Source organism: Haematobia irritans, chromosome 5 (genome assembly GCF_050003625.1).
Source record: "Haematobia irritans isolate KBUSLIRL chromosome 5, ASM5000362v1, whole genome shotgun sequence".
Classification (NCBI taxonomy): Eukaryota; Metazoa; Arthropoda; class Insecta; order Diptera; family Muscidae; genus Haematobia; species Haematobia irritans.
Genome location: NC_134401.1, coordinates 40,994,783 through 41,138,961, shown reverse-complemented (window position 1 = coordinate 41,138,961; position 144,179 = coordinate 40,994,783). Strand labels below are relative to the sequence as shown.

The 144,179-nt window shown below is 30.2% G+C and overlaps 1 protein-coding gene across 1 annotated transcript; it reads right to left on the bottom strand.

Moving 5' to 3' along the window:
* Positions 1-56,070: 56,070 nt before the first annotated feature.
* On the bottom strand, positions 56,071-100,807 carry LOC142240445 (D-beta-hydroxybutyrate dehydrogenase, mitochondrial). The gene is made up of 9 exons (XM_075312148.1): positions 100,615-100,807; positions 99,287-99,352; positions 87,169-87,414; positions 63,931-64,137; positions 63,402-63,555; positions 63,241-63,315; positions 56,815-56,996; positions 56,637-56,738; positions 56,071-56,573 (listed from the first exon to the last, which is right to left on the bottom strand). Exons 2-9 carry the CDS (start codon positions 99,308-99,310, stop codon positions 56,406-56,408), a joined length of 1,158 nt encoding a protein of 385 aa, XP_075168263.1. The 5' UTR covers positions 99,311-99,352; positions 100,615-100,807; the 3' UTR covers positions 56,071-56,405.
* Positions 100,808-144,179: the final 43,372 nt, after the last annotated feature.

Sequence of the window (144,179 nt, the reverse complement as noted above, 5' to 3'; positions counted from 1 at the left end):
ACTGCAATGTGGAACGCCGTTCGGACTTGGCTATAAAAAGGAGGTCCCTTGTCATTGAGCTTAACATGGAATTGTTAACCTACTTGAGGTTTTGCACACAGAGTAGGACTAACATTCTTGCTACATATGCCAAATTTGGTCAAAATCGGTTCAGATTTAGATATAACTATCATATATATTGTATTGCTGAGAGTTCAATTAAAATTTTAGCAATGTGTGTCAAATTTTATCAAAATCGGCTCAGAATTAGATAAAGCCCCCATATATATATGGCCAAAATACCCACATGTTCCTTGCAAAATCGTTACTGTTAGTCGGCTGAGTGGACCGCTGTCCACCGGTGAACCGTCTCCGAAGCGTGGAAAGACTCAAAAGTCCGCTGGCAAAGTAATGGCCTCTGTTTTTTGCGATGCGCATGGAATAGTTTTTATCGATTATCTTGAGAACGGAAAACCCATCAACAGTGACTATTATAAGGCGTTATTGGAGCGTTTGAAGGTCGAAATCGCGGCAAAACGGCCCCATTTGAAGAAGAAAAAAGTGTTGTTCCACCAAGACAACGCACCGTGCAACAAATCATTGAGAACGATGGCAAAAATTCATGAATTGGGCTTCGAATTTCTTTCCCACCCACCGTATTCTCCAGATCTGTCCCCCAGCGACTTTTTCTTGTTCTCAGACCTCAAAAGGATGCTCGCAGGGAAAAAATTGGGCTGCAATGCAGAGGTGATCGCCGAAACTCAGGCCTATTTTGAGGCAAAACCGAAGCAGTACTACCAAAATGGTATCAAAAAATTGGAAGGTCTTTATAATCGTTATATCGCTCTTGAAGGGAACTATGTTGAATAATAAAAACGAATTTTGACAAAAAAATGTGTTTTTCTTTGTTAGACCGGGGACTTATCAGCCAAACTGTTATGTTCTTAAATTAATTAATTATTTGTATACCCTCCACCATAGGATGGGGGTATATTAACTTTGTCATTCCGTTTGTAACACATCGAAATATTGCTCTAAGACCCCATAAAGTATATATATTCTGGGTCGTGGTGAAATTCTGAGTCGATCTGAGCATGTCCGTCCGTCCGTCCGTCTGTTGAAATCACGCTAACTTCCGAACGAAACAAGCTATCGACTTGAAACTTGGCACAAGTAGTTGTTATCGATGTAGGTCGGATGGTATTACAAATGGGCGATATCGATCCACTTTTACGTATAGCCCCCATATAAACGGACCCCCAAATTTGGCTTGCGATTGCTCTAAGAGAAGCAAATTTCATCCGATCCGGCTGAAATTTGGTACATGGTGTTAGCATATAGTCTTTAACAACCATACAAAAATTGGTCCATATCGGTCCACTTTTACGTATAGCCCCCACATAAACGGACCCCCAAATGTGGTTTGCGATTGCTCTAAGAGAAGAAAATTTCATCCGATCCGGCTGAAATTTGGTACATGGTGTTAGTATATAGTCTCTAATAACCATGCAAAAATTGGTCCACATCGGTCCATAATTATATATAGCCCCCATATAAACCGATCCCCAAATTTGAACTCCGGAGCCTCTTAGAGGATCAAAATTCATCCGATTCGGTTGAAATTGCGTACGTGGTGTATATGGTCTCTAACAACCATGCAAAAAATGGTCCATATCGGCCTATAATTTTATATAGCCCCCATATAAACCGATTCCCAGATTTGGTTTGCGGATGCTCTAAGAGAAGCAAATTTCATCCCATCCGGCTGAAATTTGGTACTTGGTATTAGTATATAGTCTCTAAGAACCATTCAAAAATTGGTCCATATCAGTCCATAATTATATATAGCCCATATATAAACCGATCCCCAGATTTGGACTCCGGAGCCACTTGGACGAGCAAAATTCATCCGATCCGGTTGAAATTTGCAACGTGGTGTTAATATATGGCCGCTAATAACCATGCCATAATTGGTCCATATCGGTCTATAGTTATATATAGCCGATCCCCAATCACACAAAAATTGGTCAATATCGGTTCATAATCATGCTTGCCACTCGAGCAAAAATAATCTAGCAAAATTTTATTTCTATAGAAAATTTTGTCGAAATTTTATTCCTATAGAATATTTTGTCAAATTTTATTTCTATAGAAAATTTTGGCAAAATTTTATTTCTATAGAAAATGTTGTAAAAATTTTAATTCTATAGAGAATGACAACATTCTCTATAGAATTTTAAATCTTTTGAAAATTTTGTAAAAATTTTATTTCTATAGAAAATTTTGTCAAAATGTTATTTCTATAGAAATTTTGTTAAAATCGTATTTCTATAGAAAATTTTTTCCAAATTTTACTTCTATAGAAAATGTTGTCAAAATTTTATTTCTATAGAAAATTTTGTCAAACTTACTTATATACGTATTTAATCGGCCATTTTAAGTTTAATATATAACACGTATGGACTACGGTATATATTACGGTATTAAGAAATTTTAAGATACCTTGTCATCGGCAAAAGTTACCGCAACCCAAGTAATTCGATTGTGGATGACAGTCTTCAGTAGAAGTTTCTACGCAATCCATGGTGGAGGGTACATAAGCTTCGGCCTGGCCAAACTTACGGCCGTATATACTTGTTTTTTATTAAATTATTAAAATACTTTGTATTAGAATATTATTTTCTGATATTAATATTGAATTGATTTATCAAAATTAAGCTAGTACTGTAAATTATAAGATATAAAATCTTGTTGTACTAGCGCTACAAAAAAAGCAATAAATAAAATAAATAAATTATGTATACACGCAAAGAAAAAAAACGTTTGGAAAACGTGTACCGAAAACGTTTTTCTTTTGTTAGAGTTTTTTGAATTGCTTCGAAAATTTTAAACTTTTATCACCAAAAAAATTCGTTTGTTACAAAATTTTTATTTTTTCAATAAAAAAAGTTATTTTTGAAACAACAATACGGTCCGTTTCGTTCATATCAAACACTGTTCTTTTCTGACTTTAGGTCTTTAATAAGACACATTTTACAGTTCAAAATTTAATATACTACAATGTAATATTGAAATTTTTTTCGGTATCTTCCGAACATATCTGGAATATATGTATAAAAAAAAAAAAAAAAAACTTTGATCGAAGCAGGGGTCGAACCCACGACCCTTGGCATGCAAGTCGGACGTAGCAACCACTGCACCATGGTGCCAAACTAAATGTTTGTTTCTGTTAAATAAACTTTGTTTATTCGGTTCGTGGGCGCCGCAAGTTATGCTATATAAATATAACTTATATGGATATTTATCTATTGATGACCATAACAGGTACATAGCTCAGTGGTTAGTGTGTTGGCTTACAAAGTGCATGGTCCGCGGTTCGATTCTCCGTCCAGGCGAAAGGTAAAAAAAAATTTAAAATTTGTAAAATTGTATAATTTCTTCTACATTGTTGGTATTACAGGAAAAGGTGTTAAGAACTAAAAAATATCGTGGATGTGAGAAAGATGTGAGGGAAAATGCAATTAGAGAGAAATGCAATTTTTTTTTTGAGTTTGTCCTTATGAAATTGTTTTTACATCCTGGAAAAGAATAAACGTTTATCACAAAAAGTATATACTTTTCTCCCAAATATACTTCCTTACAGCGAAAAGCAAATGAGAAACGAACTCTGTTTGTCTAAAATTTCGTTTGGGAGGAAAGAATTATTTTTTTGCGTATAGGGGAACAAAAACCTTTTGTATATAGCATACAATACATTTGCTGGATTTGATATGGTATGGGAAATATGGATCTACAAAGTTGGGCAGGGTATAGTATAGTCGGCTCCGCCCGACTTTCCTTACTTGTTTTAATCGTTAAATGGTACTGTAGTTTAGCTCTCGTCCTTACAAAAGAAAAAAAAATCGAGTTACATTATAGCCATGGCGATGTTGTATTACTCTACCCCATTCGCCATGGAATGCCCCATATACTACATATATAAATGAAGTTAGGCATAAAATACAAAAATAACTATCAAAGCCATCATGTACATTTCTTACCAGACTGCCAACTTGTGTTTTAGTATCTACGGAAACGGAAATTGTCAGCGGAAACTTCAGCTATGAACTTTAAACAATATGAGCAACACATAACATTCTTCTCTTTGTCTTCCTTCCTCTCTCTTTCTACTCCTTTGTTTTTTGCTATCTTACCTCTTAATTAATTATTCACCTTGTAAATGAAAGAGAGTGAGTAAAAGAAAACAATACAGTTAGTCTCTGTTTTTTGTTGCCTCCCAAATAGATTGCTAGCCATAAAACACTCACACACATACATACACAAATAAAAGAGCATTGTTGCTCTTCATGATATTTAAGCACTACAATGAATCGAGGCGAGACACTAAAAAACAATGTCATTTTGAATTTTAATTTCAATGTTAAGAGGAAAATCTAAACAAAAAAAAAAAGGCGTAAACTATAACTACAACCAGCGTTGCCAATTTAGCTTTTTTCCCGCTAGATTTGGCTTTTTTTGAAGACGTTTAGCGGGAAAAAATGCATTTAGCTTTTAGCTTTTTTTCTGGCTTTTTTTCATGGCCCTTTTAGCTATTTTTGGCTTTTTTTATTTTCAACATGTTTCTATTGAAATATGGATAAAACGGCGTTTTTATCTAAGCCTTGCTGCAAGAATAAGGGTTTCCACATATTTCAAAGCTCAGTTGAAACATTAATAATGATTCCAGCCATTATGCGGGCATTTTTGTAACAAATACACCTTGTTGTAGTTTTTTCATCATATTCATAAAAGTTGTCATTTGGCTCGTTTGTCGTTTTTATGTTATTATAACATTCTAAAGTTATTACGATATTACTAAATTAAAATAGTAGATGTGAATTGCTTTGTGCACTGAAAAAATATTGTCGTGAGGCCAAAAATTTCATCTCCTTAAAATACGAACGCGAATTTTGGTTATAATAGCATTTGTGAGTTTCTCTTATATAAACTGTTTTCCTTGTCCAAAAGACGATAAAGTCGTTTTGTCCTTTTTCTTTTCATGAATGAAGGAAGAATTAATGAAATAGTCTTTAAATGTGAGGAGTTTTTACTTCTTGACCACAAACCAAAATAGCGTTCAAAAATAGAAGATGTTTTTCAACACTTTATTTTAAAAACGTAAACATACAATAATTTCTACTTGAAGTCGAGTCTGAATTTGGAAATTTAAGTTGGCGTTAGCTCATGAAGAAAAGGAAAATGTTTTTACTGGGAAATGTAAACTGTAGGTATTTTCTACAATTTAAATAAAAGTAATGTATTTCGTATTTCTCACAATTTCACAACCAAACTAAAATTTTATTTTAAAAAATGACAAATCATTTTTTTTTACAAAATCCAAAGCATGCTTAGATTATTTAATATTTTAAAATAACAAGTAAATAAAATAGAGGTGTTGGGAAGGTAGCTCCCACAAAACGAAGGACTTCCAGTAAAAAATTTGTGATAGTAATCAAAATGTATTGAATACGCAAACAGAGCTAATATGCCTTAGATATTGTTACAGTCTCAGAGAAGTGGAATTAAAATGAATTAAAATGAAAATAATATGCATTTTAAGTGAAATAAAGCCTTTAAGTTTGTTAAATTTCAATCAAAAATGTGAATTTTGATACAAAAAAATTAGCTTTTTTTCTAGCTATTTTTTAGCATTTTTAGCTTTTTTTAGCTATTTTTTTGGGCAAATCTAGCGGTTTTTGGTGAAACAATTCTGGCAACGCTGACTACAACAATTGCGAGCTGGAGGTGCTAGCAAATGTAACCTTTAGCCATGAAATCACCAGGAAATTAATGAAGTGTAAAATGTTCAAAGTACTCAGTGTTAGCGCTTTATAACTCTGTTGGTGGTAGCTGTCTTAGCTTTGCGCTGTTGATGTGGATTGTGGTCCTTAGCTTCGGCTATTTTCATTGGGTTTGTCATCAACACAATTCCTAGAATGACATTTGCTTATTCAACTGAGAGCTGAAGTTGTTTTTCTGTTGAAATTGAAAAATTGTATACAACAGGTTATTCTAAAAAAAAGTCGGAAAAACTACAAAACCAGATGAATAATCATCGAGGACATATGAAATGGTGTTTTCTTTTTTCTATTATGTCACCATTTTTTCCTCCTGTGATTTACTATTTGTTAAAGTGGTTAACCATCATTTCTCACTTGTCGACAATATGTGTGTGTGTGTGGGAGTACCGAAGTGATTGGAAAATAAATGGATTCATTCATGCAGCATGAAGTGATTTTAAGGAAAATGGAGAATACAACTCAAGCAATGATTTTTATGGAGAAATATATTGAGGAAGGGTAGTAAGTGGAAAGTCAGATAAGTTCGAGAGAGAGGGAGAGAGCTCTTGTTAGAAAAGTTACCACTAATTAACGCATAAAATAAGTGTTTCCATAAATCCGGAATTGAGTGATAAAAGAGCCTGTTTTTTTATGGACCAAGCAAATATGGCCCCATTTAAACTTAAACCGCACACTAGATATGCTAGTGTTCTTAAGACGTCAGATATCACTTCTGATATATGCTATAATGGGTCGCTGCCTGATAGGCAATTTTGCAAAAACTATTGGCGCGAAGTATAATGACCACTGTATGAGCTAGCATGATGCGGAGGAAAAGGAATCAATTAAACACCTCTTGTATGAGTGTTCTGCATTTTGTGTAAGGCGTAAGAGAATTTTAGGGGCATATAGCTTTACATTACTGGCGGCCCTGGAAAATGTTAACTTAAGCAGTCTGCTAATGTATTTGGAACAATCTGGTTGGTTCAACAAAAGAAAATAATAGAGAAGATTCAGTGGTTAAAAATAGAAGTGTCCCTATGTAATAGGTACTTTTAGTTAAATGTGGTATCACAATGGACTGAATAGTCTAAGTGAGCCTGAAACTTAATCGGGCTGCCACTTTAACCTAACCCGGAATCAGAGACATGAATCTTCACATAAATAATAAATAGAGGACTAGTATGGGCAGTGTTACCGTTGTGCGACTTTAGTCGCATTTTGCAACCTTTTTGAGGTCATGCGACTTTTTGTGCGACTTTTTTTAAAATATGTAAAATGTAAAGGGAAGTGCTTAAATTTTAAGCAATTTTTATATGTGGGAATTCATCACCGTGCGCCTAACGCGAATCCACCGAAATGGCCCGCCTTGTATACAAAGGGTCATGGATTCAAACCCAGTTTCGACCAAAAAGCAACATGTGTTTCTACGGTGGATGCTGAATATTTCAAAGCTTCTCCCCCACAATGTGAGACGCCAGAACTGGGCTAAAAAACAGAGTTTACTTTTCAATGACAAGTTGTCATTGAGCTAAACATAGAAGCACTCATAACTAACACACAGAGAAGGAATATGATCACCTCAAACATGTTTCAAGAGCAAAATGTTATTTTTGTATGGTGACCATGTAGGTTAGGTTAGGTTAAAGTGGCAGCCCGATTAAATTTCAGGCTCACTTAGACTATTCAGTCCATTGTGATACCACATTTAACTAAAAGTACCTATTACATATGGGCACTTCTAGTCTTAACCACTGAACCTTCTCTATTATTAACTTTTGTGGAACCAACCAGATTGCTCCAAAAACATTAACAAACTGCTTAAGTTAACGTTTTCCAGGTCAGCCAGTAATCTAAAGCTATATGCTCCTAAAATTCGCTTACGCCTTACACAAAAAGCAGGACACTCACACAAGAGGTGTTTAATTGATTCCTTTTCCTCCACGTCATGACAGCTTATACAATAGTCATTATACTTCGCACCTATAGTTTTTGCAAATTCGCCTATCAGGCAGCGACCCGTTATAGCAGATATTAGGAGTGCTATCTGACGCCTTGAGAACACTAGCATATCTAGTGTGCGGTTTAAGTTTAAATGGGGCCATATTTGCTTGGTGTCGTTACAACCCTTGCAATTTTCCCATCGAATATTGGCCATCATAACAGCCTTCTCACGCAGTAAGAGCTTGCAGGTGGCCAGAGGCATACCAACAGATTCTAGTTCCCCTGGAATATGTAAGGTAGTTCCTAGCCTTGCTAACACATCTGCTTCACAGTTCCCCGGTATGTTCCTATGACCAGGCACCCATATTAGGTGAATATTGTACTGCTCAGCCATCTCGTTGAGAGATTTGCGGCAGTCTATGGCCGTTTTTGAGTTAAGGAACACAGAGTCCAAGGATTTTATTGCAGGTTGACTGTCTGAGTATATATTAATGCCAATTTTTGTTGGAACATTACTTCTCAGCCAATTCACCACCTCTCTTATTGCCAATATTTCAGCCTGAAAAACACTACAGTGATTAGGTAATCTTTTCGCTATTCGAATTTCCAGATCTTTAGAATATACTCCGAACCCCACTTGTCCATTCAATTTGGAGCCATCAGTATAGAAATCTATACATCTTTTATTCCCCGGGGTCTGTGTACACCACGCCTCACTGTTGGGAATTAGAGTTTCAAACTTTTTGTCGAAAAGTGGTTTTGCCAGGGTGTAATCCACTACGTTAGGCACATCTGGCATTACTTTGAGGACCGAACTATGACCGTACATTTTTTCCGACCACAGCGATAGCTCGCGCAACCGCACAGCCGTTGTTGCAGCTGACTGTTTGGCCAAAATGTCTAAAGGCAATAGATGTAGCATGACATTAAGGGAGTCTGTTCCTGCCTTACTAAATGCGCCTGAGATACATAAGCTCGCCATACGCTGAACTTTATCTAAACAAGTCGGTTTCTGAAGTGCCGGCCACCAGACTACAACACCATATAGCATTATAGGTCTAACCACTGCCGTGTATAGCCAATGTACAATTTTTGGTCTTAGTCCCCACTTTTTCCCTATTGCCTTTTTGCACGAGTACAAAGCTACCGTGGCTTTTCTCGCCCTCTCTTCAATATTAAGCCTAAAATTCAGCTTCCTGTCCAAAATAACCCCAAGGTATTTTGCACACTCACCAAAGGGAATTTCAGTACCCCCTAAGGAAATGGGCCTAACCGTGGGAGTTTTGCGATCTTTGCAGTACATGACTATTTCTGTCTTTGCTGGATTTACACCAAGACCATTATCTTTCGCCCATTTCTCAGTCATCCGGAGAGCTCTCTGTATAATATCTCTGATTGTGGATGGGAATTTTCCCCTGACTGCTAGCGCCACATCATCTGCGTATGCCACCACTTTTATCCTTTCTTTTTCTAGAGAAACCAGAAGGTTGTTTATAGCAACATTCCAAAGAAGAGGTGATAGAACTCCTCCTTGGGGAGTGCCTCTGTTCACATACCTTTGTATGTTTGCTTGCCCTAGTGTGGCTGAAATACGTCTCTTCATTAGAAGTTCGTCTAACAGCCTAAGAATACCTGGATCAACATTCAGAGTTGTCAGTCCATTTAATATCGAGCTCGGATGGATATTATTGAACGCCCCTTCGATGTCTAGAAACGCCACGATTGTGTATTCTTTGACAGATAGTGAGCTTTCAATAAAGCTGACCAGTTCATGCAATGCGGTCTCAGTAGACCTGCCCTTCGAGTATGCATGCTGTCGTTTCGAGAGCAAACCTGAATCCACGGTAGTTCTAAGATACATGTCTATCATCCTCTCCAGGGTCTTAAGTAGGAATGAGGATAAGCTGATTGGTCGGAAATCCTTCGCACTCGAGTGAGAGGCTTTTCCTGCTTTAGGTATGAAGACGACTTTTGTTTCCCTCCACTTTTCTGGAATATATGCTAAGTTTACACATTGTTTATATATCACCGTCAACCAGGGGATAATTCTTCCAGCCACTGCCTGTAACTCCGCCGGAGTAATTCCATCAGGTCCGGGGGATTTGAATGGTCCAAAGCTATTTAAAGCCCATTTTATTCTAGATTCCGACACAATTTCCTCGATAGGAAATGATCGCTGAGCCTCTGTTACACCGCCGGAACATGGTTCAACCGTCTGATTTCCAGGGAAGTGTGTGTCCAAAAGTACCTCCAACGTCTCCTCACTGGACGTTGTCCAATTTCCCTCCGATGTTTTAATGAAACCTGGAGCGGTGTTAGTGGATGCTAGTACCTTCCGTAGTCTGGAAGCCTCTGACGTATTCTCAATACTGCTACAGTAATCATCCCAAGAGTTTTGTTGAGACCTTCTCAGTTCTCGTTTATATTCTCTCAGATTCATCTTGTAAGTGTCCCAATCCTCCGGAGCTCTTGTGGACTTTGCTTTGTTAAAGAGCTTCCTGCAGGATTTCCTCATATTACTTAACTCCGTAGTCCACCATGGCGGCCGATTTTTTCCCCTTGGCTTTCCTCTAGGGCATGCAGCTTTCAGTGAAATGTTGAAGGCCTTAGTAATCCGCTCCACTGCGTGTTCGATATCTTGCACAGTGCCCATATTTCTCTCCGGCACTTCCGGTATCATCAAATTGAACGATTCCCTATACCTATTCCAATCAGCTTTCCTAACATTTGGCGGAAATATGGTCTTTGAAGTACGAACAGCCAATCTGAAACTGATGTAGCGATGATCTGAGAAGCTATGTTCCCTCAAAACTTGCCACTCAGATATCTTATCATTCAGTTCCGGAGAGGTCAACGTTACGTCCAAAACCTCTTGTCTGTTCCTGGTGACGAAGGTTGGTGCATCTCCCTTATTGCAAACTACCAGGTTAGTACGCAAAATAAACTCTATTAGCGACTCTCCCCTTGCATTAGTATCACTACTTCCCCAAATACTATGATGTGCATTTCCATCGCATCCCATAATGAGTTTTGTCTTTGTTTTTAGTGACTCCTCAACTAAGGTCTTAACGGCACAGGGTGGCATATCCCTATCATGTCCCATGTAGACCGAAGATACCCAATATTTGCATGTGGATATCTCTAGACTGGCTACGACAGTGTCTGCATTGCTCAATGAAGGAAGCAGAAACAAGTTTAGTTCGTTTTTAGCAATTATACATGCTCGATTTATATCGTTACCGGTATTATGCAAAAGTTTGAAACCCGGAGTGCTTAATTCACAGATCTTGTTCTTATATATGTATGGTTCTTGAATAAGAACTATATCTATGTCTCCTTTCATCAGGAGAACTTTTAAGGCAGCACAAGCGGCCTTACAATGGTGAAGATTTATCTGGAGGAACCGTAGAACCATCCAAATTTTCAATCACCGTCACATCAGCCGCTTCAATTGAGTCATCAAGGGCTTCCTCTTCACAGATCTCGGTGACTCTCGCAACAATCCGCGGTTCAGCTTTGGTGAGGCTTGAGCCTGTAGAAACTTCCCGCATATGATTTTCGCCATAGTCTGTAGGTTTTATGTCTCCTTCGGCTTCGCTAGGAGATTTTTTCACTGCTGACTCTACCGGAGGCTTGTCCGTTTCGGTATCCTTTGGCTGATCGCTTTTGTATACCTTCATATGGATATCATGAAAGCCATAACTTACGCGTCCTTGGGTCTGGGCTAGATGTGGCAGCGACTCTATGTTTAATATAAACACCGCATGTCGTCTTGGTCCGTCCACCTCATCCAAACGACCAACCTTCCAATCGGCGGTTGGAAGATCTGGGTTACATTCTTTTAGTCTCTCTAGTATTGACTCAGGATCAGGAGGGTTTGCCGGTATCCATGCATGTGCTCTAGGTTTAGCCGGTATGTCTTTTTTATCGACTAACTCCAAAGCGGCTCCTTCCCAAACTTCACCAATTAGCATCAATGCAGCTTTAAAGCAATCCATAGACCTCTGGTCTGCAAAAGCTATTAACTTATATCGTCCTTGATACCATCCAGCATCTTGCCGTCGAGGACTTGGTCCGGGAAACTTTTTTCGCACCTCTGAGTAGACACCAGACATCGCGTTCTCAATTTCCCCCCATTTTTGCCTTGGAATCATACCGTCCAATGCTCCTTTATTAATAATAGCCATCACAAGGCTGTCTTTTGCAACTGAGGCAAACGATCTTTGATCCCGTTTAGAGGATGGTAGCTCATCCGGTGATCGTTCCCTTTTTCCAGCTTCATGGTGACCATGTAACATGTTTTTCACTAAAATGTTATTTTCTCGTCAAATATAACCTGCTTTCTGAAATCAGATACATGATTTTCGAGAAAATAACATGGTTGCGAAAACCATGTTACATGGTCACCACCCAAAAATAACATTTTACTCTTAAAACATGGTTGAGGTGATCATATTCGTTCTTTGGGTGAAGAGAGAAATAAATCACGTATAGTATCACTATGGACACCTAACCTACGATACCTACCCTACACGGTGTTCTGTTTTGTTAAGTCGTTGTTTTGTTGCATATCATTTCAACCACTAGCTGCGTTCGAGTACCCACTAATTTTTGATAATTATCAAAAAATTTTACTGGAGTCTTTCGTTTACTCCAAAAAGCCAGCAAAAGTGAGCCACGGTGAGATCAAATTTGAAATTTGAGGAATAGATAAGTTACAAGTTTTTGCTAGGAATTTTTTTCCAAGTAAAATCTTGCAAGAGTTAGCGATAAACAAATAATAGGTGCAATATATTTTACAGAGTCAATTAGGAGTGTAGTATAAAAAAAAAATATTTTTGTTTTTTAATTGATTTAAATGTTTTTAATTGGCTGATAGTAAATTGGCACTTGATGGCGTTCTCGTACATTTCTGCTAATTTTAGGAAAGAGAAAAAAATCCATTTTTTGGTTATTGCAAGTTTACGTTTTACTGGATTTTATGATTCAATAAGTTGCTAAAATATCCCTTTATGTTAAAGGGAGTGTTCCTTTATTGTTTCTGTGTTGATTTATAGAAGATTTTTTGTAATAAAAATACTTCACAAATGTATGCGACTTTTTTTATCATTATGCTACTTTTTTGTCCTTTTTTTGACCTTTTTATGAGTATGTGACTTTTTTGCGACTTTTTCAAAAATTCCAACGGTAAGACTGAGTATGGGCCCATGAAAATTAAGCCCAAAACCTAAATGAAGTACGACCCTAAAGAATTATACAAAAGCCATAACACCACATTTTTATGTTTTTTTTTTTTGGAATAATTTCACTTTATTTTTGGTATAAAGGTAATATAGAGCTTACAAAACCCAAAGTAATTGTGGCCGTGGAAAATAACAAACGTTGACCCACTGGCCACTTAAAATCCTTCTTCGGGGGTTTTATTATTGCAAATTTCTTATGACAATGAATTTTTAAGGGGCTATTGACCTTAAGTATTCTTCTTAACTAAGGACGTTGACTTCCAAAGTTTCATTATCTCGATTAAAAAAAAACAACTGAAAAATAATTCTCCACCAGAGTCTTTAGCTTACCTAAAGAAATTTTTATTCCAAAGGGTCACATTTTAGGTATTTAACATTAAATCGGTCACGAGCACATCTTCATAAGCTGGGATTTATTTGGAATTTTTATACATCACGGTCATATCACCTTTTGAACTCTTTTACTATTTCCATTGGTTCCTTACGTGGTAGTTCATTTCTAGCTCTGTGAATGTCATTAACATTTATTAAAAATACCAATTTACATTTAATCGCAGACAAATTGACAATAATTGTTGTTGTCACAGGATTTAAGGCAATGATAATGGATGATCCATATTTTGGTACGACAGATGAAAATGTCAAATGTTATAGGGATCCTAAGAACGCTCTATACTAGCAAAACAGCAAACCCAGTAAACAAAAATCAAAGTCAATTGGTGAGAACAAATAACAAAATCTTTACATACAAATAACTACATACAACTTTTTTCCACTACTTTTTCCCACCTTTCTGACAACATACGGATACCATAAAAACAACGAGACTCCTCTTTTGACTCGCGGATTGAAATCCATCGTTCCAAATTTTTGGCGTCCTCATAAGAACGAAACCAAACCATGAGTCATAGATCGGAACAAATGGTAATCAGAAGGAGCAATGTCTGGACTATACGAAGGGTGGAGTAGGCGTTAAAATCACCTTATCGTGCCTTTCAAATTGTTGTGGACGTTTACCATGCATCAATTGAGTTCCCCGGCTCACAGTTGCCACTCGAGCCGAAAATAAATCTACCAAAATTTAAAGAAAATTTTACCAAAAAACAACCATACGAAAAAATCTTATTGTGCACAATTTATTTCTATACACAATTTCGTCAAACTTTTATTTTTACAGGAAAATTTTGTTTAAATTGTATTTCTATAGAAAATTTTGTCAAAAATTTATTTCTATAGAAAATTTTGTTAAAATTTTATTTTTTGGAAAATTTTGTCAAAATTGTATTTCAATAGAAGATTTTATCAAAATTTTATTTCTATAGAAAATTTTGTCCCAAGTTTATTTCTATAGAAAATTTTGTCAAAATTTTATTGCTATAGAAAATTTTGTCAAAATTTTATTTCTATAGAAAATTTTGTCGCTATAGAAAATTTTGTCAACATTTTATTTCTATAGAATTTTTTTTTCAAAATTTTATTTCTATAAAAAATTTTTTCAAAATTTTTCAAAATTTTATTTCTATAGAAAATTTTGTCAAAATGTTAATTTAATAGAAATTTCTGTCAAAATGTTATTTCTATGGAAAATTTTTCAAAATTTTATTTCTATAGAAAAATTTTTCAACATTTTATTTCTATAGAAAATTTTGACAAAATTTTATTTCTATAGAAAATTTTTCAAAATTTTATTTCTACAGAAAAATTTATTCCTATAGAAAATTTTGTCCAAAGTGAATTTCAATGGAAAATTTTGTCAAAATTGTATTTCTATGGAAAATATTGTCAAAATTGTATTTCTATGGAAAATTTTGTCAAAATTTTATTTCTATAGAAAATTTTGTCAAAATTTTATTTCTATAGAAAATTTTGTCAAAATTTTGTTTCTATAGAAAATTTTGTCCAAATTTTGTTTCTATAGGAAATCTTGTCAAAATTTTATTTCTATAGAAAATTTTGTCAAAATTTTATTTCTATAGAAAATTTTGTCAAAATTTGATCGCTTTAGAAAATTTTGTCAACATTTTATTTCTATGGAAATTTTTTTCAAAATTTTATTTCTTTAAAAAATTTTGCCAACAATTTATTTCCATCGAAAATTTTGTCAAAATTTTATTTCTATCGAAAATTTTGTCAAAATTTTATTTCTATCGAAAATTTTTCAAAATTTTATTTCTATAGAAAATTTTAACAAAATGTTATTTTAATAGAAAATTCTGTCAACATTTTATTTCTATTGAAAATTTTGTCAAAATTTGATCGCTATAGAAAATTTTGTCAACATTTTATTTCTATAGAAATTTTTTTCAAAATTTTACTTCTATAAAAAATTTTGCCAACAATTTATTTCTATCGAAAATTTTTTCAAAATTTTATTTTTATAGAAAATTTTGTCACAATTTTATTTCTATAGAAAAATTTTCAAAATTTTATTTCTACAGAAAAAATTTTTAAAAATTTATTCCTGTAGAAAATTTTGTCCAAAGTGCATTTCTATTGAAAATTTTGTCAAAATTTTATTTCTTTGGAAAATTTTGTCAAAATTTTATTTCTGTAGAAAATTTTGTCAAAATTTTATTTCAATAGAAAATTTTGTCAAAATTTTATTTCTATAGAAAAATTTTATTTCTATAAATAAATTTTATTTGTATAGAAAATTTTGCCAAATATTCTATAGAAATAAAATTTTTTTCTATAAAAAAAATTATTTCTATAGAAAATTTTGTCAAAATGTGCTATAGAAATAAAATTTTGACGAAATTTCCTATAGAAATTAAATGCTGACAAAAGTTCCTGTAGTAAAAATTTTTTAAAAATTGCCTATAGAATAAAAATTTGAAATTTTCCATTTTATTTCTATAAAAAAATTTTTCAAAATTTTATTTCTATAGAAAAATTTAACAAAATGTTATTTTAATAGAAAATTCTGTCAAAATTTTATTTCTATGGAAAATTCTTCAAAATTTTACTTCTATAGAAAATTTTTTCAAAATTTTATTTCTATAGAAAATTTTGTCACAATTTTATTTCTATAGAAAAATTTTCAAAATGTTATTTCTACAGAAAAATTTTTTAAAAATTTATTCCTGAAGAAAATTTTGTCCAAAGTGCATTTCTATTGAAAATTTTGTCAAAATTGTATTTCTTTGGAAAATTTTGTCAAAATTTTATTTCTATAAAAAATTTTGTCAAAATTTTATTTCAATAGAAAATTTGGTCAAAATTTTATTTCTATAGAAAAATTTTTTTTCTATAGAAAAATTTTATTTCTATAGAAAAATTTTATTTCTATAGAAAAATTTTATTTGTATAGAAAATTTTGTCAAAATATTCTATAGAAATAAAATTTTATTTCTATAAAAAAAAATATTTCTATAGAAAATTTTGTCAAAATGTGCTATAGAAATAAAATTTTGACGAAATTTCCTATAGAAATTAAATGCTGACAAAAGTTCCTGTAGTAAAAATTTTTTAAAAATTGCCTATAGAATAAAAATTTGAAATTTTTCATTTTATTTCTATAAAAAAATTTTTCAAAATTGTATTTCTATAGAAAATTTTGTCAAAATGTTATTTCTATGGAAAATTTTTAAAAATTTTGTTTCTATAAAAAATTTTTCAAAATTTTATTTCTATAGAAAATTTTGTCAAAATTTTATTTCTATAGAAAATTTTTCAAAATTTTATTTCTATAGAAAAATATTTTAAAAATTTTATTCCTATAGAAAATTTTGTCAAAAGTGCATTTCTATGGAAAATTTTGTCAAAATTTTATTTCTACAGAAAATTTTGTCAACAGTTTATCGCTATAGAAAATTTTGTCAAAATTTTATTTCTATAGAACATTTTGTCAACATTTTATTTCTAGAGAAAATTTTTCAAAATTTTATTTCTATGGAAAATTTTTCAAAATTTTATTTATATAGAAAAATTGTTCAAAATTTTATTTCTATAGAAAATTTTGTCAAAATTTTATTTCTTAGAAAATTTTTCAAAATTTTATATCTATAGAAAAATTTTGTCAAAATTTTATTTCTAGAGAAAATTTTGTCAAAATTTTATTTCTATGGAAAATTTTTCAAAATTTTATTTCTATAGAAAAATTTTTCAAAATATTATTTTTATAGAAAATTTTGTCAATATTTTATTTCTTTAGGAAATTTTTCAAAATTTTATTTCTATAGAAAAATTTTTCAAAATTTTATTTCTATAGAAAAGTTTTTCAAAATTTTATTTTGTCAAAATGTTATTTCTTTAGAAAATTTTTCAAAATTTTATTTCTATAGAAAAATTTTTCAAAATTTTATTTCTATAGAAAAATTTTTCAAAAATTTATTCCAATAGAAAATTTTGTCCGAAGTGTATTTCTATAGGAAATTTTGTCAAAATTTTATTTCTATAGAAAACTTTGTCAAAATTTTATTTCTATAGAAAATTTTGTCAAAATTTTATTTCTATATAAAATTTTGTCAAATTTTATTTTCTATAGAAAATTTTTTCAAAATTTTATTTCTATATAAAATTTTGTCAAAATTTTGTTTCTATATAAAATTTTGTCAAAATTGTATTTCTGTAGAAAATTTTGTCTAAGTTTTATTTCTATAGAAAATTTTGTCAAAATTTTATTTCTATAAAAAATTGAAGTACATTAAAATTGGTGATGAATGTTTTTCAATATCTACCAAAACTTCACGAATCCTACCAATCTATCAAACAGTAAAAATCTACCAGTTTTGCTAGAATTCTACCAACGTAGAACAAAAATTACCTTGTCTAATTTTAATTAGTTAGTCTTACTATCTTTTTACCCATAATACACCGAACAGTTTGCTGGGACATCTAAAAGCCTGAACATTGTCAATGATATCTGCGAAATGTTAATCTCAAGTGTTTCAGTTTCACAGCATGAATAGAAATTTATGCTGATGTTGAGTTTGAAGATGCGAGTGCTGATATTGCAGTTCTTATGACAATTCCAGGCACGCTTGTTACCTAAGTGGACAACGATGTCGAGCGTAAAGGCCATCATATAATGGCAACGAAGAATAATTGCACTAACAAACACATATATTGTGCACATACACACATAAATACATGACTATCCATACATATACAGAAAGATATGTCTGACAGGTACTTAACAGCTTCGCGTATATGCTCTTTACGAATGTTCTGGGCATTCACACTGTAAGCAAATAAATACGACTAAGCAAACACACACACACACTCCTCTTATGATAAGAAGTTGGTGGCGATAGTAAGTAAAATATACTGTGAGTAAGAGCAAGGTGAGAGAGACTCAGTAGGTGCCTAGGGATGAGAGTACATAAATTCACCCAACACTTCCAAAGTTACATGAATCTATGGCTATCTGCCTATGTATGGCGAATACGTGGTGGCATCCTAACCACGGTTGCCACTCGTGTCAAAAATAATGTACACAAATTTGGAGTAAATTGTAACAAAAATGATAAAATTTTATTTTTAGAGAAGATTTTGTCAACATCTTATTTCTATAGAAAATTTTGTCAAAATTTTATTTCTAAAGAAGACTTAGTTCAAATTTTATTTCAAAAGAATATTTTGGCAATATTTTATTTCTATAGAAAACTTTGTCAACATTTTATTTCTCTAGAAATTTTTGTCAAAATTTTATTTCTAAAGAAAATTTAGTCAAAATTTTATTTCTAAAGAAATTTTAGTAAAAATTTTATTTCTATTGAGAATTTTGTCAACATTTTATTTCTATTGAGAATTTTGTCAATTTTTTTCTATGGAAAATTTTGTAAATTTTTTTTCTATAGAATTTTTTTCAAACTTTTATTTCTATAGAAAATTTTATCAAAATTTAATTTCTAAACAAATATTTGCAAAATTTTATTTCTATAGAACATTTTGTAAGAATTTTATTTCTATAGAGATTTTTGTACAAATTTTATTTCTAGAAAAGATTAGTCCAAATATTATCTCTAAAGAAAAATTTTTCAAAATTTTATTTCTATTGAAGATATTGCCAAGATTTTATTTCTAACGAAAATTTTGTCAAATTTTTATAGTCCCATAGAAATTTTTGTCAGAATTGTATAGTTCTATAGACAATTTTGTCAAATTTTATATTCTTATAGGAAATTGTGTCAAAATTTTATTTGTAATGAAAATTTTGTCCAAATTTTGTTCTGGTGGACAATTTTCTTAAAATTTTATTTGTACAGAAAATTTTGTTTCTCTGGAAAATTTTATTTCTATCGAAGATATTGTCAAGATTTTATTTCTAACGAAAATTTTGTCAAAATTTTATAGTCCCATAGAAAATTTTGTCAAAATTGTATAGTTCTATAGAAAATTTTGTCAAAATTTTATTTCTATAGACGATTTTGTTAAAATTTTATTTCTATATAAGATTTTTTTTAAAGTTTTATATTACTATAGAAAATTTTGTCAAAATTTTATTTCTATAGAAAATTTTGTCAAAGTTTTATTTCTATAGAAAATTGTGTCAAAATTTTATTTCAATAGAAAAATTTGTCAAAATTTTAATTCTAATGAAAATTTTGTCTAAATTTTATTTTTGTGGAAAATTTTCTTAAAATTTTATTTGTACAGAAAATTCTGTTTCTCTGGAAAATTTTAACAAAATCTTATTTCTATAGAAAATTTTGTCAAAATTTTATTTCTTTAGAAGATATTGTCAAAATTTTATTTCTAACAACAATTTTGTCAAAGGACTATAGTCCCGTAGAAAATGTTGTCAAAATTGTATAGTTCTATAGAAACTTTTCTCAAAATTTTATTTTTCATAGAAAATTTTGTTAAAATTTTATCGCTATAGAAAATTTTGTCAAAATTTTATCGCTATCGAAAATTTTGTCAAAATTTTATTTCTATAACATAAAAATTGGTCCAAATTTTATTTTTGTGTAAAATTTTCTCAAAATTTTATTTCTATGGAAATTTTGTTTTTCTGGAAAATTTTATCAACATTTTTTTCTTATAGAAAATTTTGTAAAATTTTATTTCTATAGAAAAATTTGGTAAAATTTTATTTCTATAGAAAATTATATAAGATTTTGTTAATGTTTTATATTACTATAGAAAACTTTGTCAAAATTTTATTTCTATAGAAAATTTTGTCAAAGTTTTATTTCTATAGAAAATTGTGTCAAAATTTTATTTCAATAGAAAATTTTGTCAAAATTTTAATTCTAATGAAAATTTTGTCCAAATTTTATTTTTGTGGAAAATTTTCTTAAAATTTTATTTGTACAGAAAATTCTATTTCTCTGGAAAATTTTAACAAACTTTTATTTCTATAGAAAATTTTGTCAAAATTTTATTTCTTTAGAAGATATTGTCAAAATTTTATGTCTAACAATAATTTTGTCAAGACCTTATAGTCCCATAGAAAATTTTGTCAAAATTGTATAGTTCTATAGAAACTTTTCTCAAAATTTTATTTTTCATAGAAAATTTTGTTAAAATTTTATCGCTACTGAAAATTTTGTCAAAATTTTATTTCTATAACAAAAAAATTTGTCCAAATTTTATTTTTGTGGAAAATTTTCTCAAAATTTTATTTCTATTGGAAATTTTGTTTTTCTGGAAAATTTTGTCAAAATTTTTTTCTTATAGAAAATTTTGTAAAATTTTATTTCTATAGTAAAAATTTTATTTCCAAAGAAGATTAGTCCAAATATTATCTCTAAAGGAAATTTAGTCAAAATTTTATTTCTATAGAAGATATTGTCATTTTTTTTAACGACAATTTTTTCAAAACTTTAGTCCCATAGAAAATTTTATCAAAATTGTATAGTTCTATAGAAACTTTTATCAAAATTTTATATTCTTATAGAAAATTTTGTCAAAACTTTATTTCTATAGAAAACTTTGGTAAAATTTTATTTGTATAGACATTTTTTTTAGAAATTTATTTCTTATGAGAATTTTGTTAAAATTTTATTTCTATAGAAAATTTTGTTATAATTTTCTATAGAAAATTTTATCAAGATTTTATTTCTATTGAAAATTTTGTCAAAATTTTATTTCTATAGAAAATTTTTTCAAAATTTTATTTCTATAGAAAATTTTATCAAGATATTATTTCTGTAGAAAATTTTGTCAAAGTTTTGTTTCTATAGAAAATTTTGTCATAATTTTATTTCTATAGCAAATTTTGTCAAAATTGTATAATTCTAGAGAAAGCTTTGTCACAATTTTATTTCTATGGATAATTTTTATAAAATTTTACTTCCACAGAAAATTTTGTCAAAATTTTATTTCCATAAAAAATTTTCTCAAAATTTTATTTCTAAAAAAAAAATTGTCAAAATTTTATATCTATAGAAAAGTTTGTTTAAATTTTATTTATACAGAATTTTTTTTCAAAATTTTATATATATGGAAAATTTCGTCTAAATTTTATTTCTATAGAAAATTTCGTCTGAATTTTATTTCTATAGAAAATTTTGTCAAAACTTTATTTCTGTAGAATAATTGTCAAGTACCTCTTAGGTGGAGAGAAATATTTTGCAAAATCTACCAAAACATCAAGAATTCTATCAATCTACCAAAAAGTAACAAATCTACCAGTTTGGACAATATCCTTCCAACTCTGGCAACCGTGGTCCTAATGCATCTTAGCATTGTGCTAGACCTTAATGAAATTTTATTGTATTCTTTTTTTATACGTGTGTGCATGTGTGGATGTGTGGCCCTATATTCTCAGAACCATAACTTAGCATAGTGTGCAGAGCATTAAATATTTTATGTAGCTCTTTATCTCTCTCCATTTATAGTCCCATGTTTATTATATCTTATGTTAGTGACAATGGACGCGGCCTAACAGTTCCTCATCTCTCTCTCTCTTCCTATCTCTTCTCTTGTTATCTCCTCAGTTTTCTTTGTTTTTAGCTCCCTAATACAATTACCAAATCCACTTAAAAGACAGATATTGTTTTAGGCAAATATAAAGTGACCGAATGTCCATAAAATTCCAAGTATACATATCGTGTGATAATCATGGTTTAAATGTCATAAACCATTTAATTTGTAAGGCTTAAAGTACGGCTGTATAACCCGTGCCCTTGCATAAATTGTGAGTCTGTGTGTGTGTGTGATGGAGGAGACTCACGTATGCTCACATTGAGATATGTGACAATGTTTATGTTGGACAATTCACAGGATTTCAATGGTGCGTGTATGCATGTTTTGTTGAGGAAAGTGCTGATGATTGTCACACCAGGAAACACATACACATACACACTCACTTCACTAAGCTTAAAAAAAGCCAGGACAATGGACGACCAACACCCATTGCAACAATAAAGATAGGGTGTGAGTGTTAAAGTGAGTGAGCGAAAATGTAAGTTTTGACCAAAGCCATTAAATGTAATTGTTATTATCCTTTAAAGTATACTCAAGTTACACAGTGAAACAAAAAAGAGTAACAGTAATAAAAGCAAAATATTCCAGATAGATAAAAAAATGAACAAATAAAACGCTTACAAAATGTCAATGAGAAATAAAATTTTGCAATAATTTATTTTAGAAAAATAAAAGTTTTTTTACCTTTCATGTTAGACTAATAATAAATTTTATATTAATAAAAATTTATTTTTATACCCACCACCATAGGATGGGGGGTATATTAACTTTGTCATTCCGTTTGTAACACATCGAAATATTGCTCTAAGACCCCATAAAGTATATATATTCTGGGTCGTGGTGAAATTCTGAGTCGATCTGAGCATGTCCGTCCGTCCGTCCGTCCGTCCGTCTGTTGAAATCACGCTAACTTCCGAACGAAACAAGCTATCGACTTGAAACTTGGCACAAGTAGTTGTTATTGATGTAGGTCGGATGGTATTGCAAATGGGCCATATCGGTCCACTTTTACGTATAGCCCCCATATAAACGGACCCCAAAATTTGGCTTGCGAGGCCTCTAAGAGAAGCAAATTTCATCCGATCCGGCTGAAATTTGGTACATGGTGTTAGTATATGGTCTCTAACAACCATGCAAAAATTGGTCCACATCGGTCCATAATTATATATAGCCCCCATATAAACCGATCCCCCGATTTGGCTTGCGAGGCCCCTAAGAGAAGCAAATTTCATCCGATCCGGCTGAAATTTGGTACATGGTGTCAGTGTATGGTCTCTAACAACCATGCAAAAATTGGTCCACATCGGTCCATAATTATATATAGCCCCCATATAAACCGATCCCCCGATTTGGCTTGCGAGGCCTCTAAGAGAAGGAAATTTCATCCGATCCGGCTGAAATTTGGTACATGGTGTTAGTATATGGTCTCTAACAACCATGCAAAAATTGGTCGACATCGGTCCATAATTATATATAGCCCCCATATAAACCGATCCCCCGATTTGGCTTGCGAGGCCGCTAAGAGAAGCAAATTTCATCCGATCCGGCTGAAATTTTGTACGTGATGTTAGTATATGGTCTATAACAACCATGCAAAAATTGGTCCACATCGGTTCATAATTATATATAACCCCCATATAAACCGATCACCAGATTTGACTTCCGGAACCTATTGGAAGACAAAAATTCATCTGATTCAGTTGAAATTTGGTATGTGGTGTTAATATATGGCCTCAAACTCCCATGCAAAAATTGGTCCATATCGGTCCATAATTATATATAGGCCCCATATAAACCGATCCCCAGATTTGACCTCCAGAGCCCCTTGGAAGAGCAAAATTCTTGCCATTCGGTTGAAATTTGGTACGTGATGTTAGTATATGGTATCCAACAACCATGCAGGAATTGGTTCCTATCAGTCCATAATTATATATAGCTCCCATATAAACCGATCCCCAGATTTGACCTCCGGTGCCTTTTGGAGAAGCAAAATTCATCCGATCTGCTTGAAATTTGGTACGTGGTGGTAGTATATGATATTTAACAACCATGCCAAAAGTGGTCCATATCAGTCCATAATCGTACATAGCCCCATATAAACCGATCCCGAGATTTGGTTTTGGAACCTCTTGGAGGAGCAAATTTCATCCGAGTGAGTTGAAATTTGGTACATTGTGCTAGTATATGGTCGTTAACAACCATGCCTAACTAGGTCCATATCGGTCTATAGTTATATATGGCCCTCAGATAAATCGATCCCCAATCACACAAAAATTGGTCCATATCAAGTTCATAATTGTATATAGCCCCCATATAAGCGACCCCCATATTTCAATTCTTGCTCTCTACGTACAAAAAGTCCATATCGATTCGTAATTTTTTGTAGACTTAACTATACATAACTTTATTGTCTAGTATATACAATGTATGGACTAAATCACAGTCTTTCGTAGAAGTTTCTACGCAATCCATGGTGGTGGGTACATAAGATTCGGCCTGGCCGAACTTGCGGCCGTATGTACTTGTTTTTTTTATTTATAACAATTTGGTCGTTTGCCTTTTTGGTCGCTAACCTAACCTAAAGTCAAGCCACCGTGGTGCAATGGTTAGCATGCCCGCCTTGCATATACACGGTCGTGGGTTCGATTCCTGCTTCGACCGAACACCAAAAAGTTTTTCAGCGGTGGATTATTCCACCTCAGTAATGCTGGTGACATTTCTGAGGGTTTCAAAGCTTCTCTAAGTGGTTTCACTGTAATGTGGAACACCGTTCGGACTCGGCTATAAAAAGGAGGTCCCTTGTCATTGAGCTTAACATGGAATCGGGCAGCACTCAGTGATAAGAGAGAAGTTCACCACTGTGGTATCACAATGGACTGAATAGTCTAAGTGAGCCTGATACATCGGGATGCCACCTAATCTAACCTAACCTAAAGTCTACTTAACTCTCTCTCTCTCTTGACCGAAATAAATGGTTGTAAAAAAAAATAAATAAAAAAATGACGATATTTACCCAAAATGGAAATAAAATTTTCAAGAAATGAAAATGTCAGAGAAATTAAAGTTTTATGAATATTTCCCAAAAATATGAATGAAAATTTTTGAAAATGACTCTCAAAAATTAGTTAAATGTAATCCAAGTTTTTGGCTACCAACTTGTTGCTTTTTTAGTAAAAAAAAAAAATAAATAAACAAAAAGTACGAAATTTACCCAAAACTCCTATTTAAATAAAATTTCAGGAAATGATGAATGTCAGAAAAATTAACTTTTTATGAAAACTTCCACAAAATAAGAATGAAAATTTTCGAAAATATCTTTAAGAAATTAAATTTACTGAAAATTTTATACCGAAATAAATTTCTATGAAAATTTCTCACAACAAACTGTATTCACAAAATAAATTTTCAAAAAAATGAAATTTTGGAAGAAGAAAAATTCTCAGAGAAATCGATGTTTTTTGGAATTTTCTGAAAATTTCCCAAAGAAATCAAATTTTCCTAAGATTTCCCAAAGAATTGGAATTTTCCTAAAACTTCCCATAATATAAAACTTTTTGGAAACTTTCTGAGAGATATATTTCTATTGAAATGAAATTTTTTCTATAGAGAAATGAAATTTTAAAATGACTTTCCTACAAAAATTAAAATTTTGAAAAAGTTTGTTATTGAAATAAAACTTTTGGAAGATTTACCAGAGAAACTAAATATTGAGAAACACCTCAATTGATTTCCCCGACAATTTGCCAATATAATACAATTTTAAGAAAAGCGTCCAGCAGTATACAATTTTCAGAAAACTGCTTACTATATTAATCATATAGGGTCCTACTGGGCTCGATTAAATAAATCAAAATGAAATGAAACAAGTATATACGGCCGTAAGTTCGGCCAGGCCGAAGCTTATGTACCCTCCATCATGGATTGCGTAGAAACTTCTTCTAAACACTGCCATCCACAATCGAATTACTTAACTTGCGGTAACGCTTGCCGATGGCCAGGTATCTTAAAACCTCCTAACACCGTCTTCTAAATTGTATGTAAATACGTGGTATATATTAAATCATAAAAGATCGATCAAATGCGTATATAATTCAGTTTGACAAAATTTTCTATACACATACAATTTTGACAAAATTTTCTATAGAAATAAAATTTTAACAAAATTTTCTATAGAAATAAAATTTTCAAAAAATTTTCTATAGAAATAAAATTTTCAAAACATTTTTTATAGAAATAAAATTTTGACAAAATTTTCTATAGAAATAAAATTTTAACAAAATTTTCTATAGAAATAAAATTTTAACAAAATTTTCTATAGAAATAAAAATTTGACAAAATTGTCTATAGAAATAAAATTTTAACAACAATTTTCTATAGAAATAAAATTTTAACAACAATTTTCTATAGAAATAAAATTTTAACAAAATTTTTTTTAGAAATAAAATTTTGGTAGATTATTTTTGGCTCGAGTGCCAACCATGATTATGAACCGATATGGACCAATTTTTGTGTGATTGGAGATCGGCTATATATAACTATAGACCGATAAGGACCAATTTTGTTATGGCTGTTAGCGGCCATATACTAACACGACGTTCCAAATTTGAATCGGATTGGATGACTTTTGCTCTTCCAAGACGCTCCGGAGGTCAAATCTGGAGAATGGTTTATATGGGGGCTATAAATAATTATGGACCGATATGGACCAATTCTGGCACGGTTGTTAAAGACCATATACCAACACCATGTACCAAATTTCAGCCGGATCGGATGAAATATGCTTCTGTTAGAGGCTCCACAAGCCAAATCTTGGGATCGGTTTATATGGGGGCTATATATAATTAAAGACCGATATGGACCAATTTTTGCATGGTTGTTAGAGACCATATACCAACACCATGTACCAAATTTCAGCCGGATCGGATGAAATTTGCTTCTCTTTTAGGCCCCGCAAGCCAAATCTGGAGATCGGTTTATATGGGGGCTATATATAATTATGGACCGAAGTGGACCAATTTTTGCATGGTTGTTAGAGACCATATACCAACACCATATACCAAATTTCAGCCGGATCGGATGAAATATGCTTCTGTTAGAAGCTCCACAAGCCAAATTTGAGGGTCCCTTTATATGGGGGCTATACGTAAAAGTGGGCCGATATGGCCCATTTTCAATACCATCCGACCTACATCGATAACAACTACTTGTGCCAAGTTTCAAGTCGATAGCTTGTTTCGTTCGGAAGTTAGCGTGATTTCAACAGACGGACGGACGGACGGACGGACATGCTTAGATCGACTCAGAATTTCACCACGACCCAGAATATATATACTTTATGGGGTCTTAGAGCAATATTTCGATGTGTTACAAACGGAATGACAAAGTTAATATACCCCCATCCTATGATGGAGGGTATAAAAATTACATTTTTAGATAAATTTTCAAAAAAATGATATTTTTCGTAAATTTCTCATAGGTTAGGTTAGATTAAAGTGGCAGCCCGATTAATTTTCAGGCTCACTTAGACTATTCAGTCCATTGTGATACCACATTTAACTAAAAGTACCTATTACATATGGGCACTTCTAGTCTTAACCATGGAACCTTCTCTATTATTTACTTTTGTGGAACCAACCAGATTGCTCCAAAAACATTAACAAACTGCTTAAGTTAACGTTTTCCAGGTCAGCCAGTAATCTAAAGCTATATGCTCCTAAAATTCGCTTACGCCTTACACAAAAAGCAGGACACTCACACAAGAGGTGTTTAATTGATTCCTTTTCCTCCACATCATGACAGCTTATACAATAGTCATTATACTTCACACCTATATATATATATATATATATATATATATATATATATATATATATATATATATATATATATATATATATATATATATATATATATATATATATATATATATATATATATATATATATATATATATATATATATATATATATATATGTCCTTTATTTACATATCGTGCATACATGTACAGTAAATCACAATAATTAAAAGTTCAGTTCTCTGAACATAGGGCGATTACAAAATCTTTCCATTTTGTTTTGTCGTAGGCAATGTGTTTTACTTGGCTCCACGACATATGCTGGCTTTCGCACTCGCGTCTTACCGACCTCATCCAGGTATTTCTTGGTCTTCCCGGTCTTCTTTGTCCTTGGGGGTTCCATTGCAGAGCTGATTTAGTGATATCGTTGTCGTTTCTCCTAAGTATGTGGCCGATCCAAGTCCATTTGCGTTTTTTTATGTCATACACCTATAGTTTTTGCAAATTCGCCTATCAGGCAGCGACCCTTGAGAACACTAGCATATCTAGTGTGCGGTTTAAGTTTAAATGGGGCCATATTTACTTGGTGTCGTTACAACCCTTGCAATTTTCCCATCGAATATTGGCCATCATAACAGCCTTCTCATGCAGTAAGAGCTTGTAGGTGGCCAGAGGCATACCAACAGATTCTAGTTCCCCTGGAATATGTAAGGTAGTTCCTAGCCTTGCTAACACATCTGCTTCACAGTTCCCCGGTATGCAGAGATGGTCCAAGTAGCAATTTTTTGGGTTTTCTACTGTCAAAAAGTTGTAAACGTCGAAAACGTCATATACCTGTATAAAAGGTAAAAAACGTAGTAAATGTCAAAAACGCCTACAGGACCCTTAGATTTGATTTAAAAAACTATTTTTAGTATCCTAAGCCATGAAAACGTCATATTGAAGTATTTTAGATTTTTTATAATAATATTTTGAAATTTTTATTCAAACGAAATTTGCACGATTCGCTGGCATAAACATTTGAATGCAACTCGTTTTCATTGTTGTGGCACAGATTTAGGTACAACGTGTGGGCATGCAAAATACCAACCACGCATATTTAATTTTATTAATAATCATTCTCAAATCAAGTAAGACATAAATGGTTCTAATAAACGTATTGTACAAAAAAATATATTTTTGACAAAAACTAAGTATTTTACGAAGGTTAGCATTTTCTTTTTTATAATGAAAAGTCATTCATAAATACAAAAATTAAAAAAAAGTACGAAATAAACGGTTCTAAAAAAGCATTCAATAGAAATTCGTATATTGTCAAAAACTAAGTATTTTACGAAGGTTTACGACGTTTTTGACGTATGGTAAAATACGTCGTAAATGTATGTCAAATACCTTACAGTTTACGACAGACCATCTCTGCCGGTATGTTCCTATGGCCAGGCACCCATATTAGGTGAATATTGTACTGCTCAGCCATCTCGTTGAGAGATTTGCGGCAGTCTATGGCCGTTTTCGAGTTAAGGAACACAGAGTCCAAGGATTTTATTGCAGGTTGACTGTCTGAGTATATATTAATGCCAATATTTGTTGGAACATTACTTCTCAGCCAATTCACCACCTCTCTTATTGCTAATATTTCAGCCTGAAAAACACTACAGTGATTAGGTAATCTTTTCGCTATTCGAATTTCCAGATCTTTAGAATATACTCCGAACCCCACTTGTCCATTCAATTTGGAGCCATCAGTATAGAAATCTATATATCTTTTATTCCCCGGGGTCTGTGTACACCACGCCTCACTGTTGGGAATTAGAGTTTCAAACTCTCACTGTTGGGAATTAGAGGTTTTGCCAGGGTGTAATCCACTACGTTGGGCACATCTGGCATTATTTTGAGGACCGAACTGTGACCGTAACTTTTTTCCGACCACAGCGATAGCTCGCGCAACCACACAGCCGTTGTTGCAGCTGACTGTTTGGCCAAAATGTCTAAAGGCAATAGATGTAGCATGACATTAAGGGAGTATGTTCCTGTCTTACTAAATGCGCCTGAGATACATAAGCTCGCCATACGCTGAACTTTATCTAAACAAGTCGGTTTCTGAAGTGCCGGCCACCAGACTACAACACCATATAGCATTACAGGTCTAACTACTGCCGTGTATAGCCAACGCACAATTTTTGGTCTTAGTCCCCACTTTTTCCCTATTGCCTTTTTGCACGAGTACAAAGCTACCGTGGCTTTTCTCGCCCTCTCTTCAATATTAAGCCTAAAATTCAGCTTCCCGTCCAAAATAACGCCAAGGTATTTTGCACACTCACCAAAGGGAATTTCAGTACCCCCTAAGGAAATGGGCCTAACCGTGGGAGTTTTGCGATCTTTGCAGTACATGACTATTTCTGTCTTTGCTGGATTTACACCAAGACCATTATCTTTCGCCCATTTCTCCGTCATCCGGAGAGCTCTCTGTATAATATCTCTGATTGTGGATGGGAATTTTCCCCTGACTGCTAGCGCCACATCATCTGCGTATGCCACCACTTTTATCCTTTCTTTTTCTAGAGAAACCAGAAGGTTGTTTATAGCAACATTCCAAAGAAGAGGTGATAGAACTCCTCCTTGGGGAGTGCCTCTGTTCACATACCTTTGTATGTTTGCTTGCCCTAGTGTGGCTGAAATACGTCTCTTTATTAGAAGTTCGTCTAACAGCCTAAGTATACCTGGATCAACATTCAGAGTTGTCAGTCCATTTAATATCGAGCTCGGATGGGCATTATTGAACGCCCCTTCGATGTCTAGAAACGCCACGATTGTGTATTCTTTGACAGATAGTGAGCTTTCAATAAAGCTGACTAGTTCATGCAATGCGGTCTCAGTAGACCTGCCCTTCGAGTATGCATGCTGTCGTTTCGAGAGCATACTTGAATCCACGCTAGTTCTAAGATACATGTCTATCATCCTCTCCAGGGTCTTAAGTAGGAATGAGGATAAGCTGATTGGTCGGAAATCCTTCGCACTCGAGTGAGAGGCTTTTCCTGCTTTAGGTATGAAGACGACTTTTGTTTCCCTCCACTTTTCTGGAATATATACTAAGTTTGCACATCGTTTATATATCTCATTTCTCATAGAAATCGATTTTTTTTTCTGAAAATTTTCTGAAAATTTCCCATAGCGTAAAATCTTCAGAAAATATTTTTTTTTTTTTGGAAAATTTTTGCTGAGAAATGAAATTTTAAACAAATTTCCTACTGAAATGAAATTTTGGCAAAAATTGCTATTGAAATAAAGTTTTTGGAAAATTTGCCAGAGAAAATAAATACAGAGAAAAATCTCCAAAAATGTCCCAGAGAAATCTATTTTTTAGCATTTTTTTAATACTTCTTAAAGAATTGAAACTTTTCTAATAAAAATAAAAAAAAATAAAAATTTCAGAAAATTTTTCATAGAAAAGATTTTTTTTTTATATAATTCTACAGAAAATATTTTTTTTTTGTTTTTAGAAAATTTCTCACAGAGATATAAAAATTTCAGAATATTTTTCATAGAGATGAGTTTTTTTATATAATTCTACAGAAAAATATTATTTTTTTGTTTTTAGAAAATTTCTCATAGAAATATGTCTTTTGAGAAAGTTTTTTTTTAAAGAAAATTTTCACAAGATAAGAAATTTTGACAAAATTTGCTATTGAAAAAAATTGGAGTTTGTTTAACAAAAATTCCATTTTCAGATAAATTTTCAATAGAATGAAATTTTCTGAAAATATCCCAGAGAAAATGGTTTTTTGTAATTTTCTGAAAATTTCCGGAAGAAATGAAATTTCCCTAAGTTTTCCCAAAGAATCTTCTGAAAATTTCTAATCTTTTTTTTTTACAAAACTCTACAGAAAAACATTATTTTTTTTTTTGGAAAATTTCTGAGGGATTTATTTCATTTGCGAAAGTTTTGCAGAGAAATGAAATTTTAAACGAATTTCCCACAGAAATTAAATTTTGGCAAAATTTTCTATTGAAATAAGTTTTTTTGGAAAATTTTCCAGCGAAAATAAATACTGAGTAAAATCTCAATTAATTTCTCACTAAATTGAAAATTTTCGACAATTTTCCAAAGTAATAAAACTTTAATAAAATCTTCCAGTAGTATAAAATTTTCAAAAAACTTCTTGCAACATTTTACAACTTCTTTTCCACATAAATGGGTTTTTAACAAATGCCCAAAAAAGAAATTAAATTTTCCAAAAATTTCCCAGAGAAATAAAATTTTTGAAGATTTTTTTCATATGAATAAAATCTTCAAAAAATTTACAATAGAAATGGAGATTGTCATTAAATTAATAAATCAAGTTTTCAGAAAACTCTGAAGAGTTTTCCAAAAAGAGTTTTTAAGAAATTTCTTAACAAAGCGTGTATTTTTCGCAAATTTCCTATAGAAAAAGTTTCAGAAAATTTCCCAGAAAAATAAAATTTTCAAAAAAAAAATCTTTAGAAATTAGCAAAGGGTTGCATCAAAATGAAATTTTCCAGACAAATTAAATTTTCATTTGCAAAAGACTGAAATTTTCCAATAATGTCCCAGAGAAATCGTTTTTTTTGGAAATTTTTAAATATTTCTCAAAGAATTGAACTTTTTCTAAAATTTCCTAGAAATATAAAAAATTTCAGAAAATTTTTCATAGAAAACAGTTTTTTATATAATTCTACAGAAAAATATATTTTTTTTCTTTGTTTTTAGAAAATTTCTCACAGAAATATGTCGTTTGAGAAAGTTTTGTAGAAATGACATTTTAAGAAAATTTCCACAAGATAAGAAATTTTGACAAAATATGTTATTGAAAAAAATTGGAGTTTGTTTAACAAAAATTCCATTTTCAAATAAGTTTTCAATAGAATGAAATTTTCTGAAAATATCCCGGAGAAAATGGTTATTTGTAATTTTCTGAAAATATCCCAGAGAAAATGGTTTTTTGTAATTTTCTGAAAATTTCCGGAAGAAATGAAATTTCCCTAAGTTTTCCCAAAGCAGTGGAATTTTCCTAAAATTTCCCATAACATACAATTTTCAGAAAATTTTTCTTAGAAATAATTTTTTTTACAACATTCTACAGAAAAATATCACTTTATTGGAAAAATTCTGAGAGAAGTATATCTTTTTAAAACGTGTTGCAGAGAAATTGAATTTTAAAAGAAATTTTAAAAGAAATTAAATTTTTACAAAAATTTCTATCCCATTTCCATTCCAAAATTCCATTTTCAGATAAATTTTCAAAAGAATAAAATTTTTCGAAAATGTCCTAAAATTTCCCATAATATAAATTCTTCAGGAAATTTCTCATAAAAATTATGTTTTTTATTTTTTTTTGAATTCTACAGAAAAATATTAAAATTCTACAGAAAAAAATTTAATTTTGACAAAATTTACAAATGACATAAAGTTTTTGAAAATTTGGAAGAGAAACTAAATCTTGAGAAAAATCTCAATTAATTTTCCATTAAAAATTTCCTACACTTATCCAAAGTAATACAACTTTTAGAAAATATTCCAGCAGTATAAAACTTTCAGAAAACTTCTTACAGCATTTTACAATTTTGTTTCCATATAAATGGAATTTATAAAAAAAACGCCCCAAAGAAATTATATTTTCCCAAAACTTTCGTGAGAATTACATTTTTGGGTCAGATTTTGTAAAAATTGCATTTTCGAAAAATGTTTGAAAGAAATTAAATTATCCCAAAATTTTCTAAGGAAATAAAAGTTTAAAAAATATGCATTTTTAGAAAATTTCCCAGTGAAATGAATCTTTCCTAAAATATTTGAGAGAAATTAAATCTTCAGAAAATTGCTCATAGAAAGGATTTGTGTTTCTTCCAGTAATATAAAATTTTCATAAAAATTTCTTATGCTTTTTAAGAATTATTTCCATATAAATGTCATTTAAAAAATGTCATATAGAGATACAATTTTTCCAAAATTTTCAGAAAATTTCTTATGCTTTTTAAGAATTATTTCCATATAAATGTCATTTAAAATATGTCATATATTTTTTATATTTTTTCCAAAATTTAATAAAATTTTCAAAAAATTTCTTATGCTTTTTAAGAATTATTTCCATATAAATGTCATTTAAAAAAATGTCATATAGAGATAAAATTTTTCCAAATTTTTTTAAAATTTTTTGAATTCTTAGATTTCGTTTGCACTTTCAGAAAATATCTCAAAGAAATGACATTTTTCAAAAATTGCCCAGGCATAAATAAAAGTTTTAGATTTTTGTTACAAAAATCGAATTTTCATAAAATGTCCCGAATATTTCTCTGAAAATTAAATTTTGCAGAAAATTTTCCAGAAATATATAGTTTTCGGAAAATTTTCCAGAGAAATAAAAATGCCAACATAAATGGATTTTTTTATAGTGTCCTTTAGGCAAATTGCCTACAAAAATTCAACATTTCTCTGATTAAACCACTGTCCCACCACATCATTCACACTATGCACACATAGACACATTTTATCTTTGGCATATGGTAAATAGTCAACGATCTGTTTTTGGTATGAAGTACTCGAACTGGTGGGACCATAAAATTTCTGCAGCTTTTGGAATTAATGCTGAACTAAGTAGCAATTTAGATGCAATACACCATTATGGTTTTATATCGGTCTATTGGTGCAAGTTTCGTGGTTGGTTAAATGGATGGGTTGGCTGTGATAGTTGAAGCTTGATAGGAGCATTTAAAATAGCTTTAGTGCTACTCGAACACACGCACACACACAATCACACAAATTGAGGCTAAAAATAACTTAAAGGGCAAATATCAGAAATGTTTGAACATGAGATTATCTCGTTTATAGATTTTTAGGGAATGTGAACAAGGTTTAGTGGTAGGATTTATGAAGATTTTGCAAAAATTTTAAAAGCATATATTCACAGAGTGTGGGATGTTATATCTTAGCTATTTATAGAAGAAACACTAGATAAGCTACTTGATACATATTTTCCAGAATGTGAGATAAACATGGCACCGGACCCGTGTGGTTTTAAAGACTTCGAGGGATGAAGAGAGGAGGTCTCAGATATTATTACAAGATGAAGGATTAGTTGGGCACTAAATACCCTATGGGAAATTGGTGCAAATTGCCACTGACGGAACTATCACAAGACTGGTACCGGTGATCCACTTTGTCGCAGTTTATAAATAGTCATAATTTAATGATTTCCATACTCGCTTGAAATAATAATCTTATTGGATCTACACATTTAGCGAAGTAGAATTACCAGAATAACCTATTGTTCAATATATTTCAAAAGTTTTTCATTTCTGATGCGATTCGGAGAACCAAACTGAAACAGATCCCTAAGAGTTTGTCCGATATTGGTTCATGAGGACCTGTCTATGGAGTGCTACTACTAAATTGTCCCATCACGTGTCCTAGCAACAAGTCCAAGACGTGTCCTAAAGTGTAAATTTACCCCGTCACTGACAAACCCATGTTAAAGTGACCGGTCCCTTCCATACGTCTTGACCAGAACTAGGACTGGTCTATACACACCAGGGACTAGTCCTGTGGTTGATCCATTTCCCGTAGCGTAGTTTCGGTCCTTATAAGTCTCCAGGACCGGACCCAATCTATCCGTGTATGCTGCAGTAGTCCTTCGATATCCTGGGGGACACTTATGTGGAACTTTTCAGGGTGTCACTGGATCACGGGTATATACCGAAGACTTGGCAAAGGGCTAAAGTGATTTTTATCCCCAAAGCAGGTAGAATAATACACGGAACAGCCAAAGACTTCAGACCTATCTGCCTAACATCCTTCGTATTGAAGACTCTAGAGAGAATCTTGGATAACCATCTACGGAATAAATTGGATTAGACGCTATCAAACTGCCAACATGCCTATTTAAAGGGTAAATCGGTGGAATCTGTGCTACACTCTGTAGTACATTACATTGAGAAATCCATAGCGTGCGGAGAATACACATTGGCGGCATTTCTGGATATTGAAGGCGCCTTCAATATTACAAAGATCAACAAAGTTCAACTTGCACTAGAGAGGAATGGTGTGAGCGAGATCGTAACGAACTGGATTGAGGCAATGCTACGCCACAGGAGCATCGAAGCGAAATTTGCAGATTCCAAACGACAAGTGACTAGGACGAGAGGACTTCCGCAAGGAGGGATAATATCACCTGTGCTCTGGCTAATTATAGAGGATGAGATTCTTAGCATCCTGAGTAATAGGGGTACAGAAGTGGTGGCGCATGCTGATGACATTGTCATAATATATTCAGAGAAATTCTTGGACACGATCTCGGAAGTGATGAGTGAGTCACTGAAATCCCTATCAGAATGGGCCAGTGGTGATGAATTAGGAGTAAATCCTAGGAAAATGGATTTGGTGCTCTTTACCGGGAAAAGGAGACTGGATGGATACAAAGATCCAGAATTTCAGGGGACGAAATTGACACTCTCGAAACCGGCACGTTACCTGGGGATTGTCCCGGACTCCAAACTGAATTGGCTCGAGAATTTAGCGGATCGTATGAAGAAGACCTATGCGGCATGATACGCATGTCAGAAGCTTGTTGGGGAGCGGTGGGGAATGAAACCGTCCCTTTGCAACTGGCTCTATACAGCTGTGATAAGGCCATAAGCTGTGTATGGTGGCCCATCACAAACCACCACAATCTTTAGCAACTGAGGCAAACGATCTGTGAGTCCTTTTGGAGGATGGCAGCTCATCCGGTGATCGTTCCCTTTTTCCAGCTTCAAGCCTTGAGCCCATTTTAAGGAATCGCTTTGTTTGGCCGACAACGTGCTTGGGTCGACTGATCCTAATTTCTTTAGGATAAACTAAGCATTTCTGCGTTCCTTGAATCTCTTTCGTGAGGGATTACCTCCTTTTGATGTCGTTACCTTAGAAAAGGTTCGACTTGTCAAAGTGTCGCCACCTGTCTACAGGTCGACTAATAATTTATAACTCCAGTCGATACCCGTCCACTGGGCCCTGAAGTTAGCAAACCAGTGGACGACTTTGAATTTCGCTGCATGGTGGCTTAATATCCCACCACACTTGAAATTCGTAGTACGTACTTATTACGATGAGTTAGTCCGCTATTAAAAAAAGACGTCCATTCCGTTCTACGGAAGTTCCAAGGAGTTGGAACTTAAGGTGTCCTTTAAATTGGACGATAAATGCAGCACTTTTCAAGGCTGAGATATTTGGTATTGTAAAAGCTGCGGAACTTCTATCGATGAGACCGTTATTTAGATGCAATATCAGCATTTTCATCGATAGTTAGGCAGCTATAAAGGCCCTGAGCAATACGAACATAAGGTCGAAGGTAGTCAGCCGAAATCCTGATGTCATTGCAAAGAGAGGATGTGAGGTCGATAACAGGCACCATAACAGGACACAACACTCTGAAAAAAACACATGGTAAGGATCGGTCTAGCGAATGATGATATTTGTAGGTGGTATCTGGACCCCGAAGCTACGGAAGATTCATTTCACATCCTGTGCCAGTGTCCAGCACTATCTTTCAGAAGAAACAAGATACTGGGCTCTTATTTCTTTCAGACTATGACCGACTTGCGAGAATGCAGCCTGAGGAGTATTCTCGCCTCCATCAAGGCATCAGGGTGGAGGACCTAGGCGTATCCCAAGGACACATCATAGAATGAACTCATTCCGGAGTGGTACAGACACGAAGATGAAGATGGAAAGAAGTTTGAGGAACCGCAATGGACCAACTATGGTCTGAGTGGACACAAATCCGCCAGTTCCATAACCTAACCTAACCTATTTATATAACAAAAAGGATTTTTTATGAATTTAATATTTAATTTTAATGCAAATGGACGCTAAACTCTGTTGATGATCAATTGAATGGTAGAAAAATTCATTCATTCATTTTCGAAAATGATCTGCTTAGTTCTAGCTTAAATACGCCACTCTAAAACTATGCAATAATATTTGTATGTTAATATCAACATCCCCAAAAGTAGGCTATATTTATCGAAACATTCTCACTCGTGAAAAAAAACGATAATTTCCATATACATAAATGAAAACAAAATGTCATCATAAGCAAATATTAGCTTATTTGGTGACCTTGCCATTTTTCTAATGGCGACCTTTAATGGAAGTTTTGTGAGAATATTCTCCTTAAAAATCTATTACATTTCCGTAACTGTATTTTTGTGTTATTAAATTGTTTGAGTTGCTTTTCGTTGGTTTGTGTTTGTGCCCTGCTCTCGCTTGAATATTAAATTCAGTTTTATTTGCGCCTAAAAGCATATGTGCCTAGAATTAATAAAAACAACAATGCCAAAGACAATAGCTAATATGGAGAGTAGCAATATCACATAGAAAAATAAATTAAAGACAGTTTGTTTTTGATGTCTGGGATATTCCATACGAAATTTGAGTTGCAAATCTAAATTCTTAAGAGATGTTCTCCTAAATTTCTCAAAAGAGCATGGGAGGGAAAATTGTGAAATTCTATTTCCAGTTTTGGGCAAATTGCAAGATAAGTGTGTCTTCCAACCCCTCATGAAAATCGGTATACCGGTATATATGAGGACTGTATCAAACACTTACTAAGTTTGGCATATCCGCCCATGGTCCTAAAATACCTAGGTTTTCCGATTATGGCAAAACGGATAAAAATGTCAGTGTCTAGAAACTCGAGGAAGATCGGTGTATATGAAGGCTATACCTAAACATGGACCGATGCACTCCATATGAGGATCTAAACGACTGATCTCTAGAAACCCAAGAAGTCAACTCGTTATTACAGTCCGCAAGGGGTCTATACCAAAACATAGATTTAGGTCCAAACAGACTAGTGTCGTATTTGATTTATATCGGTCCATTTTTTTGTATAAGCCGTCTTCGTTCGTGGCCTTCTAGACACTCACTCAGAAATGCCAACAGCATTACTGAGAGGGGATAATCCACCGCTGAAGAATTGTTTGGTGTTCGGTGAGCTTGCAAATCATTGCACCACATTGGATTCCATTGCTCGTTACCGTGATACTGACAGAGTTACATCGAGACCAAAAAGTGGACGAAAAGGGATGGGAACAAAACCAGAAATGACCTGAAATCCAGAAATGACCTGAAATCCAGAAAACCAGAAATTGATCGAAATCCAAGCCGCATGAGCTTGGATTAAATCCATTGAAATTGAAGTGCAAGAGCTCACAGACGCATAAAAACGATGGACTGAGAAAACCGAAGGAGCTGATTTTCTTGTACGAAAGGGGCCAGTTACCGGATTTGAATTTCACTGATGAGAAGCCATTGTAAATTGAGTAGTTTGTGAACAAACAAAAGGATCAATTGTCCACCAGATCTCAAGTGACACCGATGATAATGGTGTGGACCGTCGTTACGGTCGATAGTCTTCCATTGGTCGTATTCATCGACTGTTGGGTCAGAATATTATCGGGAAAATGTCCTAAAAACTATATTGACACCGTAGACATTTCGGTCGCAGACCAAAAGGACATTCCATCGCACTCGGCATTCTTCAACCAGGAATGACTTAAAAAAGAAGGTTACCCGCTTAATTTCTACCTGACTATTGCCACCAAGATCTCCGGATCTCAATAACAAACCATAGTTGGTCTTGATGCTTTGGTAGATTTTGCAAAATATTCCTCTCCAAAAGTTTTCTATAGAAATACAATTTTGACAAAATTTTCTATAGAAATAAAATTTTGACAAAATTTCTATAAAAAAATTGACAAAATTTTCTGCAGATATAAAATTTTGACAAAATTTTCTATAGATATAAAATTTTGACAAACTTTTCCATAGATATAAAATTTTGACAAACTTTTCTATAGATATAAAAGTTTGACAAACTTTTCTATAGAAATAAAATGTTGACACAATGTTCTTTAGAAATAAAATGTTGACACAATTTTCTATAGAAATAAAATTTTGATAAAATTTACTATAGAAATAAAATTTTTTTATGCAAATATATTATTGACAAATTTTCTATGAAAATAAAATTTTGACAAAATTGCCTATAAAAATAAAATTTTGACAAAAATTTCTATAGAAAAAAATGTTTACACAATCTTCTGTAGAAATAAAATTTTAACAAAATTTTGTATAGACATAAAATTTTAACAAAATACTCTATATAAATAAAATTTTGACAAAATTTTCTAAAGAAATAAAACTTTGAAAAAATTTTCTAATGAAATAAAACTTTTTCCAGTAATAAAATGTTAACAAAATTTTCTATAGAAGTAAAAATTTTCACAAAAATATTTATAGAAGTAAGTTTTTGACAAAATTTTTTATTGAAATAAAATTTTGAGAAAATTGTCTATAGAAGTAAAACTTTGACAAAAATTTTAATAAAAATGAAATTTTAAGAAATTTTTCTATAGAAGTACAAATTTTGACAAAACATTTTTATATAAGTTAAATTTTGATAAAATTTTCTACAGGAGTAATTTTTTGACAACATTTTCTATAGAAATAAAATTTTGCAACATTTTCTAAAGAAATAAAACGTTGACAAAACTTTTTATAAAAATAAAATTTTAACAAAATTTTCTATAGAAGTAAAAATTTTGACAAAAATTTCTATAAAAATTAAAATTGACAAAATTTTCTATAAAAGTAAAATTTTGACAAAAATTTCTATAGGAGTAAAATTTGGAAAAATAAATATAATAAATATTCTACATAACTAAAAATTTTGATAAAATTTCTATAGGAGTTAAATTGTGATAAAATTTTCTATAGAAGTAAATTTTATTAAAAATTTTGATAACACATTTCTATAGAAGTTAAATTTTGATAAAATTTTCTATGGAAATATAAATATGAAAACATAAAATTTTGAAAAAATTTTCTCTAGAAATAAAGTTTTGGAATTTATTTTATAGAAATAAAATTTTGGAAGATTTTTCTATAGGAATAAAACTTTGACAAAAAATTTTTGTAAAAATAAAATTTTAGCAAAATTTTCTGTAGAAGTAAACAAACATTTTTGTAAAAATAAAATTTTAGCAAAATTTTCTGTAGAAGTAAAAATTTTGACAAAAATTCTATAAAAGTTTAAATTGACAAAATTTTCCATAGAAGTAAAATTTGGACAAAAAAATCTACAGAAGTAAAATTTTAATAAAATTTTCTATAGAAGTAAATTTTTGAAAAATTTTCTTTAGAAATAAAATTTTGACAAAATTTTCTATATAAATAAAATGTTTAACAAATTTTCTAAAGAAATAAAACTTTTTACAGTAATAAAATTTTAACAAAATTTTCTATAGAAGTAAAAATATTGACAAAAATATTTATACTCGTAGAAGTAAAATCTTGACAAAATTTTTTATTGAAATAAAATTTTTATTGAAATAAAATTTTTAAATTTTTCTATCGATGTAACCATTTTGACAAAACATCTTATATAAGTTAAATTTTGATATAATTTTCTATAGAAGTACATTTTTGACAACATAAATAAAATAAATAAAATTTTGTCAACATTTTCTATAGAAATGAAACGTAGACAAAATTTTTATAAAAATAAAATTTTAACAAAGTTTTCTATAGAAGTAAAAATGTTGACAAAAATTTCTATAAAAATTCAAATTGACAAAATTTTCTATAAAAGTAAAATTTTGACAAAAATTTCTATATAAGTAAAATTTTGACAAAATATTCAACACAATTAAGCATTTTGATAAAATTTCTATAGGAGTTAAATTGTAATAAAATTTTCTATAGAAGTAAATTTTGTCAAAAATTTTGATAACACATTTCTATAGAAGTTAAATTTTGATAAAATTTTCTATGGAAATAAAAATTTGAAAAAAAATTTCACTAGAAATAAAGTCTTGGATTTTTTTTATAGAAATAAAATTTTGGAAAATTTTTCTATAGAAATAAAACTTTGACAAACATTTTTATAAAAATAAAATTTTAACAAAATTTTCGATAGAAGTAAACCATTTGACAAAAATTCTATAAAAATTTAAACTGACAAAGATTTCCATAGAAGTAAAATTTGGACAAAAAAATTCTACAGAAGTAAAATTTTGATAAAATTTTCTATATAAGTAAATTTTTAAAAAAAAATTCTATAGAAATAAAATTTTTACAAAATTTTCTATAGAAGTAAAATTTTAGCAAAATTTTCTATAGAAATAAAATTTTGAAAATTTTTTCTAAAGAAATAAAACTTTTTACAGTAATAAAATTTTAACAAAATTTTCTATAGAAGTAAAAATATTGACAAAAATATTTATACTCGTGAAGTAAAATTTTGACAAAATTTTTTATTGAAATAAAATTTTGAAAAAATTGTCTATAGAAATAAAACTTTGACAAAACTTTTAATAAAAATAAAATTTTAACAAATTTTGCTATAGAAGTAACCATTTTGACAAAGCATTTTTATATAAGTTAAATTTTGATATAATTTTCTATAGAAGTAGATTTTTGACAACATAAATAAAATAAATAAAACTTTGTCCAAATTTTCTATAGAAATAAAACTTTGACAAAACTTTTTATAAAAATAAAATTTTAACAAAATTTTCTATAGAAGTAAAAATTTTGACAAAATTTTCTATAAATGTAAAATTTTGACAAAAAATCCTATAGAAGTAAAATTTGGACAAAATATTCTACATAATTAAAAATTTTGATAAATTTTCTATAGGAGTTAAATTGTGATAAAATTTTATAAGAAGTAAATTTTGTCAAACATTTTGATAACACATTTCTATAGAAGTTAAATTTTGATAAAATTTTTTATGGAAATAAAAATGTGACAAAATAAAATTTTGACAAAATTTTCTCTAGAAATAAAATTTTGGAAATTTTTTTTAGAAATAAATCTTTGGAAATTTTTTTATAGAAATAAAACTTTGACAAACATTTTTATGAAAATAAAATTTTAACAAAAGTTTCTTTAGAAGTAAAAATTTGCACAAATATTCTATAAAACTTTAAATTCACAAAATTTTCCATAGAAGTAAAATTTGGACAAAAAATTCTACAGAAGTAAAAGTTTTGATAAAATGTTCTATAGGAGTTAAATTTTGATAAAATTTTCTATAGAAGTAAATTTTTGAAAAACGTTTCTATAGAAATAAAATTTTAATAAAATTTTCTATAGAAGTATATAATTTTCACAATATTTTCTTTAGAAGTTAAATATTTGCAAAATTTTCTATAAATTAAATATTTTTTAAAATTGTAATTTTCAAGTTCTCCGTTTTTGTAGCAGTAGTAACTTTCCCTTTTTGGTTGCAATTCAAGGGATACTTATATTCCCAAAAATGGACGCTAACAGGAGATATAAAAATATATGATATTACAAGTACTGTAACAAAATTCTAAAAAAAAAATATTAGGAACTCTAAATCCTGATGTCATTGCAAAGAGAGGATGTGAGAGGTTGATAACAGGCATCATAACAGGACACAACACCTGGAAAAACACATGGTAAGGATCGGTCTAGCGAATGATTATATTTGTAGGTGGTGTCTGTACTCCGAGGCTACGGAAGATTCATTTCACTTCCTGTGCCAGTGTCCAGCACTATCTTTCAGAAGAAACTATGATCGACTTGCGAAAATGCAGCCTGAGGAGTATTCTCGCTTTCATCAAGGCATCAGGGTGGAGGACCTAGGCTAATCCCAAGGACACATTATCATAGAATGGACTCATTCCGGCCGGAGCGAGACAGACACGAAGATGAAGATGGAAAGAAGTTTGAGGAACCACAATGGACCAACTATGGTCTAAGTGGACACAACTCCGCTAGTTCGGATTCGTGTCATCCTCCATAACCTAACCTATTTAATTTTAACCTAATTATAACCTAATATTTAATTTTAATGCAAATGGACGCTAAACTCTATTGATGATCAGTTAAATGGTCGAAAAATTCATTCATTCATTTTCGAAAATTATCTGCTCAGTTCTAGCTTAAATACGCCACCCTGAAACTATGCAATAATATTTGTATGTTAACAGGAGATATAACAAGTATATACGGCCGTAAGTTCGGCCAGGCCGAAGCTTATGTACCCTCCACCATGGATTGCGTAGAAACTTCATTTACTTAAGTTGCGGTAACGCTTGCCGATGGCCAGGTGTCTTAAAACCTCCTAACACCGTCATCTAAATTGTATGTAAATACGTGGTATATATTAAATAATAAAAGATCGATCAAATGCGTATATAATTCAGTTTGACAAAATTTTCTACACACATACAATTTTGACAAAATTTTCTATAGAAATAAAATTTTAACAAAATTTTCTATAGAAATAAAATTTTCAAAAAAATTTTTTATAGAAATAAAATGTTGACAAAATTTTCTTTAGAAATAAAATTTTGAAAAAATTTTCTACAGAAATAAAATTTTAACAAAAATTTCTATAGAAATAAAATTTTAACAAAATTTTCTATAGAAATAAAATTTTAACAAAATTTTCTATAGAAATAAAAATTTGACAAAATTGTCTATAGAAATAAAATTTTAACAACAATTTTCTATAGAAATAAAATTTTAACAAAATCTTCTATAGAAATAAAATTTTGGTAGATTATTTTTGGCTCGAGTGCCAACCATGATTATGAACCGATATGGACCAATTTTTGTGTGATTGGAGATCGGCTATATATAACTATAGACCGATAAGGACCAATTTTGTTATGGCTGTTAGCGGCCATATACTAACACGACGTTCCAAATTTGAATCGGATTGGATGACTTTTGCTCTTCCAAGACGCTCCGGAGGTCAAATCTGGAGAATGGTTTATATGGGGGCTATAAATAATTATGGACCGATATGGACCAATTCTGGCACGGTTGTTAAAGATCATATACTAACACCATGTTCCAAATTACAACCGGATTGGATGAAATTTGCTTCTCTTGGAGACTTCGCAAGCCAAATCTGGGGATCGGTTTATATGGGGGCTATATATAATTATGGACCGATGTGGACCAATTTTTGCACGGTTGTTAGAGACCATATACCAACACCATGTACGAAATTTCAGCCGGATCGGATGAAATATGCTTCTCTTTTAGGCTCCGCAAGCCAAATCTGGAGATCGGTTTATATGGGGGCTATATATAATTATGGACCGAAGAGGACCAATTTTTGCATGGCTGTTAGAGACCATATACCAACACCATATACCAAATTTCAGCCGGATCGGATGAAATATGCTTCTGTTAGAGGCTCCACAAGCCAAATTTGAGGGTCCCTTTATGTGGGGGCTATACGTAAAAGTGGGCCGATATGGCCCATTTTCAATACCATCCGACCTACATCGATAACAAGTACTTGTGCCAAGTTTCAAGTCGATAGCTTGTTTCGTTCGGAAGTTAGCGTGATGTCAACAGACGGACGGACGGACATGCTTAGATCGACTCAGAATTTCACCACAACCCAGAATATATATACTTTATAGGGTCTTAGAGCAATATTTCGATGTGTTACAAACGGAATGACAAAGTTAATATACCCCCATCCTATGATGGAGGGTATAAAAATATATGATATTACAAATACTGTAATAGAATTCTAAAAAAAAATATTTAAACATTTCTTTCAAAGAAAAAAATATTTTCACTTTCGTGCTTTTGAACAAAAAAAAAAATAATAATAATAATAATAATAATAAATAAATAAATAACTAAATTACAAAAAAAAAATTAAAAAAAATTAGCACTTTATTCTGTTGCATTACATATCGGCCAACCTGTATATGTTTGCTAAGCTAATTTTAGTTTTAATAATGAGTACAATGTCTCTTTGAACTATTGAAAACAAATTTTAATTTATATTCCATATTCTTACATTTTCCTATGAAATTTCCCATTTCTATGAATGTTTAAATTTTCCTTAGAATTTTCCCACTTCTAGTGCCTCTATGAGTGTTTGAATATGGAAATTTAAATGTATCCATGCACATGTGGGAATAAAAATATCCAAATGGAAAATATATTCAGCTACGAATTTTACTCCATGATTCTCAAAGGAAATCTCTCCCACTTTCCGCCTCTCTCTCTCTCTAAACAGTCCATGTAGGCCAATGCAACATCACTACTTCTTTGTTATCCCCGGCAGCCAGCAAAAAAGCCATAAAACTCACTTATGGTTTGGCCAATGTATCCTTCAATATGTTTATTTTCCTTTTTGTGCTTGCATTTTGTTATTGTTGTATTTTTTCTACTTTTTGTGGGAGCAAAGACAACAAAACAAAACAGCAAACGACGTACATAAAAATACCAATAAAAATGTGATAGTATTCTACCGTCTTAAATAAAAAAAAACTTGAAATGCAGCATTTGAACAAAAATAAGAGACGATGATCAAATGCGTTTTACTTGATAACTTTTAAAGGGTTATTGAATAAGTGTGTATAAATTCAATAGTGGACAGTCCATGTGACATCCCAATGTTGTAGTACTGCATGTTTATGTTGAGAGGATTTAGACATTGGATTTGTGACATTAGTTTTGTCTGAAATTATGTATCTGATTTCGGCAAGTATGTTACTTTTTTCCTTGCAAAAGCAACATGATGCTCTTGAAACATTTTTGGGTTCATTATATTACTTTTCTGGGTGTGTAGACAATATCAATTATTTTCAAAAAGGATACATATAAAGTGAAACCTCTGAGGAGTCAAAAAAATCGACTTTTCCAAATTTAAAAACAAAACAGAAAGAAGAAAGTCGAAAACAGGAAAAGTGGCATTTCTTTAAATTTTAAAAGTGTCAAAAGCCTACTTTTTTAACCTTTAATAAAAGCTTCAAATGTATATACTACAAGCTTAAAAAGGTCGAATAGTACGCTTTTCGATTAAAAAAAAAACAAAATGTCGCAAGTCGACTTTTTTAAATTTTGAAAAAAAAAACAGTCAATTTTCCCAAATTTTAAAAATGTTGTAAAGTTTACATTTCCCTATCAAAAACGGTATAAAGTCGAAATTGGGACCCTTTATATGTAAGGCCGGCAAGCTAACCATTGCACTAAGGTGGCCCACAATTCCAAAGTTTAAAAGTCGAATTTTCCAAATTAAAATTAGGCCGAATCTTAAATAGCCAACACCATGAATCAAATATACTAGTTTCCTTTGAACATTTCAGGGGGGTTTGATGACAGATATTTTCCCAAGCAGATCAGTTCAACCAGTACGCTTCCCACAGATAAATGTAAAGAATTTACCTATGAAGACTAGATCAGATTCTGAATTTATAAGAACCATTTTTTGTTTGAGTTTTAGAGAAATCATAAACATCTCTTGTAAGTGTGCAAGAAAATAGTGAAATAACGCATTGATTTACAATCTAAAATCTGTAGATTTTCATCCCAATTATTTAAATGATTACGAGAAAATATGGTAATTTTGCATTCAGTTTCAAGCAATTTTCATGATCAGTGCGCCTTCTATACCCTCAATAATGAAATCGGTCTATATGGAGGCCTTACCAAATGGACCGATAAAACTAAATCATATACACTTTGTTATGGGTCTAAAATGCCAGTATATTTTCAATTTGTGGCAAATCGGATAAAAACTACAATTTTTAGAAACCCTACACACAAAAAAAAATTTTTCTGATTAAATCACGAAATTAATTGATCCAATTGATTTTTAATTGAAATGTCTTCAATCACAGAAATGATAGTCTCAATTAAAAAATTAATTGAAGGTCAATTAAAAAGTTAAATGATCCAATTAAAAAATTGATTGATACTATTATTTTTGTGATTGATTTTTGTTTCAATTAAAAAAATTGTTGAATCAATTAAAATTTTAATTGAATATTTTTTAAAACTCAATTAAAATTTTAATTGGAAAAATTTTCGCGAAATTTTTTTGTGTGTAGGAGATAAATCGGTAGTTCGGTGTAATGGGGGCTATACCAAAACATGGAAGGATACACACAGTATTCAGCACATTTAATTGTAGTTCTCGAATCTAGACCCCAAATCGGTGGGCCGGTTTATAAGAGGGCTATATCAAAAACTGTACCGATACTCAATATATTCGGCACACCCCTCTAGATTTCCAATTTCAGGCAAATTGGGTAAAAACTATGGATTCTAGAATCCCAAAAAGTAAAATCGGGAGATCGGTCTATATGGGGGCTATATCAAAACATGGACGGATGCTCACCATTTTCGGCACACCTCTTTAAGGTCCTAGAATACCTGTAGATTTCCGATTTGAGACAAATTGGGTAACAATTACGGATTCTAAAAGCCAAAGAAGTAAAATCGGGAGATCGGTGGCTATATCAAAACATGGACCAGTACTCACCATTTTCGGTACACGTCTTTAGGGTCCTAGAGTACCTCTAGCTTTAAAATTTCAGGTAAATTGGATAGAGACTACGGTTTCTATGAGCCCAAGACCCCAAAACGGGAGATCGGTCTACATGGGGGCTATATCAAAACATAGACCGGTACACCCCATTTTCGATACACCTCTTTATGGTCTTAGAATACCTCTAGATTTCCAATTTCAGGCAAATCGGATAGAAAATACACTTTCTAGACGCCCAAGAAGCAAAATTGGGAAATCGGTCCATATGGCCGCTATACCAAAACATGGACCGATAGGCACCATTTTCTGTACACTTTTTGATGTTCCTAAAATACAGTTTTTATAAGCTCAAGACCCCAAATCGGGAGGTCGGTTTGGGGACTATATCAAAACTTGGACCGATATAGCCCATCTTCGAACTTGCCCTGCCTGCAAACAAAAGACGAATCTGTGCCAAATTTCAGGATGATAGCGCCATTATTGAAGGCTGTAGCGTGATTACAACAGACAGACAGACATGCTTATATCGTCTTAGAATTTCTCCCTGATCAAGAATATATATACTTTACTAGCGTAACCCGGCCCGCTTCGCTGCGCCTTCCGAAGCCTATTTGGAGGAATATTTTGCGTTAACTTAGTCAACTATATCCTTCGTGCTGAAAACAAATTCGAAAAGATTTGAATTCTTTTAAACAAATCGTTTATAGGTACAAATACGGCGGGAGAGGGTGTACCTTATTCTATATTTCTTGTGAATTTTAAGTGTGGTTTGTCAAGGAAAGGTATCCTTCTCCTCAACATATCTGAAAATTAAGCACTATATTATAACAACATACAAAGAATTACTGTTTCCCATTCAATAAATCGGAAAAAGCAAAAATAGTAAAAAATCTTACCACATTAACATTTGCTAAAATGTTGGAAAATGATGCACCCTCTACGTTGGCTGCCAATTTCATGTAAATTTAAGTTCTTTACTAAAAAGAAGTCTGGCAGAAGCCTGTGCAAAAATCATAAAATTATGTACCGAGTTCCCATTTACGGACAACCCTCTACTTTCAATTTAAGAGAAAAAAAAAACGGTCAAAAGGGAACCCTCCCCCCACCTTCGCTCCACTCCGACCTGATATCGGACTATCACGTACCCTATATTAATTTCGCAACTACTCAATGGTCCCTATAAATTTTATCGAAGTAAATCGACAAAGTTTATTTCAATTTTCCCCTTCCCCAGCCAGATATCGAAAAATCATATACTAATTTCAAAATCATGTATAAATTTAATCACCTCCTCCAACGTTCCATGTAAATTTCAAGTAGATCGGCGATGTTTAAATTTTGCTCTATTGTTTTAAAGGGACGTCACTTTCCCCGATACAATATCGACAAACACCGTAGTGAATAGCACCCCTAACCTTCCCTGAAAATTCTTGAAACTTTCCTTCAAGTGTGGGGCAAGGAAGGTTGCCTCTTCGTTCATAACCTTCCCCCACTGCCTATGTAAATTTCAAGAAAACTTAAGAGTTGTTGTTTTTTTGCAGTTTTAGAGGAGGACCTCCTCCCCGACTAAATATCGAAAAGTGATGTAGCGTATCTTTTGAAAACGTCCCAGAAAATGTCAAGCAGCCTCTCTTCCGTCCAAATATCACAAAATCAGGTATCAACTATTAATATCGTAACCTCTCCCCAGTCCTCTGTACATTTCAAGTAACTGGGTAAATGTTTAATTGTTTCTCTGTATGTACTTAAGAGAAGCGAATGTCTCCCTATGTCCTTTTATTTTTATTAAAAATCAAGAACCTGATATAAATTTCATAACCCATTTTTTCCGTAATATTTCAGTCGGGGGAGTTTAGTTTTGTTTGTACTTTCAAACAAAAAAATTCGTGCAAAGGGGTGGTCCCCCTCCCCGACCAAATATCGAAAAATAATGTAGCGGATTTTTGTCTAGATGCCAACCCTAACATTCAATGAAAATTTCAAGCAAATCGCATAATTTTGTTCCAAGTTAAAAAAGTACGGCAAGGGGGAGGTCCCCCTCCCCATCCACATATGAAATCATCGGGTACCCCATATTAATTCCATAACCTCACCACATGTTCTCTGTAAATCTCAGATAATTTAGAGAATTTTAGTTTTTTCACTGTACTTAAAAAAAAGTCGAACAAAGGGGAGGCCCCCCTCCGCCAACAAATATCGAAATAAAAAGTAGCGGATCTTTGTTTAGATGCTAACCCCAATCTTCAATGCAAATTTCAAGCAAATCGGTCAACTTTGGTCCAATTTTCAAAAAGTCCGACGAAGGGGAGGTCCCCCTCCGCGACCAGGTGTCAAAAAATGAGGTACCCTATTTTCACCACATGAACGCCCCCTACGATCTCTGAAAGTTTCAAGTAAATCGGTTCAGCCGTTTCGGAGCCAACTCGGAACATACAAACAAACAAATAAACAAACATAGATTGCATTTTATATATATAGAAGATATAGTCGGAAATCGATATTTCGATGTGTTACAAACGGAATAACAAACTTATTATACCCACCAGGGAGCCACCGTGGTGCAATGGTTAGCATGCCCTCCTTGCATACACACGATCGTTGTTCGATTCCTGCTCCGACCGAACACCAAAAAGTTTTTCAGCGGTGGACTATCCCACCTCAGTAATGATGGTGACATTTCTGAAGGTTTCAAAACTTCTCTAAGTGGCTTCACTGCAATGTGGAACGCCGTTCGGACTCGGCTATAAAAAGGGGGTCCCTTGTCATTGAGCTTAACATGGAATCGGGCAGCACTCAGTGATAAGCGAGAAGTTAACCAATGTGGTATCACAATGCACTGAATATTCTAAGTGAGCCTGAGACATCGGGCTGCCACCTAATTTTAAAACCGACTCAAAGTTTTTAGAAAATTCAAAACGTCGAATTTTTTTCAAGTTTTGAAAAATGTATAAAATCGAAAAGTCGATATGTAGATTTTTCGATATTAAAAAAACACAAAAAGTCGAAAGTCGACTTTTTCAAGTTGTGAAAAAATTTAAAAGTCGACTTTTCCAAATTTAAAAAGTCGATATGTAGACTTTTCGATATTTGAATAAAAAAAAGTCGAATGTCGACTTTTTCATATTAAAAAAAAAATTAAATCAAAAAGTAAACATTTCCATATAAAAAACAAGTAAGTAAAGTCTAAAGTCGGGCGAGGCCGACTATATTATACCCTTCACCCCTATGTAGGCCAAAATTTGTGTTACCATCTCAACTACTTCACATTTGCTGGAAGCTATATAAAGGAGACATTGTTTTTTACTTCTATAAAATCTCTCTGGATAGGTAACGCTATCCAGTTAATTGGAGGAAACTTCCATTGAAAATGGGTCTAAAATGTGTAACAGTCTACCATATTTCCCCAACTCTGGTGTACATATGGGAGCTATATATAATCTGAACCGATTTTGACTAAATTTGACATGTATAGTTAGAATAATAATTCTGCTATCTATGCGAAATTTCAAGTAAATGGGAGTATAACTTTGGCCCCCTGGTCATATGAGTGCAAATCGGACGGAAGATATATATGGGAGCAATATCTAAATATGAACCGATTTCAACCAAATTTGGCACAATTACCGATACTACTAAACGCACTCCTTGTGCGAAATTTGAAGCAAATCACGGCAAAACCCTGGATTTGGAGGCCATATAAGTTCAAATCGGACGAAAGATATATATGGGAGCTATATCTAAATCTGAATCGATTTTGACCATATTTGGCACATACAATAGTATCGTTAAAATTACCGCTTGTGAAAAATTTGAAGTAAGTCAGGGCAAAACTCTGGCTTTTGAGACCATATAAATCCAAATCGGGCGAAAGATATATATGTGAGCTATAACTAAATCTGTACCGATTTTAACAAAATTTGACACACTTAACGATACTATTAAACGTACCTCTTGTGCAAAATTTGAAGCATATCATGGCAAAACTCTGGCTTTTGTGGCCATATAAGTTCAAATCGGACGTAAGGTATATATGGGAGTTATATCTAAATTTGAACCGATTTCAATCAAATTTACCATGCATTGGTATAATGTCAATTCTACCCTCGTTGCAAAATTTCACGAAGATCTGTAGTAAACTTTGGCCTCTGTGGTCATATGAGCCCAAATCGGACGAAAGATATATATGGGAGCTATATCTAAATCTGAACCGATTTGGCTGATATTTTGCAAGATTTTCGAGATTCATAAAATATTTGGATGTACGGTATTTCAAGAAAATCGGTTGATAAACACGCTAACTATAACCAAATCGGGGATAAATATATATGGCAGCTATATCTAAATCTGAACCGATTTTTTCCAAAACCAATAGCGATTTTCTCTGTCCCAAGAAACGGCCCTATGCCAAATTTGAGGACGACCGGACTTAAATTGCGAGCTGTACTTTGTGCACAAAATTACATATACAGACAGACAGACGGAGGGACAGACAGACGGACATCGCTAAATCGACTCAGAATTTAATTCTAAGCCGATTGGTATACTAAAAGATGGGTCTATGACCACTATTTCTTGGCGTTACATACAAATGCACAAACTTATTATACCCTGTACCACAGTAGTGGTGAAGGGTATACAAATATGGGAAACATTTAAATCTGAAGCAATTATAAGGAAACTTCGCAAAAGTTTATTTACGATTTAGCGCTCGATATATATGTATTAGAAGTTTAGGAAAATTAGAGTCATTTTTACAACTTTTCGACTAAGCAGCGATTTAACAAGGAAAATGTTGGTATTTTGACCATTTTTGTCGAAATCAGAATAACATATATATGGGAGCTATATCTAAATCTGAACCGATGTCAACCAAATTTGGCACGCATAGCTACAATGCTAATTCTACTCCCTGTGCAAAATTTCAATTAAATCGGAGTAAAAGATTGGCCTCTGTGGTCATGTGAGAGTAAATCGGGCGAAAGCTATATGTGGGAGATATATCTAAATCTGAACCGATTTCAACCAAATTTGGCACGCATAGCTACAATGCTAATTCTAATCCCTGTGCAAAATTTCAACTAAATCGGAGCAAAAAATTGGCCTCTGTGGTCATATGAGTGTAAATCGGGCGAAAGCTATATATGGGAGCTATATCTAAATCTGAACCGATTTCAATAAAATTTGGCACGCATAGCTAAAATGCTAAATCTACTCCCTGTGCAAAATTTCAAATAAATCGGAGTTAAAAATTGGCCTCTGTGGTCATATGAGTATAAATCGGACGAAAGATATATATGGGAGCTATATCTAAATCTGAATCGATTTAGCTGATACTTTGCAAGTTTTTCGAGACTCATAAAATATTCGGATGTACTGATTTTGAAGAACATCGGTTGATAAACACTCCAATTATGACCAGATCGGGGATAAATATATATAGCAGCTATATCTAAATCTGAACCGATTTTTTCCAAAATCAATAGCGATTGTCTTTGTTGCAAAAAACGACCTTGTGCCAGATTTGAGGACGATAGGACTTAAACTGCGACCTGTACTTTGCGCACAAAAATACATGAACATACAGACAGACAGACAGACAGACAGACATCGCTAAATCGACTCAGAATTTAATTCTAAGACGATCGGTATACTAAACGATGGGTCTCAGACTTTTCCTTCTTGGCGTTACATACAAATGCACAAACTTATTATACCCTGTACCACAGTAGTGGTGAAGGGTATAACAAGTATATACTGCCGTAGTTTCGGCCAGGCCGAAGCTTATGTACCCTCCACCATGGATTGCGTAGAAACTTCTACTGAAGACTGTCATCCACAATCGAATTACTTGTGTTGCGGTAACTTTTGCCGATGACAAGGTATCTTAAAACTTCCTAATACCGTAATATATACCACGTAGTCCATACGTGGTATATATTAAACTTAAAATGGCCCATTAAATACGTATATAATTAACTTTGACAAAATTTTCTATAGAAATAAAATTTTGACAACATTTTCTATAGAAGTAAAATTTGGACAAAATTTTCTATAGAAATATGATTTTAACAAAATTTTCTATAGAATTAATATTTTGACAAAATTTTCTATAGAAATAAAATTTTTACAAAATTTTCAACATTTTCTATAGAAATAAAATGTTGCCAAAATTTTCTATAGAAATATTTATTTATTTATTTATTAAACTTATAGTAAATATAAGAATAATAGAGAGAAAATCTAGCATTAGCTACTTAGGCTATCAGCTAAAGAAATAAAATTTGACAAAATTTTCTATACGAATAAAATTTCGACAAAATTTTGTATAGAAATAAAAATTTGACAAAATTTTCTTTAGAAATAAAATTTTGCTAGATTATTTTTGCTCGAGTGGCAAGCATGATTATTTATCGATATGGACCAATTTTTGTGTGATTGGGGATCGGCTATATATAACTATAGCCCGATATGGACCAATTTTGGCATGGTTATTGGCGGCCATATATTAACACCACGTTGCAAATTTCAACCGGACCGGAGGAATTTTGCTCGTCCAAGTGGCTCCGGAGTTCAAATCTGGGGATCGGTTTATATAGGGGCTATATATAATTATGGACCGATGTGGACCAATTTTTGCATGGTTATTAGAGACCATATACTAATACCATGTACCAAATTTCAGCCGTATCGGATGAAATTTGCTTCTCTTTGAGGCTCCGCAAGCCAAATCTGGGGGTCCGTTTATATGGGGGCTATACGTAAAAGTGGACCGATATGGACCAATTTTTGCATGATTGTTAGATACCATATACTAACACCATGTACCAAATTTCAGCCGGATCGGATGAAATTTGCTTCTCTTAGAGCAATCGCAAGCCAAATTTGGGGGTCCGTTTATATGGGGGCTATATGTAAAAGTGGACCGATATGGCCCATTTGCAATACCATCTAACCTACATCAATAGCAACTACTTCTGCCAAGTTTTAAGTCGATAGCTTGTTTCGTTCGGAAGTTAGCGTGATTTCAACAGACGGACGGACGGACGGACATGCTCAGATCGACTCAGAATTTCACCACGACCCAGAACATATATACTTTATGGGGTTTTAGAGCAATATTTCGATGTGTTACAAACGGAATGACAAAGTTAATATACCCCCATCCTATGGTGTAGGGTATAAAAATGAAAAGTTTACTTTTTAAGAAAAGAAAGTCATAAGGTACAAAAGTGCACTTTGTCAAATTCGAAAAGGCATAAAGTTGAAAAGTCCAAAGTCGACTTTTGCAATTTTGAAAATTTTAATACATTTCTAAAGGTAAAAACATGTCTAAAAGACATATTTTAAAAAAGTAAACTTTTACAAATTTAAAAAAAGTCGAAAATCGATTTTTTTTTAAATATTGAAAAAAAAATCAACAACTTGAAAAATAGACTTTTTTAAATTTTAAAAGTCGATAAAGCGAAATTTTAAAAAAGCAAAAGGTCAAGAGCCGACAGAATCAGGTTAGGTTAGATATTGCAGGCTCACTTAGACTATTCATTCCACTGTTATCCCACGGTGGTGAACTTTTTTCTTATCACTGTGTGGTACCCGATTTTATGTTTAAAAAAATCAAAGGCCGAAAGTTGAATTTCACCAAATTTGAAAAAAGTCGAGTTTTCAATTTTTGAAAAGTTTTAAAGTTGTTTTTTTTTTAAATTTTGCATAAATCGACTTTACAAAATTTGAGGAAGGGCTAAAAGTTGAAAAGTGGATTTGTCCAAATTTTAAAAATAGAAAAAAAGGAAAATTTGGACTTTCCCCAATATTTAAAAATAGTGGAAAAGTCGATTTTTCCATATTTAGCAAATGCAAACTTTTCAAAATTTTACGAAAGTCTGAGGGTCGATTTTTCCAAAGTTAAAAAAAATAGAAAGGTCGAAAAATTTACTGTTCCAAATTTTGATATAGTCCATTAAAATTTATTAAACAAGTCGAAAAAGTCAACTTTACCCTATTTGAAAAAATAGTCGAAAGCTTGACAAGTCGATTTTCCGAATAATTTTTTTTTTAAATAAATAAAACTCAATACGTAAAAAAAAAAACTAAATCATAAATTTCTTTATTCATAAAAAATATAAATTTTACGACATTCTATGGATTTACAAATGAAAAAAAGAGTGAGTTAGAGAAAGAAAAACCATTCGCGTTTGTTTTTAAATGCTAACTAAAATGCGGTTATTCATTCGATATTGAATTCACTAAAGATTTCATCTTGAAAGAATTGGTTCTTAAATTATGAAAAAATACGTATTCAGTTTTAAATATTACTACACATCGAACTTTTATACATCTCCTTTTAATTTCTTAACACCATAAAAAATAAATAAAATCATTTGAGTGGGAACTGGCCAGCAAATCTCAGTCATTTCTCTATTTTCTGGGTACACCATAGAAAGCCTCATACAAAGAGGGAGGCAAATGTTCAGCCATGAAAATTTGTAATTTCTCTTTGGGTGTTACCGGTGTATAGCGGGCCATGGGGAAGGAGCGTGTGGTGGCATCGATAAGGACACGAACAGTGGGTTGAATATCGGCAGCCTAAGGAAAATATAAAGGAGATTTTTAAAAAGAGACTTTTGGATTTTTTTTTTCAAATCTTACTTCTCTGGAATATTTCTCAATGGAGGTCATGGCAGCTTCATAATAATCCTCACCATACGCCTTCTTTTGTTCCACAGACATTTGGGCCCACATTTTCTTGGCCTATACAAACAATAGCATTAAGTCTTCTTAATTTGTTTCTTTTTTTTTGGTATTTGACCATGTTTTGTTCAATTACCTGTTCACGTAATTCAGTTTCATTGAGCCAAGCATTTCCAGGAGTAAATTCACCAGCAGCTACCACAGAGACATCGACACGACGAGGACGCATTTCTTGGCGTAAACAGGCGGCAAAACTTTCAATAGCAGCCTGGGTGGCACATTGGACACTGCGTACAGGAGTGGGGATTTTGTTGAGACCTTGTGGAAGAATTTTGAAAACGAAAATTAATAAACTACTAAATACGTTGAGCAAGGAAGTATGGAAGAAGTGGCACCGAATACAGCATCCAAATACTCTTAATGATATAAAAGTCGAAAGCTTCTTTCAAATTTTGAAAAACTCGAAAACATAAAAAGTCCTCATTTTCAAATTTCTGCTTTAGATTTTTTGCATACTTTTAGGCTGAACAAATATAGTATTCGACTTGTAAACTTTTTTAAGACACCCATCCCATTAGTAATCTTAACGGTATTTGGGATCAAAATGTATGAAAAATTTTACAGTATAAGGGCACAACAAAAAAGTGGGACTAAAAAAGAAGTGGGGCTAAAAAAGTGGCACATTTAGCACAACGGTAACATTGTGCAAAATTTACAGGATATACGCTGTAAGTTCGGCCTGGCCGTATATGCTTATATTCTTATGTTTTTGTACCCTTCACCACTACTGTGGTACAGGGTAAAATAAGTTCGTGCATTTGTATGTAACGCCAAGAAGGACCCGACTGAGACTCAGTATTCCGATCGTCTTAGAATTAAATTCAGAGTCGATTTTTTATGTCCGCCTGTCGGTTCATGTACAGCTTGTAGTATAAGTCCAATCGTCCTTAAACTTTCGCATGTAGCCTTACATCGCTTAAAAGACAATCACTCTTGATTTTGGAAAAAATCAGTTCCTATTTAAATATAGCTACCATATATATTTATCACCGATTTGGTCATAATTGACGTGTTATCAACCTAACTTTTTTCAAATTTCGTACATCCGAAACTTTTTGGAGTCTCGCAAAACATCAGCCAAATCAATTCAGATATGATACCCCCATATATCCCTCGCCCGATATGAATTTATATATACACAGAGTACAATTGACGGTATCATTTGGTTGAAATCGGATCAGACTTAGATATATTGACAATATATATATTTCGCCCTTACGACCACAGAGGCAAAAACTTTATTCCGATTTACGTGAAATTTTGCAAAGAAATTTTCCACCGATATGAGTTTAATTGGCCGCAGAGGTCAAAGATTTAGGTTAAGATCCAGATAAGGCTTCAACTGGTGTAAATCTCGCCCGATTTGGCCAAACATTGTCCCAAACCCCACAATTGGTCACCTAGGTTAGGTTAGGTTATGTGGCAGCCCGATGTATAAGGCTAACTTATACTATTCAGTCCATTGTGATACCACAGTGGTGAATTTCTCTCTTATCACTGAGTGCTGCCCAATTCCATGTTAAGCTTAATGACAAGGGACCTCCTTTTTATAGCCGAGTCCGAACGGCGTTCCACATTCCAATGACACCACTTAGAGAAGTTTTGAAACCCTCAGAAATGTCACCAACATTACTGAGGTGGGATAATCCACCGCTGAAAAACTTTTTGGTGTTCGGTCGTAGCAGGAATCGAACCCACGACCTTGTGTATGCAAGGAGGGCATGCTAACCATTGCACCACGGTGGCCCCCATTGGTCACCTATAAAATCGCCAATCTTAAGTAGCACGCATTTTAAAAAATAATTTGGTAGATTGGTAGAATTCTCGATGTTTTGGTAGATTTTGCAAAATATTCCTCCAACAAAGAGGCATTTCACAAATTTACTATAGAAATAAAATTTTGACAAAATTTTCTATAGAAATAAAATTTTGACGAAATTTTCTATAGAAATCAAATTTTGACAAAATTTTTTATAGAAATAAAATTTTGACAAAATTTTCTATAGATATAAAATTTAGACAAAATTTGTTATAGAAATAAAATTTTGACAAAAATTTGTTATAGAAATAAAATTTTGAGAAAATTTTTCTATAGAAATAAAATTTTGAGAAAATTTTCTATATAAATAAAATTTTGACAAAGTTTTCTATAGAAATAAAATTTTGTCAAAATTTTCAATAGAGATACAAATTTGACAAAATTTCTATAGAAATAGAATTTTGAGAAAATTTTCTATAGAAATAAAATTTTGACAAAATTTGTTATAGAAATAAAATTTTTACATGATTTGTTATGAAAATAAAATTAATTATTATTATTGTTTGTGATGTCCAGTTTTAATAATTTATAAATGAAACAAATGTAAAACAATTATATTTCAAATAAAAAATTCTCTGGAAAAGGTCGGAAAAAAGCCGACGAAACGTCGAGAAAAAAGATGAAATAAACTTGTTTTATTTGCATTTATATATATTGACCAAAACAGCCCATTAAAATAAACAAAAATCTATAAAAATAAAATTTTGAGAAAATTTGTTATAGAAATAAAGTGTTGACAAAATTTGTTATAGAAATAAAATTTTGACAAAATTTGTTACAGACATAAAATGTTGACAAAATTTGTTTTAAAAAACAATTTTGAGAAAATTTTCTATAGAAATAAAATTTTGGCAAAATTTTCAATAGAGATAACATTTTGACAAAATTTTCTATAGAAATAAAATTTTGACAAAATTTGTTATAGAAATAATATTTTGAGAAAAATTTCTATAGTAATAAAATTTTGAAAAAATTTTCTATATAAATAAAATTTTGACAAAATTTGCTATATAACTAAAATTTTGACAAAATTTTCTAAGAAATAAAATTTGGACAAAATTTTCTATAGAAATAAAATTTGGAGAAATTGTTCCATGGAAAAATTTTTATATAAAAGAATTTTTGACAAAATTTTCTATACAAATAAAATTTTGACAAAATTTTCTATAGAAATAAAATTTTGACAAAATTTTCTATAGAAATAAAATTTTGATAAAATTTTCTATAGAAATAAAATTTTGACAAAATTTTCAATGGAAGTAAAATTTTGACAAAATTTTTTGTAGAAATAAAATGTTAACAAAATAATCTAAGAAAAAAACATTTGAGAAAATTTTCTACAGGAATAACATTTTGACAAAGTTTTCTATAGAAATAAAATTTTGACAAAATTTGTTATAGAATTAAAATTTTGACAAAATTTTTTATAGAAAAAAATTTTGAGAAAATTTCCTATAGAAATAAAATTTTGACAAAATTTTCTATAGAAATAAAATTCTGTTAAAATTTTCAATAGAGATAAAATTTTGACAAAATTTCTGTTGAAATGGAATTTTGAGAAAATTTTCTGTAGAAATAAAATTTTTGCAAAATTTGTTATAGAAATAAAATTTTGACAAAATTTGTTATAGCAATAAAATGTTGACAAAATTTGTTATAGAAATTAAATTTTTACAAAATTTGTTATAGAAATATAATTTTGGAAAATTTTTCTATAGAAATAAAATTTTGACAAAATTTTCTATAGAAATAAAATTTTTACAACATTTTCTATAGAAATAAAGTTTTGTCAAAATTTTCAATAGAGATAACATTTTGACAAAAATTTCTATAGAAATAACATTTTGAGAAATTGTTCTATGAAAAATTTTCTATACAAAAAAATTTTTGACAAAATTTGAGAAAATTTTCTGTAGAAATAAAATCTTTAAAAAATTTGTTATAGAAATAAAATTTTGACAAAATTTGTTATAGAAATTAATTTTTTACAAAATTTGTTATAGAAATAAAATTTTTGGAACATTTTTCTATAGAAATAAAATTTTGACAAAATTTTCTATAGAAATAGAATTTTGACAACATTTTCTATAGAAATAAAATTTTGCCAAATTTTCAATAGAGATAACATTTTGATAAAAAATTCTATAGAAGCAACATTTTGAGAAATTGTTCTATGGAAAATTTTCTTTACAAAAAATTTTTTTACAAAATTTTCTATACAAATAAAATTTTGACAAAATTTTCTATAGAAATAAAATTTTGACAAATTTTTCAATGGAAATAAAATTTTGACAAAATTTTCTATAGAAATCAAATTTTGAAAAAAATTTCTATAGAAATTAAATATTGACAAAATTTTCTATAGTAATAAAATTTTGACAAAGGTTTTCTATGGAAATAAAATTTTGACAAAATTTTCTATAGAAATAAAATTTTGACAAAGTTTCCTATGGAAATAAAATGGAAACAAAATTTTCTATAGAATTAAAATGGAAACAAAATTTTCTAAGAAATAAAATTATGACAAAAATTTCTATAGAAATAACATTTTGAGAAATTGTTCTATGGAAAATTTTCTATACAAAAAAAAATTTGACAAAATTTTCTTTACAAATAAAATTTTGACAAAATTTTCTATAGAAATAAAATTTTGATAAAATTTTCTATAGAAATAAAATTTTGAAAAAATTTTCAATGGAAATAAAATTTTGACAAAATTTTTTATAGAAATAAAATGTTGACAAAATAATCTAAGAAAACAACTTTTGACACAATTTTCTACAGGAATAAAATTTTGACACAGTTTTCTATAGAAATAAAATTTTGACAAAATTTGTTATAGAAATAAAATTTTGACAAAATTTGTTATAGAAATAAAATTTTGACAAAATTTTCTATGGAAATAAAATTTTGACAAAATTTTCTATAGAAATAAAATTTTGTCAAAATTTTCAATAGAGATAAAATTTTGATAAAATTTCTGTAGAAATGGAATTGTGAGAAAATTTTCGGTAGAAATAAAATTTTGACAAAATTTGTTAAAGAAATAAAATTTGGCAAAATTTGTTAAAGAAATAAAATTTTGACAAAATTTGTTAAAGAAATAAAATTTTGACAAAATTTGTTATAGAAATTAAATTTTTACATAATTTGTTATAGAAATAAAATTTTGCAAAATTTTTCTATAGAAATAAAATTTTGACAAAATTTTCTATAGAAATAAAATTCTGTCAAAATTTTCAATAGAGATAAAATTTTGACAAAATTTCTATAGAAATAAAAATTTGAGAAATTGTTCTATGGAAAATTTTCTATACAAAAAAATTGTTGACAACATTTTCTATACATATAAAATTGTGACAAAATTTTCTATAGAAAAAAACTTTTTACAAAATTTTCTATAGAAATAAAATTTTGACAAAATTTCTATACACAGAAAAAAATTTCAGGAAAATTTTTCCAATTAAAATCTTAATTGAGTTTTAAAAAATATTCAATTAAAAATTTAATTGAAACAACAAATTTTGTAATTGAAATAAAAATCAATCACACAAATTAATAGTACCAATTAATTTTTTAATTGGATCAATTAATTTTTTAATTGACTGTCAATTAATTTTTTAATTGATACTATCATTTCTGTGATTGAAGACATTTCAATTAAAAAATTAATTGGATCAATTAATTTCGTGATTGAATCAGAAAATTTTTTTTTGTGTACACAGAAAAAAATTTCACGAAAATTTTTCCAATTAAAATCTTAATTGAGTTTTAAAAAATATTCAATTAAAAATTTAATTGAATCAACAAATTTTTTAATTGAAATAAAAATCAATCACACAAATTAATAGTATCAATTAATTTTTTAATTGGATCAATTAATTTTTTAATTGACTGTCAATTAATTTTTTAATTGATACTATCATTTCTGTGATTGAAGACGTTTCAATGAAAAAATTAATTGGATCAATTAATTTCGTGATTGAATCAGAAAAATATTTGTTTGTGTGTAGAAATGGAATTTTGAGAAAATTTTCTATAGAAATCAAAATGTTGACAAAATTTTCTATAGATTCCGAAACGTGCGTCCATCCAACCATCTTGCAGTCTATAGGGCTTTGCCCAAATAAATTTGACAAATTTTCAAAAAAAAAAAATAAATAATAAAATTGTGAGAAAATTTTCAATAGAAATGAAATTTTGAGGAAATTTTTTATTGAAATAAAATTTTGAGACCATTTTCTATAGAAATGAAATTGTGAAAAAATTTTCAATAGAAATTAAATTTTGAGAAAATTTTCCATAGAAAGAAAATGTTTACAAAATTTTCTTTAGAAATAAAATGTTAACAAAATTTTCTTTAGGAATAAAATTTTTGATAAAATTTTCTAAGAAAAAAATTTTCTGAGAAAGTTTTCTATAGAAATGAAATTTTGTGTTTTTTGGTAGAATTTTCTCCAAATTTTGGTATATTATTTTTGACTTGAGTAGCAACCGCGCTACAGATTGGCGAAGGGTGTGATGTAGTCGGCCCTTGGGACTTTAGAATTCCCTTAATTGTCTTCTTTTATCCTCCTTGTCGAATGTCAGTTTGAAAAGTTCGAAATTCAAATTATAATTTTCCTGGCTCTTCGATACCTATACAATGCCCAAGAAGTAGTTCAAGTTATCTTAAAATCTTACCGGATGTTAGGAAAATAACACGACCATGGCAGGTACGGATCAAAGGCAACATCAATTGAGTCAAACGGGCACAACCTAAAATTTGAAATAAAAAAAAACATTATTGAAATATTTTGTTTTGTTTTGATGAAACTCAAAATATTTCTCTCTTTCTCTCTCACCCAGTAAATTCAAATCCAATGATTTACGCAATACAGCGAAAGGCAACCATTCCATTTCACCCAAAGCAACCCATTGAGCACAATGGATTAAGCCCCACAAACCCTTGGAACCGAAAGGCAAATGTTCAGAGACATATAAGGCAGCTTCCAAAAGCTAAAAAGAAAAATAATTTTACATAAAGATCAAGCTTAAGATGGAGAAATTTGATTACAATCTAAAAAAATGGAATATTTAGTTTCAAAGACGAATTCATAAATATAATAAAATATCGATGGATCTAATTAAAAAAATTATTGATACTATTAATTTTTGTGATTGAGTTTTATTTAAATTAAAAAACAAAAATTGTTTGAACCAATTAAACTTTAAATTGAATATTTTTAAAAATTCAATTAAAATTTTAATTGCAAATATTTGGAAATTTTTTGATACAGACAAATTCATAAATATTATGAAAGTTTTCTTTATTGTAATGAAAATTTTTTTTTATTAATCTATCGTATTTACAACTATGAGTTTTGTACTTACTGTCTTTTCTGATGTTACATCCAAGTGAATTGTCTTCATACGTCCAGAAGTTTCTTCCTTGAGAATGGAGGCTTCTTCGGATTCTTCTATGGGGACATTGAAACCAGCAAATACATGAAAACCTAAATCATCCAATTTTTTGGCTAAATACCAAGCAATGGGTGATTCACAGCCAGTAATGAGGACAGCTTTACCCGAGGCGGAAACCTTAAAAAAAAGAAAAAAAATAATTTAATTGTTAATAATAAAATTAAATACAATATACCGAACTAAAGAAAATTAATTCAGTTTAAATATAAATTAATTGGAATTAAATTAAGTTAAAAATATATTTTCTATTTTATGTTTTTTTTATTAATTTATTTGTTCAAAAGCAAAAAATGCAAATAATATTAAATTTTAGATTTGTTCGAATTGGCTACCTTTAGGTTCCATTTTTTTTTTGTAAATAATTCTGTAAATTTTGAGTTGATAAAGATATCTACATAATTTTTCTCTGCGGGTCCCTAGTTAGTCTATAGACGTTGAAATTTGGTCATCTCTGCACGTCCGTGACCAATTTTCAACGATGGTGCCAAATCCTGTTGGAATGTCTATGGTTTGCGGCTATCTTTAGGTCATTTTCCCAACAATATTCGGCATTTATTTTGACCATCGGTCGTTACGGCGGCACCTGAATTCTAGTAACCGACCGAAGGTGTAATTTTTCAGCTGACTTTTTGGCAAGTAAACTCGATCACAACTGCTCAATTAGGAATGGCTTATCATCGCAGAAAACCAAAAAAAAGTAAACCCGATTATTTTGAAATGGCTTCTCATCAGGGAAAAACAAAAATTCGGTAACTGGCCACTTTCGTGCAAGCGAAGCTAACTCTTGGTTTTTTTCTAGTACATCGGTGAGCTCTTGCAGAATTTTAATGGCATTATTCCGAGTTCATTTTTCCATATGGGTTCACCAATGTAGTATCACAATGGACTGAATAGTCTAAATGAGCCTGACACATCGGGCTGCCACCTAACCTAACCTAACCTTTCATATGGGTTGCAATCGTTCTCGCGGTAAATTCTTCTTACGATCACGCTTGCCACACCAAAAATCATAAATTTTTCACCGTTTGGTAGATTAGTACAATTCTTGATGTGTTGGTAGATTTTGCAAAAATTCCTCTCATACTAAGAGGTACGTATTAGGTATTTGGAAAAAAATTTGAATAAATAAATTTCCGATAGTAATTACATTTTGACAAAATTTTCTTTGAAAATAAAATATTGACTAAATTTTCAATAGAAATAAGATTTTGACAAAAGTTTCTATAGAAATAAAATTTTGACAACATTTTCTTTACAAATAAAATTTTGACAAAATTTACTATAGAAACAAAATTGAGAAAATCTTACAACATTTTCTATAGAAATAAATTTTTGAAAAAGTTTTCTAAAAAATATTTTCTATAGATATAACATTTTGACAAAATCTTTTATAGAAATAAAATTTTTACAAAATTTTCTATAAAATAAAATGTTGACAAAATAAGAAAAAAAATTGTTCACAATTTTTATAGAAATAAAATTTTGACAAAATTTTCTATAAGAATAGAACGTTGACAAAATGTTCTGTAGAAATAAAATTTTTACAAAATGTTCTATAAAATAAAATTTTGACAAAATTTTCAATAGAAATAAAATTTTCAAAACATTTGCTATAGAAATAGAATTTTGACAAAATGTTCTATAGAAATAAAATTTTGACAAAATCGTCTATAGAAATAGAGTTGTGACAAAATTTTTTATAGCAATAGAATTTTGACAACATTTTCTATAGAAATAAAATTTTTAAAAAATTTTCTATAGAAATAAAATTTTGACAAAATTTTCAATAGAAATAAAATTTTGACAAAAATTTCTATAGAAATAAAATTTTGACAAAATTTTCTATAGAAATACAATTTTGACAACATTTTCTATAGAAATAAAATTTTGACAATATTTTCTATAGAAATAAAATTTTGACAAAATCTTCTATAGAAATAGAATTGTGACAAAATTTTTTATAGCAATAGAATTTTGACAACATTTTCTATAGAAATAAAATTTTTAAAAAATTTTCTATAGAAATAAAATTTTTACAAAATTTTCTGTAGCAATAAAATTTTGACAAAATTTTCTTTAGAAATAAAATTGTGACAAAATTTTCTATAGGAATAAATTTTTGACAAAATTTTCTGTAAGAATAGAACGTTGAAAACATTTCTATAGAAATAGAATTTTGACAAAATTTTCAATAGAAATAAAATTCTGAAAAAAATTTCTATAGAAATCAAATTTTGACAAAATTTTCTATAGAAATAAAATTTTGACAAAATTTTCTATAGAAATAAAATTTTGACGAAATTTGCGATAGAAATAAAAATTTGAAAGTTATTTTGTAAAAATAAAATTTGGACAAAATTTTTTATATTAAAAATTTTTTGGTAAAATTTTCTACAGAAATAATTTTTTTACAAAATTTTCTATAAGAATAGAACATTGACAAAATTTTCTGTAGAAAAAAAAACTTTCACAAAATTTTTTATAGCAATGGAATTTTCACAACATTTTCTAAAGAAATAAAATTTTGTCAAAATTTTATATCGAAATAAAATTTTTACAAAATTTTCTGCAGCAATAAAATTTTGACAAAATTTTCTATAGAAATAAAATTGTGACAAAATTTTCTATAGGAATAAATTTTTGGCAAAATTTTCTGTAAGAATAGAACGTTGAAAAATTTTCTATAGAAATAAATTTTTTACAAAATTTTCAATAGAAATAAGAAATTTTGACAACATTTTTTATATAAATAAAATTTTGTCAAAATCTTCTATAGAAATAAAATTTTGACAAAATCTTCTATAGAAATAGAATTTTTACAAAATTTTCTATAGCAGTAGAATTTTGACAACATTTTCTATAGAAATAAAATTTTTAAAAAATTTTCTATAGAAATAAAATGTTGACAAAATTTTCAATAGAAATAAAATCTTGACAAAAATTTCTATAGAAATAAAATTTTGACAAAATTTTCTATAGAAATAAAATTTTTAAAAAATTTTCTATAGAAATAAAATTTTGACAAAATTTTCAATAGAAATAAAATTTTGACAAAATTTTCTATAGAAATAAAGTTTTGACAAAATTTTCAATAGAAATAAAATTTTGACAAAATTTTCTATAGAAATAAAATTTTGACAAAATTTTCTGTAGCAATAAAACGTTGACCAAATTTTTTATAGCAATGGAATTTTCACAACATTTTCTAGAAAATAAAATTTTGACAAAATTTTATATCGAAATAAAATTTTTACAAAATTTTCTGTAGCAATAAAACTTTGACAAAATTTTCTATAGAAATAAAATTGTGACAAAATTTTCGGTAGCAAGAAGACTTTGACAAAATTTTCTATAGAAATAAAATTTTGACAAAATTTTCTATAGGAATAAATTTTTGACAAAATTTTCTGTAAGAATAGAACGTTGAAAAATTTTCTATAGAAATAAAATTTTGACAAAATTTTCCATTGAAATAAAATTTTGACAACATTTTTTATATAAATAAAATTTTGACAATATTTTCTATAGAAATAAAATTTTTACAAAATATTCTATAGAAATAGAATTGATACAAAATTTTCTATAGCAGCAGAATTTTGACAACATTTTCTATAGAAATAAAATTTTTAAAAAATTTTCTATAGAAATAAAATTTTTAAAAAATTTTCCATAGAAATAAAATTTTCACAAAATTTTCAATAGAAATTAAATTTTGACAAAATTTTCTATAGAAATAAAATTTTGACAAAATTTTCTGTAGAAATAAAATTTTGAGAAAATTTTCTATAGAATTAAACTTTTGAAAATTATTTTGTAGAAATAAAATTTGGACAACATTTTTTATATAAAAAAATTTTTTGACAAAATTTTCTACAGAAATAAAATTTTTACAACATTTTCTATAAGAATTGAACGTTGACAAAATTTTCTGTAGAAATAAAACTTTGACAAAACTTTCTATAGCAATGGAATTTTCACAACATTTTCTAAAGAAATAAAATTTTGACAAAATTTTATATCGAAATAAAATTTTTACAAAATTTTCTGTAGCAATAAAACTTTGACAAAATTTTCTATAGAAATAAAATTGTGACTAAATTTTCGGTAGCAAGAAGACTTTGACAAAATTTTCTATAGAAATAAAATTTTGACAAAATTTTCTATAGGAATAAATTTTTGACAAAATTTTCTGTAAGAATAGAACGTTGAAAAATTTTCTATAGAAATAAAAGTTTGACAAAATTTTCCATAGAAATAAATTTTTGACAACATTTTTTATATAAATAAAATTTAGGCCATATTTTCTATAGAAATAAAATTTTGACAAAATCTTCTATAGAAATAGAATTTTACAAAATTTTCTATAGCAATAGAATTTTGACAATAATTTCTATAGAAATAAAATTTTGACATCATTTTCTATAGAAATAAAATTTTGAAAGTTTTTTTGTAGAAATAAAATTTGGACAAAATTTTTTATATTAAAACATTTTTGGTAAAACTTTCTACAGAAATAATTTGTTTACAAAATTTTCTATAAGTATAGAACGTTGACAACATTTTCTGTAGAAAAAACACGTTGACAAAATTTTTTATAGCAATGGAATTTTCACAACATTTTCTAGAGAAATAAAATTCTGACAAAATTTTCTAAAGAAATAAACTTTTGAAAAAATTTTTTTATAGAAATAAAATTTTGACAAAATTTTCTCTAGCAAGAAAACTTTGACAAAATTTTCTACAGAAATAAAATTTTGACAAAATTTTCTATAGGATAAAATTTTTGACAAAATTTTCTTTACGAATAGAACGTTGAAAAATTTTCTATAGAAATAAAAGTTTGACAAAATTTACTTTATTAATAAAATGTTGACAAGTTTTTCTTTAGAAATAAAATTTGGCAAAATTTTATATAGAAATAAAATTTTGACAAAATTTTCTGTAGCAAGAAAACTTTGACAAAATTTTCAATGAAAATAAAATTTTGACAAAATTTTCTATAGAAATAATTTTTCTTTACAAAATTTTCTATAAAACTAATATTTTGACAAATTGTTCTATAGAAAAGTTTTAACAAAATTTTCTATAGAAATAAAATTTTTGTACAAAATTTTCTATAGAAATAAAATTTCGACAAAATTTTCTTTAGGAATAAATTTTTATCAAAATTTTATTTAGTAATAAAATTTTGACAAAATTTTCTTAAGAAATAAAATTTGGCAAAATTTTCTTTAGAAATAAAGTTTTGAGAAAATTTTCTATAGTAATAACATTTTAAGAAAATTTTCTACAGAAATAAAATTTTGACTAAATGAAATTTTTAAAGTAACATTTTGCAAAATATGATTTTTTGTTCGGTAGTTTTTTAGTAAAATTTTCTCCAAATTTATAAGTGATATGAACCTGATGTTAACATAAATCTGAAAACCCTTTTCTCATAACCTTGTATAGTCCATTATGAATTAAGACGAACACACATAAAATTCTATAGCATCGCATGGATAGGACATCAAGCGTGTGTGGGGTAGTATGCACGTATTGGCCTTAAAAGATAATAATATGGGTGTTGTATTGAGCTCATGTTTTGTGTATTATTTGCGTGTATACGATTCTGTATTAGTGTATGGTAATGTCTTCTCTCTATCTCTCTCTCTGAATGCAGGTGGAAATGTGTGTGCGTGGTTATGTTTTGGTTTGGTTTGGCCAAACATCTGATTTCCGTTTCCCATAATAAAAATAAATATCTTCTGTGGCCCAGAGACATATGTAGAGAAAACGACGAATGAATTCGTTTGGATTGAAATGCATGTGTGCCAATGCTTCATTGGGGTAGATGGTTGGTTGATTGTTGATGTAGTTTTTCCTTAACGGGGAGCAGTAAATATTTAGATGTCTGTGTTTTGTTATGCTAGTGCAAAATTCTAGCAAAACAATTAAAGAAAAAAAGTCGAATAAAAAATGCTAACACAGAAGAAAATATAACAAACAAAAATTTACAATTTTCAAAAGTTAAGGCAAACTTAAAACTCAATCTATTTATAAATTCACTAACACAATAAACTTTTTAATCAAATTAAAGCAAATTAAAATAGTAACTATGCTAATTACGATTTTATAGAAAAAAAAAATAATTCAAATCAAATCGAGAATTGAAATCTGTAAAAAGAACATAGTCACAATCTAATCAAAATATCAATTAAAAACCCAGGTAAAGTCCTATTAAATAATTGACTACATCAATGAGAAAAAATTAATTGAGTTTTGCAAAGAAAATCAATTAAAATTTTAATTGACTGTAATAAAAAAAATATTTGAAAATTTTGAAGAAATCAATTATATTTTTAATTAAGTATACCATCTTATGTCTAATTATTTCTATGATTTATTTAAACAAAAAAAGAATATGGGATCGATTAATTTCATGATTGAAGTTTTTATCTGTTTTGGACATTGAACAAAAACAGAGAGACACCATCGATCCCATACCAAAAAACACCCATAACGACCGCCAACAAATGTCTGTACTATTCACTGATTGTACTTTCATTTCTATGGTTAATATTATAGAGGTTTAATGGTATTGGTTTTGGCCTCTTCTCCTGGTCTCCTTAGGGAGAAGTAGGAGAAGATGTTTGTAATTTGCTTTTTGCTTCTGTGTTTGTTTCTTTTTTTTTGTATCTTCTAAGGGCGCTAGAGGTGAGAATCTACTTTCTTTATTTTTCATATCCTTCCTTCCTCTTTCTCTTTTTCTCAACAAACACACACACACACACATACACATCCAATTCTCTCTAAGAGTGTGGGAGCAGATGCCAGCCAGTATTGTATCTATTTTTAGCTACAAGGTTTATTATGTACACTTTTTTATGGTTTATAGTGAACGTGAGTGTACAACTTTATAAGTACAAATGAGTTTGTATGGGTGTGAGTGTGTTTGTCATGGGTATCAATGTGACTCTTCTCATATTTTTAGGTATGTGTGTGTATAGATATATCCTATAGGAACCCTGTAGGAAATTGATTTAGCTTTAAGCTAACAAATGGTTTTTTAAAACCGAACTAAAACTTAATTTGTGATCACCCCCAAAAAAGTACAAAGTTCATCTAAATCCTAAAAAAAAATTAAAATTGCAATATCATCTACACTAAGCGTCATACACGAAAAAAAACATTTTATTTGAATTCAAAGATTTTGACCTTCCTTCACGGATTATGGTATTGATTCCGAGCTTTGTACTTCTACATAAAAGGAGAACTTACAATGGTTCTTGCTAGTATCATCTATTACGAACATTTTAAAATTTGTAAAGATATTACATTTATAGAAAATTTTGAAAAATTTTTGATTTCTATAAATAGTTTTATCGAAATTTAAATTCTATAGATATATTTATCAAAATTTTTACTTCTATAAAAAAATTTTGTCAAAATTTCATTTCTATTGAATATTTTGTCAAATTTTATTTCTGTAGAAAATTTTGTCGAAATGTTATTTTTATAGAAAATTTTGCCAAAATTGTATTTCTATAAAAAATTTTGTCCAAATTTTATTTCTATAGACAATTTTGTCAACATTTTATTTCTATAGAAAATTTTGTCAACATTTTATTTCTATAGAAAATTTTGTCAAAATTTTATTTTTATAGAAAATTTTGTTAAAATTTTATTTCTACAGAAAATTTTGTCAAAATTTTATTTCTACAGAAAATTTTGTCAAAATTTTATTTTTAAAGAAAATTTTGTCAAAATTTTATTTCTATAGAAAATTTTGTCAACATTTTATTTCTATAGAAAATTTTGTCAACAGTTTATTTCTATAGAAAATTTTGTTAAAATTTTATTTCTATAGAAAATTTTGTCAAAATTTTATTTCTACAGAAAATTTTGTCAAGATTTTATTTCTACAGAAAATTGTGTAAAAAATTTATTTCTATAGAAAATTTTGTCAAAATTTTATTTTTATAGAAAATTTTGTCAAAATTTTATTTCTACAGAAAATTTTGTAAAAAATTTATTTCAATAGAAAATTTTGTCAAAATTTTATTTTTAAAGACAATTTTGTCAACATTTTATTTCTATAGAAAATTTTGTCAAAATTTTATTTCTACAGAAAATTTTGTAAAAAAATTATTTCTATAGAAAATTTTGTCAAAATTTTATTTCTACAGAAAATTTTGTCAAAATTTTATTTCTACAGAAAATTTTGTCAAAATTTTATTTCTATAGAAAATTTTGTCAAAATTTTATTTCTATAGAAAATTTTGCAATATTTTATTTCTACAGAAAATTTTGTCAAAATTTTATTTCTATAGAAAATTTTGTCAAAATTTTATTTTTATAGAAAATTTTGTCAAAATTTTATTCCTACAGAAAATTTTGTCAAATTTTTATTTTTATAGAAAATGTTGTCAAAATTTTATTTCTATAGAAAATTTTGTCAACAATTTATTTCTATAGAAAATTTTGTCCAAATTTTATTTCTATAGAAAATTTTGTCAAAATTTTATTTCTATAGGAAATTTTGTCAAAATGTTATTTCTATAGAAAATTTTCTCCAAATTGTATTTTTGTAGAAAAATTTCTCAAAATTGTATTTCTAGAGAAAATTTTGTTTCTTTACAAAATTTTGCCAAAAATTTATTTCTATAGAAAATTTTGTCAAAATTTTATTTCTAAAGAAAATTTTGTCAAAATTTTATTTCTATAGAAAATTTTCTCAACACTTCATTTCTATAGAAAATTTGTCAACATTTTATTTCTCTAGAACATTTTGTTTCTATAGATAATTTTATTGAAATTTAAATTCTATACATATTTTTATCAAAATTTTTTCTTCTATAGAAAATTTTTTCAAAATTTTATTTCTATAGGAAATTTTGTCAAAATTTTATTTCTATAGGAAATTTTTTCAAAATTTTATTTCTATAGGAAATTTTGTCAAAATTTTATTTCAATAGAATATTTTCTCCAAATTGCATTTCTGTAGAAACTTTTGTCAGCATGTTGTTTCTATAGAAAATTTTGTCAAAATTTTATTTCTTTAGAAAATTTTGATAAAGATTTATTTCTATAGAAAATTTTGACAAAAATTTATTTCTATAGAAGATTTTGTCAACATTTTTTTCTATAGATGATTTTATCAAAATTTAAATTCTATACATAATTTTATCACAATTTTTCTTCTATAGCAAATTTTATTTCTATAGGAAATTTTGTCAAAATTTTATTTCTATAGAAAATTTTCTCAAAATTTTATTTCTATAGAAAATTTTTTCAAAATTTTATTTCTATTGACATTTTTTTTATTTCTGTAGAAATTTTTGTCAAAATTTTATTTCTATAGAAAGTTTTGTCAAAATTTTATTTCTAAAGAAAATGTCAAAATTTTATTTCTACAAAAAATTTTGTCAAAATTTTATTTCTATAGAAAATTTTGTATATATTTATATCTAATATAATTTTGTTAAAATTTTATTTCTATAGAAAATTTTCTCCAAAATGTATTTCCATAGAAAATTTTTGTCAAAATTGTATTTTTATAGAAAATTTTATCAAAATTTTATTTCTATAGAAAAATTTCTTAAAATTTGATTTCTATAGGAAATTTTCTCAAAAAAAAAAATTATTTCTATAGAAAATTTCCTCAAAGTGTTATTTCTATAGAAAATATTGTCAAAATTTTATTTTACCCTGCGCCACACTGTGGAACAGGGTATTATAAGTTAGTGTATATGTTTACAACACCCAGAAGGAGACGAGATAGACACATGGTGTCTTTGGCAATAATGCTCTGGGTGGGTCCCTAAGTCAATCTAGCCATGTCCGTCTGCCTGTGATATGCACTTATATGGACCCAGAAGCCAGAGTTTTACCCTGATTTGCTTGAAATGTTGCACAAACATAATACTTGGTCGTATAGCCAAGTTTGCAAAATTTGATTGAAATCGGTTCAGATTTAGATATAGCTCTCATATATATCTTTCGCCCGATATGGACTTATATGGCGCCAGAAGCCAGAGTTTTAGCCCAATTTGGTTGAAATTTTGCACTAGGAGTACAATTAGTAGTGTGTGCCATATTTTATTGAAATCGGTTCAGATTTAGATATAGCTCCCATATATATCTTTCGCTTGATTTTCCGTCATATGACCACAGAGTTCAAAGTTGTAGTCCGATTTACATGAAATTTTGCACAGGGAGTAGAATTAAGATACTAAGTATGGGTGTCAAATTTGGTTAAAATCGGTTCAGATTTATATATAGCTTCCATATATATTTTTTTCCGATTTAGGCAAAAATGGCCAAAATACCCACATTTCCCTTATAAAATCGCCACTGCTAAGTCAAAAATTTTGCAAAAGTGACTCAAATTTTCCTTTATTTTTAATACATATCACTCGATCGATAAATCATAAAAACACTTTTGCGAAGTTGCCTCAAAATTGGTTCAGATTAAAATGTTTCCCATATTTTTTTTACTATCATAATGTACCATCCCAGGACATTAGTCGACTTAAATTTTAAGTCTATAGATTATAAATTTTGTTCATATGGAGTCAGATTTAAATTTATGTATTTGGGACAAAAACCTTTATATAGCACCCAACACATTTGACGGATTTGATATAGTATCGAAAATGTGGATTCACAAAGTGGTGCAGGGTATAATATCGGCCCCACCCGACTCTAGACTTTTCTTACTTGTTTATATAGAAAAATTTTCCAAAATTTTATTTATGTAGAAAATAATATAGTCGGCCCCGCCCGACTATATTATACTTCAACTCTGCTTTGCCGAGCAACAATGATTAATTCTTAGTCATTCAAAAAATTCCACGAAAATTCTAAAAAAAATTCAAATTTTTTTGCTTACTTATTTTTGTCTCACTTTTAATTAGCTGAATTCCTGTGACACAGATTTGACTAACTATTCATTAGATCCAAATTAATTCAATTTCCGACAGGGTACAGTGGTTTTTGTATTTTGTATAGCTACAAACAATTTTTTTATTGCTTTCACTTATTGTTTTCAGTATCCAGTCACCATCATTGGAATAAAATGGCAGGAGAAACAGCAAAAAAAAAAAAATAAGAAAACAACAAGAAAGAAATTAAGGACGAAACTTTATCTGGGGAGGTGAGAGAGAATCATGCTATAAGAAAATATCAAGGTAGAAGGTAATACAGCATAGATATATTAAAGATATTGAACATCGCCTGTTAAGGTCGAATGGTTTATACGTTACACACTCAATTTAAGAGGTCCGTGGTAGTCTTCTTTTGGTCCAGACTAAAGTCGTATCGACTCCAAAAGCGGAGTGGAGGCTAATGGGAAAATGCTCTACAGCAGTGAGGAGAAGATTCGAAAAATTATTTTCTCTTCTTCCCATAAAACTAATCAGTGATGAAACAAATATACCCTCAATTTTATGTTATAGGGTATTTACAAAAAAAAAAAAAAAAAAAAAAACAACAAGCAACAGTATGTACTCTGATTGTTATTCTTTGTGAGTGAAGGAAGTAACACCAAACAATAACAACAACAGCAACAATCATTTATCACTCTCCAACATCATTCCATCCTTATTCTTAGGACTTCATATTCATTGTAGTCACCACCATCTCCCCAAGCTTAAAGTAAAATCTTTAAATATCACCACATCTCAATTAAGACCATGAAGCTAATGCTCTGATATCTTATCCGCTTTCTTCAAGGAGACAATTGTTCAAGGAACTATGTAAGCATTGAGGCATTGAAATGTATTATGCATCAATTGTACATAGTTGTCGTTAGCAAAGCTAAATAGGATTTAGTCTAATGCAATTTAATGCAAAGAAATACGTGAGGAAGAGGGCTTCCTGCAGACCACGAAGGTTGTACGAAAAAGGGATTAATTTCCAAGAAATTTTTAATAGCATAGATTAAGGAATAAGCTGGAATTTATAAACTATCATCCCATAAAGACGAGTATTGAATTTTTTGCTCAACAATCCATGAATAAAAATTGTTTAAGCTGACGCTTTAAGTCTCTATAAGCAACTCCACGTTATACACTTCTTCTTATCGGATTGACCCGATGGGTGCAGCTTCAAATTATGTGTCGGCCATTTTTTGTCTTAAAGCAGGTGAGTGGAAAATGAATGAACGTCGCTGCGATCCAAGAACCTAAATGGATCCTGCAAATCAATGGACTGCAATGGGTACAATGTGACACGAAAATATCGTACCAGGAACGAAAGTGGGATATTGGCATTTTACAAATCAAAGCAATAAATAGAAATCAAATTTTGACAAAATTTTCCACAGAAATAAAATTTTGACAAAATTTTCTATAGAAATAAAATTTTGACAAAATTTTCTATAGAAATAAAATTTTGACAAAATTTTCTATAGAAATAAAATTTTGACAAAATTTTCTATAGAAATAAAATTTTTACAAAATTTTCTGTAGAAATAAAATCTTGACAAAATATTCTATAGAAATAAAATTTTGATTAAATTTTCTATAGAAATAAAATTTTGACAAAATTTTCTATAGAAATAAAATTTTGACAAAATTTTCTATAGAAATAAAATTTTGACAAAAATTCCTATAGAAATAAAATTTTGACCAAATTTTCTATAGTAAAAAAATTTTGACAAAGTTTTCTATAGAAATAAATCTTTTATAAAATTTTCTATAGAAATAAATTTTTTATAAAATTTTCTATAGAAATAAAATTTTGACAAAATTTTCTATAGAAATAAAATTTTGACAAAATTTGCTATAGAAATAAAATTTTTATAAAATTTTCTATAGAAATAAAATTTTGACAAAATTTTCTATAGAGATAAAATTTTGACAAAATTTTCTATAGATATAAAATTTTGACAAAATTTTCTATAGAAATAAAATTTTGACAAAATTTTCTATGGAAATAAAATTTTGACAAAATTTTCTATAGAAATAAAATTTTGACAAAATTTTCTATATATATATAAAATATTGACAAAATTTCCTATAGAAAAAAATTTTGACAAAATTTTCTATAGAAAAAAAATTTTGACAAAATTTTCTATAAAAATAAAATTTTGACAAAATTTTCTATAGAAATAAAATTTTGACAAAATTTTCTATAGAAAAAATCTTGACAAAATTTTCTAGAGAAATAAATTTTTTACAAAATTTTCTATAGGAATAAAACTTTGACAAAATTTTCTATAGAAATAAAATTTTGACAAAATTTTCTATAGATATAAAATTTTGACAAAATTTCCTATAGAAATAAAGTTTTGACAAAATTTTGTATAGTAATAAAATTTTGACAAAATTTTCTATAGAAATAAAATTTTGAAAAATTTTCTATGGAAATAAAATTTTGACAAAATTTTCTATAGAAATAATTTCTATAATAATAAAATTTTGACAAAATTTTCTATAGAAATAAAATTTTGATAAAATTTTCTATAGAAATAAAATTTTGACAAAATTTTCTATATAAATAAAATTTTGACAAATTTTTTACAAAATTTTCTATAGGAATAAAATTTTGACAAAATTTTCTATAGAAATAAAATTTTGACAAAATTTTCTATAGATATAAAATTTTGACAAAATTTTCTATAGAAATAAAGTTTTGAAAAAATTTTGTATAGTAATAAAATTTTGACAAAATTTTCTATAGAAATAAAATTTTGAAAAATTTTCTATGGAAATAAAATTTTGACAAAATTTTCTATAGAAATAATTTCTATAATAATAAAATTTTGACAAAATTTTCTATAGAAATAAAATTTTGATAAAATTTTCTATAGAAATAAAATTTTGACAAAATTTTCTATATAAATAAAATTTTGACAAAATTTTCTATATAAATAAAATTTTGACAAAATTTTCTATAGAAATAAAATTTTGACAAAATTTTCTATAGAAATAAAATTTTGAAAAATTTTCTATAGAAATAAAATTTTGACAAAGTTTTCTATAGTAATAAAATTTTGACAAAGTTTTCTATAGAAATAAAATTTTCACAAAATTTCCTATAGAAATAAAAATTTGACAAAATTGTCTATAGAAAAAAAATTTTGAAAATTTTTTCATAGAAATACAATGTTGACAAAATTTTCCATAGAAATAAAATTATGACAAAATTTCCTATAGAAATAAATTTTTGACAAATTTTGCTATAGAAATAAAATTTTGACAAAATTTTCTATATAAATAAAATTTTGACAAAGTTTTCCATAAAAATAAAATTTTGACACAATGTTCTATAGAAATAAAATGTTGACAAAATTTTCTATGGAAATAAAATTTTGACAAAATTTTCTATAGAAATAAAAATGTGACAAAATTGTCTATAAAAATAAAATTTTGACAATTTTTTAATAGAAATACAATTGTGACAAAATTTTTTATAGAAATAACGTTTTAAAATTTTTCTATAGAAATAAAACTTTGACAAAATTTTCTATAGAAATAAAACTTTGACAAAATTTTCTATAGAAATAAAATTTTGACAAAATTTTCTGTAGAAATAAAATTTTGACCAAATTTTCTATAGAAATAAAATTTTGACAAAGTTTTCCATAGAAATAAAATTTTGACAAAATTTTCTGTAGAAATAAAATTTTGACAAAATTTTCTATAGAAATAAAACTTTGACAAAATTTTCTATAGAAATAATATTTTGACAAAATTTTTTATAGAAATAAAATTTGGACAAAATTTTCTATAGAAATAAAATTACTTTATGGGGTCATAGGGCACTATTTCGATGTGTTACAAACGGAATGACAAAGTTAATATACCCGTCATCCTATGGTGGAGGGTATAATAAAACCTTTTACAATTCGAATAAAATATATTTAATATATTCACTTTTCAGTTTGCTTCCACTTTTCCCAGAACATTTAATATTGGCAGAACTTCAGCAAGGATTCTGGTTGAGACTTCCTTTCCGAGAAATTGAACAATAAGAGACTACATAATCAATACTCATAGCCTTAGAGATTTCTAAAGCTTTTCATATTATGATCGTAAGAGATATTATAAATATATGCTTCTCAAATTGTTGTAGGAGGCGATTTGCCAACAATATGCACCCAGAGAAGGAATATGTTCACCTCAAACATGTTTTAAGAACAAAATGTTATTTTTGGGTGGTGAACATGTAACATGGTTTTCGCAACCATGTTATTTTCTCGGAAATCATGTATCTGATTTCGGCAAGAAGATTATATTTGACGAGAAAATAACATTTTAGTGACAAACATGTTACATGGTCATCATACAAAAATAACATTTTGCTCCTGAAACATGTTTGAGATGATCATATTCCTTCTCTGCGTGCGGTTGGCAGACAATCTTTTGTCGTCTTCCCAGAGACCCATGGTCAATTATTCCGTAATCATTTCAGGTAGAGATGTCAAGGAGTTCGAGGCATTGATGGCTGATAATCTTTTCTGAAGTTTCGAGATAAAAGTATTGGGAGAATTTCTCTCTCTCTTCCTCTATCAGAGTTCTATGGACAATTGTTGAAAATTTTGTCCAAATTTTATTTCTATAGAAAATCTACACTTTTTTCTATAGAAAAATTTTTCAACATTTTTTTTATTTTTCATGTTAGCCTGATATTGACGTCCAAATACATGATATCTTAATTTACAATTTATTATTATTCGAGCTTTATGGACAAATTAGATTAATGAACTTGATCAATAGAACCATTGAAAAGAAAACGCCAGATACAAATCTATACACGCCTAGACTGTACATGTTTGTAAATTAAGAAATTTTTTTCTATAGAAAATTTTGTCAACATTTTATTTTAGACTTTTTTGATATTTTGTAACAGAAACAACATTTTGACAAAATTTTCCATAGAAAAAAATTTGAGAAACAATTTCTATAGCAAACAAATGTTGACAAAATTTTCCATAAATAAAAAATTTTTAAATTTAAATTTTTAAAATTTTGAGAAAATTTCCTACAGAAATAAAATTGTGACAAAATTTTCTATAGAAATACATTTTTGACAAGATTTTATATAGAAATAAAATGTTCACAAAATTTTCTTTTGAAATAAATTTGATACAATTTTCTATAGAAATAAAATTTCGACAACATTTTTATAGAAATAAAATTTTGACAATATTTTCTATAGAATTAAAATTGTGATAAAGTTTTCTATAGCAAAAAATTTTGACAAAATTTTTCATAGATAATTTTTTTTTTAAATTTCCTATAGAAAAAAAGTGTTAACAAAATTTCTATGGAAAATTGACAAAATTTTCTATAGAAATAACATTTTGAAAAAAAAAATACTTTATTAAAAAATTTGATAAAATTTTGGCAACTTTTTCTATAGAAAAAAAATTTGTCAAAATTTTCTTCCGAAAAAATTCACATAATTTTTTATGGAAACAAATGTTGACTAAATTTTCTATAGGTAAAAATAGAAATATGGATAGAAAAACAGAAAAAGTTTTGACAAAAGTTTCTATAAAAAAATTTCTATAGAAAAAAATTGTCAAAATTTTCTACAGAAAAAAAAATTAGAAAAATTTTTCGATAAAATAAAATTTTGACAAAATTTTCTATAGAAAACAAATTTTGCCAAAATATTCTGTAGCAAAAAAAAAAAATGATGACAAAATTTTCCATAGAAAAAAAATTTACAAAATTTTCTATAAAAAAAATTACAAAATGTCCTGTAGAAAAAATGAACAAAAATGTTTACAGAAAACATAAAAAAAGACAAATAGAAAAAATTTTGACAAACGTTTCTATAGAAAACGTTGCACAAAATTTTCTATAGAAAAAAAATGTTGACAAAATTCTCTATAGAAGAAAAAAATTGACAAAATTTTCTACAGAAAAAAATGTTGACAAAATTTTCTATAGAAAACAAATTTGACAACATTTTCTATAGAAAACAATTTTGACAACATTTTCTATAGAAAAAAACTTTGATTTTCTACAGAAAAAAAAATTACATAATTTTTTATGGAAAAAAATTTTCTATAAGTAAAAATAGAAAAAGTTTTGACAAGAGTTGCTATAAAAAAATTTTCTATAGAAAAAAATTTGTCAAAATTTTCTACAGAAAAAAAAATTCGAAAAATTTTTCTATAAAATAACATTTTGACAAAATTTTCTATAGAAAACAAATTTTGGCAAAATATTCTATAGTAAAAAAAAATACAAAATTTTCTATAGAAAAAAAATTTACAAAATTTCCTTTAGAAAAAAATTTTGACAAAATTTTCTATAGAAAAAATTTGAAAATTTGTTCTACAGAATAGAATAGAAAAAGACAAAGAGAAAAATTTTGACAAAAGTTTCTTTAGAAAAAAGTTTGACAAAATTTTCTATAGAAAAAAATTTTGACAAAATTTTCTATAGAAGAAAAAAATTTAAAAATTTTCTACAGAAAAAAAAAGAAAAAATTTTTTTTCTATAGAAAATTTTGTCAATTTTTGTTTCTGTAGACAATTTTGTCAATTTGTGTTTCTATAGAAAATTTTGTCAAAATTTTTTTTCTACAGAAAATTTGTTCCTATAGAAACTTTTGTCAAAATTTTTTTCTAAAGAAAATGTTGTAAATTTTTTTTCTATAGAAAATTTTGACAAAATTGTTTTTCTATAGAAAATTTTGTTAATGATTATCTCACCTTGCTTAGTGATATTTTGTCGTTTGAAATCTACAGCTTTCCGCCTTCAAATCGGACGGACATTTTGTCGATTTTTTATACCCTAAACCACATAGTGGTCAAGATATAATAAGTTTGATCGGCCAAAAAATATGCCTAACAGAAATATTGATTTTAGACCCCATAAAATATATACCGATCGACTCAGAATCACCTCCTGAGTCGATCTGGCGCTTGGTATCCGTCCGTCCGTCTGACCATGTTGTTCACAGGATTCCGGTCGCAATTATTAACCGATTTGGATGAAATATGGTACAGGGTGTTTTTTGGGCACAAGGATGAAGGCTATTAAATTTGAAAGAAATCGGATCAAATTTAGATATAGCTCCCATATATATGTATCGCCCGATTTCGACAAATGGAGTCACGTTGCGCGTTTTTACAAACCGATCGTCATGAAATTTTGCTCATAGTAAACTTTTTCATCACCGTTTTAGATATAGCTCCCATATATATATATATAATCGAAACCGGTTCAGATTTGGATATAGCTCCCATATATATGTATCGCCTGATTTGGCCCTGCCCGACTTTCTACTTTACTCACTTGTTTGTTTAAAGAAATTAACCAAGAGCTTGATAAGACATCATTATACCTTCGGATAGTTTGTCCGTTGGTCAATCCACTTAATATAGCTCTTGAAGATTTTTATTTTAAATACATTTTTTAAATAGACTAAGGACCGGTTTCTCAATGTTTTGTTATTAGTTATTCTACCGATAAAACAGCTAATCTTATAAAAAAATTTTTACTAACTTGTAGTCTATCCTCCTGTGAAATATTCATAGGAGGATGAGAATCTGGCCATAATACATACAATATTCTGTTTGTTCTGTGTGTTTTCATTGCAATCCATTAAAAATTGGCCCTGCTACTATACTTTCATATCTCAATGGCCTTAAATTTTCACGATTATATTCGTTCTTTCGCTTCCTGTATGTTTTTCAGTAGCTACAACAACTACATGCATGAGCCTCATTGCAGTGGATACTACACCTTGGGGTCGGCACAAGGAGTCTCTCTATGTCCAAAAACTGCAGATCCCCCACATTGGAGTGTGCTTATTGTCCGATGCTTCAGATATATACAATTGCAAGGAGCTACTTCAACAATCAATTATCATCTTTTTAATTTGCATTTTTTTCTAATTCAATTAGAATTTTTTAATAAAAAATATTTTGTTAATTTTTTTGATATATTTAATAGAAGTATGCAGCAGTTTTATTTATTTTTTAATTAAGCTTTTAACCACGCCCTAATCAATATTTAAAAAAATGGTGCCTACTTTAAGGCGAAGGTTTTAATATTTTCCAGTCACATGATTATAGATTATCAGAAACAATTTTTGTTGAATGAATCATTGATAATATTATAAAACCCACTCTAAAGTATTTTTCACTTTTATCTTAAATTTTTAAAATTTAAAACAAAACAAAAAAAACACCTTCAACACCTAGGCTAATATATTGATTCTTTTAGACCATTGACAGCTTTCTTTCCACATCAGCACACGCACTTCACCATGACTTAGCTCTAGATCATATTACGAAAATGTCCTTGTTTTTACTTCGTCGATGATAGTCCTTCTTTGGTTAATATTTCTTGGGTTTTGTTGGCCCTTCTATATTGTCTCTTCCTTAAATAACGACATTGTCTTCTAGTTAGAGATTATATTGTGGTTAACCATAAAAACCTGATACTAATGGGGTGTCAAATTCTAGGGAATTTTTCTTTTTGTCTACTCTCTACCAAAGAGAACAAAATCATAAATAAAGGAAACAAAGCAACGTAAAGAAATGTAAAAAGAAAGTGATTTTATTTTTGTAATTGAACTATTTCAAAAAGAAAGGCCATCTCTTCTTCTTCTTCGTTGGGGGGCCATTATCTTAAACAAAGACCATCGAAAGGATGAATGTTTCTTGGTTTGCTTTTGTGTTGGTGTTCATAGCTTTCTGGGAAGTGTAGAAAAAAAAACTTTTCTAATTAAAAATATTTTCCTTTTAATTATAGTCTTAAAAGGTAGAAGGAAAGAGTTTGTCATCTTTACCTTCCATTCTTTAGTTACCGCATCAAAGGTGATAGTAATTAACTAATACAGGACTATGATTAGCTACAGATGGTTTTATGATTGCCAGGATGGTTAAGTTGGTTGTTTTTGTGAGCGATGAAAAATCCTCTCTGATGGTAGACTAAAATAATTTATTTGATGGTCTAGGTGGAGGTAGGGCAATCTACAGGTTTATAACTTTCTTTGTCCACTTTGTGGTTAGTGCATTGTTATGGCATTGGATGACATGGCCATCTATCTTGTCCGTCTATCCATCCGACCACCCATCTATCCTGTCCGTCTATCTGTATATCTGTCTACCCATTAAGCCCTGGTGTTTAAGATTTTTATTTTAAATTATTTTTTTTTAATAGATAACTATGCCCCATTATACAATATTTTGTATTTTGTTTTGTTACTACACCTTAAAAATTGTTCCCCTAAGGGAATTTCGTATAATTAATAGTTCGCCTTAAAGTATGCATCATTTTCGTTCAACATTGAATAAAAATTAAATAATAATTTTTTTAGTGAGCTGTGAAGAATTATCCTCTCTTGGAATACTAAACTAATTTCTTTGATGGTCTAGAGCGAAGTAGGAATTTATACAGTTTTATAATATTGTCCACATTGAGATCTAGGTATCGGTATAACCTTGTACGTCTATCCACTAAACCAAGGTGTTTTAGATTTTTTTTAAATTATTTTTTACTTGATAACTAAGCCACATAATTATATATTTTATATTTTGTTTCATTTCTAACCATTAAAAATTAGTCTTACTATTCTATTCCATATGTTTAATAGTTCGCCTTAAAATATGCATCATTTTTGGTCATAATTTTGTGAAAAATCAAGTAATACATTATTATAGTTTTTTTTTTGTGAACTGTGAAAAATTATCCTCTCTTGGAAATCCAAACTAATTTCTTTGATAGTCTATAGCCGTCTATAGGAATTTATAGAGGTTTATAATATTGTCCACATTGAGATCAAGGTATCGTTATAGCCTTTGAATGCTTATCCGTTTATTCATTTATAAGTCTCAGTATTCAACTTTTTTATATTAAATTAATTTTTTTTAATAAATAACTAAGTCAAATAATTTAATATGTGATATTTTGTTTCATTTCTATCCATATAAAGTTGGTCCTGCTATTGCATTTTCATATCTTTAATAGTTCGCCTTAAAGTATGCATCATTTGTGGGAAATGTTGTATAGAAATAAAATTTTGAGAAAATTTTCTATTGAAATAAAATTTTGAGAAAAATTTCCTTAAAAATAAAATTGTGACAAAATTTTCTAGAGAAATAAATATTTACATATAAAATTTTAACAAAATTTTCTATAGAAATAAAATTTTGAGAAAATTTTCTATAGACCTAAAGTTTTAAGAAAAATTTCTATAGAAATAAAATTTAGAGAAAATTTTCTATAAAAAAAATTTAGAAAATTTTCTATAAAAAAGAGTTTTGAGAAAATTTTGTATAAAAGCACAATTTTGAGAAAATTTTCTATAGACCTAAAGTTTTAAGAAAATTTTCTATAGAAATAAATATTGACCTATAAAACTTTAACAAAATTTTCTATAGAAATAAAATTTTGAGAAAATTTTCTGTAGAATAAAGTTTTCAGAAAATTTTCTATAACAAAATTTGAGAAAATTTTCTATAGAAATAAAATATTGAGAACATTTTCTATAGACCTAAAGTTTTAAGAAAATTTTCTATAGAAATAAAATTTTGAGAAAATTTTCTATAGAAAAAAAGTTTTGAAAAAATTTTCTAGACCTAAAGTTTTAAGAAATTTTTCCATAGAAATAAATATTGACCTATAAAACTTTAACAAAATTTTCTATAGAAATAAAATTTTGAGAAAATTTTCTGTAGAAATAAAGTTTTCAGAAAAATTTCTATAAAAAAATTTGAGAAAATTTTCTATAGAAATAAAATTTTGAGCACATTTTCTATAGACCTAAAGTTTTAAGAAAATTTTCTATAGAAATAAAATTTTGAGAAAATTTTCTATAGAAATAAAACTTTGAGAAAATTTTTCTTAAAAATAAAATTTTGACAAAATTTTCTATTAAAAAAAATTTAACAAAATTTTCCATAGAAATAAACAAAATTTTCTATAGAATTAAAATTTTGAGAATTTTTTTTTTATAGAAATAAAAATTTGAAAAAATGTTCTATAGAAATAAAGTATTTAGAAAATACTCTATAAAAATAAAATTTTGAGAAAATTTTCTATAGAAATAAAATTTTGAGGAAATTTTCTATAAACATAAAGCTTTAAGAAAATTTCCCATAGAAATAAAATTTTGAGAAAATTTTCTATAGGCCTAAAGTTTTAAGAAAATTTTCTATAGAAATAAATATTGACATATAAAGTTGTAACACAATTTTCTATAGAAATAAAATTTTCAGAAATTTTTCTATAGAAATGAAGTATTCAGAAAATATTCTATAAAAATAAAATTTTGAGAAAATTTTCTATAGAAATAAAATTTTGAGAAAATTTTCTATAGAAATAAAATTTTGAGAAAATATTCTATAGGCCTAAAATTTTAAGAGAATTTTCTGTGGAAACAAAGTTTTGAGAAAATTTTCTATAGAAATAAAATTTTGTGCAAATATTCTATAAATTCAATATATTAAAAATTGTAAATTTCGTGTTTTTTGTAGATGTAGTAACTTTCCCTTGTTGGTGCAAACTAAACTCCTTAGAATATTTAAAATTCGTGACATTTACCATATATATAATAAATAAATTTCTAAAATGAAATAATAAAAGATTTCGAGAATTTTTTTTCATACTAACCACAAAAATTTGATCAAAAACTTCAAAATAAGATTTTTTAAATTCGGTAGATTTTTGGTAAAAGTTTCTTCAAATTTTGGTTGATTGTTTTTGGCACGAGTGGCAACCGTGATTAGAAGGCCTTTGTTGGAAGGCAAAAAAATTTGTTAGTGGTCTAGAGTAAGGTTGTTTACAGGTTTATATCTTTGTCATATTTATATATTATAAGTTCATAGAAAAACGTTATAAAATTATTTTAATGTGTAGTTTTTCGTTATAAAAAAATTGTTCCATTTTTGTTCCAAAATTTTTAGTTAAATTAGTGAGTCATTTTTAAATGCATGTGTTACTTTTTGTGCCAATTTTTAGATATTTTCAAAGGTAATATTGTTTAAAAAAAGGCTTTTCTAAAAATTGTTTTTTTTTTTTTTATTTGATAAATACTTTATGAACCAGCCTGAATGTCAAACAGGCTCATTATACTTTAACCATTCCTTAATTATTATTTTCTATTATTCATTTGTTTTTTAATTTTTAATATTTATTTATTCTTTAAATTTCCAAAAGCAAAACAAGACAAAAAATATATTCACCCACTTACCTTAACAAAATGGTAGAATAACACAGCACCCACGGTGGACAAGGCAAACCATACGAAGACAGCAAATGTAGAGACACTGGAAATGCCTAGAAAATGCAAAGCATGTGAAATCACTATGGCTGCCGCATGACAGAAAAGGAATGGCATAGCCAAACGTTCCAGAATGTCCCATGGTATTTCCGCTTGTTTTTGGGGCAATGCTGAAATTGAGCCACGTCTCAAGGAGGCACGTCTCGAGGCTCGTCGCTAAAAATAGACATTGAAGAAAAAATAATGAAAACAAAATAAATACAGAAAAACCAGCAACATTAGGGAAACAACATACGTTTATCGCATATTACATACATAATTATACAAAAATAAATAAATATTTATTAAGAAATAATATTTGTGAAAAATATTTGCATAGCATTTAATTTGCTTATGTCGATAATGGGCAAAATGTCCTTGGAAAATATTATGATAATATTTTTATGTGCAGTCTTAGCAGCAATATAAATTGGAAAGTATTGCCGAGTTTTATAGGGTGTGACAAAAATTGAAAATTGTGCTTTTATATTGCAACAAAAATGAGGTATAATCGAACACAATTTGGGGTATAAGGCCAATTAATTTTACTCAGTTGCAAAATTAAAGCATTAGTAAATCGACTGCCAATGGAGTGGTATTTTTATACCCTCCACCATAGGGTGGGGGTATATTAACTTTGTCATTCCGTTTGTAACATATCGAAATGTTGCTCTAAGACCCCATAAAGTAAGTAAATAAGTTCTGGGTCGTGTTGAAATTCTGAGTCGATCTAAGCATGTCCGTCCGTCCGTCCATCCGTCTGTTGAATTCACGCTAAATTCCGAACGAAACAAATTATCAACTTGAAACTTCGCACAAGTAGTTGTTATTGCTGTAGGTCGGATAGTATTGCAAATGGGCCATGTCGGACCACTTTTACGTAAAGCCCCCAGATTTGTCTTGCGGAGCTTCTTGGAGGAGCAAAATTCATCTCATCCGGTTGAAATTTGGTATATGGTATAAGTATACGGTCTCTAACAACCACGTGGTGCAACGGTTAGCATGCCCGCCTTGCATACACAAGGTCGTGGGTTCGATTCCTGCTTCGACCGAACACCAAAGAGTTTTTCAGCGGTGGATTATCTCACCTCAGTAATGCTGGTGACCGTTCGGACTCGGCTATAAAAAGGAGGTCCCTTGTCATTGAGCTTAACATGGAATCGGGCAGCACTCAGTGATAAGAGAGAAGTTCACCAATCTGGTAACACAATGGACTGAATAGTCTAAGTGAGCCTGATACATCGGACTGCCACCTAACCTAACCTAACAACCACGCAAAAATTGGTCCACATCGGTCCATAATTATATATAGCCCCCATATAAACCGATCCCCCGATTTGGCTTGCGGAGCCTCTAAGAGAAGCACATGTCATCCGATCCGGCTGAAATTTGGTACATAGTGTTAGTATATGGTCTCTAACCACCATTCAAAAATTGATTCACATCGGTCCATAATTAAACCCTGCTCCACACTGTGGAACAGGGTATTATAAGTTAGTGCATATGTTTGCAACACCCAGAAGGAGACGAGATAGACACATGGTGTCTTTGGCAAAAATGCTCAGCGTGGGCTCTTGAGTCGATATAGCGATGTCCGTCTGTCCGTGAACACATTTTTGTAATCAAAGTCTAGGTCGCAGTTTTAGTCCAATCGACTTCAAATTTGGCACAAGTATGTGTTTTGGCTCAAAATAGATCCCTATTGATTTTGGAAGAAATCGGTTCAGATTTATATATTTCGCCCGATATGGACTTATATGGCCCCAGAAGCCAGAGTTTTATCCTAATTTACTTAAAATTTTGCACAAGAAGAACAATTAGTACTATAGTCAAGTGTGCCAAATTTTATTGCAATCGGTTCAGATTTAGATATAGCTCCCATATATATCTTTCGCCCGATATGGACTAATACGGTCCCAGAAGCCAGAGTTTTACCCCAATTTGGTTGAACTTTTGCACAGGTAGTAGAATTAGCATTGTAGCTATGCGTGTCAAATTTGGTTGAAATCGGTTCAGATTTAGATATATCTCCCATATATAGCTTTCGCCCGATTTACACTCATATGACCACAGAGGCTAATTTTTTGCTCCGATTTAGTTGAAAATTTGCACAGGGAGTAGAATTAGTATTGTAGCTATACGTGCAAAATTTGGTTGAAATCGGTTCAGATTTAGATATATCTCCCATATATAGCTTTCGCCCGATTTACACTCATATGACCACAGATGCCAATTTTTATCTCCGATTTAGTTAAAATTTTGCACAGGGAGTAGAATTAGCAATGTTACTATGCGTGTCAATTTTGGTTGAAATCGGTTCAGATTTAGATATAGCTCCCATATATATGTTTTTCTGATTTCGACAAAAATGGTCAAAATACCGAAATTTTCCTTGTAAAATAGCCACTGCTTTGTCGAAGAGTTGTAAAAATGACTCTAATTTTCCTAAACTTCTAATACATATATATCGAGCGATAAATCATAAATAAACTTTTTCGAAGTTTCCTTAAAATTGCTTCAGACATAAACGTTTCCCATATTTTTTTACTAACATTGTGTTCCACCCTAGTGCATTAGCCGACTTAAATTTTGAGTCTATAGATTTTGTAGAAGTCTATCAAATTCTTCCAGATCGAGTGATATTTAAATGTATGTTTTTTGGGAGAAACCTTTATATATAGCCCCCAACACGTTTGACGGATGTGATATAGTATCGAAAATTTAGATCTACAAAGTGGTGCAGGGTATAATATAGTCGGCACCGCCCGACTTTAGACTTTCCTTACTTGTTATATATAGGCCCCATATAAACCGACGCTCAGATTTGGCTCGCGGAGCCTCTTGGAGGAGCAAAATTCATCCGATTCGGTTGAAATTTGGTATATGGTATAAGTATACGGTCTCTAACAACCACACAAAAACTGGTCCATATCGGTCCATAATTATATATAGCCCCCATATAAACCGATCCCCAGATTTGGCGTGTGGATCCTCTAAGAGAAGAAATATTCATCCGATCCTGCTGAAATTTGGTACATGGTATTACTATACGGTCTCTAACAACCATGCAAAAATTGGTCCATATCGGTCCATAATTATATATAGCCCCCATATAAACCGATCCCCCGATTTGGCTCGCGGAGCCTCTAAGAGAAGCACATGTCATCCGATCCGGCTGAAATTAGGTGCATGGTGTTAGTCTCTAACAACCATGCAAAAATTGCTTCACATCGGTTCATAATTATATATAGCCCCCATATAAAGCGATCCCCAGATGTGACCTCCGGAGCCCCTTGGAAGAGCAAAATTCATCCGATGCGGTTGAAATTTGGTACGTGATGTTAGTATATTGTATCCAACAACCATGCAGGAATTGGTTCATGTCAGTCCATAATTATATATAGCCACCATATAAACCGATCCCCAGACTTGACCTCTGGTGCCTTTTGGAACAGCAAAATTCATCCGATCTGGTTGAAATTTGGTACGTGGTGGTAGTATATGATATTTAACAACCATGCCAAAAGTGGTCCATATCAGTCCATAATCATATATAGCCCCCTTATAAACCGATCCCGAGATTTGGTTTTGGAGCCTCTTGGAGGAAAAAAATTCATCCGAGTCAGTTGAAATTTGGTACATTGTGCTAGTATATGGCCGTTAACAACCATACCTAACTAGGTCCATATCGGTCTATAGTTCTGTATAGCCCCCAGATAAATCGATCCCCAATCACACAAAAATTGGTCCATATATATAGCGTCGCTTATATAGCCCCTATATAAGCGACGCCCATATTTCAATTCTGGTTCTCTACGTACCGTGCAGAAGTCATATGTCGATTCGTAATTATTTGTAGACTTACCTATACATAGGTTAGGTTAGGTTAAGGTTACTTTTTTGTCTAATATATACCACGTATGGACCAACTCACCATTTAGAAAACGATGTTAAGAAGTTTTAAGATACCACAACCCTATTAATTCGATTGTGGCTGAGAGTCTTTCGTAGAAGTTTCTACGCAATCCATGGTGGAGGGTACATAAGATTCGGCCTGGCCGAACTTACCGCCGTATATACTTATTTTCTGCTGGTTTTGGGGAAAATCCAGCAGTTTTTTGAAAAAAAAATCTGGCAGCGCTGTGAAAAGGGCAAGCAAAGACAATCTAGAAGAAGACTCAGTTTTGTTGTAAGAAAACTGAAGCACCAGAGGTCTCTGTCATCTTAATATTACGAATTTTGCGTCTATGTGTCTCTCAAATGTACTGCAGTTTGCCTCGGGAAATATCGATAACATTTGTGATTTTGATAAATTTCTGATTTCGGATCTGTTTTTTACCACAAACCAATAACAAAACGATGATACAAAATTAAAATAGAGGGCATACATATGTATAATAAATCGAATATTTATAGGGTTTTTTTGAGAATATTGAGCTGTCTTGAAAAAATTACACATAAAACAATTTGTTCTCATAGCCCTCTACACTTTGACATATGTTTTCTCTCTCTCAGAGAACCAGGCTGCGGCTTCTTCTAGATTGTCTTTGGGCAAGTTATTGAATATTTTCCTCTTGCCATAAAGTCACCTTAATTTATAATGGGGAAAATGCCAAAAATAATGGATGACAGCTGCTTTAAATAAATTAGTTTAATAAAATTTAAAAATTGCATAATTTCCATATGTTTGTCATTGCATATATTCCATATGTTTGTTGTCACAAGAAAATGTCTATATTTATAATTTTTTGGAAATGCATACTACGCGTAAATCTGCAAAATTATGAAAAGATCACGTATCCCCAAAAAAGAAGCACAAACACACGTCCACTGACACACACAGCAAACGCCACTATAATTTTCGAAATCATGACCACAGGCGGTTAGTATTGGCAAAACCATTAACGATGGCTATTTTACCGACTGAGTGAAAGATAGATAGTGCCAAACTAATTACAAATAAAATTTGTTGTTTTTGGCCTCTAACTAAATCGGTCAGTGTACGCAATATGAACACTCTGTCTCTCTCTCTCTATCACGCACACCCACACTCAATTATAAGCAGTAAACTTAACTACATGATGAACTATGGATATACCAACAATGCGTTTAGATGTAATTACGATTATTGATGTTAGTTGTCTGCAACAACAACAACAACATCGACACCAAAGTAAATCACTCATATTTCATTGTGAATGCCTCCTTCCTCTCCCCCACTCTTGTAAATATTCAAAACATTCACTGGTCAAATGAAATCTCATAAAGAATCCTAATCATTGATTTATTGGATTTTCAAGAGAGAGTGAGAAATAGAGAGCAAGTCATAGTGAGATTGATATTTGATTTTATTTTCAGAGTGTGTGGTGGAGAGGGGTATTAGCTCTGATGAGAATGTGATTTACTTCTAGTTAATCTAAATATAAACACCACACACAATTTGGCCAATAAAATATTTTTATCTGTCTTCCCCCCCGATCACACAATGTTGAAAATCGTGCAGGTGTAAAGGGGGGGGGGGGGGGGGGGGAGATAGATATTTCTAGTGGTTGACTACAAACACCATTTGTTAGAATTTATAGCGGAATAGTATTCAAAGTCTGGCATCATTCAATTTCGTATTCCCCACATAAATCAACACAATCATCGAGCAATTGAAGAGTGCTGCAGTGAAGAGTAGCAAATCGAATTTAATTGTAAGCAAATTGAAAATCTGCCACAACTCCTACACCCTCAAATCTCGCTCTTGACGTAGTGGCGATGCTCTCGTATTTATTTGAGTAATTGGGGTTTCCTATCTTAATGTCTTCCATTGTAACCTTGCCATGTAGCTTTGGTTGGTTGTTGATTTTCTATGGCAGGGTTCTATTTATTGTTCAAGTGATTTGCACTTCAAATGAAATCTGTTTGTCGGGAGCTATATTCGGGGTAGGGTCAATGTCATGATTTAAAATTTTAAATATATAATAAGAAATGTGCATAATATTGGACAATTTTAGGTTTTTAGGAATTAAAAAAAATTTAACATCCAGTCCAAACAAACTGATGACTATAGATCAGTGGATTAGTAAAGAATTTTTCTTACAGTCATATAAATTAAAAACTTTATTATTTTCATCTCAACAAAATTTTATTTTTGAAATCTATAATGGCATGCCTCTAAGTCTGTGGATTCGTTAAAAAAAATAAATAATTAAAAATAAAAAACAAAAAATTATCTATATTTCTAATTGTTTATTATTTTTTCGCCGTTTTTTTTTGTATATTTATTTGTCATTCATTCATCTATACAAACATTTTATATCTAAAAATAAGTATTTTGATGTTTTTTTTCGCAAATAAACAAAACATTTTGTTTTTATTTCATTAACAAACACGCAAATTATATTTCAAGATAAATTATATACGAGTGTCGCTCAATGGGCAGTAGACAATTTTGAAGAAAAATTATTATCTAGATTTTGCCAAAAATTATTCGCAATGACGTCAAGATTGACATCAAAAATGTCCTTGACTTTTAACTTCGGATATAAGAAGATTTTCAGTATTTTGTTTTTTAGGAATATTATTTGTTCTTTGTTCGAGATTATTCCATATTTTATAACCCAAAATTTTTAAATTTATTTTGAAAATATGATTTAATTTTGGGTTATAAATTTCAATAAGTAAATTCGGTCGGACCAAAATTCCACTTCCACCGTGAATGTGAGTCGTTTCTATAAGTTAATTAGATCAGGCCAAAGTTTTTGAGCCTTCCTCTGAGAATTTAATTCATTAGGCTTTTCTGCATAAAATTTTTAATATTTTAATATTTTTAAATTTTTAACAAAAAACAAAAAATTTAATATCTTCTAAAACCAGTACATGCTGTAAGATCTCTTTTATAATTCTAAACATTTAGATTAAGACCATTCAAAAGTGCTTGGTCATTAGCAGGTTAAAATTAAGAGATCGGTATATGATCTTTATAGAATAATTATGGGTTTAAAAATAATTTTTTAGGAGTATGAATTACTTGATTGTCTTCCAATTTTATGCTAAATTGAAGCCGAATTTTGGTAGTCTTTTAAAATAAGAATAACCGACTTTTGATATTTTTGAGAATTGAGAAAAATGAAACCGATTAATTGACCTTTTATGATTACCAAAATCGATTAATCGAAGTTTAACGAAAAAATCTTTTTTCCTTTTAAGTTATTAGAAATGTCATAATCGGCTTTTGCAAAATTCAATTAATCAAAAGTAGACTTGATGAAATTTTGAAAAAGTCGGCCTTTTCAAAATTTGGTAAATGGAATTTTTATACCCTAAACCATATTGAGGTCAGGGTAAGTAACATTGATCTGCCAAAAAACTGTGCCTACACAGAAAAAATTGTTTTTCCAATTAAAGTCTAAATTTTGTTAAAACAAGTATATACAGCAGTAAGTTCGGCCGGGCCTAATCTTAAATACCCACCACCATGAACCAAATATTAGGGTTTCCTTTGAAATGTCAGGAGGGATTGAGGACTTGAGGACACTTCCCGAAGATAAATTTAAGGATTTCACCTATGAGGACTATATCAGATTCTGGATTTATAAGAACCATTTTTGTTCGAGTTTTAGAGGAATCGTTAACATGTCTTGTAAGTGTGCAAGAAAATTATAAAATAACGTCTTGATTTGAAATCTTAAATCTGTAGAAGTAAAATCTGGAAATTTTACATTGAGTTTCAAGCAATTTTCATGATCAGTGCGCCTTCTACACCCTCAAGAAGTGAAGTCGGTCTATATGGAGGCATTACCAAATGGACCGATAAAAACTTAATCCGATACACGTTTTTGTGAGCCCTAAATACCAGAATATTTACAATTTCAGGCAAATCAGATAAAAACTACGGTTTCTAGAAACCCAAGGAGTTAAATCGGGAGATCGTTCTTATGGGGGCTATACTAAAATATGGACCGCTACTCACCGTTTTCGGCACACCTCTTTATGACCCGAAAATACCTCTAGATTTCCAATTTCAGGCAAATAGGATAAAAACTTCGGATTCTTCAAATCGGGACGTCTTTTTATATGGGGACCATACCAAAACATGGACCGATACTAACAATTTTTGGCACACATATTTGTGGTCCTACAATACCTCTAGATTTCCAATTTCTGGTAAATTGAATAAAAACTGCGGTTTCTATAAGCCCAAGAAGTAAAATCGGGAGATGGGTCTATATGGGGGCTATACCAAAATATGGACCGATACTCACAATTTTTGGCACACGTATTTGTGGTCCTACAGTACCTCTAGATTTCCAATTTCAGATAAATTGAATAAAAACTGCGGTTTCTATAAGCCCAAGAAGTAAAATCAGGAGATCGGTCTATATGGGGGCTATATCGAAACATGGACCGATACTCACCATTTTTGGCACACCTCTTTATGGTCATAAAATACTTCTAGATTTCAAATTTCAGGCAAATTGGATAAAAACTACGATTTCTATAAGCCCAAGACCCCAAATCGGGAGGTCGGTTTATATGGGGACTATATCAAAACCTGGACCGATATAGCCCATCTTCGAACTTGACCTGCCTGCAGACAAAAGACGAGTTTGTGCAAAATTCCAGCACGATTGCTTCATTATTGAAGACTGTAGCGTGATTACAGCAGACAGACAGCCAGACAGACAGACAGACAGACGGACATGGTTATATATAGTCGGAAATCGATATTTCGATTTGTTTCAAACGGAATGAGAAACTTATTATAGCCCCGTCACCATTCTTTGGTGGTGGGTATAAAAATCGGATCAAATTTAGATATAGCTCCCATATATATGTATGTATCGCCCGATTTCGACAAATGGGGTCACACTGCGCTTCTTTTCTAACCGATTGGCACAAAGTAATGTAGTTCACCATTCCTCATATGTATAAATTTTTATCGAAATCGGTTCAGATTTAGATATAGCTCTCATATATATGTCTGCAGTTTTTGTGTCTTTTTCGGATTCGCAAGGAGAATTTTTCACTTCTGACTCTAACGCAGGCTTGTCCGTTTCGGTATCCTTTGGCTTTTGTATACTTTCATATGGATATCATGAAAGCCATAACTTATACGTTCTTGGGTCTGGGCTAGATGTGGCAGCGACTCAATGTTCAATATCAACACCGCATGTCGTCTTGGTCCATCCACCTCATCCAAACGACCAACCTTCCAATCGCCGGTTGGAAGATCTGGGTTACATTCCTTTAGTCTGTTTAATATTGACTCAGGATCAGGAGGGTTTGCGGGAATGCATGCATGTGCTCTAGGTTTAGCCGGTTTGTCTTTTTTGTCGACTAACTCCAAAGCAGCTCCTTCCCAAACTTCACCAATTAGCATCAAAGCAGCTTTACAGCAATCCATAGACCTCTGGTCCGCAAATGCGATTAACTTAAATCATAATAACTTATCATCCAGGACTTGGTCCGGGAAACTTTTTTCGCACCTCTGAATAGACACCAGATATTGCGTTCTCAATTTCCCCCCATTTTTATACCCCCCACCATATGATGGGTGGTATATTAACTTTGTCATTCCGTTTGTAACACATCGAAATATTGCTCTAAGACCCCATAAAGTATATTCTGGGTCGTGGTGAAATTCTGAGTCGATCTAAGCATGAACGTCCGTCCGTCCGTCTGTTGAAATCACGCTAACTTCCGAACGAAACAAGCTATCGACTTGAAACTTGGCGCAAGTAGTTGTTATTGATGTAGGTCGGATGGTATTGCAAATGGGCCATATCGGATCACTTTTACGTATAGCCCCCATATAAACCGACGCTCAGATTTGGCTTGCGGGGCTTCTTGGAGGAGCAAAATTCATCCGATCTGGTTGAAATTTGTTACATGGTGTTAGTATATGGTCTCCAACAACAACGCAAAAATTGGTCCATATCGGTTCCATATTATATAGCCCCCCATATAAAACGATCCCCAGAGTTGGCTTGCGGAGCCTCTAATAGAAGGAAATTTCATCCGACCTGGCTGAAATTTGGTACATGGTGTTAGTATATGATCTCTAACAACCATGCAAAAATTGGTCCACATCGGTCCATAATTATATATAGCCCCCATATAAACCGATCCCCAGATTTGGCTTGCGGACCCTCTTAGAGAAGCAAATTTCATCCGATCTGGCTGAAATTTGGTACATGATGTTAGTATATGGTCTCTAACAACTACGCAAAAATTGGTCCACATCGGTCCATATGTTATATATAGCCCCCATATAAACCGATCCCTCGATTTGGAGTGCGGAGCCTCTAAGAGAAGCAAATTTCATCCGATCCGGTTAAAATTTGGTTTATGGTGTTAGTATGTGGTCTCTAACAACCACGCAAAGATCGGTCGTTAATTATATATAGCCCCCATATAAACCGATTCCAGATTTGACCTCCAGAGCTCTTGGAGGAGCAAAATTCATCTGATCCGGTTGAAATTTGGTACGTGGTGAAATGTGGTACATTGCGCTAGTATATGGCCGCAAACAACCATGCCAAAATTGCTCCATATCGGTCTATAGTTATATATAGCCGATCCTCAAAAATAATCTACCAAAATTTTATTACTATATAAAATTTTGTCAAAATTTTATTACTATAGACAATTTTGTGAAGATTTTATGGACATTTTTTTCAAAATTGTATTTGTATTACTATAGAAAATTTTGCCAAGATTTCATTTCAATAGAAAATTTTGTCAAAATTTTATTTCTATAGAAAATTTTGCCAAGATTTCATTTCAATAGAAAATTTTGTCAAAATTTTATTGCTATAGAAAATTTTGTCAACATTTTCTTTGTATAGAAAACTTTGTCAACATTTTCTTTCTATAGAAAATTTTGTCAAACTGAATTATATACGTATTTAATCGGCCTTTTTGGTTTAATATATACCCCGTATGGACTAACTTACAATTTAGAAGACGGTGTTAAGAAGTTTAAAGATACCTTGCCATCGGCAAGTCTTACTGCAACGTAATTCGATTGTGGATGACAGTCTTTAATACAAGTTTATATGCAATCCATGGTGGAGGGTAGATAAGATTCGGCCTGGTTGCTTGTTTGCTGTGGAACCATACCGTCCAATGCTCCTGTATTAATAATAGCCATAGCCAAGGCTGTCTTTAGCAACTGAGGCAAACGATCTTTGATCCCTTTTGGAGGATGGCAGCTCAGCTGGTGATCGTTCCCTTTTACCAGCTTCAAGAATTTCTGGATCCCAGTTTAAGGAATCGCTGATCCTTATTTATTTACGATAAACAAAGCATTTCTGCGTTCCTTGAATCTCTTTCGTGAGGGATTACCTCCTTTTGATGTCGTTACCTTAGGTTAGGTTAGGTTATGTGGCCGCCCTATGTATCAGGCTCACTTAGACTATTCAGTCCATTGTGATACCACATTGGTGAACTTCTCTCTTATCACTGAGTGCTGCCCGATTCCATATTAAGCTCAATGACAAGGGACCTCCTTTTTATAGCCGAGTCCGAACGGCGTTCCACATTGTGGTGAAACCACTTAGAGAAGATTTGAAACCCTCAGAAATGTCACCAGCATTACTGAGGTGGGATAATCCACCGCTGAAAAACTTTTTGGTGTTCGGTCGTAGCAAGAATCGAACCCACGACCTTGTGTATGCAAGGCGGGCATGCTAACCATTGCACCACGGTGGCTCCCATGTCGTTACCTTAGAAAAGGTTCGACTTGTCAAAGTATCGCCAACTGTCTACCCGTCTACAGGTCGACTAATAGGGCCTAACTCTTGGTCATTGCCCAAATTTTTGTAACTTCAGTCTATACCCGTCCACTGGGCCCTGAAGTCAGCAACTCAATGGATAAATTTGAATTTCGCAGCATGGTGGCTTAATTTACCACCAAACTCGAAATTCGTAATAGGTACTTATTACGATGAAATAATCCGCTATTAAAAACCCGTGCCTTCAGTTCGACCGTTGAATGACTAGTTTAACAATAGACTTTTTTCTGTGTATATAAAAAAAGTTATTTTATAAATATACTTACAATTGTATTGTCAAATCCCTGCATTTTTACAATTCTTCGACTTCTTCCTTGTTTTGTATGTGATGTCTGCAATATAGGTTGTTAATCGATTATTGTTACGAGTTAAAATATTTTGCACAATTTTTTTTAATATTTGGATTTTATTTAAAAGAAGTAGTTATTATATTTTTTTTAAATATGGAATTTTCACGAAGAAAATATCACAAATATTTATTTTAGGATTTTTTATGTGTTTTTAGCCACGACAGATTATTTTTTTTATTCAATCACGCATGGCAAAAAAATTAAACAAAAATAAAATAAAAAAAAGATAAAAGTTACAAAAAAAGTTAAAAAATAAAAAAAAATATATATGTACAGTGAAACCTCTCAAAGTTGGACACTCCGAAACTTGGACACCTCCCAAACATGGACTGTTGTCTGGGACCGTTTAGTATATTAACACATTAAAATCAACCTCTCATACCTAGACAACTCTCAAAGGTGGACAAAATTTAGCCAACCGTGGGTTGCCACCTTTCAGAGGTTTCACTGTATTTTCTTTGTAATTTCTTAGTTTCACCGAATGAAGTATTCCAGATAATTTAAAAAATATATTTTTATTTTGTTATGTTCACTTGTCGCTTTTTATTAAATTAGTCCAGCATCTTAGAATAGTGCAACTTCTCTTTTTTACCAGCCGCGTAGTGTAATTGTTTTTTTTTTTAATTTTAATTATTTCATTGAATTTGCTTCATTTAAAAATATGATAATAAAAATAATCAAATCTTACTAGAAATTAACAAACAAAAAAAAATAATTAACGGATAAAAAATTAAGTTTCTTTGTAATCTCTTATTTTTACCGCGAGAAAAAGAAAATCATAAATATTCGGAAAAAATAAAAAAAAATATTTGTATTTTTATTATATTCATTATTATTATTATATTCATATTATTTATTATAGTCTTTTTATTAAATAGGTCCGGTACCATAGAATAGCTCAACGGGACCTTTGTAATAGCCTTCGTTGTAATTTTTGAATCTTTAAGAAGATACTGAAATAAGTTTTTGAATATTTTGAAATTTGGAATTTTTAATTTAATTTATTTTATTTCTTTTTATAAAAATATTTTCACTGCATTAATTTTAGTTTCTAACCACATGGGTAGTTCATCCAATAGAGGATTAAATATTTTCCATAATTTTACAATATTTTTCTATAATTTTAAAATATTTAAAATTGTTAATATTCACTTTTTAATTGATCTTTAATATATTTTTTTGTTTTTCAAAATTCAATTTCGAAATTTAATTTTTTTGTATCAATAATATTAATTTTTATTCACCTTTCACTCGTTTGTTTTTAGAATTTTTGTGAAATAAATTTCACTTTTTCAATTATTTCGGTTTATTCTATGTATGTGAAATTTTATTATTTTCGTATTGTTTTTTTTATTATAATAAAATTATTTACTAAATGTGTATCGAGGGAAAAAAGCGATTTTCACGTTTTGAATCGCGTCGTTCAACTGAATGGAATCGTTTCGTTGTACGCTTGCTGAAGATGATGATGCTCTTCGTTATTGGCCAAGTAAAAGTTTTACCGCTAAGAGCGACAACAACAAAATAATACCAACCAAAAAAATATCGATAATGATGATGTTGTTGTTGGTGGAAATTTCGTGTTTTTTCTTTTTTCGATCTTATAAAAATATATTTGTTGTATGCATATGCATACATATAAATATAGAAAGAAAAAAGTTTTTTTTTTAATATTTGTTGTCAAAATTTTTAGCCGGCCATGTAAGCATTCCTGCTTGTGGACAGTGCGGTAGATAATTTGTTTAAATCAGAGATCATCTTAAGAGCATAGAACTTAAACAAGTGTATACGGAGAAAAGTTCAGCAATGACGAATTTGAAATTCCCCCTACTATGAAACTACTAACGTTATCAAACCTACTAAAATTTATTTTATTCTATATTCTTGGGCCTATTTGTTTATTACAGTCACTCTTATATGAATCTTTAGGCCACTTTGGCAGTGTTATCGTTAATTATTTTTAAAAAGTGGCAAAAGAAATGTCATTGAAAATAAAAAATATCACACTAAAAGTTCACCATTGTGGTACTGAATAGTGGAATTGTTTTTTTTTTTTTTTTTTTTTTTTTTTTTTTTTTTATAAAAAAAATAATATGAACCCATTTATGGTTTTATACTCGTACGCTTTTTTCTACGAAATGTTTAAAGCGGATTTTATTAAATTATATTTAAATTAGCAATTATTTTATTAGCATTGCATCGAAAATCAATTCTTGGAATTGACAGTGGAAGTAAGTAAACCGATTTACCTATTATAGAAAAATGTCCTTGCATACATTCAGGCGGTGCAAGAAACCGACTGAAAAGTCTTTTGTATAAGGGCATATAATAACATCGTACACCACATTTTAATCGGATCGTATGAAATTTGTTCCTCAACCAGCCTCAAGAAGGATATCCCGATATTTAAGGCTCGCTTAGGTTAGTCCATTATTTCAAGTTGCCTTTCATTATTCAGTCCATTAGACTATTCAGTACCACAATGGTGAACTTCCCTTTGATCACTTAGTGCTGCCCGATTCTATGTTTATCTCAATTAGAAGCGTGTGTTTTATAGCCTAGTTCGAACGGCGTTCTACATTACGGTGAAAACTCTTAACCCCATGTTCTGGTTTACGAATTCGCAAAACGCGAAATTTTAATTGTTAAATACCTTCTGAACTATTCCTTTTTTTTAACAAGAACATTATTCTGATTAAATTCCTTATAAGAACAGTGTGTAAAAATTTCGTTTTATAAATAATTGTAGTTCGAAAAATAAAGTAAGTGAAAAAAAAATTGCGTATTGCGAATTCGTAAAGTTAGGTTAGAGAACCTTTGAAACACTCAAAAATTTCATCAGCATTAACGACAAATTTTTCTCAAAATTTATTTTCTTTAGGATTTTTGTTTTTCAAAATTTCTTAGCTTTAGAAAATTTATTCAACATTTTTTTGTTTTGTTCTGTAGGGAATTTTTATAATTTTTTTTTTTTGTTTTTGGAAAAATTTCTTTTCTAGGAAACTTTGTCAAAAATTGTTTGCTGAATTTCTATGGGAAGTTCAATATTATAGTACATTTTCTTGCCTAGAAAATGTTGTCAAAATCTCATTTCGATAGAAAATTGTTGTCAAAATTTTATATCTCTATGAAAGTTTGTCAAAAATTCAGTTCTATAGGAAATTTTGTCCAAATTTAATTTTTAGATGAACTTTTGTCAAAATTTAATTTTTCGATGAAATTTTGTAGAAATTTCAGAGCATAGAAAATTTTGTCAAAATTTAATTTTTAGATGAAATATTATTAAAATTTAGTTTTTAGATAAACATTTGTCAAAATTTAATTTTTAGGTGAAATTTTGTCAAAATTTAATTTTTCGATGAAATTTTGTCAAAATTTAAGTTTTCGATGAAATTTTGTCAAAATTTAATTTTTCGATGAAATTTTGTCAAAATTTAATTTTTCGATGAAATTTTGTCAAAATTTAATTTTGAGGTGAAATTTTGTCAAAATTTAATTTTTAGATGAAATTTTGTCAAAATTTAATTTTTCGATGAAATTTTGTCAAAATTTATTTATTAGTTGAAATTTTGTAAATTTTTTTTTTGACGAAATTTTGTCAAAATTTAATTTTTCGATGAAATTTTGTAGAAATTTCAGTGCATAGAAAATTTTGTCATAATTTAATTTTTAGATGAAATTTTGTCAAAATTTAATTTTTCGATGAAATGTTGTCAAAATTTAATTTTTCAATGAAATTTTGTCAAGATTTAATTTTATATGAAATTTTGTCAAATTTAGTTTTTAGATGAAATTTTGTCAAAATTTAATTTTTCGATGAAATTTTGTCCAAATTTATTCATTAGTTGAAATTTTGTAAATTTTTTTTCGATGAAATTTTGTCAAAATTTAATTACTCTAGGAAATTTTGTAGAAATTTCAGTACATAGGAAATTTTGTCAAAGTTTCATTCAGAAATTAAATTTTGAAATTTCATTTCTATAGAAAATTTTGTAGAAATTTCAGTCATAGGAAAATGTATCAAAATTTAATTTCTAAATTCTATAGCAAATTTTGTCCAAATTTTAATTTTTGTACGAAATTATGTAATAATTTAAGTGATCAGGAAATTTTGTCAAAATTTCATTTCTATAGAAAATTTTGAAGAAATTTCAGTCATAGGAAAATGTATCAAAATTTAATTTCTAAATTCTATAGCAAATGTTGTCCAAATTTTAATTTTTGTAGGCAATTATGTAATAATTTAAGTGATCAGGAATGTTTGTCAAAATTTCATTTCTATAGAAAATTTTGTCAAAATTTCATTTCTGTAGAAAATTTTGTCAAAATTTCATTTCTATAGGAAATTTGATCAGAATTTCATTTTTCTAGGAAATGTTTTCAAAATTTCGTATCTCTTGGAAATTTCGTAAAAATTTCAGTACGTAGGAAATGTTGTCAAAATTTCTTATCTCTTGGAAATTTCAGTACATAGGAAATTTTTCAAAATTGCATTGAATAGGAAATTTTTTCAGAATATGTTTTCTCTACGAAATGTTTTTAAAGTTTCATTTCTGTAGAAATTTTGTCAAAAATTCATTTTCCTAGGAAATTTTATTAAAATTGCATTTGTCCAAGAAATTTTGTTAAAATTTCATCTCTCTAAGAAATTTGTCAAAATTTCATTTCTCTAGGAAATATTGTTAAAATTTCATTTCTATAAAAAATTTTGTCAAATATTCATTTATATAGGATCAAAATTTAATTTTTGATAAAATTTTGTAAAAATTAATTTTTAGATGAAATTTTGTCAAAATTAATTTCTTTATGGAATTTTGTCAAAATTTCATTTTTGTAGGAAGGTCTGTCAAAATTTCATGTCACATTCCGTTGCTGTAGAAGATTTTGTCATAATGTAATTTCTAGAAGAATTTTTTTTTTTTTTTATATTTAATTTGCATAGTAAATTTTGTCAGAATTTAATTTTTCTAGGAAGGTTTGCCAAAATTTCATGTCTCATTCCGTTGCTGTAGAAGATTTTATCATAATTTAATTTCTAGAAGAATTTTTTCAAAATTTAATTTGCATACTAAATGTTGTTAAAATTTCATTTCTTTAAAAAAGTTTATTAAAATTTCATTTCTCCAAGAAATTTTGTCAGAGTTGCATTGCTATAGGAAATTTCACGTCAAAATTTCATTTCTCTAGGAAATTTTGTTAAAATTTAATTTCTAGATAAAATTTTGTCAAAGTTTAATTTCTATAGTAAATTTTGTCCAAAATTTCATTTCTGTGAGAATTTTTGTCAATATTTCATTGAATAGTAAATTTCATTGATTTTTTTGTCACAATTTCATTTCTAGACGAATTTTTGCCAAAATTTAATTTCTATAGGCAATTTTGTCGAACTTTCATTGCATTTGAAGTTTTGTCAAAACATTTCTGTAGGAAGTTTTGTCGAAATTTAATTTTTTCTATGAAATGTCAAATATTTCGTGTCTCTAGGAAATTTTGTCAAAATTTAATTTCTATAGGAATTTTTGTCGAACTTTCATTGCATTGGAAATTTTGTCAAAATTTCATTTCTGTAGGAAGTTTTATCAAAATTTCATTTTTTCTAGGAAATGTCAAAATTCGTATCTCTAGGAAATTTTGTCAAAACTTCATTGAATAGGATATTTTGTCAGAATTTCATTTTTCTAGGAAATGTCAAAATTTCATTTCTGTCGTAAATTTGGTCAAAATTTCATTGCATTGGAAATTTTGTCAAAATTTCATTCAATAGGATATTTTGTCAGAATTTCATTTTTCTAGGAAATGTCAAAATTTCATTTCTGTCGTAAATTTGGTCAAAATTTCATTTTTATAGGAATTTTCATCAGATTTTTTTTCTAGGAAATTTGGTCAAAATTTCATTTGTATGTTTTTCAAAGCCGAGCCTCACATTACAGTGCAACCGCTTAAATAAACTTTGAAATACTGAGAAATGTAACCACAGCTACTGAGAAGATAATCGACCGCTGAAAAACATTTTGGTGTTGGGTCGAAACTCTGATTGAAACCAGAACCTTATGCTGTATGCAAGGCGGACATTCTAACCACTGCACCGCGATGGCTCCGTAGGAAATCTTGGAATCAGCGTTAACATTGTAACCATATGTTAGTGTCACTAAATGCTGTGAAATTTACATTTCTGCGCCATCTTTTTGTTATACTGTGCCACCTTTTAATGAGATGTAAATCCATCTCATTAAAAGGTGACACATGAATATTTTTATATACTAAATACTAAATTCACAGATATGACATGTTTCTTATTAAATAAGTGTGTAATACTATATTTGTGATTAAGTGTGTAATACTATATTTGTGATAAATTTTTCATATTTCCCCTAAAAGTATACAAAGAAAATTTTCCATAGTAGGTACACTGTGTTATGCTATGGTCACACTTGGCAAATATTTGACAGAAATCAAAAAAGAATCCGTCGCCACAGCCAAGGTAGCAGACATTTCGAGCTCATACTGTATATATATCATCATGGTAGGAATATTTCCCAAGAACCGTATCCAGATATTTGAAAAATGTTTCTGGAAAAATTTGTTGACCCTCATTTTGGTCAAATATTTGCCTAGTGTTACCATAGCTTTAGTCTCCTTCGACGGGTATGCTCGACTTCTTATCAAATAATCGAGTGTACGGGTTTAATATTATATTTGCGTATAATTTTAATTTTTCAGCCTAAAAGTATGCAAACAAGTTTTTTCTTCACCGCTATAAGATTCTGAATGTTAAATTTCAAGGAATAATTTTCGTTGAAATACAGCTACAATTTTTTAGTTGATACCTAATTTAAATAATCTTATGTTAGTTAAGATCCTGCTTTTTTCTGGGTAACCATGTAAGATTGGTCTAGGGTGCCTCATAGTCGTCTTCACTCGACTTTACCTCTTTTCTACTTGGTATAATTTTTTTCATATGTTCATGTATGGAGACATTTTTTTATATATATGCTTTTTATACCCACCACCATAGGATGGGGGGTATATTAACTTTGTCATTCCGTTTGTAACACATCGAAATATTGCTCTAAGACCCCATAAAGTATATATATTCTGGGTCGTGGTGAAATTCTGAGTCGATCTGAGCATGTCCGTCCGTCCGTCCGTCCGTCTGTTGAAATCACGCTAACTTCCGAACGAAACAAGCTATCGGCTTGAAACTTGGCACAAGTAGTTGTTATTGATGTAGGTCGGATGGTATTGCAAATGGACCATATCGGTCCACTTTTACGTATAGCCCCCATATAAACGGACCCCAAAATTTGGCTGGCGAGGCCTCTAAGAGAAGCAAATTTCATCCGATCCGGCTGAAATTTGGTACATGGAGTTAGTATATGGTCTCTAATTACCATGCAAAAATTGGTCCACATCGGTCCATAATTATATATAGCCCCCATATAAACCGATCCCCCGATTTGGCTTGCAAGACCCCTAAGAGGCAAATTTCATCCGATCCGGCTGAAATTTGGTACATGGTGTTAGTATATGGTCTCTAACAACCATGCAAAAATTGGTCCACATCGGTCCATAATTATATATAGCCCCCATATAAACCGATTCCCCGATTTGGCTTGCGAGGCCCCTAAGAGAAGCAAATTTCATCCGATCCGGCTGAAATTTGGTACATGGTGTCAGTATATGGTCTCTAACAACCATGCAAAAATTGGTCCACATCGGTCCATAATTATATATAGCCCCCATATAAACCGATCCCCCGATTTGGCTTGCGAGGCCTCTAAGAGAAGCAAATTTCATCCGATCCGGCTGAAATTTGGTACGTGATGTTAGTATATGGTATCTAACAACCATGCAAAAATTGGTCCACATCGGTTCATAATTATATATAGCCCCCATATAAACCGATCACCAGATTTGACCTCCGGAACCTCTTGGAAGACCAAAATTCATCTTATTCAGTTGAAATTTGGTACGTGGTGTTAATATATGGCCTCAAACTCCCATGCAAAAATTGGTCGATATCGGTCCATAATTATATATAGGCCCCATATAAACCGATCCCCAGATTTGACCTCCAGAGCCCCTTGGAAGAGCAAAATTCTTCCCATTCGGTTGAAATTTGGTACGTGATGTTAGTATATGATATCCAACAACCATGCAGGAATTGGTTCCTATCAGTCCATAATTATATATAGTTTCCATATAAACCGATCCCCAGATTTGACCTCCGGTGCCTTTTGGTGAAGCAAAATTCATCCGATCTGCTTGAAATTTGGTACGTGGTGGTAGTATATGATATTTAACAACCATGCCAAAAGTGGTCCATATCAGTCCATAATCGTACAGCCCCATATAAACCGATCCCGAGATTTGGTTTTGGAACCTCTTGGAGGAGCAAATTTCATCCGATTGAGTTGAAATTTGGTACATTGTGCTAGTATATGGTCGTTAACAACCATGCCTAACTAGGTCCATATCGGTCTATAGTTATATATGGCCCTCAGATAAATCGATCCCCAATCACACAAAAATTGGTCCATATCAAGTTCATAATTGTATATAGCCCCCATATAAGCGACCCCCATATTTCAGTTCTGGCTCTCTGCGTACAAAAAGTCCATATCGATTCGTAATTATTTGTAGACTTAACTATACATAACTTTTTTGTCTAATATATACCATGTATGGACTAAATCACAATTTAGAAACGATGTTAAGAAGTTTTAAGATACCACAACCCAAGTAATTCGATTGTGGATGACAGTCTTTCGTAGAAGTTTCTACGCAATCCATGGTGGTGGGTACATAAGATTCGGCCTGGCCGAACTTGCGGCCGTATATACTTGTTTGGTTTTTACTTTTTTTATGATTGAATCTTTTTTTGGGATATTAAAAAGTCTATATGCAGCATAGAGTTGTATTGTGAACCAAATAAATTTTTTTGAAAATAAACAATTTTGAAATTTTTGTCTGTTTTCATTTCGTTTGTGTCTTGCATTTGTCTGTTTGTTGTTTTTGAAATATTTAATAGAATATTTTTTAAGATACATATGTCACCACAGAGTGAAAAAAGACTATTTTTTAAAGTGTCATCAACATTTGCATTAAGAAATTGGTCTATGACACGATAAATTTGTGTATATTCCAAACTTCCATACATATATACACGTGTATGTCAGCATAACTTTTAGGTAGTTTAGGGAAATTCTGAGTGAATTTTGGCAATATGGGGCCTCTCAATTTACTTTCACTTGGTGATTAAACTTGAATTCTACTCAAAATGAATTTACTTTGCTATTGAAAGAAAACTATAGTTTTTGTGAGATGAATGATAAAATTTTTATTCCACAATAAATAGGAAGGTATATCAATAATAATAAAAAACAATAATAAATCACACTTTCGTAAAATTTTGCATAACGAAATCGCAAAGCCTAATGGCTATCCTAAGTAAGGTCCAATGACTACGATAGATCCAAAACAGTTAACAATAAACGATATTACTCTTGAGCGATATTACTTCTCCTTACAATGCTCATGTCTAACTGATTTTATGCTCATGTCTAACTGATTTTAGACATGAGCATTGTAAGGAGAAAGTCTATTACTTTGTAAAATATAATATCTCGCTGAAGATGATCACCGATGGTGTATAGAAATATCCGAGAATAGCAATATTTCAATAAAAAGTAATGAAAAACATTAACACCAGCATTTTTCATTAGTCCATGACTTCAAGCCGAACAAATATTCCCAAAATTGAAATAAAATTTTGTAAAAATTTTTCATTGAAATAGAAATTTGCAAAAATTTTCTTCAAAATCAAATCTTGCGAAAATTGTCTATAGAAGTTAAGTTTTGCAAAAATTTTATATAGAAATAAAGTTTTGCAAAAGTTTTCTAGAAAAGTAAAATTTTGACAAAATTTTGTACAGAAGTACAATTTTATGTAGAAATAAAATGAAAAAAAAAAAATCCTATAGAAATAAAATTTTAACAAAAATTTTCTATAGTAATGAAATTTTGTAAAAATCTATAAAAGTGAGCAAAAACTTTTAATTTGGTTCGAAGGTCGGACCAAATGGAATTTTTTTTTATAAAAATAAAATTGTGTCAAAATTTTCTATAGAAATAACATTTTGCAAAAATTTTCTATAGAAATAAAATTTTGACAAAACTTTTCTATCCAACTAAAATTTTAGCAAACTTTTCTATAAATATACAATTTTAGCAAATTTTACTATAGGAATAAAATTTTGTAAAAATTTTCTACAGAAATAAAATTTTGACAAAATTTTCTATATAAATTAAAGTTTGACAAAATTTTCTATATAAATAAAATTTTGAAAAAATTTTCTGCAGAACTAAAATTTTCAAAAAAATTTCTTTGAAATTACAATTTAGACAAAATTTTTTTTATAGAAATAAAATTTTGATAAAATTCTCTATAGAAATAAAATTTTGACAAAAGTTTCTTTAGAAATATTATATGAAAAAAATTTCTATAAAAGTAAAATTTTTATAAAATTTTCTATCGAAATAAAATTTGATAAAATTTTCTATAAAAGTAAAATTTTTACAAAATTTTCTATCGAAATAAAATTTTGACAATATTTTTTTATAGAAATAAAATTCTGCTTTTCTATTAAAATAAAATTTTCCACAAATTTTTTTATAGAAATAGAAGAATTTTAAATAAATATAGAAATAAAATTTAGACAAAATTTTTGATAGGAATAGAGTTTTTATAAATTTGTCTATAGAAATAAAATTTTGCAAAAATTTTCTGTAGAAGTAAAATTTTGCAAAAAATTATTTAGAAATAAAATTTTGAAAAAATGTTATGTGGGAATAAAATTAAAAAAAAATCTCTACAAATAAAATTGAAACCAAATTTCCTGTACAATTTTGACAATATTTCCTACATATTGAAATTATATTAAAATTTTAGAGAAAATTTCTTATAGAAATTCAATTTTGACAAAGTTTTCTATAGAACTGAAATTTTGCCAAATTTTTCTATAGAACTAAAATTTTGACACAATATTCTATAGAAATAAAATTTTGTAAAAATTCTTCATAGAAATAGAAATTGACAAAAATTTTCTTCAAAATAAAATCTTGCGGATATTGTCCATAGAAGTTAAATTTTGCAAAAATTTTATATAGAAATAAAATTTTGCGAAAATTGTATAGAAGTAAAATTTTGACAAAATTTTATGTTGAAATAAAATGAAAAAAAAAATCCTATAGAAATAAAATTTTAACAAAAATTTTCTATAGAAATGAAATTTTGTAAAAATCTATAAAAGTGAGCAAAAACTTTTAATTTGGTTCGAAAGTCGGACCAAATGGGATTTTTTCGATTTCCGTCAATTTGTATCTAATAGGTATTTTTTTTTTAAATTTTCTAATACCACAATTTGAGTTACTATTTGCAATTATCCAACAATTGAAATGTTTGCAAAATATTTATATTGTGGATGCAATTTTTGATACTATTAGAGACATCCTCCAACATCCATTTGGAGTATGTTTATTTCCTGAAATACTCAAAAATACGAACAACTTCAAAGGGCTAGAACAACAACAACAGAGTTGATTTCCACAAATTCTCGTTCATACTCTCTTATGGGCAAGTTGCAATTTATATTTGTGTGCTTTTCATTCTCTTATTGAAAAAGGCCCTTGTAAGACCGATTCGATCCTGTTATTTCCCCAATGGTTGCAACATATTGAATTTAACCAATTATGAAGTTTCCTATAAAGAATTATAAGCACAATTCATATGTTTTGTGCATTCTTGAGAATGAATATGCATATAAATTTTCTCAATGACTCAATTGAATAGGAATTAAATTTAAAAACTATTTTGTGACAAAAATAAAATTCTGGGATTTTATTTTGTTTTTTGTCTTAAGTGAAAAAATCCACAAATTTATTAAATGATTTTTTTTCTATGATGATGGGAAACATAGTTTTAAACAATATGAGAAAGTGATTTGAATTGTCTTCTATGTATTTAAAAAATATTTTTTGGTCAATTAAAAGTATGAAACTTATTTCTTGGTAAAATGGCAAAACTAGGACAAATATTTGTGATGTTGGTAAATAAAACTATTTTATTTTTATTTGCAATTGACCATGACTCTAATAGACTGGATAAAGTGTGGATTGTATGATCTCAACATAAGAAGAAACACCAGAATGGCCACAGAACAGGGGGCATAACCCCCTGTAAGCGAATACACCCAATATGAAAGTGTCTCTTCGGTATTGTGGCCCATTCCTGTCGAAGCGCCATATTGAGATTATTTACCTTTGGCATTTTTAAAGCCCACCTTGCACTCCAAAATTCCGGTTTTTAGGGAATGAAACACTTATTTTATATTGATTAAATATACCCGTATTTTTTTTAAATTTAAAAATTTTTGTAATAAATATTAGTCCTAATAATTATGACAAATTTTGGATTTTTAAAGTATGATATTTCTATTTTATCTCCTTTTCACTTGATTTTGTATCTACAACCCACTCTGTGTTATATGCTTAGCAGAAAGCAAATAAATTTATTTACTCGAATGGCCACAATTTGAACTATTGATTTGAAACAAGAAAAAAAAACCAAAACAATTATTTGTTCTATCGTAGAAAATTAAACAAATATTTATTTAAAATCTACTGATTCTGTACGCCAAAAACAACATTCAGATCAATTCAAAGCATTCGCCATTGTGGAGAAAAAACAAAAAATGGAAATAAAATAAATCCATATAAATTTTTGGCCTGGTAAATGAGCCATATTCGACCGGATATTTGCATATGTAGTATTCGCATTAATTGCCATTGCATTGAAAATTTGAATTTGAAACAAAACAAAATAAATTGAAATATTTGATAATGAACTTTTTTGTTTTTTTATTCTAAGGCCTTTGTCGGGGAATTGGATTATCTTCAAGGAAGAAAAAATTTATATAAATGTAGTTCTGTTTTTGTTTTGCGCTCCGGTTCATGTTTTGGCATAGCCTTCATATAGACCCATCCCTCTATTTGATTTCTGGGGCTTTTAGAGACCATAATTTTTATCCGATTTTACTGAAATTCAAAAAATTATGGAATTGTCGGCTCGGTTACCACTCGTGCCAAAAATAATTTTCTCAATATTTTGATTTTATAAAAAATTTTGTCAAAATTTTATTTCTATAGAAAATTCAGTCAAAATTTTATTTCTATAGAAAATTCAGTCAAAATTTTGTTTCTATAGAAAACTTTCTCAAATTTTTATTTTATTGAAATTTTTTTCAATATTTTTTCTCTATAGAATATGTTGTCAAAATTTTATATCTATAGAAAAATTTTATTTCTATAGAAAATTTTGTCGAAATATTTATCAAAACTTTATTTCTATAGAAAATTTTTGTCAAAATTTTAGTTCTATAGAAAATTTTATCAACATTTTATTTTTAGAGAAAATTTTGTCAAAAAATTATATTTGGAAAATTTTATCAATATTTTATTTCATTTGTTCAAAATTTTATTTTTAAAGAAAATTTTCTCAAAATTTGATTTCCATAGAACATTTTGTCAAAATGTTATTTTTATAGAAAATTGTGTCAAAATTTTATTTCTATAGAAAATTTTGTCAATATTTTATTTCTATAGAAAATTGTGGCAAAATTTTATTTCTATAGAAAATTTTGTCAATATTTTATTTCTATAGAAAATTTTCTTAAAATTTTATTTTTATAGAAATTTTCTCAAAATTTTTGTTTTTATAAAAATTTTCTCAAAATTTTATTTCTATTGAAAATTTTCTCCAAATTTTATTTTTTATAGAAAATTATGTCAATATTTTATTTCTATAGAAAATTTTTTCAAAATCTTATGTTTTATAGAAAATTATGTCAACATTTTATTTCTATAGAACATTTTGTGAAAATTTTACTTTAATAGAAAATTTTTTCAAAATTTTATTTCTATAGAACATTTTGTCAAAATTTTATTTCATTCGTTTTGTTTTTATTGATGGTTTGTACTTCAATCATATTTGTTGTTCTGATCTCAGCTTAAAAACCATTGTGTTGACTAAACTACAAGAGTAGCTTAACCAACAGAGGAAACGAATGTCAAATTTATTTGGGCAAAGCCCTATAGACGGCAAGATGGTTGGATGGACGCACATTTCGGAATTACCACATTCCTCATCAGCATCCTATACTTGCAGCAAAACTTTCAACCAATTCGGGTAGTTCACTAAAGCCAAAGTGAACCACACTTGAACCTTCCGAAATAAGGTCGGCCGACTATCTTAAACCTTTTCTCGGACAACTATCTTAAACTTTTTTTTATTTATAGAAATATTTTTCAAAACTTTATTTCTATAAAAAATTTTTGTCAAAATTTTATTTCTATAGAAAATTTTATCAAGATTATATTTTTAGAGAAAATTTTGTCAAAAAATTATTTCTATAAAGAATTTTCGCAAATTTTTTTCTATAGAATATTCTGCCAACTTTTTAGAACATTTTCTAAAGAATATTTCTATTTCTATTTCTAAAGAATATTTTCTCAAAATTTTATTTCCATAGAACATTTTGACAAGGTTTATTTCTATAGAAAATTTTGCCAAAATTTTATTTCTATAGAAAATTTTCTCAAAATTTTATTTTTATAGAAATTTTCTCAAAATTTTATTTTTATAGAAATTTTATCAACATTTTATTTTTATAGAAATTTTCTCAAAATTTTGTTTTTTTAGAAATTTTCTCAAAATTTTATTTCTATAGAACATTTTGTCAAAATTTTATTTTAATAGAAAATTTTGTCAAAATGTTATTTCTATAAAAAAAAATTGTCAAAATTTTATTTCATTCGGAAGGTCCAAGTGTGTTTCACTTTGGTTTTAGTGAACTACCCGAATTTATTCTGATAATTGGTTGATAGTTTTGCTGCAAGTAGAGGATGCTGATGAGGAATGTGTTAATTCCGAAACGTGCGTCCATCTAACCATTTTGCGGTCTATAGGGCTTTGCCCAAATAAATTTGACAAACATTCTTTTCCTCTATTGGTTAAGCTACTCTTGTAATTTAGGCAACGCAATGGTTTTTAAGCCAAGAACAAAAGAACATATATGAAAAAAATTTATTTGTATAGAAAATTTTGTTAAAATTTTATTTCTGTAGAAAATTTAGTCAAAATTTTAGTTCTATAGGGAATGTTCTCAAAATTTTATTTCTATAGAAAATTTTATCAAAATTTTATTTCTATAACAAAATTTTGTCAAAATTTTATTTCTATAGAGAATTTTGTCAATTTTCTTCTATGGAAAAATTTGCCAAAATTTTATTTCATTAGAAATATTTCGCAATATTTTATTTCTAAAGAAAATTTTGTCAAAATTTTATTTTTGTAGAAAATATTGCCAAAATTTTATTTCTATAGAAAATTTTGTCAAAATTTTATTTCTATAGAAAATTTTGTCAAAATATTATTTCTATAAGAAATTTTCTCAAAATTTTATGTTTATAGAAAATTTTGTCAAAATTTTATTTTTAAAAAATTTTCTCAAAATGTTGTTTCTATGTTGTTATTTCTATAGAAAATTTTGTCAACATTTTATTTCTATAGAAAATTTTGTCAAAATTTTACTTCTATAGAAAATTTTGTCAAAATTTTATTTCTATTCTTTTTGTTTTGTTATTGTTGGTTTTGTTCTTTAAGCATTGTTGTTGTTTTTTATTGCAGCTTAAAACCATACATTGACTAAACTACAAGTGTAGCTTAACCAACAGAAGAAAAGAATGTTTGTCAAATTTATTTGGGCAAAGCCCTATAGACGGCAAGATGGTTGGATGGACGCACGTTTCGGAATTACCACATTCCTCATCAGGATCCTCTACTTGCAGCAAAACTATCAACCAATTATCAGAATAAATTCTTGCAGTCTATAGGGCTTTGCCCAAATAAATTTGACAAACATTCTTTTCCTCTGTTGGTTAAGCTACACTTGTAGTTTAGTCAATGTATGGTTTTAAGCTGCAATAAAAAACAACAACAATTTTATTTCTATAGAAAATTTTCTCAAAATTTTATTTTATAGAAATTTTTGTAAAAATTTTATTTTTAGAAAATTTTCTCAAAATGTTGTTTCTATAAAAAAATGTTATTTCTATAGCAAATTTTGTCAAAATTTTATTTCTATAGAAAATTTGGCCAATTTTGGGTCAAATTCTATTATTCTAATTTCTATAGAAAATGTTGTCAAAATTTTATTTCTATAGAAAATTAGGTCCAAATTCCATTTATATACACTGTTAGAAAAATATGTTTTTCATATGTTCCGATATAAACAAAATGTGTTTCGGGCACGATTCTAAACCACAATATATTTAAGTGCGAACATGTAATTTTCCTAAACTAACACTAAATGTTTGGGACATCTATCTTAATATGTTAGAATATATTATGTTTGGGGCATGAATGTTTCATAAAAATCATATGTGTGAATACAAACATATATAAATTTACAAATTTCAACTAAACATGCATATGTTGTGATATTTTATTCAAAGCGACAGAGAGAGTATAGAGAGAAATAGAGATGGAAACCGGGAGAGTTGACGAAAGATATCAATATAACACAGCAGAAGAGAACAATTTCTGTGAAACCGCTTGTATGTTGTTTCGGAAAACTGTTTTATGATAAGGCCAAAAATTTGATATGTTTAAGTCTAAATATTATTTAATTTGAATAAAGAGAATATACATTCTGAACCAAGAGAATAGACATTTGAAAAACAAACAGCTTATGTTTTCGCCTTGAGAGCAGCATTTTATGTATGTGTGGACATGTGTTTTGTTTATCATTTTGGCATTATTTTTTTCTTGGTTCGTTAAAAGAAATCAGGGGTCTTCATAAAAATAACGAAAGGGCACTATACTCTTTTTAGAGTTGGGACGGTAAAATGAAATAAGGAGGAAATAGTGAAAAATTACACAGTAAAATGTAAAAAAACAAAGTTTAGTTTCTCTTTATTAAAAAGTAGTCCACGAGGAGTTGACGGACACCATCAAATATAAAAGCGGGCATTAAGTTCGACTTTTACAGCTAAAACAATTTAAAAAGTTTATTTTCTTTAAAATGAATTATTAAAGAAAAATAAAAGGAATTTTAGAGCGATGGTGTTAAATGCTAGTAAAAAACTGTTCACTCCTAAATAAATTTATGTTTATATTATAAAATTATGTATGTATGTTTATACTCGACTCCACGTTCTTCTTTTGTTAGTTTTGGAATTCCTTCCAAATTTTAAAGTTTTGTACAAAAACAGTTTTTTATTACAAGATTGTTATTTTTGCAATAAAAAATAATATTTTATCCAAAAATCATTCAATTTCGTTTATATCAAGCACTGTTACTGACTATAAATCTTTAATAACGCACATTTCGATGTTTCATTTAAAAAAATTAATATAGTATAAATATAAATGTGTAAATTAAAAAAAAAAAAACAAAAAAAAAATGTTCGGTCGGAGCAGGGATTGAACCCACGACCCTTTGCATGCAAGGCAGACATGGTAACCACTGCTCCACGTGGCAAACAAATGTATGTTTCTGTTAAATAATGTTATGTTTGCATGGGCTCGTGGGCGCTGCAAACTATGCTATATAAATGTAACTTAAAACGATAATTATCTACTGGTGACTATAACAGCTACGTAGCCCAGTGGATAGTGTGTTGGCTTACAAACTGTATGGTCCTCGGTTCGATTCTCCGTGCAGGCGAAAGGTAAAATTTAAAAAATTTATAAAAGTGAATAATTTCTTCAACATTATTTGTATTACAGAAAAAGGCGCCAAGAACTAAAATATTTCGTGGAAGTGAAAATTACGAGTATGTTAGGGAATGAGCACAATCGTGTTTGGGAAAAATTCTTCCAAGCATATAATATTTTTGGCTCAAAATGCTTCCAAACATATAATATGTTCACATAAAACAAACATATTAATGTTTCGGCAGTATGCAATAATATATGTGCTTCCTGCAAAATATGTTTGGAACATATGTTAAAGAAGCGATTTTTTTTGAGGGTGTAGAGAATTGTTGTTAGTTGGAGAGAATAGTTTTACAAAATCTACCAAAACATGAAGAATTCTACCAATCTACCAAACAGAAATAAAAAATTCTACCAACTGTGGCAACCGTGAGTGTAGGTTCACAAATAGGTGTACAAAATATTGTGCATGGTCCATGTTTTGGTAAAATCCCATATAGGCCATATATACTTGTTTAGTTTTTTAAATGTCTTCTTCAAATGAATGATACAATTTAAAATAACTTTTAAAACAGTGTAAAGGAGTATTTCCATCCAGATCACAAGTTGGGGATGCATATAATGTTTGTGAAACTCATGGTTTGCTCGGAAAGTTTATACTGACATCACGTATTAAATTTCTACCGGCAAACGTTTTTCTTTTGTTAGAGTTTTTTTTTTTTAATTTCTTTGAAATCTGTAAACTTTCATAAACCAAGAAATTGTTTTGTAACAAAAATTTTTATTTTTGCAATCAAAAAAGGTTTTGTTCCAAAAACACAGTCCATTTCGTTTATATTAAGCACTGTTCTTTTCTGCCTTTGAGTCTTTATTAAGACACGATTTAAAATTTCATAGTAAAAATTTAATACACTTGTATATAATTTTTTCGGAATATTCCGAAATTTTTGGAATAAATGTAAAATTATATAATTTCCGTTAAAAAAAATAAGTTTTAGTGTTCGGTCGAAGCAGCGATCGAACCCAGGACTCGTTGTGCGAAAGGCGGGCATGCTAATCATTGCTCCACGGGGGCCAACTAAACGTATGTTTCTGTTTTACATAACATTGGCTTGTGGGCGCCCAACACTATGCTCTATAAACTGCTTAATTGCATGCGTTGCTTGTGCGTTGATGGCTAAGGGGTGATACGGTCAAAATTTGGTCAATATAAACTTGACGTATTTCTTTCAATTTTGCATTTAAAAAACCTGAACACCCCTCCTTTTGAAGGTGTGTGTGTGTAGAATGTTGCTCCTATTGTGATTTTGGAATTCACTCTTCAGTTGTCAAAATGCCGTCCAAGGAAGGAGAGCAGCGTATCAAAATTTTGCTCGCGCATCGCGAAAATCCGAGCTACTCGCACGCAAAGCTGGCAAAATCGCTAAAAGTTGCCAAATCAACCGTTACAAATGTAATTAAAGTGTTTGGGGAACGTTTGTCGACAGCCAGGAAGTCTGGATCGGGGGGAAATCGAAAACCGGAAGCCGCTGAGACGACAAAGAGAGTTGCCGGTAGTATCAAGCGAAACCCTAACCTCTGTCTCCGAGATGCCGCAAATAAGCTGGGTGTACCGTCTACAACCGTGCATCGAGCCAAAAAACGAGCCGGACTATCGACTTACAAGAAGGTAGTGACTCCAAATCGCGATGATAAACAAAATACAACGGCCAAAGCGCTACCCCGGAGGCTGTACACGACGATGCTGACGAAGTTTGACTGCGTGGTAATGGACGACGAAACCTACGTCAAAGCCGACTACAAGCAGCTTCCGGGACAGGAGTTTTATACGGCAAAAGGAATGGGGAAAGGTAGCAGATATTTTCAAGTAATGAAAACTGTAAAAGTTCGCAAAGAAATATGTGGTTTGGCAAGCCATCTGTACCTGTGGCTTGAAAAGCAGCATTTTCATAGCTTCCGGGACTGTCAACCAAGAAATTTACATGAAAGAGTGTTTGAATAAACGTCTGCTGCCTTTCCTGAAGAAACACGGTTGTTCCGTACTGTTTTGGCCGGATTTGGCATCTTGCCATTAAAGGGTGATACGGTCAAAATTTGGTCAAGGGAAAACGCGTGTAAATCGGTGAAATCATTTATTTAAAAAATCACATTAAATTTCTTTTTCAAGTTCAATTAGTATAAAATTCAGGAAAAATATTCAGTTAGGCTTTCACTTTACCAAATCCGAATTGCCGGGCCTCACGCTTGACACCAGCCATCAGATTTTGTACAGCCACCTTGTCCACCTTCTTCGCCGCAGAAAGCCAGTTTGCCTTGAACTTCTGCTCGTCCTTAGCAGTTTTTTGGTCTTCTTTAGGTTCCGCTTGACAATAGCCCAGTATTTCTCAATTGGGCGGATCTCTGGCGTGTTGGGAGGGTTCTTGTCCTTGGGAACCACCTGCACGTTGTTGGCGGCGTACCACTCCATGGCCTTTTTACCGTAATGGCAAGAAGCCAAATCCGGCCAAAACAGTACGGAACAACCGTGTTTCTTCAAGAAAGGCAGCAGACGTTTATTCAAACACTCTTTCACGTAAATTTCTTGGTTGACAGTCCCGGAAGCTATGAAAATGCTGCTTTTCAAGCCACAGGTACAGATGGCTTACCAAACCACATATTTCTTTGCGAACTTTTACAGTTTTCATTACTTGAAAATATCTGCTACCTTTCCCCATTCCTTTTGCCGTATAAAACTCCTGTCCCGGAAGCTGCTTGTAGTCGGCTTTGACGTAGGTTTCGTCGTCCATTACCACGCAGTCAAACTTCGTCAGCATCGTCGTGTACAGCCTCTGGGATCGCGCTTTGGCCGTCATATTTTGTTTATCATCGCGATTTGGATTCACTACCTTCTTGTAAGTCGATAGTCCGGCTCGTTTTTTGGCTCGATGCACGGTTGTAGACGATACACCCAGCTTATTTGCGGCATCTCGGAGAGAGAGATTAGGGTTTCACTTGAAACTACCGGCAACTCTCTTTGTCATCTCAGCGGCTTCCGGTTTTCGATTTCCCCCCGATCCAGACTTCCTGGCTGTCGACAAACGTTCCCCAAACACTTTAATTACATTTGTAACGGTTGATTTGGCAACTTTTAGCGATTTTGCCAGCTTTGCGTGCGAGTAGCTCGGATTTTCGCGATACGCGGGCAAAATTTTGATACGCTGCTCTTCTTTTGACTACTAAAGAGTTAATTCCAAAATCACAATAGGAGCAACATTCTACACACACACACCTTCAAAATGAGGGGTGTTCAGGTTTTTTAAATGCAAAATTGAAAGAAATACGTCAAGTTTATATTGACCAAATTTTGACCGTATCACCCTTTACGGTAAAAAGGCCATGGTGTGGTACGCCGCCAACAACGTGCAGGTGGTTCCCAAGGACAAGAACCCTCCCAACACGCCAGAGCTCCGCCCAACTGAAAAATACTGGGCTATTGTCAAGCGGAACCTAAAGAAGACCAAAAAACTGCTAAGGACGAGCAGCAGGTCAAGGCAAACTGGCTTTCTGCGGCGAAGAAGGTGGACAAGGTGGCTGTACAAAATCTGATGGCTGGTGTCAAGCGTGAGGCCCGGCAATTCGGATTTGGAAAAGCGAAAGCCTAACTGAATATTTTTCCTGAATTTTATACTAATTGAACTTGAAAAAGAAATTTAATTTGATTTTTTAAATAAACGATTTCACAGATTTACACGCGTTTTCCCTTGACCAAATTTTGACCGTATCACCCTTTATAGCGATAATTGTCTTTTGATGACAATGACCGCCACATAACCACCGGAGACACCGTGGTGCAATGGTTAGCATGCCCGCCTTGCATACATAAGTTCGTGGGTTGGATTCCTGCTTCGACCGAACACCAAAAAGTTTTTCCGCGGTGGAATATCCTACCTCAGTAATGCTGGTGACATTTCTGAGGGTTTCAAAGCTTCACTGCAATTTGGACGCCGTTCGGACACGGCTATAAAAAGAAGGTCCCTTGTCATTGAGTTTAACATGGAATCGGGCAGCACTTAGTGATAAGAGAGAAGTTATATTACATGTTAGCCTGATACCGAAACAGGCAATTGACGTCCAAATGCATTATATCTAATTATACAATTATTTTTCGAGCTTTATGGACAGATATAGATTAAGGAACATGGTTAATAGAGCCATTGAAAAGAAAACGCCAGATACCAATCTATACACGCCTGGACTGTACATGTTTCGGTTCGGGCGAATGAACCTTTCCACAGCCTTTTCCCAAATGTTTTCTCCATAAGGAGTTAGCATAAAGGGCCCAAAATTGAGTTATCTCTCCCAGCCAGATCTATACTAAAGGCTGTGGAAAGGTTCATTCGCCCGAACCGAAACATGTACAGTCCAGGCGTGTATAGATTGGTATCTGGCGTTTTCTTTTCAATGGCTCTATTAACCATGTTCCTTAATCTATATCTGTCCATAAAGCTCGAAAAATAATTGTATAATTAGAGATAAGAGAGAAGTTCACCAATGTGGTATCACATTGGTGAACAGTCTAAGTGAGCCTGATACATCGGGCTGTCACCTAACCTAAGATATGCAACCAAGTGGATAGTGTCTTGGCTTACAAGCTGTATGGTTTGCAGACCGATTTATTTCTATAGAACATTTTGTCAAAATGTTATTTATATGTTATAGAAAATTTTGTTTCTTTGGAGAATTTTGTTAAAATTTCTATAGAAAATTCAGTCAAAATTTTATTTTTATAGACAATTTTAACAAAATTTATCAAAATTTTATCTCTATAGATTTTTTTTTTTTTATTTCTACAGAAAATTTTATCAAAATTTTATTAAAAAGTAAAAAAAAGCAAATAACTTCGTCTACACTCTTTGTATCTTTTGATGACAAGGACAGCTACGTAACCACCGTAGCCACAAGGCCGTGGGTTCGATTCCTGCTTCGACCGAAAAGTGAGAGAGATGTGAGTGCAATTTGCCAGAAAAGAATATTTTTTTTAAGTAGTTAAAAAAAAGAATCACCGATTGTCACAAAAAGTATATACTTTTCTTACAAACAAACTTCCTTACAGCGGAAAGCAAATGGGAAACGATATTTGTTTGTCTAAAATTTCGTTTGGGAAGAAATAATTATTTTTTTTGCGTGTACAAACTTTTTGTGTGAAAAACTTTCAAAACATTTTCAAGTAACAATATTCAAAGCCTATTTCTCTTAATCTCTCTTTTGTATATCATTTAAGTATGATTAATTCATTCTCATTATTTGACATTATGATGTATTAGCTACCAAACACTGTGTTTTTTGTTTTTTGGAAATTTTAAGTTTCTACAGATTGCCAATCGTATGAGGTAGCTGAGGCAATGCAACACGTCCAATAGACAAATGTGTGAACAGATGATCTCTGACATATTCAACGATCCAAAAAGCCTATGGGAAATTATGAAACAACCAAGTCCATCATTTTGTGTGGGATGAGACTACACGAACACTTTATTTAGCTAATGTCTCTACACAAAAAAAGAGAAAAACTAAAAAAAATAAAAATAAAATGAAATAAATCCCATAAACTTTCAAATTAAGTTGCATAATTGTTGTCATACAAAACAAACAAAAAAAAATGAAAATTTCTGTTTTTTTGGTCTCTAAAAATAATTATGACCCACTAAGCTGTTGAGTGCTGTGTAGCATGCGTCTCTTGTGTGTATGAGTGTGTGTACACTTGGGTGTCTTGTAAACGTGTGTAAAGAGTGCATGTCTTATATTTCGTAGAGCTGTGGACTTCGGACTAATCACTTAACAAGAAACACATGCACATACATGCATGCAGGTGGCGTAAGTATCATGATGGGATTGTAAATTTCCACACATTTTCCTTGCTGTGTTATGGGGTATAAGGAAAAAATTAGATTATTTTATTTAACAAAATTTTTCCTTTGTCACCTTAAAAACTTAAAAAAAAAAAATATTTTTGGAAGTCAACGTTCTTGTATCCTTTACAATGGGACAAAAAAATATAGTCAACATGTTCATATTCACAATAATAGGATAGTGATGAGGCGATAAACAGTGTGTCTTTCCCTTTCCTGCCACGGTTGCCACTCGTGCCAAATATAGTCAACCAAAATTTCAAGAATTTTACCAAAAATCTACCAAATTAAAAAATCATATTTTATAGTTTTTAGTATGAAAATATGTTTTTTCTTCGAAAGAAATTTTTATTATTTTTACAAGTTTATTTCAGTATTTGCAATACTATGTATTATGATCTCTACTAATATGTTATCAGGCTCACTTAGACTATTCAGTCCATTGTGATACCACATTGGAGAACTTCCCTCTTATCACTGAGTGCTGCCCGATTCCATGTTAAGCTTAATGACAAGGGACCTCCTTTTTATAGCCGAGTCCGAAAGGCGATCCACATTGCAGTGAAACCACTTAGAGAAGCTTTGAAACCCTCAGAAATGTCACCGGCATTATTGAGGTGGGATAATCCACCGCTGAAAAACTTTTTGGTGTTCGGTCGAAGCAGGAATCGAACCCACGACCTTGGGTATGCAAGGCGGGCATGCTAACCATTGCATCACGGTGGCGGATGGTATTGCCAATGGGCTATATCGGTCCACTTTTACGTATAGCCCCCATATAAACTGACCCGCAAATATGGCTTGCATATCTTCTAAGAGAAGCAAATTTCATCCGATTCGGCTGAAATTTGGTGCATAGTGTTAGTACATGGTCTCTAACAACCATACAAAAATTGGTCCATATCGGTCCATAATTATATCCGTTTCCCAGATTTGATCTCCGGAGCCTCTTGGAGGAGCAAAATTCATCCGATCAGGTTGAAATTTGGAACGTGGTGTTAGTATATGGTCCCTAATAACCATACCAAAATTGGTCCATATCGTTCTATAGTTATATATAGCCGATCCCCAATCACACAAAAATTGGTCCATATCGATTCATAATCATGGTTGCCACTCGAGCCAAAAATAATCTATCAAAATTTTATTTCTATAGAAAATTTTGTAAAATTTTTTTATTACAGAAAATTTTGTCAAAATTTTTTTCCTATAGAAAATTCTGTCAAATTTTATTTCTATAGAAAATTTTGCCAAAATTTTATTTCTATAGAAAATGTTGTCAAAATTTTAATTCTATAGGGAATGTTGTCAACATTTTAATTCTATTGAACATTTTGTCAAAATTTTATTTCTATAGAAAATTTTGTCAAAATTTTATTTCTATAGAAAATATTGTCAAGATTTTATTTTGTCAAAATTTTATTTCTATAGAAACTTTTTCAAAATTCTATTTCTATAGAAAATTTTGTCAAACTTAATTATATACGTATACTAGCGTAACCCGGCCCGCTTCGCTGCGCCTTCCGAAGCATATTTGGAGGAATATTTTGCGTTAACTTAGTCAACTATATCCTTCGTGCTGAAAACAAATTCGAAAAGATTTGAATTCTTTTAAACAAATCGGATTACTTGATTTTTCGCTTATAGGTACAAATACGGCGGGAGAGGGTGTACCTTCTTCTATATTTCTTGTGAATTTTAAGTGTGGTTTGTCAAGGAAAGGTATCCTTCTCCTCAACATATCTGACAATTAAGCACTATATTATAATAACATACAAAGAATTACTGTTTCCCATCTAATAGATCGGAAAAAGCAAAAGTAGTAAAAATTTTACCACATTAATATTTGCTAAAATGTTGGAAAATGATGCACGCTCTACGTTGGCTGCCAATTTCATGTAAATTTAAGTTTTTTACTAAAAAGAAGTCTGGCAGAAGCCTGTGCAAAAATCATAAAATTATGTACCGAGTTCCCATTTACGGACAACCCTCTACTTTCAATTTAAGAAAAAAAAAAACGTACAAAAGGGAACCCTCCCCCAACTTCGCTCCACTCCGACCTGATATCGGACTATCACGTACCCTATATTAATTTCGCAACTACTCAATGGTCCCTATAAATTCTATCGAAGTAAATCGACAAAGTTTATTTCAATTTTCCCCTTCCCCAACCAGATATCGAAAAATCATATACCAATTTAAAAATCATGTATAAATTTAATCACCTCCTCCCACGTTCCCTGTAAATTTCAAGTAGATCGGCGATGTTTAAATTTTGCTCTATTGTTTTAAAGGGACGTCACTTTCCCCGATACAATATCGACAAACACCGTAGTGAATAGCACCCCTAACCTTCCCTGAAAATTCTTGAAACTTTCCTTCAAGTGTGGGGCAAGGAAGGTTGCCTCTTCGTTCATAACCTTCCCCCACTGCTTTTGTAAATTTCAAGAAAACTTAATTTTTTTGCAGTTTTAGAGGAGGACCTCCTCCCCGACTAAATATCGAAAAGTGATGTAGCGTATCTTTTGTAAACGTCCCAGAAAATGTCAAACAAATTGTAAGCCTAAAGGGGCGGCCTCTCTTCCGTCCAAATATCACAAAATCACGTATCAACTATTAATATCGTAACCTCTCCCCAGTCCTCAAGTAACTCGGTAAAGTTTAATTGTTTCTCTGTATATACTTAAGAGAAGCGGATGTCTCCCTATGCCCTTTTATTTTTATTAAAAAATCAGGAAAGTGATATAAATTTCATAACCCGTTTTTCCGTATAATTTCAGTCTGGGGAGTTTAGTTTTGTTTGTACTTTAAAAAAAAAAAAAAAAATCGGCAAAGGGGAGGTCCCCCTCCCCGACCAAATACCGAAAAATAATGTAGCGGATTTTTGTCTAGATGACAACCCCAACATTCAATGAAAATTTCAAGCAAATCGCATAATTTTGTTCCAAGTTTCAAAAAGTAGGGCAAGGGGAAGGTCCCCTTCCCCATCCACATATGAAATCATCAGGTACCCCATATTAATTCCATAACCTCACCACATGTTTTCTGTAAATCTCAGATAATTTAGAGAATTTTAGTTTTTTCACTGTACTTTAAAAAAGTCGAACAAAGGGGAGGCCCCCCTCCGCCGCCAAAATATCGAAATAAAAAGTAGCGGATCTTTGTCTAGATGCCAACCCCAATCTTCAATGAAAATTTCAAGCAAATCGGTCAACTTTGGTCTAATTTTCAAAAAGTCGAACAAAGGGGAGGTTCCTCTCCGCGACCATATGTCAAAAAATGAGGTACCCTATTTTCAGCACATGAGTGCCCCCAACGATCTCTGAAAGTTTCAAGTAAATCGGTTCAGCCGTTTTCGCGCCAACCCGGAACATACAAATAAACAAACAAACAAACAAACAAATAAACAAACATAATTTGAATTTTATATAAAGGGTGATTTGTTAAGAGCTTGATAACTTTTTTTTAAAAAAAAACGCATAAAATTTGCAAAATATCATCGGTTCTTTATTTGAAACGTTAGATTGGTCCATGACATTTACTTTTTGAAGATAATTTCATTTAAATGTTGACCGCGGCTGCGTCTTAGGTGGTCCATTCGGAAAGTCCAATTTTGGGCAACTTTTTCGAGCATTTCGGCCGGAATAGCCCGAATTTCTTCGGAAATGTTGTCTTCCAAAGCTGGAATAGTTGCTGGCTTATTTCTGTAGACTTTAGACTTGACGTAGCCCCACAAAAAATAGTCTAAAGGCGTCAAATCGCATGATCTTGGTGGCCAACTTACCGGTACATTTCTTGAGATGAATTGTTCTCCGAAGTTTTCCCTCAAAATGGCCATAGAATCGCGAGCTGTGTGGCATGTAGCGCCATCTTGTTGAAACCACATGTCAACCAAGTTCAGTTCTTCCATTTTTGGCAACAAAAAGTTTGTTAGCATCGAACGATAGCGATCGCCATTCACCGTAACGTTGCGTCCAACAGCATCTTTGAAAAAATACGGTCCAATGATTCCACCAGCGTACAAACCACACCAAACAGTGCATTTTTCGGGATGCATGGGCAGTTCTTGAACGGCTTCTGGTTGCTCTTCACTCCAAATGCGGCAATTTTGCTTATTTACGTAGCCATTCAACCAGAAATGAGCCTCATCGCTGAACAAAATTTGTCGATAAAAAAGCGGATTTTCTGCCAACTTTTCTAGGGCCCATTCACTGAAAATTCGACGTTGTGGCAGATCGTTCGTCTATTCATGATGAAATGTCAAAGCATACTGAGCATCTTTCTCTTTGACACCATGTCTGAAATCCCACGTGATCTGTCAAATACTAATGCATGAAAATCCTAACCTCAAAAGAATCACCCTTTATATAGATTGAATTTTGTCGAGATTTTATGTCCAGGGAGAATTTTGTCGAAATTTTATATCTATGAAAATGTTGTCAAAATTTTATTTCTATAGAAATTTTGTCAAAATTTTATTACTATAGAAAATTGTGTCAACAATTTTTTTCATATAAAATGTAGTCAAAATTATATTCCTATAGAAAATTTTGTCAAAATTTTGTTTCATTCGTTTTGTTTTGTTATTGTTGGTTTTTGTTCTTTAATCATTGTTATCGTTTTTTTGATTTCAGCTTAAAAGCATACATTGACTACACTACAAGTGTAGCTTAACCAACAGAGGAAAAGAATGTTTGTCAAATTTATTTGGGCAAAGCCCTATAGACTTCAAGATGGTTGGAAAGAAAAAGAGGAAGCACGCTCAAAATAAAACCCAGCCAACTTCATTCAAATCGATGATTTGTCGGTGGCAAAGGGAAAGAGAGATGTTTGTACGATTTATTTCGGCAAAAGCCAGTTATCAATGTAAAACCTTTTTTCGGAGGGTTCAAGTGTGGTTTATTGTTGGGTTTAATGAACAGACTGAATTTATTCTGATAATTGGTTGATAGTTTTGCTGCAAGTAGAGGATGCTGAAGAGGAATGTGGTAATTCCGAAACGTGCGTCCATCCAACCATCTTGCAGTCTATAGGGCTTTGCCCAAATCAATTTGACAAACATTCTTTTCCTCTATTGGTTAAGCTACGCTTGTAGTTTAGTCAATGTATGGTTTTAAGCTGAAATCAAAAAAACAACAAAATTTTGTTTCTTTAGAGAATATTGTCAAAATGTTATTTCCATACAAAATTTTTTAAAAATTTTATATCTATAGAAAATTTTGTATTTATAGAAAATTTTTCCGACTTTTTATTTTAATAGAAAATTTTTCCAAAATTTTATATCCATTTTTGCCATTGGCTTTAGGAGTTGAAAATTTTGTTTCATTAAACGCCATTCCTTCTTGTCATATTTTGCATTTTTTTAATAAATTAGTGGACTATTTTGCGTAAATTTTTTCCTTTTAATATTATGTATGTGATCGGGAAGTCCAATTTCAAATCAGTTGATGGCATTACATCACTGAAAAGATGATGTTGTTAAACTCATATTAATATTAACTTATGCTTATTGCAAAAACATTATTTGGTTTTAGTTTATTTTTAGTTTTTTTTTTTAGAAATTTCCCGATCCCAATGAAATTTTCTTTATTCAAAGTATGTCTCAAATGTGGGTATAATTTTCACTAACCCTGCAAATAAATGCAATGCTAATTAAAAACAAGTATATACGGCCGTATATTCGGCCAGGCCGAATCTTTTGTACCCTCCACCATGGAATGCGTAGAAACTTCTACGAAAGACTGTCATCCACAAAATTTCAACTCACTCAGATGAAATTGGCTCCTCCAAGTGGCTCCAAAACCAAATCTCGGGATCGGTTTATATGGGGGCTATAAATGATTATGGACTGATATGGACCACATTTGGCATGGTTGTTAAATATCATTTACTACCACCACGTACCAAATTTCAACCAGATCAGATGAATTTTGCTTCTCCAAAAGGCAATGGAGCAATGGGAGCTATATATATATTGTTGTTGTTGGATACCATATACTTACATCACGTACCAAATTTCAACCGAATGGGAAGAATTTTGCTCTTCCAAGATGCTCCGGAGGTCAAATCTGGGGATCGGTTTATATGGGGCCTTGGTCGATATCGGTCCATAATTATATATAATTATGGACCGATATCGACCAATTTTTGCATGGTTGTTTGAGGCCATATATTAAAATCACGTACCAAATTTCAACTGAATCAGATGAATTTTGGTCTTCCAAGAGGCTCAGGAGGTCAAATCTGGTGATCGGTTTATATGGGGCTATATATAATTATGGACCGATATGGACCAATTTTTGCATGGACATTAGAGACCATATACCAACACCATGTACCAAATTTCAGCCGGATCGGATGAAATATGCTTCTCTAAGAGGCTCCACAAGCCAAATCTGGGGATAGGTTTATATGGGGGCTATATATAATTAAGGACCGATATGGACCAATTTGTCCATGGTTGTTAGAGACCATATACCAACATCATGTACCAAATTTCAGCCGGATCGGATGAAATTTTCTTCTCTTTGAGGCTCCGCAAGCCAAATCTGGGGATCGGTTTATATGGGGGCTATATATAATTATGGACCGATGTGAACCAATTTTTGTATGGTTGTTAGATACCATATACCAACACCATGTACCACATTTCAGCCGGATCGGATGAAATTTGCTTCTCTTTTAGGCTCCGCAAGCCAAATCTGGGGATCGGTTTATATGGGGACTATATATAATTATAGACCGATGTGGACCAATTTTTGCATGGTTGTTAGAGACCATATACCGGATCGGATGAAATATGCTTCTGTTAGAGGCTCCACAAGCCAAATCTGAGGGTCCCTTTATATGGGGGCTATACGTAAAAGTGGACCGATATGGCCCATTTTCAATACCATCCGACCTACATCGATAACAACTACTTGTGCCAAGTTTCAAGTCAATAGCTTGTTTCGTTCGGAAGTTAGCGTGATTTCAACAGACGGACGGACATGCTTAAATCGACTCAGAATTTCACCACGACCCAGAATATATATACTTTATGAGGTCTTAGAGCAATATTTCGATGTGTTACAAACGGAATGACAAAGTTGATATACCCCCATCCTATGATGGAGGGTATAATAATCTATCAAAATTTCATTTCTATAGAAAATTTTGTCAAAATTTTATTTCTATAGAAAATTTTGCCAAAATTTTATTTCTATAGAAAATGTCAAAATTTTAATTCTATAGGGAATGTTGTCAACATTTTAATTCTATTGAAAATTTTGTCAACATTTTATTTCTATAGAAAATTTTGTCAAAATTTTATTTCTATAGAAAATCTTTGTCAAAATTTTATTTCTATAGAAAGTTTTGTCAAAATTTTATTTCTATAGAAAATTTTTTCAAAATTTTACTTCTATATAAAATGTTGTCAAGATTTTATTTTGTCAAAATTTTTTTTTTATAGAAAATGTTGTCAAAATTTTAATTCTATAGGGAATGTTGTCAACATTTTAATTCTATTGAAAATTTTGTCAAAATTTTTTTTCTATAGAAAATGTTGTCAAAATTTTAATTCTATAGGGAATGTTGTCAACATTTTAATTCTATTGAAAATTTTGTCAAAATTTTATTTCTATAGAAAATTTTGTCAAAATTTTGTTTCTATAGAAAATTTTGTCCAAATTTTACTTCTATAGAAAACGTTGTCAAGATTTTATTTTGTCAAAATTTTATTTCTATAGAAACTTTTTCAAAATTTTATTTCTATAGAAAATTTTGTCAAACTTAGTTATATACGTATATAATCGTCCTTTTTTAGTTCAATATATATCCCGTATGGACTACCTTGCAATTTAGAAGACGGTGTTAGGAAGTTTGAAGATACCTTGCCATCGGCAAGTGTTACCGCAACCCAAGTAATTCGATTGTGGATAACAGTCTTCAGTAGAAGTTTTTACGCAATCCATGGTGGAGGGTACATAAGCTTCGGCCTGGCCGAATTTACGGCCGTATATACTTGTTTTTTATACCCTTCACTACTACTGTGGTACAGGATATAATAAGTTAATATAAGTTATAATAAGTTTGCGCATTTGTATGTAGCGCCAAGAAATAGTGGTCATAGACCCATCTTTTAGTATACCGATCGGCTTAGAATTAAATTCTGAGTCGATTTAGCGATGTCCGTCTGTCTGTCTGTCTGTATATGTAATTTTGTGCACAAAGTACAGCTCGCAATTTCAGTCCGATCGTCCTCAAATTTGGCATAGGGCCGTTTCTTGGGACAGAGACAATCGCTATTGGTTTTGGAAAAAATCGGTTCAGATTTAGATATAGCTGCCATATATATTTATCCCCGCTTTGGTCATAGTTAGCGTGTTTTTCAACCGATTTTCTTGAAATACCGTACATCCAAATATTTTATGAATCTCGAAAATCTTGCAAAATATAAGCCAAATCGGTTCAGATTTAGATATAGCTTCCATATATATATTTCGTCCGATTTAGACTCATATGACCACAGAGGCCAAAGTTTACTACCAATCTTCGTGAAATTTTTGCACAGAGGGTAGAATTGACATTCTACCAATGCTTGGTAAATTTGATTGAAATCGGTTCAAATTTAGATATAGCTCTCATATATATCTTTCGTCCAATTTGAACTTATATGGCAACAAAAGCCAGAGTTTTGCCGTGATTTGCATAAGGGGTACGTTTAATAGTATCGTTAAGTGTGTCAAATTTTGTTAAAATCGGTTCAGATTTAGATATAGTTCCCATATATATTTTTCGTCAGATTTGAACCTTTATGACCTCACAAGGAGTACATTTCGTAGTATCGGTAATTGTGCCAAATTTGGTTGAAATCGGTTCAGATTTATATATGGCTCCCATATATATCTTCCGTCCGATTTGCACTCATATGACCAGGGGGACCAAAGTTATACTCCCATTTTTTGGGAGCCACCGTGGTGCAATGGTTAGCATGCCCGCCTTGCATACACAAGGTCGTGGGTTCGATTCCTGCTACGACCGAACACCAAAAAGTTTTTCAGCGGTGGATTATCCCACCTCAGTAATGCTGGTGACATTTCTGAGGGTTTCAAAGCTTCTCTAACTGGTTTCACTGGAATGTGGAACGCCGTTCGGACTCGGCTATAAAAAGGAGGTCCCTTGTCATTGAGCTTAACATGGAATCGGGCAGCACTCACTGATAAGAGAGAAGTTCACCACTGTGGTATCACAATGGACTGAATATTCTAAGTGAGCCTGATACATCGGGCTGCCACATAACCTAACCTAACCTATACTCCCATTTACGTGAAATTTCGCATAGATAGCGGAATTATTATTCTAACTATACATGTCAAAGTTAGTCAAAATCGGTTCAGATTATATATAGCTCCCATATATACGTACACCTGAATTGGGGAAATATGGTAGAGTGTTACACATTTTAGACCCATTTTCAATGGAATTTTCCTCCAATTAACTGGATAGCGTTAGCCGATTTAAATTTTAATTCTAGAGATTTTGTAGAAGTAAAAAAATTGTCTCCCTTATATATATCCCAGCAAATGTGAAGTAGTTGAGATGGTAAAACAAGTTTTGGCCTACATAGGGATGAAGGGTATAATATAGTCGACCCCGCCCGACTTTAGACTTTACTTACTTGTTTTTTAGTTCTTTCGTGCTTTTATGAGAACGAAGAATTTCGTAAATGATAGTTAAAAATCCAAAAATGTCTGAAATCTCACAAAATGGAACACATTTTACCAAATGGTTGATTTTTCCCATAAAATATTTGACTTTTTTCCTATGTAGAATTTATGAAAAAAGTTTAGTTTCTTATCTCTTACAAGAATAACTCAAATTATTTTCAGTCAATTTTATTTGAACTTTTTAGCATATTTCCTATAGATGAAGACCATTAATTGTCTTATAGAGAAAATACGCCGTTGTAAAGAATAAACAAAAATTAAATATAAAATGCAAATGAGGAAATTAAAAGTAAACGATGAAATAATGTTAATTATATTTTGATATGATTTTGTGTAATAAGGGAACAGGAAATCACTTTGTGTCTTTTAAGGCCAACCATTTTTTTTAACATACATGGAAAAAAATGTAAAGTGTTTCATGGGAAAAATTAACTACATCATGCGAGAATTGAATTAAATCGTATTCTATTTTTTAGGTTTCCACAAACAAATTAAAATAATGGAAATTTGCTGATATATTTAATTTTCAAGAAATTCTTCCTTTTCTGAAAGCAAAAATGAATCAAAAATAAAAAAAAAAATCAGTTTTACTAAATTCAATGCTTTCCCCATTTTTGTGCCACTTTGATGGTACATTTAAATGAATATTTTTATTTCATTTATAAATATTGTAATTATTATTTTTATTACATGCTTAAACTTTTCCTTATAATCTTTCAAGTGAAGATATGGATCGCCTGAAAGTATGCAACAATTTATAAGATTTATTTATTTATTCTGTGATTCCCCGCAAAGTAAATTTTAACAAATGATTTGTAATTAAACGAAGATATAAATTTTTGGAAATTGATTTATTTCCGATCTAAAAAAATATGGTTTCACAAAACTCAATAAAACTTGATATGAAAACGTATTAATTCGTCTTGGTTCTTTATCAAAATTAGTGGCAAATTTTTTTATAGGAATACGCAAGGTGAAATCATAAAATTCGTTACAATCCATTTCATTCATTACTCAAATCAACAAATCGGAGTCGAAATCCCAAAAAGTCTACGTTTTAAAATTATGCTCATAGTTTTTTTCTATTAATTTTCTATTTGCAGCATTACTTCAAAATTTTCTCGGTGTACGCAAAATGACTAAGGTCATGCATCTATTAACTTATGCAAATTAACGATAAGCATTATCTTAAAGAACCCAGGCTTTTGTATGTAGCCCAAAGCCTAATCTCTTTTATTGGATACATATTTTAGAGAATTATTTTTGTATTTTATAATATATATATTTATATATATTTTTAAGATACTATACCAATTTTTAGCATTTGAATTTGTTTATATTGCTAGAAGGGGTTGTTGTAAAACGTGAACAAAAAACGGGGGTTTGCTTTTAAATTTCCATCAATTATATTCGATTCATAAAAAAAAAACAAGTATGTATATACGGCCGTAAGTTCGGCAAGGAAGAATCTTATGCGTAGAAAGTTCTACTACAGACTGTCATTCACAATCGAAGTATTTGTGTTGTGGCAACATTTCCCACTGACAAGATATCTTAAACCTTTTTAACATAGTTTTCCAAATTGTAAGTAATTCTATATGGACAGACTATGTTCGACAAGAAGGCGGATTTGAATACCTACATAAGCCAACTCAGTCCCTGATTGGTTTATATGGATGAGTCTATAAACAATTATGAACCGATATAAACACGTTTTTCATTCGATCCGGTACGTGGTAAAATTCTACCAAAAATGGTAGATCTTTCAAAGTTTGGTAGATTCGTAGAATTCTTGATGTTTTTATAGATTTTGCAAAATATTCCTCTACAACTAAGAGGTACTTCATAAATTTTCTATAGAAATAAAATTTTGACAAAATTTTCTATAGAAATAAAATTTTGACAAAATTTGCTACAGAAATAAAATTTTGACAAAATTTTCTATAGAAATAAAATTTTGACAACATTTTCTATAGAAATAAAATTTTGACAAAATTTCCTATAGAAATGACATTTTGACAAAATTTCTTATAGAAACGAAATTTCGTCAAATTTTCGTGTGCAAATGAAATTTTGACCAAAATTTCCCATAGAAATGAAATTTTAACAAAATTTCTTATTGAAATTAAATTTTGAAAAAATTTCCTATGGAAATGAAATTTTAACAAAATTTCTAATAGAAATAAAATTTTGGAAATATTTTCCATAGAAATAAAATTTTGAAAAAATTTCCTATAGAAATGGCATTTTGACCAAATTTCCTATAGAAATGAAATTTCGACAAGTTTTCGTGTGGAAATGAAATTTTGACCACAATTTCCTATAGAAATGAAATTTTAACAAAATTTCCTATAGAAATGAAATTTTGACAAAATTTCCTATAGAAATGAAATTTTGACAAAATTTCCTATACAAATAAAATTTTGATAAAATTTCTTATAGAAATAAAATTTTGAAAAAAAATCCTAAAAATAAAATGTTTGCAAAAAAATTTTTAAAGGAATTAAATTTTTGATAAAATTTCCTATAGAAATAAAATTTTGACAAAATTTCCTATAGAAACGAAATTTTGACAAAATTTCCTATAGAAATTAAATTTCCACAAAATTTTCTATAGAAATAAATTTTTGACAAAATTTCCTATAGAAATAAAATTTTGACAAAATTTCCTATAGAAATGAAATTTTGACAAAATTTTCTATTGAAATTAAATTTTGAAAAAATTTCCTATGGAAATAAAATTTTTACAAAATTTCCTATAGAAATGAAATTTTGACAAAATTTCCAATAGAAATAAAATTTTGACAAAATTTTCTATAGAAATAAAATTTTGACAAAATTTCCTATAGAAATGAAATTTTGACAAAATTTCCTATGGAAATGAAATTTTGACAAAATTTCCTATACAAATAAAATTTTGATAAAATTTCTTATAGAAATAAAATTTTGAAAAAAAATCCTAAAAATAAAATGTTTGCAAAAAAATTCTTAAAGGAATTAAATTTTTGACAAAATTTCCTATAGAAATAAAATTTTGACAAAATTTCCTATAGAAATGAAATTTTGACAAAATTTCCAATAGAAATTAAATTTTGACAAAATTTTCTATAGAAATAAAATTTTGACAAAATTTCCTATAGAAATAAAATTTTGACAAAATTTCCTATAGAAATAAAATTTTGACAAAATTTCCTATAGAAATAAAATTTTGACAAAATTTCCTATAGAAATGACATTTTGACAAAATTTCCTATAGAAATGAAATTTTAACAAAATTTTCTATTGAAATTAAATTTTGAAAAAATTTCCTATGGAAATAAAATTTTTACAAAATTTCTTATAGAAATAAAAGTTTGGAAATATTTTCCATAGAAATAAAATTTTGAAAAAATTTCCCATAGAAATGACATTTTGACAAAATTTCCTATAGAAATCAAATTTCGACAAATTTTCGGGTGGAATTGAAATTTTGACCAACACTTCCTATAGAAATGAAATTTTAACAAAATTTCCTATATAAATGACATTTCGACAAATTTTCCTTTGAAAAGGAAATTTTGACAAAATTGCCTATACAAATAAAATTTTGATAAAATTTCTTATAGAAATAAAAATTTAAAAAAAAGATTCCCAAAAATAAAATGTTTGCAAAAAACTTCTTAAAGAAATTGAATTTTGACATAATTTCCTTTAGAAATAAAATTTTCACAAAATTTTCTATAGAAATAAATTATTGACAAAATTTTCTATAGAAATAAAATTTTGACAAAATTTGCTACAGAAATAAAATTTTGACAAAATTTTCTATAGAAATAAAATTTTGACAAAATTTTCTATAGAAATTAAATTTTGTCAAATTTTCCTATGAAAATGAAATTTTTCCATAGAAAAATGAAAATTTTCTATTGAAACGAAATTGTGACAAAATTGCCTATAGAAACAATTTTTCACAAAATTTTCTATAGAAATAAATTTTTGACAAAATGTTCTATAGAAATAAAATTTTGGCAAAATTTTCTATAGAAATAAAATTTTGGCAAAATTTGCTAAAAAATAAAATTTTGACAAAATTTTCTGTAGAAAAAAAATGTTGACAGCATTTTCTATATAAATGAAATTTTGACAAAATTTCCTATAGAAATTAAATTTTGACAAAATTTTCTATAGAAATAAAATTTTGGCAAAATTTCCTATAGAAATAAAATTTTGAAAAAACTTCCTATAGAAATGAAATTTTTACAAAATTTCCAATAGAAATGAAATTTCGACAAATTTTCCTATGAAAATGGAATTTTGACAAAATTTCCTATAGAAATAAAATTTTGATAAAATTTCTTATAGAAATAAAATTTTGAAAAAAGAAATCCCAAAAATCGAATGTTTGCAAAAAATTTCTTAACGAAATTAAATTTTGACAAAATTTCCCATAGAAATAAAATTTTGACAAAATTTCCTATAGAAATGACATTTTGACAAAATTTCCTATAAAAATGAAATTTCGACAAATTTTCGTGTGGAAATGAAATGAAATAAAATTTCTTATAGAAATAAAAATTAAAAAAAAAGATTCCCAAAAATAAAATGTTTGCAAAAAACTTCTTAAAGAAATTGAATTTTGACATAATTTCCTTTAGAAATAAAATTTTCACAAAATTTTCTATAGAAATAAATTATTGACAAAATTTTCTATAGAAATAAAATTTTGACAAAATTTGCTACAGAAATAAAATTTTGACAAAATTTTCTATAGAAATAAAATTTTGACAAAATTTTCTATAGAAATTAAATTTTGTCAAATTTTCCTATGAAAATGAAATTTTTCCATAGAAAAATGAAAATTTTCTATTGAAACGAAATTTTGACAAAATTGCCTATAGAAACAATTTTTCACAAAATTTTCTATAGAAATAAATTTTTGACAAAATTTTCTATAGAAATAAAATTTTGGCAAAATTTGCTAAAAAAATACAATTTTGACAAAATTTTCTGTAGAAAAAAAAAATGTTGACAGCATTTTCTATATAAATAAAATTTTGACAAAATTTCCTATAGAAATTAAATTTTGACAAAATTTTCTATAGAAATAAAATTTTGGCAAAATTTCCTATAGAAATAAAATTTTGACAAAACTTCCTATAGAAATGAAATTTTTACAAAATTTCCAATAGAAATGAAATTTCGACAAATTTTCCTATGAAAATGGAATTTTGACAAAATTTCCTATAGAAATAAAATTTTGATAAAATTTCTTATAGAAATAAAATTTTGAAAAAAAAAAATCCCAAAAATGAAATGTTTGCAAAAAATTTCTTAACGAAATTAAATTTTGACAAAATTTCCCATAGAAATAAAATTTTGACAAAATTTCCTATAGAAATGACATTTTGACAAAATTTCCTATAAAAATGAAATTTCGACAAATTTTCGTGTGGAAATGAAATTTTGACAAAATTTCCTATAGAAATGAAATTTCAACAAATTTTCGTGTGGAAATAAAATTTTGACCAAAATTTCCTATAGAAATGAAATTTTAACAAAATTTCCTATAGAAATTAAATTTTGACAAAATTTCAATAGAAATGAAATATTGACAAAATTTCTTATAGAAATAAGATTTTGGAAAATTTTCCATAGAAATAAAATTTAGACAAAATTTCCTAAAGAAATGAAATTTTGACAAAATTTCCTATAAAATGAAATGTTTAAAAAATTTCCTATAGAAATGAAATTTTGACAAAATTTCCTATAGAAATGAAATTTTGGCAAAATTTGATTTTGAAATAAACTGTAGGCAAAATTTCTAAAGCAAAGAACTTTTGGCAAAATTTTCTTTAGGAATAAAATGTTGAGCAATACTTCTACAGAAATAAAATTTAGACAAAATTTGCCAAAGCAAAAAAATGTTGACAACATTTTCTTTAGAAAGATTTTATTTTTGGCATACGCTGACGTGTTTTTGGAGAGCTCCTTGTTGATTGTTAATTTGTATGAGCAAACGTAAACTGATTGGGCTGGCTCCTAAACAGAAATAACATTATATCGACACAGAGCGTGTGCATGGAGGTGATGCAGTCTTTGTAGTCTAATGTGCTCTTCTTATACCCTCCACCATAGGATGGGGGGTATATTAACTTTGTCTTTCCGTTTGTAACACATCGAAATATTGCTCTAGACCCCATAAAGTATATATATTCTGGATCGTGGTGAAATTCTGAGTCGATCTGAGCATGTCCGTCCGTCCGTCCGCCCGTCTGTTGAAATCACGCTAACTTCCGACCGGAACAAGCTATCGACTTGAAACTTAGCACAAGTAGTTGTTATTGATGTAGGTCAGATGGTATTGCAAATGGGCCATATCGGTCCACTTTTACGTATAGCCCCCATATAAACGGACACCCAAATTTGGCTTGCGAATCCTCTAAGAGAAGCTAATTTCATCCGATCCGGCTGAAATTTAGTACATGGTGTTAGTATATGGTCTCTAACAACTATGCAAAAATTGGCTCACATCGGTCGATAATTATATATAGCCCCCATATAAACCGATCCCGAGATTTGGTTTTGGAGCCACTTGGAGGAGCAAATTTCATCCGAGTCAGATGAAATTTGGTACATTGTGCTAGTATATGGCCGTTAACAACCATGCCTAACTAGGTCCATATCGGTCTATAGTTATATATAGCCCTCAGATAAATAGTTCCCCAATCACACAAAAATTGGTCCATATCAAGTTCTTAATTGTATATAGCCCATATAAAGGGTGATTTGTTAAGAGCTTGATAACTTTTTTTTTTAAAAAAACGCATAAAATTTGCAAAATCTCATCGGTTCTTTATTTGAAACGTTAGATTGGTCCATGACATTTACTTTTTGAAGATAATTTCATTTAAATGTTGACCGCGGCTGCGTCTTAGGTGGTCCATTCGGAAAGTCCAATTTTGGGCAACTTTTTCGAGCATTTCGGCCGGAATAGCCCGAATTTCTTCGGAAATGTTGTCTTCCAAAGCTGGAATAGTTGCTGGCTTATTTCTGTAGACTTTAGACTTGACGTAGCCCCACAAAAAATAGTCTAAAGGCGTCAAATCGCATGATCTTGGTGGCCAACTTACCGGTCCATTTCTTGAGATGAATTGTTCTCCGAAGTTTTCCCTCAAAATGGCCATAGAATCGCGAGCTGTGTGGCATGTAGCGCCATCTTGTTGAAACCACATGTCAACCAAGTTCAGTTCTTCCATTTTTGGCAACAAAAAGTTTGTTAGCATCGAACGATAGCGATCGCCATTCACCGTAACGTTGCGTCCAACAGCATCTTTGAAAAAATACGGTCCAATGATTCCACCAGCGTACAAACCACACCAAACAGTGCATTTTTCGGGATGCATGGGCAGTTCTTGAACGGCTTCTGGTTGCTCTTCACTCCAAATGCGGCAATTTTGCTTATTTACGTAGCCATTCAACCAGAAATGAGCCTCATCGCTGAACAAAATTTGTCGATAAAAAAGCGGATTTTCTGCCACTGATTTTGGTAATAAAATTCAATGATTTGCAAGCGTTGCTCGTTAGTAAGTCTATTCATGATGAAATGTCAAAGCATACTGAGCATCTTTCTCTTTGACACCATGTCTGAAATCCCACGTGATCTGTCAAATACTAATGCATGAAAATGCTAACCTCAAAAGAATCACCCTTTATAAGCGACCCCCATATTTCAATTCTGGCTCCCTACGTACAGTGCAAAAGTCCATATCGATTCGTAATTATTTGTAAACTTACCTATACATACCTTTTTTGTCTAATATATACCACGTATGGACTAACTCACAATTTAGAAAACGATGTTAAGAAGTTTTAAGATACCATAACCCAATTAAGTCGATTGTGGATGACAGTCTTTCGTAGAAGTTTCTACGCAATCCATGGTGGAGGATACATAAGATTCGGCCTGGCCGAACTTACGGCCGTATATACTTGTTTAACTTTCAAAGGTAATGCTGCTTTGAAGACAAGGTGAGCGAAATGAGGGCTTAGATGAGAGCTATGTTATATCAGTAATTAGATTTCTATAGCCCATTTCCAATCTGTTCAGTTTCTAAGTTAAATTTCATCGCAACACTATATGACATTGGGTGGCACTTTTTGTGCCACCTTTTCTTTACTTGCGAATATAGTGCTGCTTGGAAGTGAATGCGATTCAGATGGAGGCTTTTTAGCCCATTTCCCATCTGTCCAACTTCTAAGTCAAATTTCAAAACAATGCTCTCGTACATTTGATGATCCCTCTCTATTATATTTACGTCATTCCCTGTAAGTTATATTATCAACTTCCCAGCCGAGTATATCCGGAAACCAAAATAACAAAATTTTGCATAGAATAACAAAACAATCTCTCATCCAATCGATGTTGTGTTTTTCGGTTTTGTTTTTTTTTTTAGAAAATATGCTTTGCGGCAAATTAATTGTGTTACCAATACCTCTCCTCACCCTAAGAAAATAATGTAAATTTTCTTGAGTAAATTTTTTTTGGGCATTTTATGAGTTTGTTTTTGTTTTGTCATCGGTTTTGTTTTTTTGTACGTTTAATTTTTTTTGGCCATGAATTTTGTTTTTGTATTGAATTAAATTATTTTGTTCCAGAATTGCTGCTTATTTTTAGAGGCAACATATTTTTTTGCCTTTGATGTGATCCATCATTCATTTGCTCAATAATGACAATGATGATAATGATGCTAATGGTAGTGCGATATAAGCGGTAGTGTGGCAGTGTGGCAGTGAAAAATGCTGTGCCGATTATTTGTGGTGAATTTTATTTGGGAATATCTTAGTGCCTTTCGGGTGTTAAGATATGCGAATACATTCATTTAGCTAATTCAAATCGCATGACACATACATTTATTTTAGTTTAATTAAATTGTTGTATTATTTTTATGCATGCAAAATGCTCTTACCCATCTCTCGATACATCCCCAATTTTGTTTGGGGGTGCCAGCATATACATTAAAGAATTGCGGGTGCTGGGGGGATGTGAAAAATAATGTTGACAAAAAAAGAATATTGGCAAAATTTTCTATAAAAATAATTCTTATAGATAGAAAATTTTTACAAAATTAAAATTTTTACAAAATTTTCTAAAGAGATAAAATTTTGACACAATTTTCTATAGAAATAAAATTTGTTGTTGTTTTTTTTTATTTCAGCTTAAAACCATACATTGACTAAACTAAAAGTGTAGCTTAACCAACAGAGGAAAAGAATGTTTGTCAAATTTATTTGGGCAAAGTCCTATACACACAAAAAATTTTTTTCTGATTCAATCACGAAATTAATTGATCCAATTAATTTTTTAATTGAAATGTCTTCAATCACAGAAATGATAGTATCAATTAAAAAACAAGTAAGGAAAGTCTAAAGTCGGGCGGGGCCGACTATATTATACCCTGCACCACTTTGTAGATCTAAATTTTCGATACCATATCACATCCGTCAAATGTGTTGGGGGCTATATATAAAGGTTTGTCCCAAATACATACATTTAAATATAACTCGATCTGGAAGAATTTGATAGACTTCTACAAAATCTATAGACTCAAAATTTAAGTCGGCTAATGCACTAGGGTGGAACACAATTTTAGTACAAAACAAGTAAGGAAAGTCTAAAGTCGGGCGGGGCCGACTATATTATAACCTGCACCACTTTGTAGATCTAAATTTTCGATACCATATCACATCCCTCAAATGTGTTGGGGGCTATATACACAGAAAAAACTGAAGCAAAATAAAAATCAATAATTGGCATAATTGAATGAAAAAATTATATCAAATACGATTTTTATTAAGTCAAACATGAAAATAATTGGTTGAATGAAAAACTGGCAAAAATATCAAAATTCACTGGTAATTGAATTCACAACACATCAATTACTATGTTCAATTGGACCAAGTATAAAATTTATTGATTTAAGTATAATGCGTAATTGCCTGATAAAACTGTTTATGACGTTGCTACGTAACGAAAAATAAATTAATACAAAAAATAAAAATGAACATTTTCATTGTGAGTCTAACCTGTGACGTGTTGGTAGAATTCTTTCTCTCTCTCGAGCACATTCAAGAAATACTCATGTACGTTCACGCAAACAGAACTTTTAAAGACGATTAACGGTTCACAACAATTTTTAGACTCACGAGAATTCTCGTGACTTCGACTATTAGTCGGGATCACGACGAAAGTATCACAGCACAAACTTTTTAATTAATTTAATATATTTAGTACATATTTCTACGTTCGTAAAATTTTTAAAATTCGTTGAAAACTTTAATAAAATATGTAAATGATTTCTTTCGTTGTATAAACTCACACATCCTGAATTGGGTCGTTTAAAAACTTGCGAATAAGCTTTGGAATATATATACAATTACATTCTTTCTATTTTGTTTTTGCAATTAGTTCGTGTACACGTCAAATTGCCCTATTAATGGATATAAGCCGACTGTCAAAAATATGTGGCCTAGATGAAAATGTGTTTACTTCGAAAACGGAGATTTCGAGGATTTCTTCCCAGCAACAGAAGGTAAAATCATGTTAAACTTTGAAATACTTTCGAAACTTTGAAATGAATAGATGTTTGTATTACAGAAGAGCAGGATGCCTAAACAAATCGCATATAAATGAGGAAGATTTGGGAAATTCCAGCAGGTGGTACAGATAATTCAAAAACTTTGTGATTTAGCCTGTTAAATACGTCGTTTATAATGAATATTCTGTATTTTTCTACCAAACATGTACTTCGCTGTATTTTCAATTATAGATATTTTCAGAATTTCTTTTTTATAATAAAATGCATAAAATTTTTTTCAGAGTGCATTTGTATAATTTTCTTAAATTAATATAGTTTATATAGTACAAAGATTGTATTGATTAACATCGTATTAAACACAATTACGATAGTAATTGTATAGGTTACAAAATTCTATAAACATTGTACTCAGTTCAATTACGACTGTAATTGAAAACACTATATACTTCAAATACTAATGTATTTGGATTGAGTACTATGTCATTTGAATATTTTGACAAATTCCAATTACATTTATACTCAACGCAAATATTACTTCATTTGAAAATAGTTTTATGACAACCTTACAATTTGGGTAATTGAATTTACAATTTTCGTCATAAGCTGAAAATCAAATACAAAAATAATTGAATTCACAATTTTTGTATTTGATTCAATCATTCACTTTTTTCTGTGTATAAAGGTTTGTCCCAAATACATACATTTAAATATCACATCTGGACAGAATTTGATAGACTTCTACAAAATCTATAGACTCAAAATTTAAGTCGGCTAATGCACTAGGGTGGAACACAATGTTAGTCAAAAACCAGTAAGGAAAGTCTAAAGTCGGGCGGGGCCGACTATATTATACCCTGCACC

Excerpts from the sequence above, each read along its gene's own strand:
- LOC142240445 (XM_075312148.1), bottom strand. The coding sequence starts at position 99,310 with ATGCAGGGATTTGACAATACAATT. Across the intron at positions 63,556-63,930 it reads ATGTAACATCAGAAAAGACA|CTTTTGGAAGCTGCCTTATA; the intron begins GTAAGTACAAAA and ends TTTTCTTTTTAG. Across the intron at positions 56,739-56,814 it reads AAACTGAATTACGTGAACAG|GCCAAGAAAATGTGGGCCCA; the intron begins GTAATTGAACAA and ends TTGTTTGTATAG.